This window comes from Chamaea fasciata, unplaced genomic scaffold (genome assembly GCF_029207755.1).
Source record: "Chamaea fasciata isolate MVZ Bird 193981 ecotype frontalis unplaced genomic scaffold, bChaFas1.0.hap1 SCAF_2, whole genome shotgun sequence".
Classification (NCBI taxonomy): Eukaryota; Metazoa; Chordata; class Aves; order Passeriformes; family Sylviidae; genus Chamaea; species Chamaea fasciata.
Genome location: NW_027094087.1, coordinates 10,388,352 through 10,532,530, shown reverse-complemented (window position 1 = coordinate 10,532,530; position 144,179 = coordinate 10,388,352). Strand labels below are relative to the sequence as shown.

The 144,179-nt window shown below is 39.5% G+C and overlaps 1 protein-coding gene and 1 long non-coding RNA gene across 6 annotated transcripts; both read left to right on the top strand.

Annotated features, from left to right (window-relative positions):
* Positions 1-33,740: 33,740 nt before the first annotated feature.
* LOC136285804 (uncharacterized) lies at positions 33,741-37,067 on the top strand. 2 transcript variants are annotated; one of them, XR_010719540.1, is made up of 4 exons: positions 33,741-33,906; positions 34,514-34,766; positions 34,840-35,151; positions 37,006-37,067. It is a non-coding gene; the product is annotated as an uncharacterized lncRNA (long non-coding RNA). The 2 variants fall into 2 exon arrangements; XR_010719539.1 differs by lacking the exon at positions 37,006-37,067 and having other exon boundaries at positions 34,840-35,431.
* Positions 37,068-45,541: 8,474 nt separating this feature from the next.
* On the top strand, positions 45,542-137,413 carry SAMSN1 (SAM domain, SH3 domain and nuclear localization signals 1). 4 transcript variants are annotated; one of them, XM_066208508.1, is made up of 17 exons: positions 45,542-45,639; positions 55,338-55,474; positions 64,063-64,200; positions 70,490-70,530; positions 72,640-72,677; positions 74,241-74,327; positions 78,141-78,208; positions 81,684-81,752; positions 83,938-84,061; positions 85,235-85,581; positions 118,373-118,444; positions 119,027-119,182; positions 121,160-121,280; positions 122,525-122,676; positions 125,232-125,435; positions 126,987-127,137; positions 135,666-137,413. In XM_066208508.1, exons 2-17 carry the CDS (start codon positions 55,451-55,453, stop codon positions 135,869-135,871), a joined length of 1,998 nt encoding a protein of 665 aa, XP_066064605.1. In that variant the 5' UTR covers positions 45,542-45,639; positions 55,338-55,450; the 3' UTR covers positions 135,872-137,413. The 4 variants fall into 4 exon arrangements, with proteins under 4 accessions (XP_066064605.1, XP_066064593.1, XP_066064594.1 ...); XM_066208496.1 differs by lacking the exons at positions 45,542-45,639; positions 55,338-55,474; positions 64,063-64,200; ... (5 more) ...; positions 83,938-84,061; positions 85,235-85,581 and adding an exon at positions 102,108-102,305; XM_066208497.1 differs by lacking the exons at positions 45,542-45,639; positions 55,338-55,474; positions 64,063-64,200; ... (5 more) ...; positions 83,938-84,061; positions 85,235-85,581 and adding an exon at positions 105,896-105,916.
* Positions 137,414-144,179: the final 6,766 nt, after the last annotated feature.

Below are 144,179 nucleotides of genomic sequence, written 5' to 3'. Positions count from 1 at the left end.
ATTTTAATAACACCTGAAAAAGCTGAGAATTTTTAGGTTTTAGGGTACCTGAATAGGTCTAGATATTCACCTCAATGCTGTTGTCCAGCTTGGGCCACACAGTACTATTTGATGCAAGCCCAGTAGTTTGCAGTAAATAGAGAATAACTTTCATGTGGGCACTGAACGTGTTCTGAAAGTCATCAGAAGGAGGAGAATCTACCACAGGCCTGCACAGAGTACTGACTGGTTTCACTTCCAACACTATGTTCTTTATTCCTAACTGGAATTAGATAGTATGAAGATCTCAGCCTTTGGGAGTTGTTTTTTATTTCTTTTTTTTTTTTCTTTTTTTAATTATTATTACTTTCTTTGCTAAATAGGTGTGCCCCTATGCTACAAGTCCCTTCTTCCCAGTAAAGGGAGTAAAGTGGTTTAAAGTGTATTCAGATCTGCTCCTTATCTTGTCCAAAAGAGAGATGAAATTGTTTCTAGTGTAAGGCATCTTCTCTTTCTTCTCTTATTCTCTCTTTTTTTTTTTTTTTTTTTTTTTTTTTTTTTTTTTTTTTGTGTGTGTGTGTGTGTGTGTGTGTGTGTGTGTGTGTGTGTGTGTGTGTATTCTGGCTTTAGAATGCAAATATTAGATCTGTATATAGTAACCTGGAATATATCTCCTCCATCTGATCAACAGAGTATATTCATTAGCCCTGCTCCTGCTGACTGACCGTAGGTGCATCCAAAGATGTTATAAGTGGGGGATTTTTTTTTCCAAGGAGATCAGACTGAACTGCTGTTCACTGTGATAGAAAATATTTAACAGATATACAACCCTGTTAAATTCTAGGAGCCATATGTGACTTATTTCATGATCCTCTTACTCAAGAAATTAAATAGTAACTATTAAAAATTATAGTGTTTTAAGAAGCCTATTTTATATAGTAAAACTACTATAAATATATATTTATCAAAAAAAACGGCCATATAGTACGTTTTGCCAAGAGCTTTGGTATGTTGCTCTTTCCTGATGTAAATCTTTTTTTTTTCTTCTTTTTTCTTTTTTTTTTTTTTTTTCAAAGAGTTATAGATGTAATTTTCATTATTATTATGGCACAGCACAGACTCTGGTGGTTTGATTTGCCACATCTCAGACAGCCCTAGAAGTGTCTCACTCAACTAAGTGGATTCTTCCATGAGGTGATCCTCTATGTCAGCTTGCCCTCTGAGATGTGAACCACATTTTGTTTTACAGCTGAACCAGCAAGGCTTTGTGTTTTGAGCAAAGGAATGCCCTTAGCCATGGCACTAAACGTTTTGCATGATGGTGCTTTTACCCTGGAATGTTTTCTTCTGCAAACTCTTTCCAGAAGCTTTTCTGTCTTCCTTTTAAATAGGAAAATAACTCTTTTGAACATCCCATCTTTCACACAAAATCTTAAGCTGACTCACAAGTAACACAGAGAGGCTTCAGTGTCCTAACACAGGTATCCATTTAAGTGCTGCTTTATCCTTTAATAAATAGTCCAATATCCACTGACTCCTTTGTTAGACCGGAGAAAAATATATTCTTTACACTCCCCTTCTCTTTTATAAAGTAGCTGTTGCTGGCATCAGTTTTAGTATTTTGAACTTTCCATTGTGACAGACTACTGAAGCTTTTCAGTGGAGGTACCTGCAGCACAGATTGAGGCAGATTTGGCTGAATAAATTGTCTGAATAAATGGGATGCACATCTAGTAGAAGGTGCTACCTAATTTGCAGTATTATTAAACTGATATTAGGTGTGTCAGGAAACAGCACACAATATATCTAATCTGGGGGAAAGCTATCCCTTTAATTTCTTTAATGCAATTGGTCTGTGCAGGTGCACAGGATGATTCTGTGCGTGTCATCCTCACAGAATTGATCTCTTGGTATGAAATATTTGGCTCCAAGTGGCTTAGACCTGACAAACAAAGTAAATCACTTGCTAAAACAAGAAGCAATAGTTTGAAAACAGCATTTGTTCCTTCTAATCTGCACATTTGACCTTGAATATGCCTCTAAGTCAAGCAACATCCTTAAGAGGTGGTGGCAGGATGTAAGTTTATTTCTTGTGATGACGTTCTCTAGGCTGCTCTCAGCCGTGTTTCTGTGTGGTAAGCCAAACTTATTCTTGGAGTAAGACCATTTTAGTCAATGGATGCATTTGGCCCATTAACTTCAGCCTGCCATGAAGTCAAGGGCAAAAGGATATTCTTATGCAAAGCAGAATCACTGTAGGTGCGCTACTAATCACTGAGGATTAGGATGAAGATATTCGTGCCTTCAGAGAACCTTCATATGGCTTTTCAGCGTTATTTTTTAATAGCAAAATTACAAAGATTTCATGCTCCTATATCTAAGGAGAAATCATAGTTTAATCTATTAACATGAAGTGGTGAAACTTCATTAGAAATGCAGTTGTTTCCTAAGTCTTTTAGTACTTCTGTGTGTGTGATTGCTAAACAATGGTAGTTCCAGTTACAGTATCATAAACTGCCTATGGGCAAAATGGTAGACTGTATGTGTGCTTTCTAGTATTACCATTCAGGCCTGGAATTTTTTTTAAATCTTTAAATTTCAAAGTAAAATAAGTTCAAAATATCTGTGTAGGACTGGACCCCATTCACCTTAATTTTGTAAGTAGATGACAGGGAGTCAGTGGGAGTACTTGGTGGAATATGATGACATCAATTATTCTCAGGGTCCTGAATCTAATTTTAAGTGGCATTTCATATTATTATCTTTATAACATGTAATGTTATGTCTGAACAAAACTACTGTTATCCTTCCAGTATTCTGATGACCCCGTGACATGGGTCAATTAAAGGGATTTTCTCCTTCAAAATTAACACTTCCTACATTTTTAAAATTTTGTTTAGACTCAATATCATTGGATTTTATCTGTAAATACTTTATATTCTATATGTCTACATATATAAAAATAAATGAGAGCAAATTATTTCATTCATAAAGAAATGCAGCTCATCACTGTATTTAATTACAATGTTCTGGACTGAAATACATAGCCAGTGGGAATAGGCCTATTGATTAAAAACTAGGGTATCTTCTGTTTAGTCTGTTGGAGTCTCTTCCTTTTTTTCCCAATTACTGTGTCTAGGACAGGTCAGTCTGATTGCATTATAAAATTAGGTTGAGACAGTATTTCTGTCACTGAATTGCATGTGATCCATTTCTTAAGAAAAGACACAGTAGAATAATTTAACTCTAAATTCAGAGCACTTTTCTGCGCTTGGCATTAAGAGTTTTTATTTTGTCCTTCAAATTCCTCATTGTAGACCCAAAGATACCTGAGAAAGAAAGAACACGAGAAACCAATATTCATATGAGTGTAAATAGTCTGGTTTGTGTGATGTATTTGCCTTCCATTTGAGGGAAATTTGCTATGGAAATTAAAATGGATATTTGGAGATCATAAAGAAAAGAAGCCAGAGGAGCATCATGAGGATTTTATAGGAGCAGACCTCATGATTGTATTTGAGAATGATATATCTTCTTGGGGACAGCATCTCTTATCTAACAGCCTTGTTGTGCTCTCTTAGCATCCCCGGCAGGGAGAAAAGGGGGCTGGGAGTTGCTGAACTCCATGGACATGGATTGCTGCATGTTCATCAAACAGGTGACTTGTTTGTAGCAACTGTTTTCATTTTGTGTTGCAGTCAGGTTTGTACTTGTCTGATGAAATATGCCAACTGATGAAACACAACAGTGTTGGTATATGAGTAAATAGTGTAGTAAGATTTCCCAAGAATGTTTTGCTTAACGCTAGTTCTCAAGGATATATAAATTGATAAAAAACGGAGCTGGAAAGAATCTTGAAGGGTCATGCTCTCTGTCCTGAGCCTGCTAAAGTCCTACGTAAAGCACTCTGAGAGTTGCTTTGTCAGGTCTGTTCTTAAAAACTGCCAGCATGAGGACTTAGTGGCCCACTCAGGCACTGTGTCTTTACACTTGGAATAAAAAAGCTTTTCCTGGGAGCCAAAATTTACTTGGTGCAATTTAAGCCCATTTTTTTGTCCTCCCCAAAATGGATAAGAAGAGCAGTTTATTTCCCTCTTTTTTCATAGCGACTTTTGACATAACAGAAAGCTGTTATCATGTCACCTCTTAGTCCTCAAATCTCTAGGATAAACAAACTTGGTTCTTTCTGGACTCTTCCAAGGCTCATGTTTGCCAGAATTCTGATTATTCAAGAAGTGCTTGATGAAACTTCCATTGGCTTTGGGAACTGAGTTACATCTGCACTGTAAAAACCTTATATTTGCAAAGCATCTAGACTTAAACCAGCCATTTTTACATAAATACCATGTAATACATGTTCATGTCTAAATGTGCTTGCTTAGAAGTAACAGTGGTACCTCTTAGCCACAAGTGTATCCACACTGATGGGAGCACTCAGCCTTTGACTTGTGTGCTTTGGAAATGTACATGGGACAGAGGGATATCTGGAATACACCCATGACATAACATCTGCTGGTGAATGAAGATTGTTATAAAGACAGAAAAAAAAGCTGGGAACGTGTTTACAAGTATTCAACCAGTGCTGCGTATATGGTAGTACACAGAGTTACTTGAAAACAAGGCCAAAAACAATTACAAAAAAAAAGTGTCCCTATTCTCCTTGAGCAACTAAGAGAATTTAAATGTTCCATCTCTGCTAGGATATGCAGAGCTGAATGAGGATAGAGTGTGAAATAAACTCACTCATCTAGAAGCCAAAACACTGGTGACAGTGGTAGAACTTCTCTTCAGGTTATTTTCCCATTCCTTTCATAACTGCAGTATTGAGGTATTCATCTAAGCCAGCCACTTTACAGTGCCTTTTTGAGTAGTAAATAAGAGTTTTTAGGGTTCAAATCACCTAATCATATTTAAATATCTATTTCTGGATGAAATGACTTGCTGCTGAACCACTTTTTTCCACTCCATTAAATTTGACTGAGTCTAGGTGACAAATTCAAATGAGTAGACTCTGCCTAAGTTGCCAACCACGTCCCTTAATGGGATTTTCTTTAGATCCTTTAGGATCTAGGGCAGAAAGTCCATGAGCAGTCACTGGAAATTGAGTTGTGTGGCTCCAGTACTTAGCAGGTGGAAGATCTGACAGCGGCATGACTCCAAGGGAAAGTCTGCCATGGGTGAAACATAGTTCCAGGCAGGGAAATTTGTACTATCTCTTTCCAAAGAGAAAGGGTGTGAGAGCCAGAAGCAAAGATGAATAAGAGAGACCTTCAAAGACTCTTCACAGGAGTACAGCAAAATAAAGAAGGACTTAAGAAACATCTTTGATGGAGTCAGCAGGAGAGAAGCCAGATGTTTAGGAAAGACCACTGGGAAGATAATCAGAAAACTGCTCCTATTTTACCAAGTTCCTCAGGCAGAGAAGTCATAAAGAGGAGTATGGAGGAATTAAGAGGAATAGGTGGGAATTTCCTCTGAACTTCTATTGACTCCTGAGTATTAGCAGAAGATCTGACTCTTTTGACTTCAGGAGTATTGACAGCTGCTGGAGAGGAAGAACTGGAACAGAGATTGCAAATGAGGTATACACACAGTGTTCTTCGTTCTTGTTAGGGAGCAATGGAAGACTCTGGAGTTTGTACTTTAGTGATTGCAAAGTGTGTGAGAAGAGATGGGATCTCTGTGCTAGAGATCGATTAATTGATTCAAATTCAGCGGAATAGCTAGAAGAAAATGGGAACTATGTTGCAGAAGGGGCAACAGCCTGCAATAATACCTTTGTTCTAAAGCCTGAGTTCCATAAATCATCTTCCCTCAGGAGCAGCCTTGGACAGTAGTGGCGGCTGGGAGCTGGCTCTTTCCATGTCACTTTTTTCCCCTCTTGTTTCTGTGCTGCTGATTACCTGTATCTTTAGCCAGCTGCACTGTACTTTCTCTGGGCTCAAATATGTGGTCAGACAGTATGAACTGAAGTCAGAGCCCTGTCCAATCCTTCTTGCTGATATTCTCTGGAGATACAGCAAGTTCAAGAGCAATTCTGCATCTAGGTAGGTAATTCTGACTCAAGACAAGTGCTCTTGAACTCCTACCAACTACAGCTGATAACTTTTTACCAGCAAAAATGGGGTAGGTCCCACTTATCTACATAACTTTTTGGTAAGTACTAACATACAGCTTTATTAAAATCTTATGTGTGCCTCTGAAGAAAATTTGTTCCAGTTCTGGCTTATCATTCTGTTTTGATTGGTAAGGGTATAATACAGAAATTTCTCTAAGTTTTGGATTGCTACCTTTCTCAACCTAATTGGGTAATAATGTCTAATCTTCAGATAAGTATGAAATCAAAGTACAGATTAACAGATTCATCAACAGTAATCTCAGTCCAGGAAATCTTCACAGAGTAGGAGTTTGTGGTTGATACCAAAACATGCTTCAAGCTACAGAAGCAGTTAATTAATAGCCTTCGTCATGTCAGGATTGACTTACAGAGGGACTTTCCTGTCTGAGTCAAACACTGGGCAGAGATCAGTATCCAGAGCTACCCAGTAGAGTGTTAACCTAACCCTGTCCTTGGCTCAGGAAATCTCTGAGTATTCTGTACAAAATGGACAAGTGAGACTGACAACAATCTGTCTAAAAATAAGCGAAGGTCGGTGGTGATGTCATCGTCATCGAGATCATCGAGGTTACAGTCCCTGCTCCAGTCAAAGACAAGGTTTGAACAGCACTTTCCCATATTGCAGGATGTGTTCCAGTCAAACAAACCGAGGAAAAGAGAAAAAAGGACTAATTCCTACTCTTCCTGGCAGAACAAGCAGGAGTCTGGAACATTCCTGAAGAGAAGCAGGGCAGGCTGCCTATATTCCCACATGTTTTCAGGAATATGTCCTGCTTCAATGTGCCCAAGAGCCCACTGTCAACATCTGCCAGGTTCAGGTTTTAGGCTGAACTGTATCTTGGGTGTCTCTTAAATGTGAGCTGACACCTGTTGGCTGGAAGTCCTTTGTTGTCCAGACTTTTGTGACCAGCTTTGGCCTGTTGATGCTTATGGTATTGGTTCACAGATATAGTCTGAGCTCAACAAGTCCCTGCCTTTCCCTGTCTCTGCCTTATTACTGACACCTCAGTACAGCTGGGAGTGATGCTGAATTTCCTCAGGACCATGAGAAATGCCCTGTCCTGTCCTGGGTCAGAAGGGTGATCAAAACATGCCCATAGATCAGCACATTTAGGTAACCAAGGAATGGATAGGGACTGGAGATGAGAACAGACCTGGTGGAAAGGGTGGAGGGAGTGGCAGGTCTATAAACTCGCCTTGTCACTCATGTCCAAATATTATGGATGTTCAAGTTTCACAAAACCACTCTTCAAAGTGCAAGATGTTTTTATGTTGCTATGGGCAGTGAAAAAAAAAAAGTGTAGATTAAGGTGCTTTTACTTCATGGTTTCATTTTCATACTTCCTTTCTTGACTCTTCTGGTGCACATATATTTCCACAAATTTTCTTTTCCTTCATCTCCAATTACAAATATTTCCAAACTAATTAAATCACCACACTTCTATTTTATATTTTAGTGATGTGAGGCAGAGCTGATTAAAGGATAGGTAGGCAAGGACAGCACAAAATTTTTCCATGTATCTATCCTGCAATCTCCTCTGTAGCAAGTTTCCCTTCAGATGTTTTACACAGTTCACTGATGCACATGGAAAATTATGTTGCTGTAGTTAATAACCTTATTTTTTTCTATTAAATTTATAACCCTTACTGGGAATTAAATGTGAATAAGTCACTTGATGTTTTTGCTCTGATTATAAAATCCATATGTTTCCTGAGGTCTCCAAGTCTTGCTGTTTAATCTGACTGTAGTGATAATGGTTTTTTTGTAAAACAGCTACCTGGTGAATAACCAAGAAATTTATTACTGCCTAAAACTATAGAGGACATACTTCCTTACTGTTGAAAGCTTATCATTTTCTGAGATAAAAGAGACATGCCCACATGCTTGTACCCAGTATTTTTCACACAACCCTATTGTGTCTTCTCTTTTGGTTTTTTTTCAACAAATTCTGGCATTTTTGTTTACCTTTAACACATCTGATTTAAGTGATATTTGAGTGCATTACATTCAGGTCTTTTGCAGAAACAATGACTTGAAAAACCAAGTGTCTTTCAGAATTGCTTCCTAAGTATCAGCAGCTTTCCAGTGCTGACTCTGATACCTATCCTTGTTTACTGGTGCATTCTTCTTTCATGTAATCAGTGGTGCAAAGTCCAGCTGGAGGCCAGTCTTTAGTGGTGTATTCCAGGGGTCAGTCCCGGGTCCAATACCATTTACCATCTTCATAATGGCCTGAATTCATGGGGAAGAAGCTCTATCTGTACTCAAAGCTGACTATTGATGCATTTTTCCTTGTTTCAGCAAACTTACTTGTGTTTCCAGATGCTCATTGTTTTATTTTCCAAGTTTAATCCTATTGTAGGAGTCAATTATTTCTATGTCCTCTTTGCTCTACTTAATTTGCAAAATGATTTCATGAGACCATTAAAAATTGTGCAATATGAAAATTAAGGGTTTTCACATCCAAGTCTTTGCCTAATGTATCCCATGGTTCTGGGTTCAGCAGGACATTCTTATAATCTGCAGACAAAACACAAGCTGGGGTTAGCTGTGCTTGCAAAAGATGAGCTTGGATCTCTCAAACACAATGGAGCATCTTGGTTAAAGGTCAAGGTAGTTTCAGGATGTTACTGTATGTGTGTTTGTTAACCAGGGTACAGCTCTGAGTAAACAGCTTATTCTTTAAGCTCCTGTTCTCGTGTGTTTCCAAGAGAAGAGTTATGTGAGGGCATTGGGGTTGGTGGACCAAATGCTCAGTTAATTCTGGTGGAGCATCCTCATGCCATCTTGTGTGCAATTTTTAAACTGCATCTCTGTTGTTGCTTTCGTGCACAGCTCCAAATGACTGGTGAGTGCAGCTACTAATCCCAACTAATTCTTTTTACTTTCTGTTGTTAATTGATTGTTGTAATGCAGGGAAAGTCTCTTAAGTCTAAAAGCCCTTCTAAATGCTTGTATAATTTAAACAATGACGCCTTCCTTTCCTCCCTTCCTTTCCTAGTCTGGTTAATTTAGAACAATTTTAGAACAGAAATCTTCTCTAGCTGATTTTTCTTCAAACCTGACTCATTTTGGGACTGGTTGATTAACCTGATAAGCTCTATGGGCACTTTGTCTTAGCCCACTTTTGCTGAGAGAGAGGTGCCTTTGGGTTGCATGGTGAAAAAAGCCTGTCACTACTTGGCTTTGGCAGGACTCTTATCAGCTACTGATGAAGGTGGTGTGCATTGAAGATCCTTGTCAAATCTGTTCTTAAAAATCTTTGTCATAATTTCTGGCTCTTCTTGAGCTACCCGTATTTGGCCTAAATCCTTTTCATGTTGTACATACCCTTGACTTATCTTGAATCTTGTCCACCTCTTGGCAAGTTTTGCTTTAGATGTCTTGTAGCTGTTTTTCACATCTCTCTTTCATGATTTAGCCAGTCAAGGCAAAAATATTTCCTCTGCTACCTCAAGCAGAGGCTGCTTTCATCTGTCATTTTCATAGTATTTGAGCACTCATTGAATTATTCTCCTTATTTACCGCTAGTAGCATCATTATGTGTGAATAGTGCTTATGAAATGTTATTATCAATGTTAATCAGTATAGATTCACTGAGTGAAGGACCAGGCCTGTGTTATTTTTCTAACAAAAAGTGGGAATTTGGAGTTATCAATGTGACAGTTCCTGTTGTTGCTTCTTACCCCAGCTGAGCTGTAAATGGGAGGGCAGGGGAAAAGGGAATTTGCAGTAGTGAAAATAGGAAAAGTAAGGATGATAAAGCAAATCCCTTTGGCAGAATGTATTCCCTCCACTGCGCTCTTCCAGTTCATCTGCTCTTTTGTCCCATGTATTAGCAGGCACAGAGTTTATAAGAGGCAAATCCAGCCACTTCTGTTTCTGAAATTAATTCATATTGTGACCTATTGTCCCTACTAAGATCTGCTGAGCTGAGTGTTCACCACCTTTAACTAGGTTTTATATTAATATAAGTCAAGCAGAGTACAATAATCACAAACTTTCAGCTCAGGAAGTGTTTTTTTCCTTTATGTCTTGCAGTTAGAAAGAGATAAAGTTATCATGCCAAGATCTGGCATCTACCCTTTATCAAGAAGGCTGTTTCTGCTAAAGGCCTCTGTCATGAGCAGGCTGCCATAGGGAAGTTTACTTCTGTAAACATCTGAAAGTAGGGTGGTGGTGGCAGTTGTTTGGCAATGTTAAAGCAAGGAAACCAGATAGCAAATATCATGCTGGCTGAACACTCCCACCAACTGAAAAAGAGGGGAAGGAAAGTACACGAAGGAGGAAAGAGGGCATTTGTAATACCCAGTCTAGCAGAAATGCAGCAGTGCATTCTCCCTTCAGTCTGTAAAGCTGTGAGTCAGCCATGCTCTCATGCTCACTGTCAATGGAGTTTTAAATAAAGTGATTGCCTCACAAATCAGCGAGACTCCCAGGGCAAACTCCAGAGCAACTCTTTAAAAATATATTTCAAAGTGATCAAAGATGCATGTGTCTTGCATTGTTCACCAGGGAGGAGTCTTTCAATAGCAACCAGAGTTAATGCAGTCATGAACTTGAGCATCTCTCAGCAAACGTCTCCCATTTTGCTGAGATTATCATCCCTTGGAACCTCTTTCCGAGCAATTCCTTCACCAAGCTCGGGAGCTGGAGAACAGCCATTACATCTTCATCCTTCATCTGGTAAAGCAGCAGAACATTTACCAGTGTATACACAGCTGAGAAATGCAATTTGACTGGTACATTAAAGGTATTTGGTGATCTTTAATCTTAGCATAACTGCTGCCCATCAGGGGTGCAGTAATGTGCTTCACAAAGTGCACAAGAGAAGACAAGGCCCTTAATGAGTTTTGGCTGAGCTGGGCACGTTCTGCACAGTGTTGTTCAAATTGTCTCAGGCTTCCTGCCAAGTAATGCAGAAGAAAATGCCTTAGAGTATGCTAGCTGTCTATCAACCTCGCAGAAAGTTTTCTCAAAGACAGTCTTTGATTTGTGAGTCAACCACTATTAAGTTAGTGTCAAAACCCTCTCTGGAGGCAACAAAATGGAGCACAGTTCTGCTGTTACTTCTAGCATCAAAATATTCATCTTGAACTTAAAGCTCTAGGTTATTTTCACAGTGCTTTGTCTCTGGAAGCCAGAAAGGATTTGTGGGGTGACTTACATGGCTTAGTTTCTGAAATTATGGGAATAAAAGCTGGGGAATGAACCTGGGGAAAAATTGTGACTGTTTTGTAACCAACCTTATTTAAGGAAATAAGAGGGGCTCTGTGAGGCAAGCCTCATACTGTAGGCTTCTAACTTGACTCACTTGCACATACTGGCACGTTCCTCTAGTGTGAATGGCAAGTTTGCAGAGAAGTGCCATGACCCCCCTCTGGTTTCACTGCTCTGTGTGCTACACCTGGAGGGGGGACTGGCTGGAGCAGCTGGTGATGGTGTTTTGGCTCTCTGTGGGGCCAGGGACTTTGTGTTGTACCTCTGAGAAAGGGACACTAATGTTTAGGGAAAATGCCAGGGAATCTTTGCAATAGCTGCCCAACACAGCCCCCACATTGGGCTGAGTAGTCATGACAACTGTAGTTATCAAACATTAGCATGGGACAGCATTCAAAACCCATCTTGCAGGCTTTAAATAACTTATCATGCTGCAGGCTGGCAACTGTGGAGCTGGTATATGACAAAAATACACCTTCTGACTTTGAGGAACTGACAAAAAGGACACTGAGCCACAGGTGATCACTAAAGATTCAGCCTAATTGCAAAGGATATGCATAACAATGTTATATGCAGTAGCTGACTGCTCAGGAAATTCAGTTACTCTGCAGAGTAATCTGGGTCTCTGGGTAGTGTATCAATAAATACCTGCCTGAGATCTTCAGTGAGCCAAGCTAGAGACTAAGGATTTGTAATGATACCAGCAGGATATAGACTCTCAAAAGGGCCTTCACACAGCAGCCTGATAAATTTATTATCCGAATTTCCAAAAAGGATTTTAGAGCTTTGCCTCATCTCTGTTTGCATTGTTGTAAGAATTTAAGTGTTCATATGGTTTGAAGTAATGGATTTGGAAATGAAGACAGGAATTGAATGCTATGATTAAATTTGTAGGGCAAGAAGAAACAGAAAGTATACCTCTAGTGGTGGAGAACTTGGATATTGCTTCAGAGTGGGCTCATATGCAGTTGCCAGGAAGTTTTCATCTCTTACCTCTGTCACTTTTCTGACATGGTGTTCTTCACTTCTTACCTCTCCTCATTCACCCCTGATTTCTGTTCCCAAGCTTGTACCACTGTCCTTCCACTGCAGTTTTCCTTTGTTCTCCATGCTCCCCACAGTGCAAACACATGATGGAGTTACTGTGCTTGACAAATTACATGGCACCAGCTGTGCCACCACTGTGCATTCCTGCCTGATGGCAAATACAAAGGTAAACCTCTGCCACACGTGGGAACACAGAACCAGGAGCTGAATCAGCACAGCTGGGATGAAGTCAGGAGTCTGGAGTCCTGGGTTACTGTGCAGCAGCCTCAGCTCACAGAGTGCAGTGTGGAAGTCAGCTTAGCCAACAAAAAGCTGTAGTAGCCTACACATAATAAGAACTGCTGAACTGGCTGTAGCTATAACACTCTCTAAGGTGGTGGCTTCAGGTGGCACAGGTTTTGTAAGCGTGATGAGGGAGAAGCCCCACCTCCTAGGGAATGCTCCTTGCAGAAGTGTTGGGTATGATTGCAGGAATGTTTGAAATGTTCACGCATACTTGTATTGCCATACGGTAACCACATGCTGCAGAACTGGAGCTCCACACTCTTTAAAGCCCATGCCGGCATTGCACAGCCGCCTTGGAGGGATGGGGCACCTCACTGGGGCAGCCTGGTCCCAGGGATGCTCAGCCCTGCCTGGCAGTGCTCTGCAGAACAGCGATTTGCAAGCCAGCCTGGTGGAACGCCGCATTAACACATTTATATTGCTCCTGGTAGCCCAACTGGCCTGCTCAGGTCTGATTTTAATCTTTCACTGTACACTGCCTTGTATCAGTGGGGAGATCCTCTCAGTGGCTTTAGTCTCTCTGTCTCACTGTGAGACCCTCCCATTTTCAGCACGGGGAGATTGCCTCACAAACTATGAATGCCACAGTGTCTGAGAGGTTTGGGATGAACCCTCTGCAAGTCCATACCTCCTCAGACATACAGAGTAAGCCTACAGAGCCTACTTTAGGCAGCTGCAGTCTTGTGCTATACCCAAGGCTGTAAGTAATTTGCTGTAATTTTGCATCCTCTTCTTGAAGATTTTATTCTGGGCTTCTAATGCAATGAGAGAGAAAAACTCATGCATGTCCAGTCTACTCTCTGTTTCAGTGGTTCACTTGGAAGGCAGCTCTTTCAAGAGTACTAGCAACGATATTTTTTCAGCTGTGGGTTTCTCTTAAGAAAAAAACAATAAATAAAAGGAAAAGAAAGAGAAAAAAGGCCAATTTTCTTTCAGAATTTTTCATTGTTGCCTCCCAGGGTGAGCCGGACAGCTCCAGGACTGTTGTTTTCTCCTTGTCTTGAAGGAATTAAAGTGGAGTGGCAGTATGTTTCCAGAGGACTTTGTGGAGACTGTGGTTTCAAGAAATAGTCAGTGTCACATTAAGGTGAGTCTGTGACACAATGAATGTCTCATGCACTTCATGGGACAGAGGACCTTACTTTTACTTTAGTTAAAGATGCTAGCCCACTGAGAAAACTACATGTGTGTTCGTGAAAAGGAGCTTCTGAATTGCTCCATGAAAATGCCCCCAAACTATTGCAAATCCCATTTTCAGATGCAGTCATTCCCAGCCTCTCCCTGTATTTACTATTTCAATTTTTTTTTTTAATTTGGCCTGAGGGTTTCACATCAACATGCACCCTAGCTATGTACACATAAGATTTTCAATCCTTTCCTTTTCCCACCACTTGTGACTTCAAGAAATTTTAAATGTGCATTTGGTGTGCTTTCTGACCTTGACTTTTGAGCATTCAGGCCAAGCACTCAATCATTACCATGTAAGTTCATACCCTTGACATACCATGAGTAATTGATCTCAACTCTCAATTATTATGTTAAGCTTATATGGATTTAGAAGGATGAGATCCTTCCTAATTAACCTCAAGTTTTTTGATAAGATTACACTCAAGATTGACACTGACAGCTCATAATTTATCTGAATTTCAAGGAAGCTCTTCATAAATTTCCAAACCAGGACTTCAGTGTTATTACATAAATAGAATTCAAAATGCACTAAAAATGCTGAAAATGGTAAAGAGTTTTGTAAGCAACTCTAACAGGGGTGGAAGTTGTGTTACACCCACAGGGGACAATGTTTCAAAGAACCCAGAGGAAGAACCCAAATGGAAGGCTGTTTCTCATGGTAACTAAAATGAGCTAAATTTTGTTGATCAAAACAAATAATGAAAAGGTAACATAAGAGGCAAATCTGCAGGTGGTAAAACTCACAGAACCTGATTCTCACGGGCTTGATTCCTGGTGGTTGGATTCACTTGAACCTAAGCAGGTCTTTAATGAAAGCCTTGCTCTGGGGTGCATCTTGTAATGTTTCTGAAGGGAACTCTGCTGCAGCCTAACAGGTAAATTCTGTTATGGGCATCCCACTGACCAGTCCTCTCTCCAACCTGCTGCTGTGCCTCTGTTTCTTTTAAACTTTAAGTATTTTTGAATGCCATTCTCCTTCTAGTGTGGTTCTGTGGCTTCCACAGGATCAGCTGCTCAGGGTCAGTCCCCAGTTAACATCATTCTATTAAGGCCAGTGAGGGTTGAATTAACACAGAGTCAATCAATCCTTGCTAATTCACACCAGCTAAGAGTTAGCTGTAAAAATGTAACAGTTTTTTAAATGCATGTTTAAATGAATTGATCTTGTTACTGTTCTGAGTAACTATTTTACTAAAAGTATGAGGAGCTGTGGGCTGCCTGGCTGCTATACACCAACAGGATCATATTCCTGCATGACTTTGTACTTACATGGATTCCAAAACAGGAGAAAATGTTGTTAGCAATGCGACTGAAATAGATGATGCTGCGTGACACTGCAAGGAATGCAGCATTTTGTATAGAATGGGATGAATGAGTACAGGCACTGAATAAACTAGGGGGAAATTTCAGCAGCTGATTACAGAAGACCTGCAAGTACTGTCCTACAAACAGTGATAAAACCTGCTTTGTGAAGCAGGACATCAGTGTTCTGATAGCGAGGAATTAATATGGACTCAGGTAAAATGGGAATTTTCACAAAGTGTCATTTTTATTTGAGATTGATTAGTCTGACCTTCACTATCTTTCTAAAGACAGTGCAGTAAGTTTTGTTGGCTTTTTTTTCCCTCTGGTCTCAGTGAGATTAGAGCATGGATTGGCAGATAGACCAGCCTCGTGTGCTGCAGAAAATGCAGCAGAGAATATTAGCTCAGAAGCACTGGGAGAAGACATTTAAACCCTTCCACATCGATGTTGATAAGCAGAGCTGTTGATGGACAGCTGTTTGCAACGTTATGGTCATATATTTGTAGACCTAAGGGAATCAGATACCAATGTCCTCATAACTGCGAGCCTGGTAATTAAATATGACAGTCTTATCATACAGTATTATCAGCATTTTGAAAGTATGTCTTGAAGACCGAGATACAATAGTCCTCTACAGTTCAGCACCAGACAGAAAAACATGTTTAGCATGAAAGATAAAATTTGAGATTCCAAATATATAGGGTTAAGACCTCGATAATGGAAGGTAAAGTAATTTAAAAAATGTTATATTCGGAGAAAGATAAATGTGTTAGAACTGTTACAACGACCCTGCAATAGACCCAGAAGGATCGGATAGAACTCTTACAGTGATGCCATTCCCTTCAAGGGCTGGTTGCTGTTCTCCACAGTTTTACTGATTAGTATCTTTATCAGGGAAGACTTCCACTGAAATTAATAGGATGAAGTGTGTTGCCATAACCTGACCCTTGAAATTTTAAGAATATTTACAACATTACCAGTTTCTGACTGTGCAGGTCCATTTTGCTGTCATATTTGAATGCATCACTTCTTTCTTTCTTTCTTTCTTTCTTTCTTTCTTTCTTTCTTTCTTTCTTTCTTTCTTTCTTTCTTTCTTTCTTTCTTTCTTTCTTTCTTTCTTTCTTTCTTTCTTTCTTTCTTTCTTTCTTTCTTTCTTTCTTTCTTTCTTTCTTTCTTTCTTTCTTTCTTTCTTTCTTTCTTTCTTTCTCTCTCTCTCTCTCTCTCTCTCTCTCTCTCTCTCTCTCTCTCTCTTTTTATTTTCTTTTTCTTTTTTTTTTTTTTAGCCTGTTCTGGTTTTACCACTACAGAGTCTCAGTGAAAGCAGCTTTGAAAACCAAATATGTCACTTAATTGAACAAAAAATCAATAGCACACAAAATTCTGGGAAACCCATTCTCCAGGAAACATACATCTATATTTTATCTTCTTGACTTCAATTATCAGCTTTGCCAACTTCTGCTAGAGACACTTTCCTGGCTCTTCAACTCATTCCTCATCAATCCCTGATGCTCTCTCTATTTTAAATGAGTGTGTAGTTCCTCTCCCTCCTACTTTTCAGCTGATACTGCCCACTTAGATTTTGACACCCATTCTCATCCTTAGTTTTTTCTCTGCTTGTAAAGTGTTGCCACTGATTTTGTTGGTGAAATACCAAGGTTATTTCTATATGTCTTGAATAGGTAACAACCCTTCCCATCAGAAGTAAGATAGCTTTTCTTTTGTTGAGCAAAGATATTGTTGCTTTACTGATTAAACTGCTGTGATCAAAACCTGTGTGTAAAAGCAGCTTCATGTCCACATGTAAAAAAAAGTTGGATTTCAGCAAATTCTCTTCCTCTTGAGCTGTGCTTTATGGTTTTTATGCCATTTATTGATGTAACAAAAGTGCTATTCATCACCCAGTTTTGTAGACAGCTGTAGGAAAACCAGTGCCATTTACTCCTTCCCGTTTATTTAACTGAACCGACTCATCTGAGAACATAATTGTGACAATTGCAAGGGAATCAAAGCCTAAATCCTTTCTGGAATAGAACCTCAAGTGGTGTAAAGAAACACTGTGCCTCCCTTGTCTACCATAGACTTGCAAAAACTGGCATCTGCACACGTACTGTTTTGTTGCTCATATGGGTGGTGAAAATCCTTGGGAGGAAAAAATCAGGTTACTAGTTGAACTGCACAAATGTGCTGCTGGGCAAGAGCTAGGGACTGTGGCTAAATTGGTAATATTTTAAGATGTCACTTCATTGGTGTTTTATTAAAAGGTCATCTGGCATCTTAGATAACAGGTGATTTCTAAAGGCAGTGTGTGGAAATGAAACAGATACTGGACATGGAACCTGCACACCTAAGTGTTATCTTATTTCCCTGGACAGACCCATTAAAATATTTGTGAAATGAGTGTTTTCCCTAGGTTTTTATCATCATTTGCCCAGCTTAATTAAGCTTTTTAAGGTTAATAAGTGGCTTTCTTGGCATGGTCAGAGAAGCTCTGACACCAACCCCTGTCAGAGTAGTAGATCTGCATCTTTTCAAGCCAGCAACCCAGGTATCTATAGTAGATAGACAAAAGGCTTCTCAACTGTTCAGAGGCTGATGGTGATCTTAAAAAGTGACTGCCTGAACTACCTTCTTGTTTAATTTTCTGTAATGAGTTTCTGATTTTAATTTAGCAGAAACATAACATTCAGCTGACAGGCCATGTCTAAGACTCTTGACACAGACATCTTCTTTATCTCCCTCACTTTTGGAGTTGTTAATTTCCTCCTCAGAATTACAACCCCTCCTCACAGAAGGGGTCTTGAAAAAGGCAATAAGTGTTATCAAAGGTCTACCTGCAAAAGGCAATAAGTGTTAGCAAAGATTTACCTGAAGAATAATTTACTATACTGGCCTCAATTAGAGAATAGGCATTAGTTTAGTTCTCTTCACAAGAAGCATTTCTGCCACCCCTTACTTATGAGCAGGAACAAAATTGCTGTTTCATCTCCCTTGTGGAATCTGTGATATATAAGGCACCTCAGAGGAAATTTACATCAGCCTGTTATGACTTTATACCTCCCCCATCAAATAATGGCCTTGAGCATGGAACAGAGACCTGAGGGAAATATGACAGAGAAGGAAGAGAGCCAAGCAATTAATAATATTTATAATACTTCCTACATGCAATAACCTATGATAAGGTTAGTTCCTTTTTTTCCCTTCATTATTTCTCTGCATAAGAGTTGTTGCATGAAGTCAGTACAAATATGTGTAAGAAAAAGCATGAAAAAGAAGAGTTTCAGGCTCTGTGTGTGTGTTCTGATTTTGGTAGAAGTTTAGGTGTTTCTGGAGTATAGGAAGAAGTAAAATCAATTTAATTTATACTGTACACTATGAATACCCAGGGAATCCGTGTGCTTAGTGACATCTAGGTCCTGCAAAGCTAAAAGTACACAACAGAAAACTTGGCTATTTTAGTGGCACAAGATCATTTTGCTTAAATAAGCTCAAAGAATCGAAAGACAGATGTAATTACTCCAAAATCTATGTACAATTAAAAAAAGAACTGTGTGAAAAAAAGTATTTTGTGTGTTCACTGAGGGGTAATTTGCCCAGGTGTAATTAATGAGTTACCAGACCATCCCACACATAATAAGGAAGGAAAGGGATGGTAGGAAAAATAAGAGGGTTCACAAGACTTTATTAGTTTGGTTGATATGAGTTAAGAAAGGTGCTACTCGGCATAGCAGGGCCAGAGGCTGGCTTAGAGGACAGAGCTGCTGATGGAAAAAGTCGACATGTCAAGTTACACTCCTAAGTAGAGCTGATTTTATGGTGGGCTTTTCACACAGGTGACATTACCTAGTTTTTAATTACTGCAGACAGAACGTCTTAACATAGATTCACTGGAGGACATATCAGTTGTCATTTTGTTGGTTCCAGTAAGTGCTCTGAGGTCCCAGTTGTTACTGTCTGTGAAACATGCTTTGTAAATCTTATCCTATGTGAATATCCTTGGCTATTGATCCTTCTGTGAACTTGGCAGTCCTGTCAATAAAGGGAAAAAAAAAAAAAGCATTAAAGGAAAATCAGTGTCCTTGCCTTATGCAGTAACCTGAACAGTTCTTGGGAAAGAGTCCAGTACAGGCACAGTAGCATGGTTAATTAAAGCAGTAACATCATTAGTATACTAATTTGGGAGTGTATGGATGTTGGGTCTGTGTATATCAGGGACACAGTGTAATTGTTGCCCTTCTGTTCTTGGTTTATAGTTTTCTGGAATTACGTGCAAGCTGAGGTAAAAGTAGAATTGCTAAACCAGTCAACCAACACCTGAATTAAGGGACATATAATTTTAGAGAAGGCTTTTTAGTGCCAGAAAGAGCACAATATTATCAGGTTATTTGGGCACTAGAAACCTGAGGAAGCTGTTCTGGGATGGCTAATGCATGGCTCTGGACTTCTGCCAAGGAGCCATGGGGATCCATAACAAGGCAAAGGATTTTGAAAACTCCTTGTTCTCCTGGACCCATACACCCAGATTAATGTGTGTGGGTCAGGTTTCTCTCTAGTCTGACACTGCACCCTGGTTTATTACTTTACACTGCAACTCCAACAGGGCAGTGCCACGCTCTTGTCTGTTGCAAACTGGGAATGTTTTGAAGAAAAAAAAGATTTTTCTTCCCCCCCCGCCTTCATTCAGATTTCATTAGTTAATTGGATGCACGAGGTACTGCATAGAGCTACAGAATGATGCTGAACCTCTCTTCCAGTCTCTGTCCTAATTTGTATGGAGCAAATTACTTCTACTTAGAGGTCACAGAAAAAAAAATGGTGCTGACTGAGAAACATGACATTCCTTTTTCAACGCTATTAAAAACTGGAATAATGAAAATTTCAACACCTCTCCCACTACTAGTGTAAATAAAATATTCAGTGTGTCTCACACTAAGTACATTTAAGAGAAGGATTTGAACTGTAATGTGCACATTAAATAGAAAGAGGCAGAATGTGGCCTCATGTGCATACACTGACTGCTGAAAGACTCACAACCAAATAAGAGCAAATTTTGGCCCCTGTTAAATCACAATAGAACTTAATACAGTTCCTGCAAGAATTCAAAGCAGCTCACTCAGCAAATTGTTATCTTGTGTTTGGAAAAGCAAACTATTGAGACTTTAAGATCACACTTGCAATCCCACAACTTAATATGTGTTTTATCACACAGGACAGTATTGTCATGGCTCATTAATGGAGAACATAAAAACAGATATTGACACTGCAAACATACTGTGAGCTCGCCTTACTGCTTCAAGAATATTATACTCATTATGAGTTTACCAAACTTTTGGATTTGCTTATGAAAACATTGGAAAAATACCAATTAAAACAAAATCCTAAATGCATTGACACTTTTTGTTTCAGAACTGAGACTGGCTTAGAAGTTCTGCTGATCTGCAAACGAAGATCCCAGAGGCTGTTGGAGAGGCTGATCATATGCTGTGTGAAAGGGATAAAAATCACCAAGCTCAAATCATCTGTGCCAATGAAAATGGGTACTTTTATTCAAAATTTCAGGTTTCTCAAAGGTGCTATCCAGTCCCACACACCTCATGGTCTATCTTCAGAATCCTGGCCTTCTGAATCATGGTATCTTGTATGTGGATACAGGGATATGCAAGGACTTCCCCTGCCTCAGTGAGATGTTAGCTCCATGTTTTCCATCAAAAAGTAAAAGCTGTGAACGTTTTTCATATTCCACTCTCCTCAAAGAATCTCTGTGCTTAGAAATTTGCATTACTTCTCTCTCAGAGAAGAAGCTGTTACTGGTTATGACTTCTTACTAGCAATAGAAACCTGATTGGGCAGCTCCGTAAGGAGAAAATGCATTTCCCAGCTGTTTTTTATTAATGTATTTTCCACTGCGAAGCCTCCAGCGCTTGGGACTGATGCTTCCAGACATTAACGACTTCCTCGCAAAACTAAATAGCGTCAAGCAAAAAAAAATTTTTTTTTTTTTTTTTTCCGAGGCGTTTGTCCAAGTCTTGCGCTTGGGTTGTTCCTCGGAGGTCACCTTGCGTGTCCCCAGCGCAGAGCTGCGGCAGGACAGCAGAGGGAGATAGCGCTCAAAGGAGGGGACAGGCTCGGGCTTTCCCGGGATACCCACGGCCAGAACAGCATCGCCAGCAGCCCGGGAGCAGCTCTTCATCAGAGACAATCCGAAACAATGGGCCGTCCTGCGGAGGAGCGCTGGGGCGGCTCGGTGGCAGCAGCTCCCTGCCCTGCCCTGCCCTGCCCTGCCGAGCGGATCCCGGCCTGTCCCGCTGTCCTGGCCCGGAGCCAGCGGGCTCCTTGGCCATTCCTGACAGGCACTGACCTTGCTGGGTCACAGCGGCACAACGCACTGACTTTATTAAGGCGTGCCCTTTAGTGAGAGCGTGTTTGGTGCATGTGTTGGGTCTGCAATTAAAATGCTAAAATGCGGTTCTGGGGGAAAGTTTAACAGATTATTATCTTTCCTGCACAGAAGGAGGAGAGTGCTAGGACATGACTGTTTAAAGTGACTGTGCAAATGACATTTTGATGTTCCATATTTATAGTGCTCTTCCCCAGTCACTTGCATATAAAGGGCTGGATTATACCAGCCTGCCCCAGAAAGAGGTCGGAGAATGAACTTGAGTCACAGCCACTCCCGAGGGCCACCCAGCCTTCCCCCTGCACAGAACCACACAAAACTATTTAGGCTGGAAAAGACCTCCAAGGTCATCGAGTCCAACCTCTTCCCCTGCTTCCCGTGGCTGGGATGCCACTTTGATCAGGATAACATCAAAGCCTTATTCTTCCATGCTGAGCTGCATCTCCATGGTGGTGTGACTCCCAGCCCCTGCTTTCAAGGTAAGCCAGAGAAGGATTGATAATGTCTCATCTGAAATCCCAGCTCCAGTTTTAACTCACCTGTCCCACTACGAGTTTGACTGGGCACTTTGTAAGTGATGGGAGAAGGCCACCTCCTGCTCCCTTCCACTGCAGTACCTGACAGAGGTGGGAGTAATACCCTCCTGCGTTTGTCAGCAGAACTAATTTGAGTCTCCCTGCACAATTTGTTCTGGTTGATTTTTCCCTTTTAATCTTATTTTTGGAGATGTTTGGAAAACAAAAAAACACAGCCAAAACAACCAAAAAAACAACAACAGAAACAAACAAACAAACAAAAAAACACCCTAACCCCCCCGAACCCAAAACAGATCCAAACCAAGATGGAAGATCTCCTGTAAGTTTTAATCCAAGTGCAATTACAGACTGCCAATCAGATGACACTGTCAGGGTAATTGATGGTGCAAAATGTCCCATTGGCTTTCTGGAGATGTTTTCTGTGGGCTTAAATATTTGTGTTTAATGAATCCAATGTACATGGCTCAAGCTGAGTCAAAAACCCATGGCAGGCTCAGACCCATGCACCTTATGGGCTTTGCAGGAAAGACACTAATAAAAAGAAACAAAACAGCTGAGTGGAAAGACAAGAAATTCTTTATTCTTTTGCCATGTGGATCTTCTGACAACATGAACTTGTTGCATCAGCTTAACTAAAGCTGTGGAAGTTGGAAGAATCTCTGGTTTGCAGTACAAGATCCAGCTGGGTTCCGGGTGGCTAGTCAGAGACCCCAAGACAATAATTTGAAAGCAGACTCCTTCAGGAAACAGCTCCAGAGGGAGTCCTTTAATGAACACTATATTTTTTGCCCTGTTTCTCTTCTTTCCTTGGAAAAAGCTATAAAGTTCCTCTTCCCTGAGCAAAAGTGTAGTGCACCAATGTTCAACCCCTGGGAAACAGTGGGTCCTGGCCAGAAAGGCTACAAAAGGGATTTTGTTCCTTGAATGAACCTCCAGAATTTTAGATCTCTCTCTCCATATTCTCTTTTTTATCCCACCAGTGGCACAGGGTTCTTCTTCTGGGTTGCTGGATTTCATCTCCTAAAAGAAATAGGGGAAAAAAAAAAAAAGAATGTTACCCTTATCTACCTGTGAGTTCGGTATCATCACTAAGATATTAGGCAGAGTATCTTTGAAACATTTTCTGACTGTTTCAAGTTTTGCATAGTTCATGCTATTTTTTACTAGAAAGAATATTTTGAAATTTGAAGACTGCCTTTAACAGTTGATTGTAAATTTTAAATACTTATTTAAATGAGAAAGTAAGTCTTCACTGATTTCACCAGGAGAACAATTTCTTCCCCTATTTTTCACATAGAAAATTTCTGCAGTGGCTGGAGAGAAAAATGTGGAAGATAGAAGCTAGAAAATCGGCAGCAATAGGGAAGAAACTAGGTGTCAATAAGATACTACTCTAGTAGTTAAATTGCTAAATCCTGTGGTTTCTGAATAATCCTCAATATTAATAAGACCTCCACCTTCCTATGGCTCTGGCATACTTTCATGAAAACTTTAGAAAGTGCATTTCTGCTAGGAAGTTTTGCATGTGTAAGTGGGCAAAAAGTTTTCTTTCTACAGCAGAAAAAACCCAGCTGACCTCTGTTTAAAGATCAAATTGACTTACAGTTGGGGAAGGTTTAGTGCTCCATTTCAATAACACCATTTCTCTTTGTTGAAAGCTTATCTCTATCTGTTTGGGCTTTTTTTTAGTGGAAATATTTATTTGAAGAGGTCAGTAATGGCGTTGTTGGGAGGCAGTGGGGAAGGTTGTTTTAGTGGGACTCCTGCTTTGGTTAACAACCTCTCAATGTGGATGCTTGTCTTCACACACAACTTCTGGAAGCTCATTCAGCCCTGAATAATTATTCAATGGGACACATGTAGTTCTTACAGAGTCAGCACTCCCACTGACTTCACTGGGGCTGCTGCTGCAGGATTCAACCCCACAAGAGCTAAATAGAAAAAAGAGATGAAGCTGTTTTGCTGAGGCAGAGAACAATCATTGACAAAATAAATCCACTGAAGAAAGGGAAAGAAATATTACTGGCACTGTGTTGATCTTTGGGAAACTGCTCTAAGGTATTTTGCCACTGCAGCTGGGAGAGGGCCTCAGGAAGAGCTAAGATACATGGGGCAAGTAGAGTTCCTTGGGTTTTTTTGTCATTTTGTGGTTTGTTCGCTTAGGTTGTTGTTGGGGGTTTTTTTTGGTTTTATTGTTTTTGGGTTTTTTTCCCCCGTGTTTGTAACTAAGTAGGGGTTTGTCTGCTTTATTATCTGTTTTTTGCTGGTGTGACTTCTGTCTCATTTGGTGTCTGTTGGGGCAACTTTCTACTAGGACATCTATATCCAGACTAACAGTGATGAGAAAAGTGAGAAAAAGAGAGAGAGTACTTTCAGGTTACAGGACAGGGAATGAAAGTGAAAGTTTCTCTGATGTGAAAGGGAAGAGGAAAACATGCTTAGCTATTTAAAGAAAAACACAAATACAGTGCGTGCTTCAGAATATCACTTCTCATTGGAAATGGTGTTGTTGAATAGAACTGAGGCCATTGAAATATAAATAGTACAGGTAAATTAAAGGTTTATACCAACACCAAGCTATTCATTAAAGAAAACTGAAATTACAGGAGACACCAGGACTTTAAGGAGTGTTTCAACAAGACTGATAGTTTTGAAGATCACCACAAAAAAAAAAAAAAAAAAGAAACAAAAGACAGTTTGGAGAACAAATAGTTCTGATAGATAAAGTGAGCATCTGATGGTGCACACAGTCTGGGAAGAGAAAATATAAGTTGTTGAAACTAATTAGGGATAATGTGAAAGGAACTGCAGGTCATATGTGGAAGAAGCTCATGAGGGAAGCAAATCCATGTGAAAACTCACAGCAGCTCATGGCACTTGCTGGGGGAGGGGGAAAGACAAGGGAAGCAGGAAGAAAGATGAGTCTTGAGTGTGAGGAAAGCTGACAGTGGCCTAAAGCATACCAGGCAAAGCTGAAATCTAGTACTGGAGAGGGCTTTCAGAGAGAAATGGAGCTGCTGAGGGCAGCATGAGAGGGGAAGGAAGCAAATTGTAGAACAAACCAGGGGTGAGGCCAGTGGAAGGAGCCAGGGGAAATGAGATAAAATGATAAAGGGATTTGGAGAAGAGAAATATTATCTGAAAACTCAGAAAATATGGGAGAGCTTTAAGGAGACAGTGTCCTTAATTTTCATCCTACAACCCTGCAGCAACTATTATAAAGGGGACATACCAGAAATCTTTATTCATTGGTGATCTCTGTCATAATGGCCCCTTGAAGGTTTTGGCAGACTCCAATTTAAAAGAGCTCTGAGATACACTGGCATTAAAAAAGGCAGTTTAGCTTCAAGGGATCTTAAAACTGCCCTAGCTCAATGAGGAATCTTCACCTGCAACTCAGGGTCTAGAGCTCAGCTTTGTATTTCAGTTTCTCCAGGCAGCTCCTGGTTTTATAACCTGTTAATCCAGTGATCCTCTTCCCAGAGCAATCTCACCAAAGGTAATGCTGGATGAATGGGGTCACATGGGGGTGACTTAGTGCTTTTTTGGCAAATGTGTTGATGAGAGGCCTCATTACATGGATGGCTTAGTGACAGGGATGGTTATCTGACCTAAGCAGGGCTTTGCCTCCTTAGTGTAGTTTCTCCTTCTGCCCTGACAATTTATGAACACGAATCTCCAGTCCTCTGCCATCTGTGGCTTCCTTGTTACTGCAGGTTCGTAGGACAAGCTGTTTTCAGAAGCTCCCAGAAATGTATAATTCCCTTAAGAGAGTTAGATTAAAGACCTATTTCTCATAGCGATGCTTATTAAGAGGTTTCACACACCTCAGTCAGGAGGAAGGGAACCAAAGGTTGCAGGTGAATTATATCTGGAGCTCAGCTGAAAGCAGCTGTCAGTATTGTACAGGTTTGAACCCAGGCTACTGTATACTTCTCTGTGGCCAGGTGGCAACCAGTGGTGTGGGCCTGGACGACACTTTGGAAATGAAAAGAAAGTCTGTAATTAAAGTGATATCAAGAATCTGACTCAGAGAGCCTAAACAGGTAATTTTTACTTACCTGGTGAATAATTCACCAGGGGAATATGCATGTCAATCAACTAATGCTTTATGCAAGTTGATGAATTAAAAGGACAGAGAAGTAGAGCGGGAGGTCCTTGTTGGTGTAAATCTCATACCTGAACTCAGCGCACATTGCACCTAGTCTCACTGGTTGCAAAACTGATAGCTCTTCTGAGGAACACAAGAGAGGAAAACATTAAACAAGAGAAAAAACTCATGGTTATGGTTATGGCATGTCCCTCCCTGGCAGTGTATGGACAGAAAAGAGAACTGAAAAAGTAATTATTTATGAATTATGTAAATGGTGGATGTTTCTTTTTCTTTTAATTCCTTCATGAATTTTCTGTGGAAGAGGTCACGGTTTTCTCAACTCTTACTTAGTTTAAATTATTTGTCAAAGTCTTCCTGCAAATGCTTCACATTTAATGCCTCATGTGCAAGGGGCATTGTGGAAGAATTCGGAGCAGATGCATGTGTGCTTTAGGGTCTGTGAATTGTCTTCTTTTCTTCTCTCCCATTGACTTCACAGGGATTAGGTCACCAGCATGAATGATGGATGCACATCAAAAAAATTATGATTTAATAGCCATGAGCTACACTTGCTTTTTTTGATTTCATAGATACAGATCCAGTTCCAGCTGGGAAATGTCAGGTTCTGAAAGGCAACATTTTTTTCAACAGAAGTGGGCTCTGGAGGCTCTTGTCCCAGCTGAGTTCACTGAAATGTTAATGAAGTAAGGGGGGACAGAGAAATATTCTTGTCTCTCTAAGGTGTTTCTCCATAACCAGGTTTCAATGCTGGAACCTCCTTCACTGCAGTCAGCAAGATCAATAGTCAGTTCAAAGGTGCAGAAAACAAATGTGTCATTGCTAGTTTTCAATCTCACTTTAATATTTGAAACTGAGACACTTCAGACAGTCTGGGGCTGGGTTTCCCCCACTGAAGTTGCAGGTAAATCAAGCAGCTGACATGGATTTCATACATGCTCCCTAACTGGGAGCATCTTTAAAAACTTGCATGCAGCTTGTTTACAGCACTCGTAGGAGGTCAGAGCCTGCCCTTTCAACACAAACAGCTAAATCAAGAGGGTATAATAAAAGCACAGAAGGCTTCTTTAAGCCAAAAGAGGATAGTTTAAAACTTATCAGCCCTTCTCCCACATGGAAATTGCTGTGTCTCACAATAACTTTTGCAGTTCTGTCTGTCTGGTAGTGTCAGCAGGGAAAACACCACTCGAGCAGGCACTGGAACACGTTCTGATGTTGACCAGGAATAGAAACATAGACACTGGTGCCTCTGGAAAGTGATGACCCAGATATTTTTCCACTGTGAAATTATCAGTCAAACGAATAAATACAAGACTTGTAACACCTTGATTTGAATTCTTATGGCATTTACTGTCACAAGTTGGGGCGATGTCATGACACAAATGATGCATTTACCAGACCAGACTTTAAGAGGTTAAGATTAATGAACTGTTCCAAAACGGAACTTTTATATGTGTTGTTTATACAGAAGGAGTGTTAAAAAGAAAAAAAAGAAAAAAGAAAAAAAAAAGGGCTTCCAAAGCACTGATGACATGCAGAATATTGAAATAAATAGCTGATGATTCAAAAAGTGCTGAGAGAGGAATTTAGTCAAGCACAGCAACATTGTGTTTGCATCATTTTTGGGGGCTGTGTCGCACTGGTTACCTCTGTTACAGTCCCAAATCCAGGGTGTGTGGAACATCAAGGGCAGTTGTTCTGCCATGGTGAGAGGATATTAATTGAGACCATCAAGTGATGTATATTTAAGTGTGAAAAGTACAGCATATTCACCCACCTGAGTGGTTGCTACTTTCTAAATGTCTGTCTTCAGCAGGCCTCATTCCCAAGGTGCCTGATACAGCCTGGCATTGGGAAGTATCTCTAAAATTAATATTAAGTAATTTATATAAGAAAAAATCTCCATAGCATAATAAATCATCAAAACCCTCATAATACAAAACGTGAAAACTTCAACATTTATATAAAATCTTCCACCCAAAAATCTGAAACTTGCTTAGTCTAAACATCCTTTGTTTGTGTTTTTAGTTGCTATAAATACTAAAGGATTTTTTCTGTCTATTGCAACAGATACTTAAAAATCACTGGTTTTTACACATCCTCTGATGTGTATGTATTTTTATTCTCCTTCCAACACCAAAACTCCTGTACTTTGAAGGTTAATGGTTGCTGCTACTGAAAAATATTCAGTACGATCTCAGAACAGCTTGTCACAGGACATGAGCTAGAAACCCCAGTTGGTGAAATAAGGATACAGTTGGGTGATATAGAGTTACATAAGCAGGAATTCTCCAAGGACATTTTGCTGAAGTCCTCTATTGCTGTGAAAAGCTGCACAAGATTATTAATGATCACAAGTGGTCAGAATGTTTTGCATGGTCAGAAATGGGATAAAAATAACATGCCATTTTTATTTTAACAGCGTGCTAGTATGGAAGCACGCCTCATGTTATAGTCCCATCCTTGTAGTGATAGATCACAAATCTATTGATCTATTGATTCTTATACGAGCAAGTGAAGTGCAGTGTCCAGGGAGCTGTGCATCCCTCACTCTGAGTTTGAGAAGCAGTCTATGACACTCTTGAATATACCTGAAAGTAATAACAGATTTCTGAGAGGAAGCAACTGCAGTTCTCTGTAGAGACTGTAGGGTGTGTGATAATCAGAATCCCCCCAGAACAATGAGGGAAAGCCAGAAATGGGAATCACATTCTTGTTGGTGTGGTATTTTCCTAATCACATGCTCTTAATGAAAATTATGTGGCAGGGTCACTGAAAATCAGGTTAACCATATGGCGAGCACAGCGCTTGCTTCATAATGCATGGGTTTGCTGAGGATTAGAAATCTATTAGAGAGCAGATTTGGAATTCCATTGAAGAAAGTAATGAACTGCATTTCGGTGGAGAGAAAGTAATCTCAGATAAGCAGAGAACACAGTCAGTCTGACAGTGTGTTGAAGAGGTTCAAGAGGTGAAGTAAAAGTCACGCAAAACCACTGAGGAGATACACTGAGGTGAAGTTCTTTTATTTATTTATTGTGCTGTAGCTTTCTTGAGGAGGAGTTGTGTAGATGAAGTGCATGCAAGAGCAGCTCTATTAAAAGCAGCTCTCAAAATACTGAGCACATGGGGCTAAAGAAGCTCTTAGCTAAGAAGCAGATAAAAAAGTTTCAAAAATCATTCAAATAAAAAATTAGAAGCTAGTGACTTATGTTGTTTTTAAATGTTCAGTGAGCTATTGGCAGATCAAAATTATATGTGAAAGGAGTCTATAGGATACACAGAATCTCTAAAATTAGATGAAGAGTTATTTTATATCTCAAAGGTCTGAAAGGAGACCAAGAAGCTACCTGTAATTTTCATTTTGCAAACCAGAATCCAAACCCCAAAACCCTAGAAGGAATTTCTGTATAGTGATAGGATGAACTGTAAACAAACTAGTGGTTGTGGCTGGATTTTCTCATTTATTTGAATATGGTACCTCTGTTCCCAATGAAACTGCATAAATACATTTTTTCCAAAACAAAGAGCAGTATCACAGGAATCAGTATGCAAACAGTATGCTGCTTCAATATCATTGCCAGGCTTCCCGGGATTTCAGACTTGACATGTCATAAGAATTTATTTTCTCTGCATAGCCTGTATTTTGAGCCTAAATTAGCTGTCAGCACAGGTAGATGCTTCATGAGTAGTGAATTTTTACTTTTTGTTTCTCTGTGCTATGGGGAGCATTAAACTCTAGGATGTGATGGGGTGCAAATTGCTTTCCCCCTCTGCCCACCTGTCAGCAGATAAAAAAGTGAGCCATTTCTGGGTATGCCTTTGTTCCTACAGTTTCAGAGTTCATGCTGCTCACAGAACACTGATAAAGTTAAAAAATTTGGAGACATGATCTGCACCTCACAAGATGCTCTTCTATCAGTAGACCTATGAAGAGAGGCTCTGCAGAGAGCAGGAGGATATCAGACTTCAGTCTGTACCTCAGAGACAGTTCTTAGCTCACAAACTGTCTGACCTGGAGTCTTGGGGTCAATGTTTGACTCTGATTTCTGTGTCACCTCACACAAATCATTTAATCATTGCACATGCCTGTTCTGCATTAATAGAATTCATCTGTAGTGTGGAATTTATCCACATGGTAAGAAAGTATTTATCTTCAAGATACTGAGATCAGCCACCCACAGGCCTTCTTGCTTGATCTTTTCCCCCATCATTTCTTACAGGCAATTGCAGACAATTTTTCATCCACTCTCAGGTTTTCCTTCTGGTTTGGGATAGATTTTTTTCTTTTGGAGGCTGTGTGTGGATCTGGTTTGCTGCTTGTTCTTGTTAACTTGTACATTGATGCATTATTTTCATTTCACTCCCTTTTGCCATTATTTCCTTCAACGTGTTTTCTAATTGCATGGTCTGCCCAACTAAGCTGCAGCTTAGAAGCAATTTTTGTGCTGACCTTACAGCACTCGTGTCTATACACTGCAGAGTTGCAATGAATTCTGCTTCTCCATGCTTGTCTCCTCCTGCTACAAAATACTTTCTCTCCTATTTCCATTCTTCCTGACCAAACAGTTTTCCTCTTCCAGCTGCAATTCCATGCTTACAATCCCAGTCACATTTTTCCCAGCTTGCATCCTGTTTTAAAACCTTTCACATCTTTATTCTTGACTTCTCTGTACAAGTTTCAGCAATTTATTCCAGTGAAAACTGTACACACCTTCCCCCCTGAAAGGACCATTTTAGCTTCCCATCCCCTCCCAGTTTGCTTTGCAGTCTTTGTAAGGTTTCTGTGTTATCTTCTCCCCTGATTCAAGTGGATGTTCCTGAGTCGTGATCCTTCTCTAATCATCTGCATCTGCCTCAGTGCCATCCTGTTTTGTCTTCAGTTTATCTATGTTTTCCGTCCTTTCCTTCCTTACTCCTATGATGCTCCAGCTTTTCCCTGCACAGTACAGTCATGCTTCAATCATTGCTAATACAAATTTCATATGCACCCTTAGATTCAATGTGCCTTTGTGTTCTCCTTTGTCTTTCTCCTTTTCATTTATGTGTAACTGAAGATGCAGTTTTGAAATTTGAAGATCTACTTTTCAGTTATATCCTTACTTTTCTTCCCTCTTGCTTCATCAGACATATCCCACTGAGGTCACTAAAACCTTTTCTCTCAGAAATGGCCAGGACGGTTATTCAGGGCTTATTCTTCTTGACCCATCAATAACATTGATATCAACTATCAAACATATCAAATCTTTCTGAAGATGGCCCTTGTTCTTGGGCAATGATCCCAATAAATACCTGCAAATTGTCATGTTTATTATCGTATCATGCTTCCAATATTCTTTAAAATTCCTGTCAATGAAGGCATCTGTGATCCAACTCCTCTCTGCCATTCTGGCCAACACTGTTTCAGTTTTCCACATGTGTTAACTCTTACTGTTACTCACATTGCTCTTGTGAGGGTACCTGTCTTTTACTCTGGATCTGTACATGCTGTAGCTCAGTCAGGTCTTGCTTCATAATTGCTGCTCCAAGATCTACAGCAATAGTAATAGCATTAATAGTAGACAGAATCCTATTGACATTCAGCACTGTAATCAGCACCTTCAAAAATGCTTATAAATAGTACAGAGAAATTATTGGCAGGAAGGTCAGATGATTCCTAGGTTGCTTAAATAACAGACAACAAAATTAAATTCCTCTTAATGAGCATAACTTGAGACTGATTTTCATGGATTAAAACAGATTAACCCACCAAACATAGCTTCAGATCCTGATTCAGGTTTTTTTTTTTTTTTTTTTTTTTTTTTTTTTTTTTTTTTTTTTCTCCCAAAGCTAAAAGACATTTAAGTTCTTCTTCTATTGATTCGGGTTTTTTTTGGTTTTCTTTTGGGTTCGGGGTTTTTTTTTTTTTGTTGTTTTTTTTTTTTTTTTGGTTGCTTGGTTGGATTTTTTGTTGGTTTTGTTTTTGGTCTTTGGACAAAAAAACCCAAAACCAAGGACACAAGTGAAAAATTTGGCAAAGAAAGGGTTATATGACAGGTTGCAGCCACCTGTTCTGAGTGTTCACTGAGAAGGATAATCAGATGTGGTGAACTGACTAATAGAGATGTAGGCTGAACTGTTAAAAAAGGAGAAGTCTTTCAGACGAGGATTCCCAAGAGACAAGGATGAAAATGTGTTTTCCTCTGGTGTGTGGCCAAAGATTTTAGTGTGACTATTGGATTATTATAAGCTGTTATTTATGTATGGCAAAAGAACAATCAAGACCTTCCTTATACTTACATTTTTCTACTGTGCCATAAAGACAATAACATTTGTATATCTCTCAAAAAGTATTTAAGCCTTGCATGTTTTTGCAGCATCCTTTCCTGTCATGCTTTGAAGGGCTTCACTCCTCAACTAGGTCATCATCATGTCATTAAGAAAAAGGGCTCTTTCTGTCAGACCCAGTAAAAATTTACCAAAACAGTGTTCTCTGATTATATTTCACATTCAGCTTCTCATCTTAGCCTTGCTGACTACAAATTGGCCTTGGATACTCTCTATTTCTTATGCAGTGATCTCCATTTCTTTTTAGTGGTTGTCTTGTCAACAAAAGCTTTTCGTTTCTCAGCTCTCGACTACTTTGGACTTCTCAGCTAGGCAGTCTTACACAAGTGTCAAAATAATCATCTCTTCATCAAACTTCTAATTTGCAAACCCCTCACCCAATATATGTGTTTTCAAAGACCTTTTAGATCACTGAGTCCAGGTGCTAACACTGTCAAGTCCACCACTAAACTGTGTCCCTTAATGCCACATCTGCATGTCTTCTAAATGCTTCCAGTGTTGGTGATCCCCCACTTCCCTGGGCAGCCTGCTCCTGCTGTGCTCGACAATGTTTCCATGAAGAAATTTTTTCTAATACCTGATGTAAATCCCCACTAGAACAACTTGAGGCCATTTCCTCTTGTCCAGTTCTTGTTACTTGGAAGAAGGGACCAATCCTCACCTGGCTGCACCCTCCTTTCAGGGATCTGTAGAGAGTGATAACGTTCCTCCTGAGCCTTCTTTTCTCCCAGCTGAACACCCCTAGCTCCCTCAGCTGCTCCTCATCAGCCTTGTGCTCCTGACCCTTCCCCAGCTCTTTTCCCTTCTCTGGACATGCTCCAACCCCTCAATGTTCTTCCAGCAGTGAGGAGCCCAAAGCTGAACACAGGATTGAGGTGTGGCCTCAGCAGTGCCCAGCACAGGGGACAATCCCTACCCTGGTCCTGCTGCCACACCACTGCTGATCCAGGCCAGGTGCCACTGGTCCTCTTGGCCACCTGGGCACACCTGGGCTCATGTTCAGCTGCTGTAACCAGCACCTCTTGGTCATTTTTCACCAAGAATCTTTGCAGCCATACTGTCCCCAGCCTGTAGCACTGCCTGGGGTTGCCGTGACCCAAGTGCAAGACCAGGCACTTGGCCTTGTTGAACTTCAGACCACTGGCCTCAGCCCATGGATCCAATCTGTCCACCACCTCTGTAGTGCCTTGCTGCCTTCCAGCAGATCAACACTCCAGCTCAAATTTGTGTCAGCTGCAAACAGACTGAGGGTGCGCTTGATCCCACCATTCAGATCATCACTAAAGATATTAGATAGAATTGGCCAAAATACTGAGCTCTAAGGAATGCCTCTAGGGACTGGCCACCAGCTGTTTAAACTCCACTCATCACCACTCTCTGGGCCCAGCCATCCAGGTATTTTTTTATTCAGGAATTTAATCTCCTCTCTCTCCCTATTACCATCTATTTGAATTTTCATTGTTTATTTTTGCTTTCCAAGGTACACTAGAACACAATTTAAGGGGTGACTGAAAGGTTTGCATGGTTATTTCCAGCTTTCTTCTTTATGGCTATCACAGTGTATTGATTATCAGAATATAACCATGGATGGAGTTTTGGGAAATTAAAAATTCTTTGTAGTCTCTGATATCAATGCTACTGTAAGTTTATGGGGATATTGCCCATGCAACAAGGGAAAATCAAAGAGAAATTCTACCTTGAAAGGTTTCCACTGTCCAGTCTCCCAAGGCTTATTTTCCTTGTATTTGCCAGTCAAGTAGACAAATTTTTCCTTCCTCAGATTTTTTTGTTTGTTTGTGGGTTTTTTTGTTTGTTTTGTTTTGTTTTGTTTTTTGTTTATGGGACAATCATGGGAAAATTCAAAGGACTTGAAGTTAACCTCACCTAGGGGCAGAAGTACCCTTCCTAACCTTTGACATGCATCTGGTTTTGCTTTTGGGAGGGGAGCAGGCAGAAGACTTTTTTTTTGCAGGAAAGGACTGACACATTTGTACCCTTACAGGTGCATTCCTCTGGTGTCCTGCAGTTTGCACACACTCTTTGTTCCCTCAGTGTAGGGAAGTTGTAGTTTTCAGGATGCTTCACTGCCAGCCAAACCCCTCTGGTAAAGACTTGGATTTATCCATGCTTCCTTCAAAAATACAGGATTTGGGCTAAATGGCAGAAGGACAATCACAATTGCTAAGGAGTCACTAAAAGCCCCCTTATATTTCTACAAAGCCTTCCTTTTCTGCAGAGAAGGCTGTGATTCAAAGGTAAGAGTATTTCTTGGTGTGGAATTTTCTTTAAATCTAGAATTTTTCTGAAAATTTCATGGAAATCTGTAAGGTCATTTAATCACAAGGTGGTGCAAATGGGAAGACTTGACAGGAGGAAGGATGCCATTTCTTAGCACAACATCTTGCCACTGAGAAGGGACTGTCTTGGAAATTTTCACTTCTTCACACACTGAAAATGGACTTCAGTCCCTAATATCCATCGTTGGGTCTCCATCTCTAATGATCTGTTCCTTCAGGCAATATTTAATTGACCAGCACTGTAATTTTGTGATCAAGATATAAATTTATTACAGACTGGATTGTGACTGACAAACTCATTTCACCTATGACCTTAACTGAATATGAACTCAGCTCTTCTCAGGTAGGAAGCTGATGTATAAAATTGTTTTCAACTCATTGCCAGGGGATTTAGAGTGCATGTTTTCAGTGGTTTAATCTGGGATTTAAACCTGAAACCAGTTAGTAGAAAAGTTGGCAAAAACCAAGATAGACAGATAAAGTGTATTTTTTTTCCAAAGTAGGATCACCTCACAGAATGTTAGTGTTACGAGAATAGTGGGAAAGACAAAATCCCTAGTTTTATTTTTGCATTGAAATATGCAGATGTAGTATTTCTCAGAAATATGTCTGTATGTTGTGTTCTTAACTATACACTGAAAGTACAAAAGCTAAAATAAATATTACAGTGTTCACAGCATGTGGTTTTTTGTATGTTTTTGCTAGTGATGATAGATATAACACAGTTTTAAAAGATATTTTCTGTAAAATGTAATTCAGACTACTTTAATGGCAGATGTTGGTCAACATCTTTTTTTTAAATAAATCCCTAAAAATTTACCACAGCCAGAAGGAAAGAGAATGGATTACTCAGACATTTTGATATGCTCAATTTAAGCAAAGCAAAAACTACATTTATACTATACAGTTAATAACTTTTAATAATTATCAAAATTCTCTCTTTCTTAACAGAAATTAAGGACTTTCTAGCTTTAAGTCTGGGTGAACAAAGACATATCAAGAACATTTTACTGCTGTTCTGTAGGTTTATTGTCCTAATAGATATTCTCATTGATCACTGTTTGCTTTACATTTTTTCACTTCATATTTAAAATTGACATATATTTGAATACTTAACATTATATGGTTAGTGGAGCTATTAATTTAATAGGTCAAATAATCATTATATTTCACTAGGATGCTGGGGTTTAATTCATTTAACATTTTAATCTTCCATCAGTTTTTCCTTTAAGAGGATTTCAGTGCATATACAGGATTTGTATAAATCTGTGGAGTAAATTTATTCTTTTAACAGTTTTATTCTTTCATCAGAAATTCATTTAAATGGATTCCACTATATATCACATTCACTGCCAGTGTGGCTTTAGGTCAGGCTGTAATTGATGCAAAAGCAATGAGGTATTAAAAGAGAAAGGAAATATCTGAAATTGGAAAGGGTTCAAAAAGTGTGCCATTGTAAGGCCATGACATTCCTCAGATATGATGGGGGCGGGGAACGGACCACTCATAAACCATTTTTGCCCAAAGCCTGATATAGTTGCTAATTTCAGGTTCTGCTAAGGTCAGAATCTGTGCTAAGAGGACCAAGTTTGAAGTGGCACAAAAACACAAGAATCCCATATCAGGGTATAAATATGATCCCCTCCATTGGAGAGAAGTCTAGAAATATCAAACCAGAAAAATTTGGGGGAAATGCTTTCTTCTTCTTCAGTATGTTCATGCAAAGCATTTGACATAGTCGGGATTTGGGAGTGTTGTGTTTTTTTTGAGGTGTTTGCTTGTTTGGGGTGTTGCTTGTTTTGTTTGTTAATGTAGGCTGCTCTGTTGATATGGGATGCACAGAGCAGTAACTGGAATATGTTCCTTTTCCCAAGTTCTGGGGTAGATTAGTAATGGCCAAGCTTAGCAGAAAAGAAAGAAGCTAAAACTAGTAGGCATTTTCATGTACATAGGCATGAACAGAGAGAAGAGGATTTATGGGGAAAAGGAGAATGCTGTGGATAGTAAGATTCCCTACATATAGAAAAAAAAAGTAGCAAAAAAATCCATTTCTGAATTTCTACATGTCACCTACTATCATTTAATACATGCAACATAGGGACAGACTTTTAAAAATATTAATCAAAGTAAATTAATGACTTCGCTAAAGCTGTTACTCTGCAAGAGCTACAGGGTGTGGTTTCATCCCTCTGTCCAGATCCAGCCCCACAGCTGTCTGTTGGTGACCTTGCTGACAAAACCTTCTTGGCCCTGTGTGTGGAAGTCAATGACAGTCCAAAATGCACCTGGCTGTATGGACACCTCCATTGGTGTTAGCTGCAGGAGCTGATGGAACTTCTCCGGATATATGGGGTAGCCTGTGGACCTCTGATAGTGCTGGTGCACTCAAACAACCAGCTTGCATAACCTCGAAGTAAACAGAAAAAAATATGTTTTAAAGCTGGCAATAGACAGGAAAAAAATTGTGCAATAGCTGAGGAAAACTCAGAATTCTGAGTAGCTGGGGGGGGGGATGGAATCTTTAATATTTATGTGTGTGTGAGAAAGACTACATATCTTTATTCAATTAAATAATATCAGTAACATTAATGGAAAAATATTGCCAAGAAAATAAATTTATGGTAACATCAATTTTTTTAAAGGAAAAACATAAACCTGGATCATTTCTTTTAAGTGTATGACACATACAGTATATCTTAGTCAATTTAAAAATTGTTCTTTTGCTGGAATTGCCAATAGTTGGAAGGAAGTTTGGAATATAAGTAACATTTTAGCACTGGTGAGGAATGGTTGATTAGATCAATGAAGAAAGATATAACGAAGGGTCTGTGGAACATGTAGGGTGCTTCTGATTTTAATTCAGCAAATAACAAGCTATAAAAATCAATGATTTACATGTAAAACTAAAATGCTGCCTCAGAAATTACAATAGTTGCCCATAATTTTCTTAGTTTTTACAGAGACCTTTTAGATGGTATCATGTAATTATTTTTTTTGCAATAACTTTTTCATCTCAAACATATTTTGGGGACCTAGGCTATGGCTGAGAGCACAACTCATTTAGGCTTATGGTTAAAAGTACAGTAAAGATAAGTTTTAGTATTAGGAGAGGCACAATGCCTAAATCTCCAGCAGTACTCGGGCTGCAAAAGGGTTGGCACAAGGAGTAATGTCCTGCACAACATTTTCTCTGCTGACAGTTCTTTCATCTGGGTGATGGCTTTTGAGTGTGGGCCAAGTCTCAGCCCATCCTGGTGGTTGGGGTTAAGGTTAGGAGAGAGACAGTTTGCACTCTCTTCACTCAACCTGATAATCGGTTTTTCATTTTCCACTCTCTGAGAGCTCTGTATTTATAGGATATCCTTCCATCACACTTGAAGTTGCACCCTTAGAATGGTGTGATGGCTTTGTATGCTGGGGATCTGGTGCCTTCAGCTTGCTGCAGTCAATTTACTTTTGACAACCAAGAAATTTGATTTTTATAATGAGGTGTAAATCACAGGAAAGAGTTGTCTATAATGGACTTAGTAGAGTTAGGAGCAAGAGTGCAGCAGTTCATATCAAGAGGATTTTAAAATAGCTGCACAGTAAAGGACACAGTCTTCGTGGAGAAGGAGAATTTGAACAAATTTGGGCCAGCCAGGTAATAGCTACACAGCTTGGAGGTTCAAAAGCTGTTGTTGACTTGTTACGGTCCATTGTGGCTCTTTTGTGGTACTTGGTTTGATAAATAGGAATACCAGGAGCCAGGGGGCTGACTGAGAGCAGAAAGATGGGGTGAAGTGCAGCGTGCCCAAAACGGCTGCAGTGTCTCACTGCTCAGTACACCGAGCTGCATGTTTATTAAATTGAATTATACCTTTAAATTAATTCAATTGAATGTGAGACGAATGAATTACAGATCATTCTTGGTGAGGCTATAAATATGGCTTGATAGAACCCAGCACCACAAATAGGAAAAGCCTACAATAATGTATTTGCATGTTTACATATCACTCCCCTGTGGTGGATTAGCAAGCAGAAAGAAGTCTAAAACCACAGGGGGAAGGTTTAAATAGGATGATGCAGACATTAGTGAATGATTAACCATAATTTCACAAAGGTGGAGGGTAAGCTGTTCATTTTGCAGAATCTCACAAATGTGTTTTGAACGATTAACTAAATTTGCTTGGCAAAAGTTTAATTAAGGCTGCCACTGATTAACAGCAATTATTTAACCCGGTGTATAGGCTGGCTACTCACACTGTGTGGAGAGCACAGCAGTAATGATAGGAAGGTGTTCAGGGGTTCTTCGGACTGTCTGTGCCAGCTACCCCACCTCCAAGGGGCAGAAGGAATCAGACAACATTGCACAGCTCTCCTGAGAGGCCCTGGGTAGCCCCTAGCAGAGTGTCCCTAATGGAGTGCACAGACACAGACAGCGTCCATGCACAGCCAGCTCTGTGTACCAGGGAACAGGGTCAGAGCCCTGTCTTCCCTGGTGAAATGATGGATGCTGCTCTCAACACTCTTGACATTTCTACAGAGCTGCAAAACCAGGCTGGGCCTTGTGTCTACAAGGAAACTCAGGGCAGGGAATGAACAGAGCTCTCTTTTGTTCTCCTTTGCTCCTTCTTCCTCCAACAGGCCACCCTCCCCTTCCTTCTTGCTGCTCTTCTTATTTGTGAGAATGAATGTAATTTGTCCCTGGCTGGTTACATCAATATTTTCAAATACTGCTTACAGTCTTTTATGGGTAATACTATTTTGGCACAGTAAGACACGCTCAGGAGAACAAATGGCGTCTGTTTCACATAATTTTTTTTTTTTTTTTTTTTTTTTTTTTTTTTTTTCTTTTCAGAGGGGGAAAAAAAAAGACTGGTGCACTTAATAATAACTTATGACTAAGCTAATTAGGAAATAAATGTTTCCTTGAAAGCATTTTGAGAGAAAGCACAAATATTCCTTTAAAAAAGCACAATTTCTCTTCACAGGTTTATCACAACCTTTTCACTTGTCTTTTTGCTTACTTTTTAAACATTCTCTCAGCTTTTCTTGACAGAAATCCTGGTTTTACAATGAGGTTCTGGTTGTCTGTATCTCAAGCCCCAGTGAAGAGGTGTTGATTGTCAAATAATGGCAGACCAGGTGAATCTCTCTGATGGCTGCTGGATACAGCTCTGCTTTCTAAACAGCTCCATGAATGTTTCTATAAAATTAGGAATATAGTACACTTGGATGGTTGACACAGCGATGTATAAATTAAACACTGTTTATTATTAGTGTTCTTTATAATTAGGAAGACCTGTGCAATCCAGGCAGGATTTCAATGTCTTCCCAAGACTTGACAAAGATATATATCCTCCTGTATCTGAAACTGCTTTAATGCCTCAATCATGTAGTTTACTTTTGTTCCATCCATTTGCTCCTCAACTTACTGTGAATACCTCTTATTTTGGAGACACTGAGTATTTCATTTATATCTCCCCTATATTGTGATGCTTGCAGAGTCACTGTGCTATTCAAGCAGTAACTTCACACGTTTCAGAAGTTCCGGCATTACTTTATTAGCAGTTTATATGAATGCTCAGTTCCAAAATATCTCAGTTACCTTGTTTACAATGATTTTCAAGCTCACACACAAATTCAGTAAAAGGTGAACTCATGTCACAGTTAGAAGCCATATGTATTACTCTATATTTGCACCTAAGACCTAAACTTAATGTCTACTATAACAAGTATGTATTTCTATTTTTCTATCAGCAAACTATAAAAACTAGCTACTTTTTAGCCTGCTTGCTTTCTGTTTGTAAACCTCTAAATCATTACTGCCTACAGCAGTACAATAAACAACATAGAGTAAGAGGTATCATAGCCACAAAAAGTTAAAAAAAACCCCAAACATCTGGAAATCATGAATTATCTTTGCATCAGGTTATTAAGGGTGTTCCTGTCAATCTACTTCTGTACTTTGTTTGTCCTTTGAATAGTCATAAATAATTAGCTTATCTCCTATCAGTGTCTAAAATAAAGGATTAATGATGTCAGGACAGTTTGCTTTGACATTTACGAAATATGCTATGATCTACCTGTAACTGATTGTAGGGGTAGCTGGAAGAGCATATTTTTAGATTGCTTCATTTTCTGTTATCAGAAAATCTGTCAGCCTTAGCTGGAAGGCTTAAGCTGTTCCCCTACTTCAAGGAGGCCTCTACGTGTCATGCCCTTGAGAAGCATCTGTTGTTTAATTTTGTGAACCGATGCTCAGGTTAAACTGCAGAAGATTAGCCAGGCCCTCCTCCTTTTTTGTTGCACCTGCCGTTCCCCAGAGGCCCCGGGGCACGGAGGGGCAGAATGCTGTCCCTGGGGATCAGGGCTGTGAGGGAGGCAGAGCCTGGAGGATGCTGTCAGGGTTCCCAAGGAAAGCGTAGGGAGTGAGGAGTGGAGACAAGCAGGGGGGAGGATGTTGCCAGCAGGTCCTTCTATTCCTCAACCTTCTCAGGCTCAAGGTAACCCATTCTCTTGCCTCTTGAGGCACCAGCTTTGAAGTGAGCTTTCCTCGCCTCCCGGAGGCAGGGTTTAGACCCTGTCCCTGCTTCTCCTACATGATCCCTTGGATTACTGTCTTTATCAATAACATCACACCAGGTACCCAAAGGGGCAAAGTTAAGACCACATGAACATCCTGTATTCAGGTATTATTTTTTCAAGGGCTTTCTGAAACTTCCATCTTTACAGTGGCTGTGCCACTTCACTATTATTTCAACAACATGCAATTACAATTTAGCCACTATGGGTAGTTTTTCAGCATTACCAAGCTGCCTTCGACTCCATGTGTCACTTGTCCCACTGGTGAGCACAAATCCAGGTTTGCCCACTCAGGTGCTCTTTGCTCACCACCCCCCCACCCCACACTGGAGGAGCAGATGTGTGTGGGTTGGGTGATGGAGATGGGGCTCTGTTCTTCTGCAATCCTAGCAGCCAGCATATTTTCAAAAGAAAATAGAACAAAAAGAAGAGTTTCTTCCAGGCATACGCAGAGGGAAGCAGCTGTTTCAATGTCAGCAGGATATTCTCTGCAGAGCTGGATTTACCTGTCCCCACAGAAAAACCCAGTCCCTTTTCTACACCCAGTATTAGGTGATTAAACTCAGGTTTGACAACTTTTAGTCTTAGGAGCAATTGACAGGTTTTAGAGAAAGTGCTGGATTTCCATAATCCGGTTGTAAAGTGACAGATGTTTGTTTAGCTGGGTTTAGGTCACCAAGTGGGATGGCCTCTATTCTTCAGGTTAGTCCCAGGACATAGGATAGGTAGTAAGATGATGTTTTGAAATTCAGAGTAACAAAGGGAACTCTTTCTCTGTCAGTGCTTTGATGATTTGTGTCTGGCTGCTTTAAATGCTGCACTGTGGCTGCAGATTCTTCAAACTATTGGCTGCTTCCTCTAAGAATAACCTCAATTTTTTTGAAGGTTTAACATGAACCAGCTGTTTCACAACCATATGGTGACCTGAGCAAGACACTGTACTGACTGGAGTTTTTCAGTTTTACTAAATGTGGGGGGTTATGTGGATACAAAAAAATGCAAGATAGAGAAGTTTATAAAAAATCTCTCACTGCATTCACTTTTACTCTTGGAGCAGCTGCTTATGCTCAGCCTCTGAACTGAGTCAGTCAATTTACTCCAATAGATACTAAATCAGTCCCTTTATCCTTAATGATTAGACAGCAGCAAAAGGCACATCTGATAAAAGATGGAGAAATCCAACGCAAAACTTAAACTTTCCTCACAGAGAAAGAAATGAGCCCTGACTGTGACTTGAGCAGGTTAATGGCAACACTGTACCAAGTAAAATCATTCTGCAAAATGAAAGTAGGATCAAAGACATTAGACACAGGCAATAGCATGTTTAAGGTACAATAAAGAGTGCCTCAAGCCGTATTTGTCAGCTTGAGATTCCTGTGTTATAGGATTCCTGTCTTATAATTAACAGCAGATTACAATTGAGTTAAATCTTAACACTTCACATTGCAGATTTTCTGTAAACAAAGTAATTTGTTTGGCTTAATTCCGTATTCCAAGTAACCTTTATAAAAGGTTTACTTCACTGTAAACTACCACCCATCTCTTAAATTCAACAATTTTATCTGACCTGACTTCCTTAACCATTTTACTTTTTCTTACAAAGATTAAAAAATACACTGTGGAGTAAAATTATCTCAGCTTTGAAAATATGAAATAGCATCTGAAGTAGTGCTTCAGTATGTAGTAATTTACTGTGGTAGCTCTAAAGCACAGATGGGAGAGTATGGAAAGAGGATTAAGCTGCTTTCCATATCCTAAACTTTATCAGGGATAACACAGAAAACTGTGTCATTCATTACTGCCTAGGGAGTTCTTAAGTGTTAACAATTTATCCAGCTGATACAGTAGAAAAGCTGGGAAGGGGGGTTTTTTTTGGATTTTTTTTTCATTAGCAATAACAGTCTGCAACTAAAATGAAAGTCAAAGTTGCATTGCAAGAGTTCTGTTCACCTGCCAAACAGAGGAAATTAATTGCTTCACCTTACATCTAAGCCAAAGTCTAAGTGCATGGACTCAAGAAAAGCAGTGCTGAAAAATTTGTTATCTGGAGACTTTATTTCTGAAAAGGCTATTTCTGCTATATTAAAAATAAAGAATAATGAGACACTGGTTTTGATACTTAATGCCATACAAGGTTTATGTTCATACACCATGCTTCACATCACACCACTGAAATGGTTTAGGATTTAGTTCCAAACATATTAAGATCAGAAGGAATACCCTCATTAACATTTAGCAGCCTTTGGATCAGACCTACCCAAAGATTCAGCTGATAATACCAATACATGCAAGAGATTACAACCAAAGTCTTGTTATCCCTTGTAATTATATCTCCCTCATGTTTGTTTTCACTTGGATGCTTTGGCAATTTTTCTAGACACTTCTGTTTAATCTGTGCACTTGGATTTAGCAGAATTTTATGACTGCAGTAGTTTTTCAATGATTTTTGAGTTTCTGCAAATCCAAAGCTCAAGTGGCTAGTGTACTGTGGTTTTTCTGTAAAGATGCCATTGCAGAATAGTTCTTCATTTCATAAATAGAAGCCCATTAATATAACATGTATTTTAATTAAAAAAAAAATCTGTACTTGCAGGTTTTCTAGATGTCACAAACCAGTTTATGGAACCCAGTGTGTGTGTGTGTGTGTGTATATATATATATATATATATATATATATATATATATATATATATATATATATATGCACAAAGATTTCTCTGCCTAAAGAGTATGCATTTCATCCTGAAAGTGGTAAATTGATTAATTTTTTTTCCTTTATATCTTTCTGTCAAATTCAGTAGGATTTCTGCATGAAAGCCTGGAACATTCAGACAGCTGCATTGAATCTCTCTTACATGGTATTTTTGTCTCTGTTTCCACTGAAAACTCGTGCTACAGATCTATTTCTTTTCTCATAGCTTTTGTTCTATTAACATCTGCTCCCGGTTTCTTTTTGTAGGCTGTACTTTATTTCATCTTCTGCTGCAACAAGTTAGTACAAAATTTAGAGGTAGCATGGGGATTTAGGGGACTATTTGAAAATGGGAAAACATCTCTGGAGTGCTTAAGACCGCACAAGCAGACACATTGTACTGAGATGTTTGGTCAAGAACAGATGAGTGTCCCATCTCCAGCAGTGACTGAAATTTTTATTAGTCATATTCAGAAATGTAATTCCACCCCTCACATTGTGTTTTTTTCTTTTTGACTGCCTAATCCCTTAATAATATATTATGCCTTTCTTAGCGTCTGTGAGATAAATAATATGCTTTCTTTAAGGAAGTGTAAACTGGCACCCAGCAAAACTGTGGCTGTGGCTATGGCTAACACCACTTGCAGGAGCAGTGAAACTTTCCAGTTCCAGGCTAGGGATATGAGCACACTTATTTATTCTCTCCTATTCAGTTTTCATGTAATGCCATCATTTTCTTTCAAACAAGATTCCCTGCATCCACTCAATCCAACTGGGATTTTCCAGCAAGGCACTGGTCACAAAATGGACTGACTTCCCTGTGGTTAGTAGCAGCAAGCTACTAAAAATCAGTCCTCTGCATTTGACTTTGCCACTGTCTTTTTGAAATGGTTCCTTCCTCACCCTCACTTTTTCTCTTCTGGAAATTCCCAGAAATCAGAGGAAGGAATGCAGTGGTGAGCAGAGGGAGATGACAGAGTAAGATGCATTCCAGCCTTTGCTTCTCAATAGATCACACAGAAGTAATAAAGAAAATAAGATTGGCAATTGTACTACATATACTGCACAGTTTACAAACTAACTTCAGAATTAGATTGTTTCCAGTTTCATTCTGAGGATGAATAAGGGTGTTTGCTGGATGCTCAGTACACAAATCTACAACTCTGGTTTGTGGTTAAAATTTTGGTTTTCTGCAGACTTCTTCACTGAGCACACATTGCCAGCCCTCCTAAACGTTTTTTTTTACTTGCTGCAACAATTTTCATTTCTACTCCAGTGAAATCAATATTTAATATTTATTTGGGCTCTGACTGGGGAATCCACTTGTATCCTCTGTCAAGGGACTGCTCTGGCAACCAGGCCAAAGAGTCATGCACAAACACATTTATACACACCTGTCCTTAGCTCCACTGATGTCTAAATCTGCATAAAGCAGAACAGCTGATTCAAGGTTCTGGAGAAGGAGAAAATCAACTGGTGTGCTGAAATCACATAGAAGAGAAGAGAAAACAAGAAGAAAATTTGAACCCTAGGGAGAAAGGGTGCTGTGACTGGTGGGTTGCAGCAGGAAAGGCAAGTCCTGTCCACTCCTCTACCCTTATTCTCTGCAAAGCTTCCTTGGGTAAGGTTGCTCTGAAGAAAGCAGTCAGATTAATTGCAGAGGTATCATAGGAACATGAATGCATAAATTATGGATCCTGATTTAGCTTAAATGTAGGGTAGCTGTCTAGCTGCTAAATATTGTCAAGAAATCTACAGTGTCTGAATTTTTGCACAGACAGACTTTACATTTCTAAGTGTCTTTAAGCATCTTAAGAGTGAGGAAGCAACTGAAAACACAGATTTGAAAATCAGCATTTTGACTTCAGACATTCCCTCTTCAGTGACTGCTAGGTGACATGGTTTTAGTTTTTAATGATACAGGCAATAAACTCAACTGTACATTTCCTGCCATGGGGATGCTGAAAGGATAACTGTGCTAAAGATTGTGAAGTTTTAGATCTGATACCACTGGTGCCATGTGACTGCTTGTGATGAGGGTGGAAAGGGATGGCCAGCAGGGCCACCTCTGAAGTCCCACTTACCCACTATCCTGGATAAAACTGCTTCTAGAGGTTTGCATCACCAATATGTGTTTGTAAACCAATATGTGTGTGATGCACTAAGCTGTTCTTGATGGCTGTTTGGAGTTTATTTGTGAAGATTTCTTTCTGCGTACAGAAAGCATTGTATTCCGTTTGGCAACAGGGTTTTGAACTACATGTGGATTCAATAGTTTGAGTAAATCTTGGCTGTTCCATGGTTATCCAGGATAAAAACCCAGTCATCTATTCCACTGAATCCCACTTTGAAGAATTTGAGTGAAATAAGAGCAGGGAGAGTCACAGGGGAATGGGTCACTCTTTGATGTACAAGCCTTTGAACTGTAACTGTTGTCCATACTATTTTTGCAAATTGCTGGATGCCAGTCTTCCTCAAGAACTGTCCTGATAGTTCCTTGCTCTCATAAATTAAAAGAGGTTAGTCTATCCAGATAGAAATTCCTATCCAAACACAGAAATACTGCCTGGCATTTTCCCTTGTCTCCCCTGTCAATCTATCTCTAATTCATTAGGATGATGTTAATTGTTCTGCTGAAAGACTCTGTTCTACTTAAAGTAGAACAACACTGAAAGTTCCTCAGCAGCAGGTTTTTTGTTGTCTAGTTTGGGGATTTTTTGTCTATTTTTTTTCTTTTTCATGTATGTTCCAGTTTTCAAGTTATTCATCACAGGCTTTTGGTCAGTTGCCTGAGGTAATCATGTTCTGCTAAATCAGGGCATGGGGACAGGAAAGGTTACCCTGCTCAACCTTCATAAAGTTTCTGGAACTGCCAACTCCAAGCATCTTGTTTAACCAGGATGATTTAAATGAGTGATAATATCCAGTTACCAGCTCTGAGACAATTTGGCCATCTGAGGTACCATGAGGACTCAGCTACAGCAAGCAAGGCTGTTCTCCACAGAAATGAATATGTGCTGGTGTGCTGCCAAGATTATTCTAGGGCTGCAGATGGCATCTACTGTTCCCACTGTATAAGCCTGGTTTAATGTGACTGCTGCAGACAGTGTGTAGCCAATGCAATTTTTTACTGATGGGATGTGATAATCAAATTTAAATTTTGTTTTCCCTAAATATTTTAGAACACATCAGCCATGTGTTGTTCTTACAACATGTCCTGACAGTAGTGTACAAACTTCCTCCCCTTAACGTTGGCTTCTTCTGCATATTTGATTACCTTAGTAAAAGCCTGCTTTAGCTGGTGCAGAGGGGTCATATTTTGGAGGAACATAAAGTCATGAGTTGCCATCGGGCATGAGAACTGCCATTTTTTCAAAGGGGCCATAAAAGGCAAATACAGTTTGTCTCTCACATGGCATAGTATGTTTGTAGAAGTGATGGAAAGTGCTATAACACATGGAGAGGCAGTAAGACAGTTTAGCAGGGTCGTGGATAGTCAAAAACGAGGACACTCCGAGCTGGAGGCTCTGCAATCACATGCACAGGGATGTAAACAGCTCAAATTGCCACTGCGTCAGTTGATGTCTCCTTGCCTCTAAAAAGTAACACTGTCCTAAGGATTAGCTACCCGGTTGTGACTGCTTGGGGACACTGGATCAGCTGGCACAGCCCAGACGAGAAATACGAAGCTTTGCTAATATCCACCAGGATCTAGCCAGAGCAACTTCACAGGATATAAATGTTCCATCCACACTGTGTGGAGCTGTTAAGCTGCGTCAAACAGCAAGGTGGCAAGAAGAGCTCTGTGGGCAGCACCTATTACTTGCTGAAGCATGAACTATTTTATGTGGTCTATTCCAGCTCATGACTGTATTTGCAGCCCTTAAGTGTTCAGACCATTGTCTTTCAAGCAAGTTTTGTACTTCTTGGGTGCATTGGGTGCACACTTCAGAAGTGGTCTAGAATATTTAGAATCTCATTGGATTCTTCTAAGTACAGATTGAAATCCAAGTTGCAAGGTGTTAGAGAAAAACTTTATTTGACACAACAGCGACTGTTGCACTGTTGTACTCCTTAAGGTGTAACTGCTGTGGATTGCTGGTCTTCTCAGGCTGCATAAAAGGATTGCTTTTTTATCAGAAAATGGTTTTATACAGACCCCGAATCTAGGTTAGAATTAGTGTAATCAAAATGTGTTACTTGTACAGCAGAATTTGTTTAGGAATGATATATAAAAGAACAGGCTGCAGGCAGCAGGTACATATCTGAATCAGCTAAGAATCCATGGGTTAGGTAAATGAAAACTAAGTGGGGAATTTCTGAGCTCCTAATTTTGATTTCCAAAGTGGGGAGTTTCACACAAGCCTGATAAGTAAATGGGAACCTGACCCAGGAGTTCACCAATGCAATTGTTAGGCTTTATTTTTTTTTTTTTTTATTCTAGATGCTGCTGCAGCCTAACTGTCTGCCAGTGAGTTCCTCCTGATTTGATGAGAGTGTTGGGGAAGATTCCTGAGGACAAAATTATATTTTTAATTTGGTGTTGCATCTACAAATTTAGGCAGATGCAAATCTGAACTGGCTGGCTAAGAGCCAGGTCCAGCCCCCAAAACAGCAGAAAATATGGTGGCATGGATGAAATAGTACATTCTGCTGAGAGGCCATTCATGGAAGTGTGGGGGTAGAGGGTGGGCTGTAAGAAGCAGCTGGCTCCTGTTTCAGTCAGAGCCTGGTGCTGTCAGCAGCCATCTGTGGGTATGTCCTGAAGATAAGGCAGTGCTTGGGAATGGGATTAGGTGTCTGTGGTCACAGGAACTGGGGGCAAGTTAGGATAGACTGTCCTAGAATCATAGAATCGTCAAGTGACTTGGATTGGAAAGGACCAACCACCTCATTCCAACCCCACTGAAATGGACAAGGACATTTTTCCCTAGCCCAGGTTGCTCAGGGCCCCATCCAACCTGGCCTTGAACACTTCCAGGGGTGGGGCACCCTTAGCTTCTCTGGGAAATGTGTGTCAGTGCCTCAACATTCTTACAGAGAAGAATTTCTTCCTAAGAGTGAATCTAAACCTACTCTCTGTCAGTTTGAAGCCATTTCCCCTTGTCCTGTCACCACATGCTCTTGTAAACTGTCTGCCTTGTAGGCTCCCTTCAGATACTGGAAGGTGCTTAAAGGTCTCCTCAGAACTTTTTCTTCTTTAGGTAGAGCAACCCCAATTCTCTCAGCCTTTTCTCACAGCAGAGCTGCTCCAGCCCTCTGACCACCTTGGTGCCTCCTCTGGCCTGGCTCCAGCAGGTCCCTGTCCTTGCTGTGCTGGGAGCCCAGAGCTGGATGCAGCCCTGCAGGTGGGGTCTCAGCAGAGTGGGGCAGAGGGGCAGAATCCCCTCCCTGCCCTGCTGCCCACGGGGCTTTGGATGCAGCCCAGCACACGGGGGTTTCTGGGCTCCCAGCACACACGGCCGGGGCATGTCCAGCCTCTCACCCACCAGCACCCCCAAGTCCTTCCCCCTTCTCTCCTTCTGGATCCATTCTCCTCCCAGCCCGTCTATGTGCTTGAGATTACCTTGATCCAGGTGTAGGACCTTTCACTTGGCTTTGTTGAACTTCATGAGGTTCATACAGATCCACCTCTCGAGCTTGTCAAGGCCAGTCTGGATGGCATCCCTTCCCTCCAGCATGTCCACAGCTCCACACAGCTGGGTGTTCTCAAATCTGCTGAGGGAGACCTCAGTCCCCCTGTCCTGTCACCAACAAAAATGTGTCCTCAGGCTATATCCTCCATAACATATAAATTGGTAGAGGAACTCTGAATTAAATTGCTAGAAATGCTCAGATCAATAGATGGATTCTTTTTTCCTTCATTTAGCTTTGGATCCTGCTCTCAAGGAAGAAATAGATTACTACAGGCCTTAACCTGAATTCTCCTAGGCAAAAGTGGAGAGGTAATCTTTCTTGCAGAGTGGATTGGAAAAACTCTGCTAGCCTTTCCAAATTCTGTTCTAACTGTTCCCACTAGGCCTGGGTGTTTGCAAACTTCGAAGGCAACCCTGATTGTTTGGAGCTCTTTCCAGCAGAGTACTGTCATCTTGATATTAAAAAAAAAAAAAAAAAAAAAAGCCATCCAGGTAAAAGGGAAGTGGGGTGACGGAAAACGAAATGTTTGCAAAACAGGCCAGTTCTTTGAATCTCCCAATCCATTACATAACAAAAATGCATGAACTGCGTGATTAAGAACACTAACTAGCAAGTACAGAAATCAATTCTGTTTAGTGAAGATTCAAATCCCCTTGAGGATTTAAAATGTTTTTTAAAGTCTAAGGAGGTGTGGGGGCGAAGGAGGGGGTGACATCTTTTCTATAAATGCATAGAATTACTGAGCACAAGGGATTTATTTAACCAGGAAACTTACATTACTGAGATTAGACATCTCGTTTTCAAGGTGCTCCGGGAAGATAATGACTCCTATACCCATAATTCACTGTAGACATCAGTTTTGTCTGATAATACATAAATTGACCTGATGATAGAAGTTAGCAGTTTTCCCTCTAAATTGCAGTATAGTGCTAGATAGCAATAAAGAATGTGTGGGCCTGATTCATTGAGTTTCTGTAAATTATAGAGCAAAGGATTTGGCCCGCCTGTTTAGGAAATATACATTTCCTCTCTAAAACAGAGATGCAGTTTTTCCTTTCATTAAAATATAAATGCTCTGAAAAACAAAATTAAATCTTCTGGAACAAGAGAAAGAACAATGTGGTTATTTATCCTACAAAGAAGGTTAGCCTCAAGGAATAGCTAAATGTTACAATGAATCATATGGAAAACACCATGGGCTTTTATGATGCTGTGATTAAATGTGATCAGTTAGCAGGAGAAGGTGCGTGAAATTCTGATTGCAGAGAATTTGATGGGAATTTTGCCAGTGACTTTAATAGGCACAGAGCTTCCCTGGGATCCTGGAAACTGTGAAAGCATTTTATTTGCCTATTTGATTTTGAGTTAGGGAATATTGGCTCTTCTTGTCTTTATTTGCTTGATTTTCTGGGCTGAAGTAAATGTTATAGCATTTTATGTTGAGTAAGCTTAAAATAATCTCTAAGTGAGTTAAACTCTGTTTAAAATCCTTGTTGCAAAGACGTAAAAACTGCTGTATTGAATTTATCCCTGCATCTGTAAGATTCTCTTTTCAGAGGAGAAACAGACTATTGCAATCTGGCACAGGTGAGGAGAATTGTGAAGCTTTTTCTTTACCAATTTTTAATTAGCTGCTGAAGGTAAAAGGAGGAAATGAAGAAGCTGCCTCTAAATTGAAGGAGATTATAAAAGAAAAAAAAAATCAATACCATTTAAGGAATCAGATTTTTAGCTGGTACTTCATGGGTCCTTTCCAAACTATTAAGTAGATGTAATTTAGAGCCACTGATTGGAACATCTGATTCAGGAATATCAAATGTTAGCAGCTCTGTCTTAGAGACACTATTGTGTTAGACCACTATCAGGTAGTCTGAAATGGAGCTTTCTAGCATTTAGAGTGTCTTCAGGGGACGTGCATGAGAGAAAATGTTTAAATTATTGTAGAAGTCTCCCAGGTTCAAAGAGGGGCTTCTCATCGAGCACTTGGCCATGGGTTGTGGATCACACATTTCTGCACAGAACTGCTTTGTCACCTGCCTGTTGGAAGTGAACAGCAGGACCTGGAAGGAGACAGGGATTTTACCTAGTGTGCACCTGCAGGATCACCCTCACATGTCAGGGAATATGTGGGGTATGGAATAGGCACTGGCTGAGAGTAAGTGATGAAAGTTCTTCTTTCCAGAGAAATGGGACAGCAGGAGGAAGCCTCTGACTTAATTCCTGAATTTCTCACTATCCCCCAAGATAGTAGAAATGCACAGTGTTTACCTTGAAATGATGATAAAGTAATAAATTTACATGGAGTGAATAAAAAAAAGTGACCACTCAGCCTATAAGTAGTTACATGTTTAGCACTCGCACTATATCAGGCAGTAGCATTGTTGCTTTTAGTTTTAAAACTGTATGACGACTTTCAGATGACAAATAAGTGATGGTCAGAAGAGAAGTAGGTGTGCATTTTAATTAAGGATTGATATGCTGTAGGAGGAAAAAAAGGAGGAGGAAGAGAATAGGAGTAAATATTGCTTCCAGATGCATCCAAGTTAACAACTACGAATATATTATTTTATCTTTGTCCATCACACAATGAAATCTGTGAACTAAACAGCCCTGCTAGTGAGTTCTCCCAGTGGCAGATGAAGCTGCACCAGTGGAGTGGCTGTCACTGGAAGGGGAACCTGGAGCTAGGGCTCAATGGAGAGTACCTGCACCATGGCTTGGCCTTTACTGCTGGTATACCACGTTAGATTATGGATTGCCACTTGCTGTGAGTGCACAGCTTAAATCCAGTTTCCTGAAAAGGCCAAGGATGCCACAAGATGCAAGCTATGAAGTCTATTCATTGTGCAGAAATAGAAAACTCAATACACAAAAGTCTCAATTTGTGCAACTTTTTAATTTTTTTTTTTGAGGATGTAGAGCCCAAGCATGTAGAAATCATGCAGCAGTGAAGAAAGAGAATTAAAAGCTAACAGTAATGCAAGATTAAAGCTGGAAAGTGAAGGTTCAAGTATTTGATATAGAACTTTTTCCTGTCCCCCTATCATAGTGTGAGTTTACTGTTTTGTTATGCTACTGCTGCACCAAAGTGCTCTATTTATACCAGATAAAATATGCATAGAGGTCACAACACTGATGCTACCTTCAAACTTGATCTATTTAGTTACTGTTTTTTAAATTATTTTCAAAGTTCAAATTCTTTCCACAGACAGCTGTGATATCAAATGGCATTATGAACTCTTGCTGCGAATTTTATTTACATTATTCATCCTGATAATAAGCTGTTGATTCTTATTTTAATTATTCTAGTAGGTGTTTCCTTACAGTTTGTGATTTATCTAGTAGTCTAATGTCATCTCTAGTTTAGGCCCATCAACAAACTTGACCCTTACTGAAGGCTCTATCAGTGAATAATAAACATCTAAAGTGTTACTTTTTCATAAGAAGAGTTTTAACACTGACAGTACCCAAAACCATGTAATAATGTGCATTTTTGCCTTTCTACACAGTTTTTTTGCCATATGTGTGTATCTGCAACTGCAGGTACAGGCTGCTTTTTCTTATTTAATGTTAATTCTTAAATTAATATCTTTTCTGCATGTCTACAAATATAGGCAAAATGAAAACTTAATAGCTTAGTTTAAGGTCTGCCCTTTTAGCTACTCTTCCCTTGGGGATCTGTGGTATAAAATTAAGAAACTTCCTCATAAATGTTTTAGAGTAAATAGCCAAATCGCCTCTAAAGCTACAACCCAAATCCAAGGAGTTAAATCAGTCTGAATGAAAGAGACATTCCCCTGAGTTACTGATTTTCATTTTACTAGCTCTTCAGTCTTGCTGGAGTTTTCCAGATAGCTATTACTGTAAATAGGCATTAAAAAAAAAATAAAAATAAAAAAAGTAATTCTCTGTAGCTGGAGAAGGGTGCTTTTGGTCATTACTTTCATAGTGCTCTGCACATGAAGTTTATGATCTTAGTTTCGTTTTTCCAGCTGGAGAAACTGAGGCACAGGAAGGATGAGAACTTGCTCCTTTAAAAGAAAACTAGCAAGTGAGCCATAAAGCAAATTCAAGCCCATCTGTGGCAAGCTTGGTCTCTCAAATGTCTATTTTTGTGTCACTAAGTGGTAATTGACAAAATCTGTTACTGTTCCTCAAGTTTATAGGAGGAGTAAATGAGAAGTCTCTCATTAATTTACTTCTAAACGATAACATTTGTCATAAAGCTCTTCACAGCCAACCCTACTTTACTAATATGTGAAACCAACCTGAAATTAAAACTAAATGGAGGCCTGGGAAAAGCCTTCAAAAAGAATTTTACATACTTCACAGCAAATTGGAAAAGCGTAAGCTGAGACTTTTTCCTTTTAAAATCCTGAATCTTATCTGTGTTTGTTTTTGTGAGCCTTGTTTGGGTTTTGCTCAGGGTAGAAACCAACTTATGTTAAAATGCATTTATCCTGCCAAGGTTCAGACATTTCAAATTTTCTGGGATGCAGATTTAGACTACAAAATTTCTGGAATAAACTGAAACACTCAGAAGTAGGAGTGATGAAAGACATGTCTGTCCTTTACAAATATGAAGCTGTGGGCTCAAAGAAAGGAAATCAAGATCATGGTTACAAAATGACACTGCCTCTCCATTTGTGGTAAATTTCAGCTTCTCTCTTCAGTACTGCTGCAACAAAGCAGCAACAATTGCTGCTTGTTCATGTAATCAAATTTCATAGCATTCGCATAAAAGATGTAGGAAATTAATTTATGGGAAATTAATTGTGGGTTGGTGGGCAATAGTATACACAGTCTAATTTCAGGTATTTCATAATCTGTTAAAATTGAGACTGACAGTACTTTTACAGTACTGTTCTTCGTTAGACAGTTCTACTCCAGTATAGGTGATGGAATTTTCCTGATTTATACCATCTAGTGACATAGACTACTGTTTTTCTCTACAGTCGCTTCTCCTTTGTTTTCTTGCCTGTATACATTATAATACCTCTCACTATAACCCATGGATCAGCTTTGACCACTCCCAATTCTTTTATTTTCCAGATTTGCCAAGTTTTCAAGTGGCAAAATTGGTTTAATCCTAGTCTTCATCATCAATCAACATGTTAGGCAGCAGTTTGGTAACTATTCTTTAGAGTACAGGGGTACAATTTGAGAGTTTTTCTTGGTTTTTAGTTGGTTGGTTGTGGATATTTTTAATAATTTGTTTGTGGCTCACAAGCTTTTTCCCAAGGTCTGTAAGTAAGAAGCTTCCAATCAAACCGTAGTCAATAACAATTACTAATTTTTGTATATTAATTCCTGTGTATAGGAAGCCTGCACTTTGTGAGAATTTCTGTCTTTTGATAATCTCAGTAAGCTGAGAAGATTTGCTTTGGAGTTAGGTGCATGTGCAAGTAGTCTCAGACAGAAAGAGTATTCTTTCTCTTAGATGATTAATGGAAACAACAGCCTGCAAGAGAGCATTTTCTGAGTTCATGAAAGTCATTCAGACCGTGCTTTTGTTTTGCTAGTAAACATTGCTCTTTAATTCAGAAAACAGTTTGTACTGGCCTGTGGAAGCCTGTCTCATTTGATAATGGGCTCTGAATCCAGTGGATTATTGCAGGGATTTTATCTTGCAGTAATCTCCAGGGAGAAATGTACAAACAGCTGGGAGAGCAAGAAGGAACTGCATTGTGCAGCAGGAGTTTGTGGAGCATAATTTTAGGGTGCTGGAGTGGATCTCAATACCAACATGAATCTCTTCTGTTTTTCTCTGGTAAGTGTGCACACTTTTTTTTTTTTTTTTTAGTGGCTGACTGAGTTTATAAACTGAACTGCTGGGTGTGCTTTTATGGAAAAATAATGAAGGTTTTATGTCACAAATGGTGCAAGGGTTGTATAACAACAGTCTCTCTAGCCTAGAAGGAGTTTTTGTATAAGTTGTATGTAGCAAAATATGATTCAGTAAAAAATAAGGCAGAGAATGTATAATAAATGTGCCATGCACTATCTGTGACTATTGCTAAACCATGCAGATTTAGTCATGAGGCATTTAATCCAAATATGGCAAAGCACCTCATAAGTAAGATAAAATTACTAAATATATATATAACTTGTTTTACACTACAATGAGTAGTGGTTTTTTTGGTTTACTTTAGATGATAGTATCCGTTTTCCTTCTTTAGTAGTTTGGGAGAACTGTTAGAACTTTTCAAGCAATAGTTTTCTGTTAGCCAAATATGAAAACATAGTCATCAGGGATAATTTAGTCGTGGCAGTATTTGCACATAGACAGAGGACTTGATTTGAGACCCTCTTTAGCTGGTGTTGCTTTTTTGCACTTTTTCTTTCTTTCTTTTTGTTTGTTTGTTGTTTTGGTTGGTTGGTTTTTTGGTTTTTTATTTTTCTTTTTTTTCCTCCCCTTCTCTTTCCTTGCCCCAAGGCAACTGCTCAGAATGAACAGGTAAATGAGGATAGGAAATCCATGGAAACTGTTTCTGTTTTAAGAGCTTAGCCATCTGCCAATACCAATGCCCAGTATTAGTAATGGTAATTAGCTGAGTATATTTGCTGTATTTATGCAGCACAGTAGATTTGTTTGCCCATTTTTCATCTCTTGTCCTGATGTTTAGTATATCTTTCCCATACATTTAGAAAGAACAATAGAAGCCGATATTCAAGCTACACTAATGCAAACTCAAATACGGCAACTGCTTTGGGTAAATCGTTGCTCCTGATTGCTAATACTATCTTAGTGCAGAGTCCTGGTGTTTTCCAGATCATAAGGATTAAAAGATGGTTTGTACTTAAAGTAAAATGCAGCGGTATTTCAGGATTCTGTGACAAAAGTCAGTCGGAAAAATAATTCACTAGGAACTCAGTGACAATTTTGATGATAGTTTAGTGTGACTGCCTATGTATTTGTACAGAGTTAACAGTGAGTCTGTGGTACAATCTGTAACAGCTTGAAAATACTCATTTCAGAAGTTCTTCGGGAAAGAACTGTTCTGTCCGTATTTTACTGTTCTGTTGGAGCAGCTTCTTGTTTTCTAAGTAGTTCACTTTTAAAGAGGGTGTTGAGCCTTGTATCGGTTGAGGAACCAACATTTAGATGAAATGTCAGGTAGATGGTGTGGGTGAGAGTAGGTCAAGTTTCAGTTTTCCTGTTAAACTCAGTGTGCAGCACCCAGGGTTTCTGTGGGAGAGGCAATGACTGCTGTGATAATGGATGGTTCAGACAAGTGAAAGCTGGTGCCATGATAGTTTCTGTAATGAAATAATTAGTTCTGTTTAAAGATTTCTGCTAAGAAGATAACCCCCGTTCTTTACAAGCTTTACACCAGAGCCATTCTGTCCGCTTTGGTAATCTTCTGCTCACCCAGCAAAACACCTCACAAGTTATCAACATCTAAAGATAATTTATAGGTCATTAATGGGTTTCATAAAAGGAAGAGCCCTATGCAGTCCTCCCTGTGCCTGTGGCATGGGGTAGTTGCTTTCAGTATTCAGGTTGTCTAGCTTGGAAATGAGCCAGTGGTCCAAGTATGTGCACTAGCCACTTTTACTCCGTCATCCTGTGACCCTGGAGAGGCTGGCTACAAAATAGTTGTAGTATCAATTTAAGGGTATTTTTCCCTTCAAGAGAGTCAAGCCAGAAATAAAGAACAGCAACAACATAATTAGGATTCAAAGGCAAATTTTAAAGGTGTTAGGGGAGACAGTTCCTTAGTAGATGCAAATAATCACCAAGGAATAGAAATCATGGTTGATTTACTTAGAGTGAATGTCTGGTGTAACTGCTAAACCTGATACCATGGAAGTGAAATTCAGACTATTGACAGACAGAACAAAAAGAGCTGTACAAAATAATTGATATTCCCATTAAACTATTTATCTCATCTAGACCGACTGACAAGATTTCAGACTGCAAAGAGTGTGTGCATGTGTGTACGTATGTGTGCATATGCATATACTGTTAAAATACACTGGTTTATAGCTCAGAAAATAGCTTTCTACCCTGTAGTGGAGTACAGTGCTTGGAGTAATCTACAACCTGAGAGAATGACAATAATATTCTGTTTAACCAGATGTCTGGCTGATTCAAAGTGGTTGAACATCCAAGTAGAGGAGCATCTGTTTGTACTGTTGAATGTTAGTTTAGGTTTGCTTTCATACCTGTGCATAAAACAGAGACAGTTCTAGCATGAAAACTGGTATGGGCCAGTGTAGCAAGTGGTGATGTGGAGGCTGGAGACACATAATAGTCACAAGATGGTTAAAATGGGGCTTTGGAGCCTGAACTGGAGTCTCCCTTTCCCAGTGAGGCAAATAGGGAATACTCCAATCTGTCACCACCTGGGAGCCCTCTGATCTCCTGGTATGAGTGCTCCAGCATGGGGTGTTTCCCCAGCAGTACTTTGTGTCCTGAGTTGACTTCAAGATGATTTGGTTTCTCAGCTGAGATTATTTTTCTCATCAGATCAGACTCATTGCCTCCATCTCAAGAGATGTGCAGGAAAATTAGATTTTCCTTCAAAACCTTGTGTCCCTTTTCATTTACAAAATGATCAACAGGACAAATGTCCCTTTTTTTTAATGTAGATATATTATGTTAAAAGGTCGAATTTAGACCCTAAATTTGCAGTGTCTTTTCCATCTCATGGTGCTTAGCATGTCAGACAACTGAATCAGAACAATACTCTTTGTATTATGGGCAATATACAGAGAGAGTCCCAAATCAAGCACTGCTTTTGTATGAATTGCAAGAAATTATGCTGCCAAACCACCTGTTTTGATAGACTGCCTAATAAATATCAGAATCCTAAAAATCGGATAAATGAAACTTATTATTGAACAGTGAAATCCTTTAGTTAAGGTAGCATATTTTTCCTGCATTGTTTTCCTAAATTGGCTCTCCAATATCAAGGATATATACACTAGGGTTAGCACCAATTCACCTGGAGCAGTGCCTGTTAAACCTATCCTGACTCATACTCACAACCCCTGCCCTTCAGTTAAGTTTTCATAGGGAAGCACAGCAGAAACCCATGTAAGAAGGCCAGTAGAAGAAAGGCTGTGGCACTCCTAATCACAGCGTTGTTCAGATCAGTTATTCGAGTTGAGCACTGCTCTTAGGATTTAAGCCAAACAAGATTCCTTTCATTTTTCTATTTCTTTCCCATATGGTGCCTTTCCAAGCACCACTTCTGCTAGTAAAACGTAAAGTTAAGTACTGAGTGAAAGTCTAATCCTCTTAGTGATTGTCAGTAGCATTGGACTAGTTATGTTTTATTTTGATTGTTGGTTTAAAGATGTGCTGACAGCACAATGTAAAATGTATTACATCTAATGTTATAAACTGAAAAAGCCCTTGACACTAAAAGCTAATGTTTCTATAGTGCAAAATGCAGAGAGAATAGGTATTAATAAAAGTGATGTAGTGGGTAAATTATGTATTAGCTGGAGACTGTATGAAGACTGTTAAAGAAACCATAGAGTAAATAGAAAGGTGCTAATGCTGCTATGACTAGTGGGACATGAGGGTACTTAGAAATGGACTGGACTTAAAAATATGTTTTACCAAAGAAGGATTGGCTGAATGTGGAAAGACCTTCCTCCAAAGTGGTGTGTGATTAGAAGAGATCTAGGTGATTGAACTTTGTAGTGCTTCCCATATAATCATCTCTGTATAGTCCTTGTTCCTTTTAGTTTGATTGCTATCATCCCACTACACACAGGATTCCACCCCTAAACCTGAGATGGAAAATGACCTAACTGCATTACTAAATGCTCCTTCTTCACCTTATGATCAACCTAGTCTCTGCATGCCATGATAAAAATAATATCATGCAAAGGAAAGAGCTACAGTCAATTATTTACTTCTAGATCTGAACTAGGATATTCTGGATATTTTTCCCATAAAACTCCTGAAGCAGAGCTTCAGAAAGCTTTCTTATTCCATGTAGGATAAAGAAAATGTGCTAACTACTCCAAAATCAGGTTCATACTTTTTTCTGCTATCTCTCATTTTCCTCTGTGGTGTTTACTGTGCTCAGGACTACTAAAAGAATTAATATATGAAATGAAAAGGCTTTACTGACTTGGCAGGTTTTGGTATAAAAGTAGACTTAACTGTAAAAAAAATAGAAGGGAGCAAGAAAATTTCAATTTCAGTTAAATGCTTCGAGTTGCCCCCAAAAAAGGCAATTGCTACAAGGAAAATATACTCTTATAAAGTATAAAAGCAGCAAGCAAAGAAAACAATTTTGAAAACTGAAGATGTATTTTCTCTTTTTTTGGGTGCTCTCTTTCTCACTCCCATGCTTTTTTGTGTGACTTTTCTTTCTTGCACTTGCTTTCCTGGTTTTCCACCCTCTCATCCTCTCTGTCATGTGTTCTCACTCTTTCTTGTGTATGCGCTCACCTGAGCCTACAAAAGCCTCCCTTCCTCTCTTCTCTCTTTTAATCTTCATTTGTGTCCCTTTCTTATCTTTTTATTCTTCCCCCACCCTCTCCTTTCACTGTTCCATGCCTTCTCTTTTCTTTCCCTTTTTGTCTTTCTCATGCTTCTCTTTCACATGAGCTCTCTTTATGCTTCTCCCTTACTTCAACAATGTCAAGTATTATTCCCTATTCAGGGAGAAGTATATGGTTACATTTCAGAATCCTGGAAATATGTGACAAGGTTTTAAACTCATCCTTTTTGTCTGGAGCATGTGATTCTGCTCTCTCACCGATTTTCTCTCATTGTGTGACCTCACTCTCTCCTGCATGCCTTTTCTCCCTTGCTTAATACTTCATGGCCACTCAATCTCATGCCCTGGTGCTCACTTGCTTGCACCCTTTCTCCCTCTTTCCTGAAAGCTTTCTCACAAGGATTTTCACCATTTCTCACATATTCACTCTTTCTCACAAATTTTTCTGCTCTTTCTTATCCCCTTCCTCTTCCACAGCCCCTCTTTCTTGCACTGTCTCCCCCCTCCTCATGACCTCACCCCTTCCCTCACAACCTCATTCTCACTGTCTGTCCTGCCTGCACACACAGTTCTTGCTCATGCCTCCTCTTCCTTGAGCAATCTGTCTTCTGCACACCATCTCTTCCTCACTCTTCTTCTCTGTGCTATTCACACTCCCTTCTTCTCATGCCCCCACTCTTGCTTCCTTGTGTTTGCTGGGTTTTTTTGCATGCCATATTTTCCCAGCACACTCTATTTCTCACATTCTTTCTTCCTTTTTCTCACACTCTATTTCTTGTATCTCTCACATGTGCACTTTCTTGCAGCCTTGCTTGTGCCTGCTTGTGCTTCTTTGAACACTTCATTTCTCAAGCACTTGCCCTTTCTCATGATAGTGCCATCCTTGCACCCCTGCTCTACACTTCGTCATTCCCTTTGTGCGCTCTCCAGTTCTCTTGCCTTCAACCCTGCCATTTCTTGCACCCACTCTTTCCTGTGCCCTCCTGCTTTCTCAGGAGTGTTCTCTTTTATGTGAGCATTTGCTCTCATGTGGGCTTGCTCAGTCTTACAGTCATGTTTGCTTTCTTAATCTATCTTGTGGGCACTTTCTTTCTCACATCTCACTCTTTCTTGCATGCAGGGATACTTTCTCATTCCGTTTCCTTTTCTCACACCTTGATTTCTCTTACATTCCCTTTCTTGTGCCCTCACACTCTTTCTCAAGACCTTGTGCTTAACCCTTTTCACATCTCAATGCTTGCTTTCTCACTCCGTTTCTCTGCCCTTCTCCTCCTGCTTTCTCCCTCTTTATTCCTTGTGCATTCCCTTTCTGGAGCGCTCCCCCTTTCTTGTGGCGTTGCTTCTCTTGTGACCTCCCTCTTTCCAGCGCCCTTCTTGCAACTTGCCGGCAGTTTCTCCTGCAACCATGGGCTTTATCCCACCCTTTTGCTTTTCTTTCTTGTGGCCACCATTTCCCACAGTTTTGCTTTTTTTGCTTGCTTCTTGTCCATGTCCTCCCTTTGCTACACCCTTGCTCATTTCCCTGCACTTGATCTTTTTTGGCGCCCTCCCTCTCCCACGAGCTCACTCATTCTCTGGCGCTTCACCCACACTTGCTGTTTCCCTTGTGCTTACTCTCCACTTCACACACTCCTGTGCTTCCTCCTGCACTCACAACCTTTCCATTCCCTTATGTTAACTCTGCCTCAGGAAAACTTTATTTCTTATCCAATATCTCTGCCTCATGCTCTCTTTCTTGTCCTCTCCCACTCTCATTCACATCTCCTCTTGCTTTTACGCATTCCCTCTCTCTCCCTTGTTACCTCACCTCTTTCTTTCTCTTCTTCACTTGCTCCCTGATTTTCATGCTGACTCTTCCTTGTGCAGTTGCTTTTTCTTGTGTTCTGTCTCACAGCAGTTGAGCCTTCCCATGTGCTCCATTTGCCTGCATCCTCTTCCTCATGCCCTCGTAATTCTTCGTGCACGTCCTACTCCTTGTCTCCTCACTCTTTTACATGGATCTGCTGTTTTTTCTGCACACTTGATTTTTCTTACTTGCTCACCCTTTCTCACACAAGATTTCTCTTTCTTGCTTGAGCTCTTTCTCACATTTTTCCTCTTTCAACCACTAATTCCCACATGTTTGCTGTTATGTTTTCTCCCTTTCTCCAGGTTTCACCTCTCACCCTTCCCCCACTTCTCCCTCTCTTATCCTTGCTCTTTTCCCCACTTCTTCCCTCCTCTCTTTCTGCATTCTTTTTGTGTATTTTCTTACCCTTTTCCTCCTCCACACCACTCTCTTTTTTCACTGTCCTGTTTTTTTCTCCCCCTTTTTAGCTCTCTCATACTCTCTCTTTCACATGAGCTCTGTTTTATGTTTCTGTCTCTTCATTAAATACTCTCTTCACCAAAGCTGTGTTTTATTCCCGATTGAGGGGGAAGTATATGGTCCCATTTCACGTTGCAGAACCCTGGAAATGTGTAACAAGTTTTTTAAACTCATCATTTTTTTTCTAGAAGTGCTCCATCCACAACTTCAGATGAGGAGGCTGAACCATCATTGCTATATGGCAAAATACTTACAGTGATAAAAAATAAATGCAGTAATAAAAAAAAATGCAGTTGCTGTCAAAACCCAGGCTCAGCTGGATGTTCAGCACTTCCATGTGTTTCATAAACTAGGCACCAATTTCCCAGGAAGCATTAACTCATTAGTTCCTAGAATAGGCTCAAGTATGTAATTTGAGTATTTTCAAGAAGTTTACCATGAAATATTTCTCCCAAAATATTTATTTTTGTTTGTCAAGAATCTAGCAGACTGAGGCAAATAAATACCCATTGATAAACATTGTGCTTGCAAAAATTAGTCATGTCTTTGAACTGCTGCTCCACCAGTCAAAAATATTGCCTGTAAAGCCTTATATATTAATAATATAACTTCAAACATACATCTGTGTTTATCTTCTGTACTAAAGGAACAAATGCCTTTAAATAATGATATACTATGTTACTTTCAATGGTGTTGCTCTGCTTTAAGTCACACTGCCATAAATTTGATTTATTCCTTAATTAATGCAATTAAAATTAGTAATCAAAATTCACTGGGAAAATATTCAGTGCGGATCAAAATGGCAACATCTAAAATTTAGGATCATCAGTTAGAGTGTCTTTAGTTTTGCCATCTGCTTTCACTTAACTCTTGAATTATGAAATGGCAGCGTGTATTTGTAATCCTAGCTCTTGGAGTTGTGAGATAATTGTGAAAATCTTAGTTTCTATTAAAATGTTTATATTCTTGGTGGCTGGGTAAAAAGAACCTTACATGAGCATTAAAACACAAAGTTCAAAAATTTGAATGCAAATGGAATTTTTAATTCTAGCCATTATCATTATTTTGGGGGCCTAAACCATAATTGTCTAATTCTGGGAGCTGGCAGCATTGTTTCTCTCCAATTCTAAGTAATGGGGTTACCTTTCTGCATCAAATTAACTTTTTTTTTTCCCTATATAGAAGTAGTAACTATAAAATATTTCTGTGGTTCATATAAAGGTTTTCATGGTATATGATTTTCATAGTTTTCACAGGAATTTTCATGTAGTGTTCAGTTAGAGATATACACCTGGATTTACTCCTTCTGAGCAGATAATATTCATTTTTACTGTACTCTCAGCTTTAACATGGCAATCTCTGTTGTCTAAGTCATGATATTGTGAATTCCCGCATTTGCATACTTACTAAAATCAACATCTATACACCTTTTTAGAGAAAAAAAAAATTAAATAAAGGATTTCAAAAGATGGAGGAAGTAAAACACATTCCATTATGCAAGTCACACAAACATCTTCCTTTTAAAATTACAGTTAATTTAATATGTTTCCAAGTGTTCATCTCTGTTCCAATGTATTCTAGGAGGGCTCGATGGACAGCTTGTATGAGCCTGTCCCAGAACATCAGGAAGCCAAGGATACAACAACTCCTGAAGGCCAGGCTACCACTCCAGTGAGCACACACGTGAGCTGTGGGCCACCTGACAGGTCAATGTCTTTGGTAAGTAACATTTAATTGCAAAGCGTGCAATGCACTTTGCAAAAAACCCTATTGCTCTGTACGTGGGCACGTGTGTGTTGCGCTGGCTTATCTGACAGTTTGAACTCTTTAGGCTCTTTAGGGCCACTGCTCAAATCTCATCTCTCTAGCCAATGACCTGATTTCTGTCCAGCCGTAACAAGCACACTCGAAAAAAGCAGGTCATGAGTTTTTCTACAGTGAGCAGCGAAGGGAGATTAGTGCAGCTGCACTGGGCAAGGGAATTTCTCTTCACAACAGTATATGAAAACTCTGGGTACAGATATTGGTATGGTTTGTCTCTAAATAATATACTGTCAGTGTCTTTGGTTGTCCTTTTTATTAATATAAAAAATGCATTTCTAAAGCATGGGTTGCATGGACTTTGTAATTGATGGCCTCTGGAATAAACCTGACATTTTACAAGACCTCATTAGGCAAACGTGAAGAAGGTTGTCTTCTGTTTTTTGTTGGAGTTTTTTTGGTTTGTTTTTTTTTTTTTTTTCCTTCCTAAATGATGTTACTCTACTTAATCCTTTCTTATTTGCTTGTTATTGGTATAGTAGATGATGCTTTGACAAATACTTTAACATGGTATATTAAATTTCATAATGTTATTCATTTAATAATCCCTGTTCTCTGCTTTGCAATGTGCCTTTGCTTATAATTACTGTTTCTATTTCAATGTATGATGGAGTCTGGTGATTGAATAAAGGGGAAAACAGGATGTTCATTATTCAGAGGAGACTGTCCTCCCTTCAGATATTGTGCCAAGTTTTACTCACATGCACTCTGGGTTAGGTACCATGTACCTATGAGACTGCTGGGCCTTTGGTCTTGCAATATCACACAGCAGGTTTGAACACAGGATTTACTTGGGGAAAGTGCTGGAGCTGGTGGGATGGGAGAATGTCTGGGGAATTGTGGCATGCACTTGTTAAATTGCTAAAGGACTGAAAACAGCTTGTTCTCAGACCCATCTGCTGTAACCATTTCACTCTGTGCATGTCCCTCTCTTCCACATAATCACCTTGGGACTGTAAATAATGGTCCTGCTTTTGAGAGTGCAGCAGTGCAGAGATCTCAGGATGATTCCTCCTAGCATCAGCAAGATCTGTGAGCCTGGGCTCTGAAATGTCCCTACATTATCATTTTCCTGCAGTAGGTGGGAGATGCTCTCCTGAGTGACAAGGATTTTCCCCATTACCAGGCTGTGGCCTTGTCGCTCTAAGAACAAGCTACCATGTTCCAGTTAAGAGTGTATAATTGTGGTTGTGAAGTATGGCTGTAACCTCATCCTATCTCGACAGGGGTATGTTCATTGTGGGAAACTATTTGTATTTGTATTTGTATTTGTATTTGTATTTGTATTTGTATTTGTATTTGTATTCTGCATGACATTCCACATGCCCAAAGATGAACATCATAGTACAGCTTCTACATCCATTCAGTCTTTTCCCCTTTGCCCTGACTGCAAACCAACTTAATATTCAGTGACTGCTACACTAATATTTCCTTGGCCAATAGATGTTCCTCTGTTAGAATCAGTATTTAGACAAAGTAAAATGAAAATGAAAAAGGCATATTTGTTTTCTGGTTTGTACCCAGAATAGGACATATGATATCCTAATGGACTTTGCAATAGAAAACTAATAGAAAATGCCCTTTATTTTCTCAAGGTATGGGAAAGACACACCCATAGCACTATGCTCTGCTATGGTTTTCACAATGTTTAAAACTAAGACTTAAAACTGCAGTGGTTATTTACTTCAGGCTGTTTCTTGCTTTTTTGTTGTTTTATTCTGCTTTTTATTTGGCATAATCTTCAGACTTTTCATTGTATCAGTTTAGAGTTAGGCTTCATAATTGTTTGGCTAAAGAAAAATAATCAACCTATCCAGTAAAGAACTTTGTTTTCCTTGAGCCAGCCTGCAGAAGCAGATTTGCTACTAGTGTAGGATTAGAAAATCCCATACATTAATCTGAACAAATTTTAGCAAAATATCTTTCACGTTGCTCAGTGTTTTGTAGGATAGCACTGCACAGTCCATGAAGATACGTGTATAACACTGAAAAGAATAATCCAGCACTTTGGTTTCTGCCACCTCTTATCATATGTTTTTGTTTTCTTAAAGGAAACATTATGGTGGCAATGGTAATGGCACCTTTGTTCATCATTAAAGTTTATCCTCAATAAAAACAAATATAAAGCTTATCCTCAATAAAAACAAAACTATATGGTGTAGGGGCACACTTGGCTCACTAGGTATTAACAAGAAGGTTTTCCAAGGCTGGCTCTGGGTTTTATTTTCTGGTTTAAGAGAAAATAAAAGAGTTAAGCTCAGCACTTAACTAAAAATATCATGTGGATGCTGTGTCACTGTGCTGGCTGTAGAATCAACATGATTATTTATAAAATACTCTCTAGAAATGGAAAACAAGATTAGTGATGACGTGTCGGCAGTAAGACCTATGGAAAAATGTGGCTAAGGCCAGAGGCCTGTGTGTAATCTTATCTGCTATTTCTGGCCTGTGAGTTATTACAGCTACACCTTGGATGAAGCCGTTAAGCTTATTAACTGAGCCCATTTGTACTTCTCTCCCATTTTTAATTCCGTCACTCAGTTCCAGGCTGCGGGGCAGCCCCCACAGCATGATAAATTCAGGACATTATTGGGCTCCATTTAGCCATCCATCATTATCCAGTAATGCACCTATATAAGTGCACTGCTAAGTAGGTATGGACTCGAGTGGATGTTTGAATGGTTGGCTGAAGCACGGCAGGTTCCACAGAGCTTTTAAATCTCCAAAGGGTGGAGCAGCCTGGCACACTTCCTCCTCAGGAGGGTTTACCCCTTCCTTTTTTCCTATATAACTTCAAAATCAACAGGGCAGGCAGCCAGGATCAGCTCCCCTCACATTTAAAAAAGATGACTTAGGGCTCGAGAAAATTCTTCCTTGTAATGCAACGCGGTAGTGATTTTCTTGAACTCGTCTCTTGTGATTTATCCTAATCATAGCTGGGCCATGAGGTTCTTCTGGAGATGTGGGAAATACAGGGTAGTGCGGTCACTGGAGCTGTGCAGGACATCATTCACTGGACATAGTTTTGGAGATTCCTTTTATAACCATGGCTTTTTTTTGCTCCTGGCCAAACATCTGCCCAAATGACACATCCTGTATGATGAAAAATCTGTCTTTCATTTACACTATTCTTCTCCTTCACATAAATCCAGAGACCTGTTTAGTATCCAGAATTATTTGCTAGGGATGTTTCTCCTCTGGTTTCCTGTGGTGCTATCCTGAGCCTGTTATGCACACTTGCCTTTTGATTTTAACCCTCTTGGAGAACAGGCCTGTTAACTTTGTGATTGCTTTGCCTGTTGCTCATCTTCAGTAATATTCTCAAAAAGAAAGAAAAAATATATTTATGGAGTTGTTTTTGTACTTCATGCATAGCAAATCTGGATTGGACTTTCCTCAGAAATAGCTGGTAGCCATGAGTATATAATGAATCACATGGGTACTCTTGGTCTGTAACTATGCTATTAACAGGGAAACTGAATTTCTACCTCTTGTCACCTGGTGTTACAGTCTTCTACCTCATGAATTTTCTCCAGCTTCTCAGGGAAGGTCTTCAGTATTAAAACTATTTTCATATATGTCCTGTCAGAGTGCAATCACCAAGTGTCATAAGAGCCGCATATTTTTGAACTGCTGACCATGATATGGTTGACTACCCTGTGTATCAGCAGAGTGCCAAAATATTTATCAGTCGTTCTAAGCTGTTGCCAGGAATCATTTGTGATATCTGCCTTAATCTGCAGTGTTATAATTTGCCTCTGATCCCAGTGAGGGCAAGAAAAGAGCTGGTTATCAGAAATGGTCATTTCTCTGTTTGCAAGTCTTAACACACACAGGACCTCTAGCTTTTCTCAGCCAGCTTGGAAACACCAGAGGATTTAATTAAATTCCTTACTTCAGCGTTACTTGATAAAATCAGGAAATAAAGGACTTTATCAATAATTTCATCATGCAGGGTTTCCACATATGAAGTTTTTTCCTAGGAAACAGAATGTTTGCATTTGGGATAAGGAAGGAAAGAATTGTTCCAATAAACAAGATAATTATGCTCTTAAGACAATGTGGAGAGCAGAGCCTAGGTGAACCTTTATTTATATTCTAACATAAAATATATTTTTAAAAAAATAGTTTCATTTAAAAGTCACATATAATTTTAAACATAGTCAAAACTGAAAAGATACTTTTAAAAAGTACAAACCAGAGTAATATTTTTCTTGTACCCTAATTTAGCCACCTGATTCAGAAATAGCAGGAAGACTGTGTTGAATGAAAGGTCCCATTTTTAAACGGCCATTTAAGTCCACTATGTATTTCATTTTGGCATTGCACCCCATGATATCCTGTGAACTCACATCAGTTATCACTTTGATATATGCTGTACTGTCCTTAATGAAACTTTGCTGGACTTTAGGGATTGGTTTCAAGCTGTGCAGCAAAATATTAAACTCTGTTTCATGGTCTACACCGGCTGTTTGGAGTGTGAAGATATGAACCAAATTTTTCCGGGTGTATTGCCACAATGGGGCCTGTCTCCAATTTTTTCCCTGGATCATATACAGGACTTTAAATTACAAAATCCTTTGGTCTCTGACCTCCATGCACAATGCTTCTTTTAACAAACTTGTTTGAAATGAAATATTTGATATTTTTCCATGAATTTTTGACATTACCCTTTTAAAGAAGCCTTAAAATCACTTTTTAAACTATTTTAAACTTCTCTGTGTTTTTCCACCTCAGTTAGTAATTTCTCTTGAGTTATTGAAAACACTTGTCCCAAGACTAAAATGCTGACATTTTTTCAGCAAGGAACTTATCTTTCCTTGTTTACATTATTTCAAAGTGAGTGATAAATTCTGTATACTCTTTTGATCTACATACAGCCACAGTGAGCAAATCAACAAAGGCAGAAAAATGATGTGGAAACTGCATGTAATTATTATCATTCACAGATATCTATGCTAAAAGGACCTCCTACACTAACTCAGCTAAAATAACTTAGCACAGGAAAACAGTCTTTTCTTAACGCACTTCCTGAAACAGCTTGAAAAACATCTATGATGAGTTTTACTGAGAGGAGGAGAGAAGTGTAAAATGCTCAATTATGCACCTACATGCTTTTTATGTCATACAGATTTTGGTTTTTTATCATGCAACCTGGATCACATTTTTAAATTACAGTGCTCAGAGTAATGCAGATGTAGTTAGTGCTACAAGAAGGAAATAAATTAAACATAATATTATGAGAAATAGGTCCAGTTAGACTACATTTTCAGATTTATAAAATAATGAATGGTTATAGTATTTTTAATGCCTCTTGTTGTGCAACAGATTGAAGTGGTATCATCAGGGACATTTTAAACCCAGTTCCTGCTTTTCAGGCTGGAAGAAATAAATAAGAAAGTGATAGAGTGCTTTGATATCATGTCTCAGGAGATATCACAATAATGTAGGGACAGAGATCTCTTCTGTCCTAGCATAACACCCTTAGGTTTTCCTACAGTTAAATTAACCTCAAGTCCATGGTTAACTGCACAGCAAACATCCATTGAGATGCTTTGGTATCATTTGCCCAGCAAGGCACCTTTTTATTCTCTCCTTCAACAGCTACGTCACTTCTTCTCACACCTTGTCAGGGTATAAATATTTATTGTCTGGGCCCTGGGGGCTGTGTGATTTGCCTCCAGGCCAGTGCTTGATTCTGATTTGGTCCCCTTCAGAGATTTCAATTTTATTTGCAGTTTCCTGCCCTCTTCCACATTCCCCTGCATATTTGGGTTTACAGAGTCTTTGTCCTGTGTCCGTCAGGGAACCACATCCCATTGCAACATGGGGGTATTTTAGTCCTCATAAAGTTTCAAATAATCATATTGTGGAAGAAATATGATATTCATTCCTGGGGTATGAGCACGGTTCTCTTGTTTTTCAGGGGTATTATGGTTGTCGTCTTCCAGGGAGCCATGGATAACTGAAGTTTCTGAAATCAGGAGACATAATTACATAAATTCTCTGCTGCACTGTGTCCTCCACAGCTTCAGCTGCTAGAAAAGGAAAGACTGGAAATGTTAGTGGATATTAAGAAACACACATCAAAAGCATATAATTCATTGTCTTTTCAGGGACAGAAATAATATATTTGGATTAAACATTTTTGATTTTCATAGACCTTTTTTCTTTATCTTTTTAAAAGGAGTTTCCTGACTTTGAGAACACACTGACCAAAAAAAGAAAGTAAGTTGAGACCAGTTCAAGGTCTACACACTGTCACTATATTTGTCTGTACCTTTCATCCTTGTTGTTTTATTAATGTTTGCCAATGTTGCTTTTATTCTCATAGAGTACATGTATTAATGTTTCAGTTGAAGAGCACATACCAAGCTTGTAATGCATTACCAAGGCTCTTTTGCCATGACTTTTTCATATCCACACAGCTTTCTTCCAAAATATCAGAACCAGGACAGCTAAAATCAAATGCAGTTAATCTGAACTTGGTTTAATCATATGTCTGCTTTTCTGAGAGATTGAAGTGGTAACCTATTTTATAGCATGTTTGCACCATTGACCTGATAATCTCCTGAAAAGGTTTTTTTTGTTTGTTTGTTTGTGTTTTTAATCCAAGTGAAAAATTTGTTTGCAAAATGATTTGGATAAAGCAGGTCAGACATAATTTTATGAATTATTTTTGTGATAGCAGTGTGTATTGAATCCATTCATGGACACAGGGCTATGGTTTGGACTAATGATCTATATTTATTAGCAAGCAGAGGAATTTATTTTGAAAATTCTTTTTTTGTTTCATGTTAAAGGTTATTGCATTACTGAAGTAGACCCCTTTAAATGAAATCTGAAATCCTGTCTAATGAAATGATACAGACAGATCTTTTCTGTCTGCTGTGACAGACATGAAAATCCCTGGAGTTTTTGTTGATTTTTGTTTTTTTTCATTAGTAGGTGAGGCTCTACCAAATTAAGAACATCAATGTTATCTCTGTCTATTGCTAAAATTCTCAAAACGGGTAAAGATTTCTAAGAAAATGAAGAGCTCTTTTGTCTTAACTAAGAGTTTTAATCTATTTCTTGTCATCTGATAAAAACACTAGTAACTTATCAGCTTCAAGCACAGAGACATGAGCACTCACCTGTGAGATCTCAACTATATGTCACCAGTCAGGGCTCTGTGAAACTCTACCCAAAATTTCATTAATTAAAATATGGACATAACTCTATTGCTCATGGATTTATCATCATTCTTTTACACTTCAAAGGAAGTCAAATAAAGTGGGCCTTTTTGTAGGCCTTACCAAACTCTACCAAATATGATGAAATGACCTGGATGCTTAAAAGTGTCCTGCATAGGTCAGAACCAAGTCTGCCCCAGGAAAAAAAATAGCAGTCTGTAGCAAAAAAGTCAAATTTTACAATGCAAATAAAACTATTCTTTTTGTAACCACCTAATCCTATTCAAAAAAATTATCAGAATTTAGAAGCATTGCTGATATCATTTGACTGATCTACCAAAAAACAAAACAAAACAACAAAAACCCAAAGAAAACCCCAAAAAAACCATCAAAGAAAACCATCACCTTTTCAGCACCTACATGACTGAGGATGGGAGAGGGGGCCCAGATTTTGGCCTGTTTCCCTTCTGCTGATCATTGTCACAGATTAGACAGTGCCTGCTCTCACATACTATAACCACTGCTCATAAATGACTCTCCATTGGGTTTTTAATGAGTGACGTGAAACAAATTAACCTTTATTCAAAGATTATTTTCCCTCTGTTAAGTTAGTCTATTCTTCAAGCTGTCCTTTATGAACTACTGACCACAGATGGAAGCACGAATTAGGACTAATCCTTGATGTAAATGTGCAAAAAGCTCAAGGTTTTGTGGGGCAATAAAATGTCACTCAGGGTCCTGGGGATGGAATGTTCATATGTAGCTCTTAGGTTCAATCTGTTATCATGTCATCAAACTTAAGGCAATAATTCTGAAAGCCATAGGACATTTCAGATCATGTCTAAAGGAAAGTATCTCTTCTTTTCTTCCTGATGGGTTCCCCAGATTCCAGCATGAATTCTTCATTTAAAAAAGAAACTCGAGTCACATATTCTTGCAGAATGGAATCTCAGATGCTTTCGGAGCTTTGTGTGGTGTGTAGGAGTAGATGATTGGGTGAATGAGACAAATAACTCCAATTAAAGCCAGTGGGAATAACACAGCTAAATCCCTGTGCCCTGCTTTGAAGAATTAGTTTGAAAATACCCATATTTGATTAAACACGCTTTAATTTTTTTCTTTCTGACTTTCAGCTAATGGTAAATTCTTTTAATTCTTTTAGATCCATCCAGAAGTCCATGTCTGAAAATGAAGCATTTGGTTAGTAGCTGCTTAAATTATTTATTGTTTACTTGCTAATCTCAGAGAACCAACTTTAATTAAGGATCTGATTTGTTTTACAGCTGTTGGAGCAAATGCATAGGAAAGGAAAAAAATAGAACTAAGCTTTCAATATAATCTCCCCTCTTCCCTGCTTTTCACACATACATTTGTAGGTAGACATTGAAAACAAACTAGTTAAATATAGAAACCCCACTGAGATGAACAACCTGTTATGGGACAACATTAGAAATACTCAGCATGTCCAGCATTTCTTTTAATCATTTCAATAAAAGCCTGAAATGTCTCTGATCTAAGAAAATTCAGGTCCCTGCCCTTTCCCATTTTAAACTACTTTGTGAGAATTTTCACAAACATGTTCACCAAGATGGAAATTCAGGGGTTTTGTCAAACCCATCCTGACACTCTGTTGTTACCTGCAATTGTGTTTCAATGGGTTCTATCTTGTAAATACTCTATAGGAAATAATCATCAGCTTATTCAAAGTAACATTTCCTGGAATTTTTTTCAGTGAGAGCTTCCTGCTATCATGCTTTCATTAATTCTTTGGAGTTTTGCTTTAGTTGCTGTATCTAGTCCTTGCTGAGTATAGAGGGGATTGTATGTGACTGTAATGATGTGGCTCTATTTCACAATGTGTCTCAGAGAGATGAAAGCTCCCCTGTGTTAAGGCTTCACTCTGCAGCCCTCCACTGGGAACACTTTCCTGCAGGACAGTGTCATTTGGTCTACAGCAAACTGGCTGTAATGAGTTCCCAGTAACCTGACAGGATCAACAACAGCTTTCACAAAGAAAATTTTCTGAGTGAAACCCGGCATTAAATAAAACTCAACAAAACAAAACCAAACAAACCCAGAAAGCACAAACCCTGAATAGTTATGTACATGTTGTGAAGCACAAGCCCTTTAAAGTTCACTGAGGGAGCAGGAGAATGGCTCATCTCCTTCTCAAACCAGCCTAGTTCAGCCATCCAGCCTGAGACACTCCAAGCCTTGGAGTCCATGCAGCATCACTGTGGGAATCTTTAATGCTATTCCTTGCAAACACTTGAGTTCAGTAAGGGTAGCCTTAAAAAAACTCGAAAAAAACCCAAAACAATAGTAATAATAATAATAATAATAATAATAATAATAATAATAATAATAGTAGTAGTAGTAGTAGTAGTAGTAGTAATAATAATAATATCCCTGGAAGCAAAATAAGAGGCACAGATGTTCTATGGGATCCTAGGTCTTAAATCCAGGGTCAAGATATCGATCATTCTGATCATGTGTTAACAGTGTTAAATGAGGTATTAGACCACAGCAAAAGATGATAAAACTTGAAGTCTGACCATAATAAGTATTATCCATCCATCCATCTATCCATCCATCCAAATTCCTGTACTGAAAAATCATCAGTTCATTTCCATGTCTGAGCAGATGTTTCAGTGTTCTGCAAACTTGTTTGATTTGCATTCTGATGCTATTTTTATAGAATTTCCTGTTATTTCACTGGTTTGCTATGAATTCAGGTGACTGCTCTCCGTGCTTTTACTTTAGACAGGAAAAACGTGAATGGCACACTTTGGCAGGGTTCCAGGAAGCTGGAGAATGATTCGTACATCAGAAGGCACTGCCAGCTTGAAGGTAATTGCTAAACCTATTTCAGCTGATTTTGCATTTTCAATTAAGTATTTAAAAGGGCACCTAGGAAAATTTCTCATTTTCCACCAGTAATCCAGCTAAATAATTTGTCAGGTCTTTTAGAAATTTATTTTGCCCTCATGGGGGGGATGGGGGGGTAAAAGTAGTTAAAGTAAAGCTTATCTTAAAACGGGGATGCTAAGAATACATTCCATGACCAATTCACTCTGTAGTCCATGGACCAAAGGAGACTTTTCCTACAGTAAATTGCCATAGTTGTGTTTTATAGGGCTTGCCAACTCTAGTAATCCATATTTCCTGGATATTTTACACAGCTTCAGATATCCAGCTGGGAAAGGGTGCAACTTTTCCCAGAAGAAACTTTTTGTAGCAGGTGCAAAAGAGATTTGGCAAAATTTTAGATGCAAGTATTTATCTGATTCTCTTTCTAAACCTGTTCTGACTAACTTAATGAAAACAACCTTACAGCTAATGCAAGGGAAGTCACTAATGACACTGCTTGAGAGTGCACCAATATAAATCCATTAAAATAACATTGAGTATTAATAAGTGAGCAGTCACCTTACCTATTTAAACACAAACTGCACTTTAAAAATCAAAATGCTTTGATAATCAGCCTGATGTTGCTTCCAGGAATGGCATTTATAGTTGTACTTTTCAAAGTTAAGGAAGACCTCTTATTGTTGCTTAATCAGAACAAACCAGATTTTTAATCAGAACAAACTAAAGCTCAGCAAAAACAGAAACCAAAATTTGTGAGATTAATATGGAAGCATGTCTTGTTCTCAATTTAAAGCAAAAAAGTGGGAATATCTCCTGCACAAATGGTCTAGAGATCACCCACTGACAGGAGATTCCACTATCACCTGGATATGTCGAAGAAAGCAAAGGACAGGGCATCAACTTTCCTTCTGAATTTCCTTCAGTTCACCACTTGAAGTTAAACTCTTAAATTTTTGGAAATAGATCTGAAATTGTAATACATATTGCATCTATGGGCAAATTTGATTTCTTGAACCAGAACCAGAAATGCTAGATGACAGGAAGCTTTAGAGGAATTCTTGTACTGAACTAGTGAGGGGAAAAGGGACCTTCAGTGTCATTGGCTTGCAAGGAACAGGTTCTCATGGTAGGTGAAAGAAATATTAGGCATTTCTTTCCTGACAAGTCTGACTTTTAACCAAAACCATTTTGGAATGATTCTTCCAATGATACTCCAGAGGTTGCTGAATTGGAGGTGGGGAGAGGCTGAATGAGAAAGCAGAACTTTTTGACCTTCCTCCAAAGTCTTTTCTATTCCAGGCATTTTTTACCCTTTTAAATATCCAAAGCATGCAAAAGAAGCAGGGCACATTTTAAAAGCTGACAAGTGTTGTAATTGAAGGGCAGGGGCCCAGAGGGAACAGGAAGCAAAGCTGGCAGCTAAATAAAAATCTCCCTTTCCCCCACTGCAGTAAAATTATTTCAAGGGAAGTCCCCTTCACACAGTGGTGAAAACCTTTGCAAGGAGATTTACAGTGTATCACTATCGATCAAGATAATTCATCACTATTGATCAAACTTTTCTCTTAGCAGAGATAATCCTTCAAGGTCTGCAAGTCTTTTGCATAAACTGAATTTCTGTTAGATTTAAAAAGCCATGTATGGTGGTCACCATAGACTTCTCTCTTACTTCTGAGCTGTATCCACAACCTGTGTCAAATCACTGAAATAATTGTAGAGACATCCACAGACACTGGTAGCCTTTGGATGAAGCCCTTGATGACAGCATGTGTATTATTACATCTACAAAACCAAGTTTTCTGGGATGAAAATGCAGTGAACACATACAGATCCCACAGGCACAATAGTGGAAACACCTGCCTTGTCTCACAAGGTCAAACTCAAATTATCAGCATGAGATCCGCCAGCCTAAAAGCATCGTTGTTGAAAAGTTGACTGTGGATGTCACACCATTGGGCTTCCATGAAAAATTATGGAGACAAACAGAAAAGAACTGTCATCCCAGTGGATGTAATTCTCCACTGCTCCTAATTCATTCCACCGGAGGGTAACTGGTACCTGTTGCCAGACTAGGAAGACAAGAACACTTCAGCTCTATTTGAAGTTCATTTATGTCTTTTGCAGGGATTTTTTTTGTTTGGTTGGTTTTTTGTTTTGGTTTTGATTTTTTTGTTTGGTTGTTGTGGTTGTTGGGTTGTTTTTATACACAAATCCCTTATTCCATAATTCAGTGGGCTGGAGAGCTGATCTAAGCAGGGTGTAAGAGCACTGTGGGTGCAGGTTATTATGGCTAACACAAGACATTGTGGCTGGGGGGAACCACTAAGGTTTGCTTTAATAACTCGCCGTTTTAATTTGGTTTTGAACAATATTATGTCAAAAGCAGTGTCACTATGTAGTTTTTAATTTAAGTGCCCCACAATTGTTTGTGATTCAGCTGCAAACAGCTACTCAATATTTTGGATTAGACTGTAGGAGGACTTTGGGGCAAAAAGCTGAACACTGAAAGATTTAATTTCCAGAGTAAGCTCACAGAGCGTCAGGATGTCGTGTACAGAGATGCCTGCAGGAGATGAAAACAAGTTATCCTGAGGACCAGAAAGAACCCAGTTATGCTAATCTGGTGTTGCATGAGCACTGCTTAACATGAATTATGGTGGTCCTGGAAGTCCAGCTAGCTGTATAATGAAATAAACAACCAGATTGTCAGACGCCAGGCCCTCAGTGACTTCAGGCAGATTTGCAGGTGCTTAAGACAAAATCTGGACCAGGACCTTGTGTGCCTCTTTTGAATATAAATTTTAATGCTCACATTCAGACACTTTTTCCATGTGAGAGCTAAAGAATCTAAGTCACTCAGAATTATTCCCTGAATTACTCTTTCTTTTCCTGTTAATTGTAGGGAATACAATGCAATCAGTCTCGCCTGCCTACAGTTAGTTCTTGTGGATCTATATTTTAAGTAAGCTGTCCTTTTGCAAGCAGGAGAACTATTGATGCTGTAAGGTATTCCACAGAAGCAATAAAGATGCCAAATTAGGATTAATGAGAAAAAAACCCCAACACATTCCTACTGTTTTCTAATGACTTTAGAAAATGTGGTGTGATTAGCAAATATTTTTCTTCAAGTTTTTTTTCTCTCTGCAAAATATCTGAGTGATCCTGATATCTGTTCTGATGGAATCTAATCATTAGGGCTGTCCTACAGTTGTACAGTGGGTGGGGTACTTTGCCTTAATTGGGAGTTAAAGTAGATCTTTCAAAGTAAGCTTGCTTAAAATATTTTTTCAGACTTGTTTGACCTATTGTTGCTCATTGTTGTAGTGAAGGTTAATACCCTTCCGATCTAAACATTCCTTTATTGCAAGAGATGGGAGGATGTTCATCCTTTGAAAGCAATTTCTAATCTAATCCAAGATAAACAGATGTCAGTTGAAAAGATCATTTTTGCCCTTCCTTTTTCATATGAATATTCTAGACTTTGCTGCTGTAAATTAGCTGGGCAAGAGGAAAGTCACAGTGGGGTTCTGGGTTAGTAAACTGAGGACTGAGTACAAAAGAAGAAATGAGCACAAATGAGTTTTCTTTCTGTGAGTCAGTTTGCCAATTTTTTCTGCAGTCTCACTTCAAAGCAGTGTAAGATAAAATGTATGCTTAAGTGATATAAGATTAACTTCAGAGAGTCAAAATGTCAGCTCAAAACACCAAGTGCAATTCAAATAATATTCCTCATAAAAGCATAAAGCAGGACATTTTAAAGCATGTTTTCTCTCTTTTGGTCATAATTCACAGAAGATAATATTATTGCTGATGGAATACATTTGCTCCAAGGAAAGAAGATAGAAGAAACAACATGTCAGGTGAAACAACTACTCTTTTTTATCAGAATCTAAATTTTCATTCAAATAAAATTTCATTTCTTGTTTCCATTCAGCATTCGCCTAGCCCAAACTTCATACTCAGTATTCCTCTTTATTTTAGAAGCTGATTTTAAAAGAAGACTCTGGTGACTTCCAAAGTTGTTCATGATTTGTCTTATGCAGGCCATATGGATTTCATTGCCTAGAAAGCCTTTTCCTTCCCTGAGTGAATACATTTCTGCTAAATTGATGTGCTAAAACTGTGTCTGGCGAGATCTATACTAAGTGTTTACATCTGTCTTGCATGATCTATATTGGCATATGTATCCTGGTGCTTTCTGAATTTCTATAAACATATACCATACTTCTTCCTAAATCTGTATTAGTCATCCCACTGGCACGAGGAATTAATGAATTCCAACCCCTGGGTTTGCATCATCATAGCAACAACATAAAAGTAGTACCAACCCATCAGCTGGTGAGCAGCAGAGGTGAGGAGAAAGACTTGCAAGCTCTGGAATTGGAATGACTGCTGTTTGGGTTTTATTTCACTTCCAGCTCAGTGTTTGCTCTGACAGTGTTTTACTTCAGTGCCTATCCGTGGCAAACCAGCTTAGCTCTGCTGATTTCACAGGACATAACAGTTTACCCAGTTTGGGACTAAAAATATGCCACAAACCTGTATATATGTGTGTGTTCCAAATGAGGAATTAATGCAATAAAATTATTCAGAAGCTGAAAATCTATTGAATTTTCCTTAGCATAAAAGTTTTAAATTCAAGGTGAGCATTAAACTTTGGAAAAAGCTCTGAGCTGAGCTTCCTCTGTTGTTTCTATACAATGTCAGGAGTCCTTTTAGCTGTTTAGGTTAAAACCAAGGAAAAAATGTAAATTCATCACCCTCAAGGCATCTGAGATAAGACAGAGAGCTGTGAAGACCCAATGTTTAGGCAGTGCTCAGCTCTAGTGTAGGTCAAAGTCGAGATGTGGGTTTAAAAAAAAGAGTCAAATGATCTGCATATCGGGGAACAGAAAACCTTATTGGAAACCTGTGCCTGGAAAGTCAGTGTGTCCCAGGTTTCTCCTGCTTTCCCTCAGGGTTTTATCTGTCTCTGCACGGTTAGTTTGTTCCCATGATTATCTCCTCTCCCAGCTGACAAAAGAGTATCTGAGGACAAAGGAAAGGAGAAAAGAACACTTTCCTCTCTCATTCTCTTTCTCTGATTTCTCTGATTTCTTTCTCACATTTCCTAGGTATTCTGGAGAAAGATCATTCTTTGATTTCCTACTTCCTTTGATTTTTGAGTTCTTCCTTTAGTGTGAGGGATGTCTGGCTCTGCCCCTATCCTGCCATGACATCCTTTGGACTGGCTCCTGATAAAGATCATCATTCCTCAGACATAGCAGACAATGGAGGGAAAAAGGGAATAAGGCCTATGTTTGCTTTAAGTATAAGCTCCCATAAAATCCCTTAAAACTTTTCCCCATTAACCATTTGCCCCATTTTAGAAGCAAAGTCCTTTTTTTGACTTCTCATGGCATTTGAAGATGCTTTTTTCAGGTGCATGAATGATAAACTATAGGGGCTTGGGTCCCTCCAATCTTTGGTATCAGTTTAAGACCTGTTGCACTTGCTTTTTAAAATAAATTCAGGTTTAATGGCATTATTTTGAATTTTAGTGATTGTTACCTCTTGAATTCATGATCATCAAGGTAGCACTGATATAACTCTCTTTTAAGCTTCCAAAATAGTCTGATTATATCTGTATTCATTTGCTGCACTACATTATGCAGGCAAACAAGGAAATGCTGAGAGAACAGCATTATGGGGGAAGCTCTTTTTCTGCAAAATCAGCACAAATTAATGTCCTTATGAAGTGTCTGTCTGCTGATGCACACAGCATGGGGAACAGACAGGAGGAATTAGAAGTCTGCATGTAATTTCACAACTGCAGCCTCAAGATGACAAAACTGTGTGGGATAGCTCACACAACTGAGCTGTCCCAGAAAGTCCAAGGAATTACAGGCAACTACTCCCAGGAATGTGACAGAGCAATGGGCACAAACTGAGATACAGGAAATTTCACTTGTCATAAAGAAAGCCCTCTCCTAGCACAAGAGGTGGTCAGACACTGATGGAGCTTCCTAGAGAGGACATGAGAAGTTCATCTTTGGAGACATTCCTGTCAGGAGATGGACCTATACCACTTGCTCTGGTGACCAGTTCTGATCAGGGAGCTAAACTAGACAAACCCCAAAAAAGTGCATTCCTACCTCAACTGGTCTGTTTGTGATTTTGTGAGCCATGGAAAAGGCAAATTTATAAGCAGGAGTAAATGGCACCTTAGATTCTTTTTTCTCTTGTGGAAGGAAAAAAAAAAAAAAAAAAAAGAGAAAGCAAATAAGTTTCCCTGAGTGCTTCACAAAAGCTTTAATCCTTCTCCATTTCCTAAATTGACATTCATTCATTCCATTCATTCTGTCAGTGCTGGAAAAATGGGGCTTGAAACAGAAGTACAGGCTGAGGGATACAGCAAGAGCACTACTGCAATAATTGAACCTACCATAAAAGTGCCTTTACTTTCTGCATTTATTTTTCATACCTTTGTTCTTATTTACTCATGTCTAGTAGGGCTCCCTTGATGGCTTGAAGCCTTTGTAGCATATTGGGAAGGGCATAAAATATCAAGTAACGCAATCTTTGGGCTAATACATTTTCAAAAATGTTTCATGCTTCATTTCTCACGTAAATTCTTAGGTTGCATTCAGCCTTCAACGTGTCATTCACATTCATGAAGGAAAAAGGCCAGTGCTCATAACTTCCCTGCTGAGTTGTAGGCACTGTCAGGCTTGCCCCCTAGGGATTGCAGCAGTGCCCCAAGGAAGGTATATTCCCCTGGTGTTCCTCTCCTGAGGACACTGTGATCAACGAATCACTCATGGGCAGATGAGGAAAGTGGGAATAGTCTTGTCTTAGTTCTGAGGATGGTCCCATTTTATCCACATTGTTCATCCACTTCATACTCACACCCCTGGTGCTCAACATCCCAGGAAAAATGAGGTGAACTAAACAAGATCCTTTTTAGAACTGCATCAGTGATGCTCCTCATCTGGGGGGCTGCTTCTGAGGGAAGTCTTCTCTGGCTTTCCTGTTTATTGAGCAAGGAAAGACAAGATCTAGGATGAGGTACATGCATCTCATTCTATAATGCACGGCTCTGCCATGGTACCACTTTCACTATGATGTCTTCAAGATGTTACTGAGTCCCAGATAAATGAGGAAATCAAGTCAGCTCAATACCAAAATAATTTCAATGGTGGCAGCTGGTGTATGTCAGTTATTTGCTTTCATATCCACACAGTACCAGGCTGAAAAACAGTTGAGCTCTTATCTATATTTAATTACATGATGCCAATTATGCTTATTCATCCTATGTAAGTCGTATTTTTTTTTTTAACTTTTCTTACTGTCTAGGTGATAAACTATGAGCAGTGGATCCCACCACGAGTTCACAATCCAGGTGTGCCTGGCAACAGTGAAATGGTGAGTTGCCATGAAAATTATTTTTTTCTCCAGCAGCTGGGAAGAACAGGCTGGTTTTTCTGTCCTATATGTTCCTTCTCCAAAAGCTGAAAGATCTTTATCCGTATCCATGTTATTAATCATGATATCTCTTTGTCTTCTGTAGAATACCTTATTATTGCTTTGCTATTAATCATTATATTTCTTTATCATTTATAGAATATTGTATTATTGCTGTGATTCCCAGGACAGAATCTGCCTATTATCCTAGGCTGCTGAGTCTGACTCTGCACTCATTTTAAACTAGTTGGAGTACCAGAAAAACATCATGGGAATATTTAAAGGTCAGATATAGATGGGCAGGAGCACATGAAAGAAGTATGCACAGTGTTTCTCTATACACCAGTTGACCATGGCTCCATCAACATTTTTAACAGAAAATTTATCCAAATTTGGTGGTTTTACAGAACTCTTTTAAACAGAGCAAGAAGTTGTCTATCATCACATATTATTTTTAACATTAATTTTGTGCAGCCATGTTATTACTGAAACTTTCCAAACATTTTATGATACCATAACAATTAGCACTGTGGACACAGTAAACACATGCTAAGCTTTGTCTTCACAATATCACACTGTGCTCTGAATTTAAGTGCACTTGTAGCCATGATTAAATCATTGCACTTCTTTGGGCAAGACAAAGCAGCAGAAGAAAAATCACAGAGATTAGACTGTGCCATGACTAAATTCTTTATGCTGAGAAGTGACATGCTGTGCAAGTAGTTTTATTGAAATTAATGCAGTTACACCCAGGAAAGAGAGTGCTCAACAGGACTGAGATTGCAGGAGTCTGACCAGCAGTGTTTTACACTTAGCTTCCAAATTGCTGTATTTCTGTCACCAGGTTAATCCTCATAACATCTCACTGTGCAAAGATTTCTAAGGTATTTAAAATACCTTTGTATAAACTGGAAACAGTTTATCACACACAATTCAGGTCTTTTTTTCTGTAATGCAGTTTTTAAATGTATATTTTTTTGCGCTTCAGTATTCCTGCACACTTCATGCAAATTATTTGCAGCTAAAGGATAGTCTGTGATTTATTTTTTTAAAACAATTCATTTTAATTTGTGGTGTGACATGATTTTTCATCACTAAACCCCATTAAGTAGGGAGTTCAATAATATTCTTGGTTCTTGTTCATGCAGGAATTCTTTCCTTATAGATAGCTTTGCTTATAGATTGGGGCAAAGCACAGTTCACCTGATTGTCTGGTTTCTACATCAAAGAATGTTTGGATAGGCAGATAAAATTCCATATTTGAATGCTTAGGTAAGCGAGAATAAAATACTGTAAATTTAAAAACTGTCTTACCACCAGCTAATACTGCATGAGACTTTTTCTCCATGAAAGAGAGTCACCGCATTTATTATTTAAGCACTTAAGACTTTTCTCTAACAATAGACTCTATGAAATGAGTGCTTTTAAGGAAAAGAGGATTAGAGTTTGCCATTAATGAAATTATCTGAATAGATTATCTTCCATTTATCTTGATGTCTCCATGATGAAAATCCCAGATCATAAATCAAACTCATCATGTTGCTTTTGTGTCGTTACTTATAAGTGAACAAATTATTATTGCTACAATATGAGAGCAATATTAGCATTTTAAACCACTGTGATTTATTTTGCAAAGACTTCTCACAATGAGAGACAGAAAAATTGCACCTCGGTTTCTCTCATTAGCTAAGGTAAAAAATGCGTTCCTGCTATCTTGAATTTGGGAGAGGACAGAAATCTACACACAGGTGAAGGACAGAAAAAGCACAGCAGAAAGTTGGTGCTGATGAGCTGATGTCCACACTGTGTCATATGGGGGTGTAGAGTACTGTTTGTATTCAGTAATGCTCAGGTATTCAAGAAAATATGTGAACAGTGATATGAATGCTGGCCTAAGCCTGATGGTTCTTGTGAGTTGGCTTTTCCCTGTTTTTTACCTATTACTCCAAAGCAAAGAAAAGCCTGACTTTTAAAGCATTGTGTCAGTGATCAGTTCTTTGAACCTAACACTTTGTCATTCTCAAGATAAACACCATGTTGCCCTTAGTTTTTATTTTTAGGCTTTGAGTGATTTTAACATCTTTTTGTTTTGTTTTGTGTTTTGTTTTGTTTTGTGTTTTGGTTTTGGTTTTGGTTTTTTTGGCAGGGTACAGAACCAGACAATAAAGCTGAGTCCAGAGGAACATTAAAAAGATTGCAGAAATTGGTCCGAACCAAGAAAACAAGTACACAAAGCTTGGAAGATGTCAAGCACGTTCTGGTTCCCCTCAGTAAGTACAGCATCACATCAGCATTCTTTCCAACATTTGGCAAATGACACTGGATTGAACATAACTGTAAACAATCCTGTCCTGGTATGTCATTCACCACCCACGATTTGCAACCCCCAACTGAGATGTTACTGTGATACCGCTCCAGCGCTGACTTCCTCATAGTGTGAAAACCTGTTTCCTGTCACACTAGCTGGAGTTTTGTAACAGTATATCTCGCAAGTGGGGATTCTAGATAAATAGAATTGTATAACAGCGGGGCCTCTGTGCTGGGGACACTTTTGGTTTCCTAGTTTTGTATCACATTTTGGATCAGAAATGGGAAGATGTTTTCCAGTGCTCTTCCATGGGTTAGTAGCATCTGCAAGTGCAGGAAGGTCTGAGGTATGGTAAGAAATTGGTCTCTCATCATACCTGAATGCCCAGGGCTGTAAGACCCAGGAATTCTGAACTCATTCTGGCCTCAGCTGACTTTCTGGAGTCTCCTATATATCTCTGATCTGACTGTGCAACAGTTCTTCCTCTGAACTTGTTTTGCCAACATTATTTTAACAGTGCATTTGTTGCACAGTGCACTTGTTTATATGAATATTTATAACCCAGTATTAGCAAAACAAGTTTAAACTATCTGTTGAACTGCTGCTCCAGCCAAATCACTGCTTGTGCTGAAACACACGAGGGGATTTTAGCAACTACTTTGTAGCTACAACATACATACAAGGGATGGAAGAGCAATAGTTCAGAAAGCTTCCTGAACTTTTCCAGCTCAACTCATGCTCTCTGAAACTATCAGCAATATGACATTCAGTTAGCAAAATTTCATAGGCAGAATTAATAAAATTTTCCACACCTTTGAGGGAACAAGACAAATCAAATGTCGAATAGATCTCACTTTTGGCTCAGAATGCCTGACCCAAAGTACAAAATCATTTCCATCTCCCTAATTTTCATAATTATTTGGTTTTGTTGGAGGTTTGTTTGTTTGTTTTTGTGAGAGTTTTTTGTTGTTGTTAATTTTTTTTAACGGAATCCTTGGCTGTTTCATTATATAGAGTGAAAGACAGCAACTAAACTAAAAAAATTAAATGTGATACATTCTCGATGAATTGCAACATACTGTAACAAGTATTTGCATTTTTAAAGATACCTTACAAGATGCTTATCTCTCTGAAGAGGATGAAGAGGCATTAACTTCTTGCATGAAGCTGACAAAACCTCAGGAAAGGAAGACATGGAAAGACAGCACAAGGAGAAAAGAAGAGGCCGAGACCAGGACAGATTTTATTTCTGCGTCTCTGGGCCGTGCGTACACTTCCAAACTTAATAACTTAGGAACAATTTCAATTCATTCCGAAACAGAATTTCACTTGTGGAGTGACTGGAAGCCTTTTCCTGACAACCAGCTCTGTCCTTGTGACTTTTTAATTTCAAAAATAGAAGAATGGGAGAACTGTACTTGCTCTTCTCATCAGCCACATCTTACATATTCCCTAACTGATATGGATCTACAGTACTCCTGGGTGAGTGGAAGTGGTTTCTTTGTGCTGATATGCATAAAAATTGGAAACTTTTTTGCTCTGATTCAGCATTAGAGAGATGCTGTCATCTTCCGTGTGGTTATGAAATGCAATAAACCAAATTTAGATTTCAGGTAAATGGATGTGAATGCATTGTTCAGGCTAACACCAGGGGTTCATATAGCCCTAGGTAGTTCATTTTTAACCATGCAGACATCAGCAGCTTAGAGATGGAAGGCTCTAGGCTATTCTGTTTCTCATCAGCACACTCATGGGTTTTTTTTTTTGTTTTTTTTTCATCTGTACTATACTCATCCTTCCAGGCTTAGAAAGCTTTCTGGAAGTCTGGGCTAAGTCAGTAAGGGACAATGAGATCACTGCCATACTAGTAAAGGACACTAGAGTTATTTATGAAAATATCAGAGGTTGCAGAGGTATCTGTGTCTGTGTCTTCTTGGTCAGCTTAGCTGGTGGAGCCTGTTTTCGCAATTACCTGTGTGGCAGCAAGAAGATTCTAGGGTCAGAAACAAAGAAGCAGAGTTTAATCTCGGTCTGAAATTATCTTCCTGGATAGATCTCTGGAGGAGGTTTTCGTATTTTTATTGCTGGCTTTTTTTAAAAGGGATTTTCAAAACTAGAAGAACAAAACCAAGAGAAACTCTTTTAGGTGAGATATAGACTCTGCAACAAGGCTTTTCTCACTCTCCTCACTGGGCACAGCAGGTCTCCTGGCACTCCACAGAGTGGTGAGCACATGGAGAGGGTGACTGGTAGAGTGAAATACATCAGGGAAGCAGTAAAAAGTAGCCACTTTTCCCTTTATGCCTATTCCCTCTACAGTGCTCCAGGGACTGAGCTGTCTCTCAGTGTGAAATAAGACCAGCTCCCAGGAAAGTGCACCTAAACCACAGGAGGTGAGACACCTGCTGAAACCTGAGCCAGCTGAGTGTTCAAATGTAGGCCTGAGCAACCACAGCCTTAGATCAGAGAGTGTCCTGCTGAGAACAGCATGATCTGTGACAGGTGCCCATATAGCATTAGAAAGGTAATAGATGTGGGTCCTTACAGCAGCCATAATTCTGAGTTCATGGAGGAGGTAATTCAGTTCCTTTTCAATGACACGGTAGCTGACATACCAGGCAGGACCTGAAATGTGGGATTTGTCTAGCTGTAGATTTTCATGGGATTTGACATAGAAAACAGAGCCTAAAACTTTAACTGATGGATAATTAGAAGAAAGAAGGGAAACTACCCCTAAAAAAAAGCACCTGCAGACAGACCTGTGGGACAGAGAGTTGGCAGAAATGGGCTGAGAGCTGTGAACAAAGGCTGTCAGGGGAGTCCCCCTGCATGCCAGGAAATAGGAGTCTCTGCAGAAAGTGAATTGTGTCAGGGATGCTGGGCTCCATCTTATGCTTGGCTCTGTTAGGCAAGCAGCTTCCAGCATCCCAAGTGAAGGCTGAAGTCCCAGGTAAAAACAGTAATGGAGGTGTTGGTCAGATTTATGGGAACATAAGTGTTGACTCAAATAATTTTATTTCGATTTGTCACAAACAGGCTGTTAATGTTCCCTACCCTGGTGAGATTTGTCCTACCCGTGTTACTATTAAGTGCCAGCAAGGGGTTTAGTGCTTTTTTTCCTGAATTGTTTATTTTGCCATCTGCCTTCCTGACAGGCTCTCTGACTTTAATGTATCTCTGTGGGCTTAGTGTCTTTAGATTTAGATTACAGCCAATGGCAAGACATCTCATTCTTTGCATCTGCATTCTGCCAACCAGCTCAATTGAAGATTACAAGGGCTGGATTTTCAGTTTTGCTGTTTAAGGATCAAAAAGCGGACACTGGTGGTTTTGCTGTGAGAGGATCAGACAGAGAGGGTGGTGCAGATGTTCTTCCTGATGTTGATTTACTTGTTAGAGTAAAATCAATATATTCCATAATGCTCTTCCCCATTCTGTGAGAGAGAAGGTATGGTTTCATTTTCTTGACCTGGTAACTCCACTGTTGTGGAGGAGATAGCTGGAGATGAACTATCAAAATACTTGTTGGTATGTCCTGAATTGAGACTAAACTGGTAGATGCAAGACAAAGATCCAAGACTCTACTATTCCATCAGCAAACTGGTGCTTATCTGGCTTGGGGTACAGGCAAATATCCAGATCAGACAAATATTATCCAGACATATCTCAACAATGCATGCAAAGCTGATCAGGCCTGGCCTTTATTAATAAAGCTTGAGCGGCAGATAGTAAATTAAGTAGTGCTCTCCTGTAATCATGAGGAATGACCTGGATCTCTCCATGACAGATTGCTGTTTAGAGAGACAAAATATGAGTAATCCTAATTCCCTTCCTCCAATTTCTTCCCCTGACACCTTTCTTCCCTTCCCTTCCCTCATCCTTTCTTCTGCCTCAGCACTTGACACAGCCTCCCTTATGGTGCTTCATATTGACAGGTTTTGTCACCTAAACCAGTAAAAAGGCTCACAGAGGTTATCTAGGCAAGGACTGTGAGAACAGACTCCAAAACCTATATCCATCTTCAGCTCCAACAGCCTTCAGCCTCCCCCAGTTAAGCCCTCAGTAACCACCTGCATTATGTGCACAGCCTCTGGCACAGGGATATTTCAGAACATTCACATTTCACCCATCCTGCCATGGTGCCACCATTAGGTTCTTTGTGCAGAGTTAAATTAACCACAGGTGCATATATATATACATATATATATATACATATATATATATATATATATATTCATAAAATTGAAATTCAGCTTACTGAAATATAATTAGTGGTTGGCCAAAATTTTGCTAAGGGCAACATAAAGTATTGCTTTTCTTGGTGTGTCAAGCTTGCCATGTGAAATTATTGTTAGTGGTATCCTTTCCAGAGAGATGTAATTTATAAATAGTTCTTCCTTAGAAAGCGGAAGAGTATATTTAAAAAAAAATACAGAGTACTTGAAGGGGAAAAAAAAGAAAAATATTCTTGCGTGCTTGGATAAAGTAACTACTATGCTGCATATTTTTCTATTATCACAAAGTATATTGGGGAGATCTGGGCTGATGTTCGTGATGTTATGAATCAGCTGAAAAGCAGGCAGAGGATGGAAGAAAAGATTGTCCAGACACCACTTTAACAACCACTTGACCCCAATGGGAAAGGTTATTGGGTTTTAAACTTATTTTTATTCCTCAGGCTTAGCCCTGCAGAAAACAGTTAAGCTGTCTGTCTCAGACCAGCTTTTTCTTTTCTTTTTTTTTTCTTTTTTTTTTTTTTTTTTTGTGTTTGCTGAAAGCTGCCCTTCTGTCATTTGTATGCTAAGATACTCACTACCCTAACAAAGTAGTATACTTAGAAGTGCCGTGTCCATATGACTTTTGTACAAGCTCTTTCAGCCTTCTGTTGCTTTTTCTCAATCTGTGCAACTGCATAAGACTTTTGCAACCTCATGAGGCAGGAAAAATCTACATTCAGAAGGTTGTAAACTACAGGAGCTTGCTAGGCTTGAATGGACCTGAAAGGCGCAGTGGAGCACAGTGAGGTCACAGCTGAGGTACTCCTCTCAAAAGGGTTCCCAGATTATCCTGGACAGTCTGAGACAAAGAGAAGAAAAGCAGATGAGTCCTAGTCTCCTCTCCCTCAGTACTTTAACATGCTACATCACTGGCTGACTCATCCATTCTCCCAGTATCTGTGAAATATGCCAGATGTGCTTGTAGAATCACCCAGGCCTCCATTACAGGAAAGGGAGAGGAGAAAACATCCTCTGTTTCAGCAGGCAGTTACTGGAAGTGGGTTTCTCTTCTCACACCTTAGCAGCATGGTTAAATTTTACAGAAGAAGGATTTAGTCATTAATACCATAAGAATAATTATCTGGTGCAACCTGTGTTTGGCATTTCAGTGAGAATGAAACATGAGGGACATTTCCCAAGACTAAAAAGACCTGGGATTTTGATGAGGAGAAGAAAAAATCTAAAGGTACTGCAGAGGAAGATGTATTTTCTCTCCCATTTTCAGGTTAAGAAGAGATTAGAAAGCTTTGAAAGATTGTTTTCTATCTGATATGAATATATTACATTGTGGTGGAATGAACAATAAGTTTGGGGAAACTGCAAAAGAATTTATGCCAATTCCTTTGTTCATTCTCTCCATATTCCTCTCAGGAAAGTGTTATGATCTTATCAGGATTATGTTTGCCCTGCAGTTTTTGGCCATGGTTCTCTGCCATTTCAGTGACCTTGTGGCTTTTTCCTTTCCTCCTGGTCTGGCTTGCTTCCTAGCCAGACAAGCCATTTCTCAGCATCTCCCTTTGACCCTTAGGGGACATGAATAGTTTGACACTCCTTTTTTTTTTTTTTTTTTTTTTTTTTTTTTTTTTTTTTTTTTTTTTTTTTTTTTTTTTTTAAGAAGCACTCTAATTGTCAACCCTGGCTTTGTACACTTCCTTAATCTAATTTTTCCTGACATATTGTACATAACAAGTTCTGGTTGCTGGTTGCTCCATGACAGCCTTGCTTCCTTGCTGTGGTTGCTCTCACGCTGCCCTCTGCACCTCTCCTGCTGCTCCTGATCACTTTGGTTCTCAAAGACATGCCTGAAGGTTTATGCAGGCATTGGGTATCTGTGGTAGCAGTGACTGGTCACTGCTCCCTGGACCAGTGGAGTGGTGAGGATGAGTATGGACAGCCAGTAATGAGCAAACAGGGCGGAGTGTTCTTCTCCAGCAAAATGTGCTCCAAAGCTGAAAGTTGTATTTGCATTGCCCAGAGAATTGCTGTGGGAAGATTTCTGCTCCATTTCAGCCAGCAGTTTCTGCTGCACACCAGAATGCTGTGGGCTTTAATGGACTTTCTGACTGCTCAATTTTCTTAAGCAATATGACTGTTTTCTGCAGTTTTTCCTTTCTTCAGCTAATATCTTTCTGTTCAGAGACATCTGAACATGCCTTAGAAGAGCTTTCTCAACTGCATTTTGAATCCTCATTTGGCACAAATACATCACTAAAAAGAATGCCTGGAAATCCCCAAATTGCTTCTCTGAGACACCAATTTTCAGCTGCTCTGGTCACTCTGGCTGCTTCACTGTCAGTAACAAGAGGTCCTTTTAAAAGCTATAGCTCTTGTTCCTATTTCAGTGACAAGGTAGGAAGCCAGATCCTCACCAAGTATAAATCTATTTTCTGTGGGTGTTAGAGAGTCCTGCTCAGCTGTAGGCAAGCTGAGGCCCAAAGTCTTTGCCCAGGGAGGAGATAAAGGGCAGCTGAAAGGCAGTAAGCAAAACCAATCAAGACCATGATATGTATGTTCAGGTGACAAGCTGTGGCTAAGACATGAAAACAGGATATGTTTCCTAAAATACAAAACTGTCCCCAGCTGCTTCTCTTTCATCCTGTCATATCTTCATTTACAAAGCCCTCAACAGGTTTCCTGTTGCTGTTTATAACATTCTAGATAATTTCAGTGGTTACCTTGCTCTCCCCATTGGTCCGCAAGCTGAACTCTTCTCCCTCTGTATTCAGCACTTCTCTTACAAGGTAAAGAGACAGCTAGAAAGACCCCCATGATGCCCAAACTGCAGACATGGGATATGCAGGAACTGATAGACAAAAAGGAACAGTGCTACAAAGGCACTCATTTTTCCCCCCTTCAAACCCCATTCCAGAACCTTGTTAAAACTTATTTTGAATTTTAAGATTTATGAGTGGGTAGGGATTGTGATTTATGCCAATCTGTTGTAGTAAAGTGCTGGTGACATCTGAATGGCTTTGTTTTATAAACTGATGAAAAGCCAAAAGCCCCAACTAAATTTTCAGTATTTACTTTTCCTGGAAATAAGAAAAATACGGACTCAGAAAAAAATGCTAGTGAACTTTGTGCTAGTGAACTTTAGAACACTCATTTTCTTGATGCTTCAGAGTCTCTAGAGTTTTACTTTTTCTACTGTCACAGGGACCATTGTTCAAGAAATAGTTACAGTAACAAGTTGGTAAACATTATAGGGTTAAATACAAATTCAGTTAAATACAAATAGTGAGGGAAAAGCACTTTTTAAAGTGCAAAGATTATTCTCTCAAGCTTTGTGCTGGGAAGACTGGGAGGGTGTCCAGCCTCTCTAAAGATGCACCATTGCACTGTGCTGATAGCAAATATCTGCCACTACCCTTGCACTTCTTACAGTGATTTTTGTTATTTCTTGCATAGCAAAGTGAAAAATTTGGTGTCCTCATCTGTGATGACTTTGCCCATGCAGTCTTAAAGCAGATTTTAAAAAATGTGAAAAATCTGATGCTGTTATTCTTCACTATGGTAACTCTTGTCCTATTTTTTATTTTTAATACCTGACTAGAATTTTCATAGCTATGTGGGGAAGGATATCATATTTTCCATTAATCTGAGAGGCGTGTGTACCTAAATCTACCAAAAATCTTCCCAAACTTCTTCTGCCACAAACTTCTGGGCTGTTTTGTGAAGTTGGATTGCAAGTACTTGCTAGTATATATGAGGCAGAACGAAAATGAAGTGAATTCATTTGCACTAAAAAATATTTTAGAATACCACAACATTTTTAATATCGTTACAAATAACTGCAGAGCAACATTGCAATTCACCTCTGCAGATTTCATGGGTTTGCTTCTGACATAGCTGCTAGTTCCTGCAGAGCTACAGCCAGAGAGAGAAATGAAAGATTTTGGATTACTGTCAGGAATGTAGTATGAAGGGCAAAATGATCGTTGAAATTTCAGGAAAAACTGTGCACTTTGTAGACTTATTCTTCACAAATGGCATATGAATTCTCAATGGAAAAAGAAGAGTGCTACCTGCTTCATGGACATGATTAAGAGTCAAAATATAATTAAGCTAAGTGAAGTTTCTGGTAACAAACTGTCTGGTGAAAGGATGACTTCCTGCTAGCCTACTTTAGAATTGCCAAAATGATGCACTTTTGCATACTGAAGGAAATAGATTGCATTGCTTGTCTGCTGCTTTATTTACCTGCTCTGTGACAATACCATCCTTATGTGGATCTGCTGTCAGCCCAGTATAAAAGACATTCTCCTTGTTGTTTTTTTTTTTTTTTATTTAAAGAAATTATTCAAGTCTATTGTTTCTTCCCATACACCATACAAAGAAAAAAAAAATGCACATTACTCTGCTTGATCAGTGCTCCTGCTGAATGAATCAGCTAATACAGGCTGTGTTTTCATGCTGTGTTTTGCTCATGCATAAGCTCCTGGCACTGGCAGGGACATTTTGACCAATGAAACCATCAGGCAACTTTTAAAATTGTTACATTGCAATTTATCTCCTCACACAAAGTAATGCAGTTTTACTTTTGTGTAGATACACTTTTGAAACCTAAATATTTTCTAGATCTTGTGCTTGTTGAGGTGGTGGCAAGCTTTTCATTTGTAGCCAAAATATTGAATCTTCGCTGTGCTTGCAGTAGCTTGGTGCACTCCTTGTGTGTGCTCATCTTCATGCAGGAGAACGAGCAAGCTTACCTTCAGATTTCCTCAGAATCCCTGATGAAACTATAATTAAAGTGCTACCCACGAGGCTAATTAGGTAAGGATTTTGAGGCTTTGGTAAGGAAGCCATGACTGAAGATGACTCAAGGATCCTTACTGACCTTAAGTAACAAGAATAGCTAAGTGGTGGCCAGCGGTGCACAGCACAATCCCTGAGACTCCTTGTCTTCTCCTGTAGCTGATTCAAATGGGTCTCCTTTTGGGGACATCAATTTTCTGGAAGTTCTGAGATGGCTGATTATGTTTGCTTGCTTCTTTTGTGAGTGTAGATTAAGCTTGTTATTCTCTTTGGGAAGTCACTTTTGTAGACTTTACAGTCCTCCCTAAAGCCTATTTGAAATAAGCCTTTCATAAATCAGAAGAAATTAGTTCTGTGTTCATCTCCCTCACACAGAAGTGAAGGGAAAGTCACATGATATCAGTGCTCAGCAAAGACAAAAATGGAAGAGTGAGGATTTTCAGTGCCAGAAAGGTACTAAGGTTTCCAGGGCTGCAGCATTATTATAATGAATGTGTTTCAAAGCCCTTTAAAAGAAGCACTTCTGTTGTGACATTCTCCAAAAGCAGGGCATATCTTGCATAATTCCAAACTTGTTTTTAGAAACTGAAAATTTAATGTGAAAAATGTGTGTTCATCCAACTTAGGAAAAATACTTGTGGGTGAAAAAAACAAGAATAGGGCCTGAAAAATCAGACTGTAAAGGAAATAATGAACAGAGTGGACACAGCTGTAATTCCGCTATTTAAATACTTTCAGATGTATGGACAGATCATTGGAATACAATAGACCAGAGCTTTTTGGGGAAGAAAAATGGACAGTGATTTGTATCTGATTATTCACTTTTATTTTGAAAGGAATTCACCTATGGTAATGAAATTTCTGGACTGTTTTTCTGTAGACATTTAATTGATTGAAGAAGTTCACCTTCCCTAATACATAAGGAAAGCAAATTGGAAACCTGAAAATAACATGATTTTTTGCTGGAAGTGCTTACACTCCAATCCATTTGAAGAAATCTGGCTGAATAATTTTTGCAAAAGAACCAAATTAATTAGGTTAAATGACGTGAAACTTCTTGTTTGCTTCTGCTTACAACTTATCTTTGATAGCATAGCACAAGAAATGATGACAAACAGTGTGTGGGATGTAGGAAAATCAAGAGTTCAGATAGTTTAAGATCATGAGACAGAAACTTTTGCAGACATCTTGAGTGTTTCTATATTTAGTTCTAGATTGTGTAAGTGTTTTAATACCTAGATTTCCTTCTTCACATTCATGCTTCGACATAATTCCCCTAAAAATTATGGCGGCATAGTACTCAGATTTTCCAGTCTGAAAGACATGAAATCAAACTCCCTAAACTTTGCTTGCCGCTATATTTGCTCAAATTTTCTGCACACCTTACCACAGGGTCACACCCTGAGAATTACTCGCAGTCAATTATCAATTGCAAAGTAAATAACTTTTAACACAACTTCTTAGTGCTCCCCTGAACCAGAATGGCAAAATGAATCCTTACTCCAGTTCCTTATAGCAGCATAGCCTCTTTAAACCCATGAATCATGATCCAGTGATTAAAGATGTAGATAATGCAGATCCAACTCCCTGCACTCTTACAGACAACTTGTGTGAAATCAGACAAATCACTTCTCTTGTCTGCCTCGGGCTTCATTTGCAAACTGGGGATAGAGTGTTCTCATACATATCAGATGGTTGTTGCACGAGCAAGGATACACATTCCAACTTTTGCCCTGTAAGGGCACCAGTTCAAACAGTTTATTTGCAAGCTCTGACATTGTCATTCAGATTCATAGTTTGCACTAAATTAGACAGACATTCAGTAGAGAAAATGTGGTAAATGGTAAAACTGTCTTATAAAAACTGCACCATGAAACACATGCATGCAGGGGTGACAATCAGGTATCACAGATAGCAATAATTCTACCTTTCCTTGGCTTCAAAAGTTTGTTTTCTTCCTCTAATGAGTTTGGGTGTGTATGGCACATAAAGGTGCTGATATTTTAGGCGTGTTTGAACCCAAAGATATTCCAAAGGTTCTTGTGAACTTTCCCCTCACAAACCAGAGGAGCATAATACTAAAGTTCCTCTCCACCAGTGTTTACATATATCAAGAACCCAAAAAAACTTGTTGTAAACTAGGAGGCCAAAATTTAGCTTTCAGAGTTTCCTCCTAGAGTGAGGATCCTCTCCAGTTTGCTGTCTGCAGCTCAGTAGAACTTTCAGCAGATCATGGAGCTGTTTCCAGGAAAGGTTTTGTTGCCTTTTCATCAGCTTCTGCTTTCTGTGGCAGCAGTAAGGTTAAGGAAACAGAAACCACACAAAATTCTATATGTGATAGAATAGAAGGCAAAAAAATGTTCTCAAGGGAAGAGGTATGCATGGTATGAGTCAAAGGCTCATACAATTTATAAGAAGTGAGAGGGGAAGGAGTTTGATAATAGAATGAAAAAAGGTAAAGATCAGTGGAAGGAATGTGGAAGAAAAGGGGGATGTTTGTGAAGAGGCAAATCATTACTCTCTGCAAAGCACAATTTTGGAGACAGCCTTCCGTTTCCATTCCCTTGTCTCCCCAAAGACAAGTTACTGACACATAAGTAATTACCTTAAACATACTGAGCACTGTGACTGTCCCTGGGAGTGCCTTTAGACTACAGCCCGAGATAAAGCATGTTATCTCAAACCCTTAATGAAATAAATTTATGTGACTGTGCTTCACTTCATCTTGTTGATGGGCTGAGAGCAAGTCCCCACCCTGTCAGTGAGGCTCAGCTGGCCTGAGGCAGCTCAGTCCATTGTGACTATTCAGCCACAGCCTGGAGCATCCCATGAAATCCTGACCGAGGCAAGAGGGGCACTAGCCACAACCAGCACAGGGTGCAGCCATCTCCTTGCCTGTCCTCAGTGCCAAAATCCAGCAGGAAAAGCATCTCCTCTTCTTTGTCAGGGAGCTCAGAGTGGCTATAGCTTGCCCAGCCTCCCTCACTCATGCCCTGGAGCAAGCTGATGGATCCAGGTCACCTCCTACACCTGCCAGACAAGCACAGAGCATGAGCCAGGCCACCCTACACTGAGGCTCAGACCTGGATGTAAGAGTAAATCAGCCTCTCAAGACTCATTCCCATTGTGTGTGATTGGGCAGGTCTGCTGATGGAGCTATTTTGACCCACATCCTGCCAGATTTTGAAGGTATTGCCATTAATGTTAGTACCTGAATTAAGTTTTGCTACAGTAAGCCCACAGGTCTGGTACAGAGCATGGGGAGGTGAGGAGGGAAAGAAAGATTAAGGTTGCAAATAACCACATTTTCTTGATGATGAAAACTCTGTGTTTCTGCTGGCTATCAGTCAGGTATCACATCATTTAAATGGGTAGAAACAGATTTTTAAAACCAATTACAGATCTTGTCCTTCTCTATCACTTTCAAATTATGATTTTCACCATGTTAAAGGAAAAAGGGAGAACAACATTTTCCTCTAGAATTGGTATGAAATCCAAGCCTTTCAAACGAATGAATGAGCAGTGTGCTGTGTTATTCCATTTCCTGTTAGCCTTTACACAGCAGTCCTAACGCTGTGATGGCACAGCAATGTGACACTCTGACACCGGTGAAGAAATTCAGCAGGAGATGTTTACTGGGAAAAGATGGCTCAAACTGCAGAGTTTTCTGACAGCAGGCTGGCATTAAAGCTAATCAGAATTTACTTCTGTTGATCTTGATTCTAATCAGAGATAGGCTGGCAGACATCATGTACATATCTTGAAAAAAATCCCCTGCTCCACTGTCAGTGCTGCTGTGTTAAGCTGGTCTTCTAAAAACGAAATGAAGCATGTCATGTTTTGTGTATGAGATTAAAACAGAGAGTCTAAATTTATTTTTATATCAGTTTCCTTTATTGAAAAATCTCATATCTGAGCTTTCTAAATAGATGTACAAGGCAATCATCATTATTTATCCGTAAATGCATTTCTGGGAGGCTGAGCTTTAGCTGGATGACTATAAAACAAGTCATACAAACCTGCAAATTCCATGGGATAAAATGCCCTTGTAGCTGATTAGTAATCACAGCATTCACTAAGGGAGTCCACTGAGATGTTCTAGGTATGAACACTGCAGTGTAGCCTCGATTTTAACATTCACTCTGAGAAACGATGTGGTTGCTTCCCTGCACGTCTGGACTCACAGCAGCAGCAGCATCCTGCCAGTTGCCTTCTGTCGCTCATCACAGACTGTAACGTGTTTTCTGCTTTCAGAGTACACGAATTGTACAGGAAAACCACAAGTGACGCACGTTTCTGTAGCAAATCATTACACGGGTGCTGGGTAAGACTGTGGCTTCTGCTTTACAAGACATCAACCTTGCTGACTTTGAGTTTTCTCACCAGGAACATCTGGATTATATAGACACAGCTTTGGCTCTTACCCTTCAAACTAATAAGAAAGGGGTTTGTTCAACAGGTGAAAGCCATCTCCTTGAGAATCCTTATGTCACAGTAGTATCCGTTTTTATTAGTTTTACTGCTAACCTGACATAGTGTAGGTATGACTGATCTGTTCATCTACTGCTAATGCGAGAGAATGTGTTGGGATCAAAGCTTGAGATAAGTTCCTTCAATTTCCCTTCAGGCCATGTGATGTTGGGAACATGCCAAGGACACAGTCTGAGAGCTTGGCAATGAGACACTTTTTCTCACTCATAGAGAATCAACCACTCTTTTGGACCAGACACCTCTTTAAACTCTGGTAGTGGTGTTTCTATGGCCTGTCCCTGCCATAATTCTTCATGACTACATTGACCTTAAAGGTAAAGGATAAGCATAAAAGAAGGAAGAATCACAGTAATATTTTTTCAGGAAGAGAAGGAAGACCAATAGTCTGAGAGGCCAAAATCACATTTTCTGGGACTGGCATGATAAGGATATTCCTGCTACTCTGTACCTGATGGTTGCTTAAAACAACTTAGACTCCCACTCTTTGTGGTGTCTTACACCTTTTCATTTTAGGTATGTCATTAAAAATCCACCCAAAGTAAATGATTCAGCAAAAATTAGGTTTTTGAAGCACAATCTTGGTGCTAGTTATTCACTTTGCTGGATAGCCAGGTTGATTAAGTATTATAGTTTGTATGGGATAGGAGTCTTCTTGATATTAGTCAAAACAGCCACAAAACAAAACTGCAAGCTTAAAATATTCTTTAATCATGTCCTGTCTCTCTAAAACTCTTAGCTTCTCCATTTTCTATTCCTGATGAGAAAAGCACATGGGAGCCTATTCAATAGGAAATCATACACCTTGTTGCATGAAGTCCCTAAATATTTTGGACCAATTTTCAATTCTAAGTTCTGGATAAGGAGTTTTCAGAGAATGTGAAAGTCTTAAAGATGGGGCTTTAAGCATCCAGTTCCATTCCCCAGCATCCCAGTGGAAAACCACAGCCTTGATCTTTGGCATTAAAATGAAAGTGAACGTGTTGTTTAAATAGTTACAGCCCAGCCTTCAACTTCTGTCTTCTTTCATGGGTTGTTTTCGGGGACAGAGGTCTTGACTCCACTTTTCCACATTTGTTCTTTTTAGTTTCTGAGGAGTCTTTGCTTATGGAGAGAGCTCTGCTGAGGATTAGTAGACTGTAGCTGCGGCTGGCTCAAATCAGACCAGGAGAGGGAAGTATCTAGCTAAATTCTGGCCCATAATTAATACATTTGAGGAAATTGTGTTCTGCTCACGAACAGTCCTTGAGGAAATAAAGATTAAATTTGTTGAGTAAATTATTCACTGCAAATTATTCACTCAGCTTCACTTGCTGTTCTGAGATTTCTGCAATATCTAACTGAGTTAGATGGCATGGGGAGATGCATGGCCAGAAAATCACAGGCTGAAGGCAGGATTCCTCTCTTGTTCAAAATATGTCTTCTTTTAATTAAAATAAACAGACTAAGAAACTCTGGGCTTGTTTAGTATTAGGGAAAGCAATGTAGATGCCCAAGGTTTGAATCTCCAGTTAAACTTGGAGCAGTTTTGTCTGGCGGACAGTGAAAAACGAGTTACTAATACAGGGAAAGTCTCATTTAATTTACTTTTTGACAGGTGGCCAGTGTGCTAAGCCCTTCAATCTACTTCACGCCCTACTTTCTAGTTTTATCAGAATAATCAAGTGTTGAAAGGATAAGTTTACTCTTGCAGTTTAGTCTGGAAGTGATCTCTCCTCTCAGGGAGGGTAACTGGATGGGGCCCCTGAGGGAATATGATACCATGTGGGAGGGAGGCACATAAAGCACTTGAACATCCAGGACCATTCATCATGGTCCATTCATTACAAGTGAGTAATGATAATAATAAGCTATAAGGGATGTGGACCTTTTATAAATATAATGATGGTGGGAATCATTCTCATGGGGTCATCTTAATTATTTTTAAGTGGATAGCCTTTTTGCCCATACGACTTTCCAGATAAAAGAGTGACATTGCCTGGTTGTTTCAGGATAGAGGAGTCAGTCCAAGCCCCATAAAAATCACCTGAAAAACTTCTATTGATTTCACTGGGATTTGGATCAGATTCAAAGCCCAGAAAGGAAATGGAATAAGTTACATGCAGTCAAGTCCAACAGAAAACTAAGTATAAGAATTTTTCTTTTAATTTTACACAGGTACTCATTTCCCTTTGAAAAATTACCTTCAAATGCAGAGGATATAAGCACCCATCTTATTATTCATTTTTAATTCAAAAGAGCTCCTTTTCAAACTTAACAGTTAACTAAATTAAATGAACTTAGTGTTATATATGTTTGATTTTCTTCACTTTGTTGCTTTTTAAAACTGGTGGGTCAACCTTCCAAGGGCAAGAACATAATCAGGTCAGCCTTCAAGCTGCTATAATTTTTCTGATATGTGGATGAGGAAAGGAAATAGATATGGGTGGGTACTATATCTCTTGAAATAGCCTCTTTCTTCCTGTTTAACAATAAATATTCTACAGAAAGGAAGCTCATATATTACTCTTCAGCTGAGTTCCCATTTTATTAATCATGAAGATTTTAATAGTGGCCTGAGACAGGAAATCACAGTCTAACGATCAGCAGAGTCTGATTTAATCCTCACGTTTGCATCAGATTAAAAAGAAAACCAATATACTGCAATGTAAATCTATGGAGATAAGAATCAAGTTTAATTACTATTAAACATATATACAGCTTTTGTAACAACTTATGGCCCTACTGAATTCCTGAGGCTGATTAAATATCCATGGTAAAACCTCCTTCTGCTTAGAAACTTAAACTGATGTTTCAGGTGGTGTTTTCAAATATAGGGGAAAATATCTCTGAGTTAACCATTATTAATAATTAATTATTATTAATAATCTCAATTATTAGGAACTTTGGTGGATATGTTATTTGCAATAATAAAACCCTCACATTCAACTTTGGTTTAAATTACTGTTGTTCTGATTAAAATGGGAAGTGAAGCATCATGGGCTGAGGTTCAAAACATAATCCACTGCAACTCACAAACCTAGAGAGTGTTTGGGCCATATTTGACAGAATTCTGGTACCTTACCTGAAGTTCCTCCGTCCCTTCTTACCAACCCCATCTTAGAAGGTCTGTAAAGGAAAACCTCATAATACCACCAGTGTATAACAATCATTCCTTCATCAGTCAGTCTCAGTCCACCCAGCTGCCCACCCACCAGAACCCAAAAAACCCTCCAAAACTTCTCTTAAACATTTAAAGAGAAGTCCAAATAACAAACCAAAATAGGAATTCATCTGATGAGCATGTCTTATCCCTACTTGGAATATTCCTGTGGTAGAAGAGAAAGAAGAGGTTTTTTTAAAAAAGCTTTTATTTATGCCAAAATGATGAGTTAAGGCTGTTTAGAATACATTTGCTTGGAAAAAAAAATGAAATAATAACAAAATTTTTTAAAAATCTACCAACCAACCAAACAACAACCCAAACCAAACCAACCAACCAAACAAACAAAAAAAACAAAACAAAAAATACCCTAAGATTTCTCCTTGACAGTTACTTCTGAACCTTTTTCTTGCAACTTGCTAAGATATTTCTTTTACATTTGTAGTAATCTTAAATTAAGATTTAATTGAAGCTCTGTGGGGAGCCTGAAAATACGGGGTTTGAAACTGAGAATTTGCCTCTAGTGCTCAGCAAAAAGTTGGGAACATTTAATAGTTTCAGGGCTTGTGGTCTATGATTCACAACAAGTAAGTTTTACTCAGGATGCTTAAGAACTTTTTTTTTCTTTTTGTCCAAGAAAAAAAATTTCAAGCAAAATGAAGCAGGAATTTAAGCTATTTTAAGAGCACCACTTTCTTTTAGCTTTTGGGCTGGTTTTCAAAAGGTTGTAGAGGACCTCTGCCATTTCCCTCTGCCTCTTTGTTTAAAGTCTTCTGTACAACTTGCCTTTTCTCTGTGAATTTTCAGCAAAACAAGGAAAATGGAGGAGTGAAAAGTGCTGTTTCAGGGAGTCCCAGTTCTGTGACAAATGGCAAAAAAAATCACCGTGCAAAAGAAAAAGATGGCTTTAGACAATTCCCTTCTCTACCAAACAGCAACCTTTAATCTCATTGCTTTTATTGTATTGCTGGAGACCCAAGAGAGGAATGGAGGAGTTAGGGGCCAGTTACACCCACAGTGTAACTCACATCTGATATCAATAATATCCCTTGGTGCTCCGAATGTCAGCAAACTTTCTTCACACACAAGTCGCAGCACAGGAGGAAATAAAGGTGCACTTAGTGCCATAGGGCTGAGAGGGAAAAATTTTGAGTGGATTTTCTTGAGGTTGTCTGAAGTCTCACTGAGGCCTGATGGTGACACAGATAAGATTTAAATAATTTCTCACTTTGACCCCTGCCCTAATTTTCAACTCATCTCCTTGGTGCACCTCTCTCTTTCTTGTCCCTGTCACTTCCTCCCCTCCTTCCTCACCCCCTCCCCAAAGGAAGAATACAGTTTATTCTCCATGCAGCTGTGTGAAGTCACATCCTGATAGAATAGGGAACTGCATAACCAATGTTCACGTCCGGAGTGCCCTCCCTTGCACTTAGTTTGGTCACCAACTCATAGCAGCTGCACATCCAGTGGATTAACGTGAGTTAAACATGTTGAAGAGAAAGCCATCTAATGCCTCTGATAAGGAGAAAAGTCAAAAGCCAAAGGTAAGAATGTCTCATCTTTGTCATCGATTAATAATAATAACAGGAATTCCTAACAATTTTTAATACGAGGGTTTCCTCTTAAATCCCAGCTTCAGGATTTTCTTATGTGCTTGCAAGTACCTCAGTGCTATAATCTCAGGGATCTGTTTGCATATACTCACTTTATAACGGTAAAGACCCAATTCAAGGAATCATCATTGTGAAGTTGCTATAGCTGTGCTAAAGAATTCTGGTGCTGGACTTTGTCTGCTGTTCCATGCTCTGCATCAGTCTTTTAGCAGAAAATCCCACACAAAATCCCCTTTCTCTGTTCCATCTATGATAAACCAATGATGTTCAGAAAGGAGTGTGAGAATCAATGAAGAATTAGAAAAGCTATTCAACTGTTCCTTATTTTAAAAAATTTGCTTTTGCATCACCATAACCAGAGAAGAGGGTACTTGGCATCAGTGTTTGTCATCTTAATTTCTTTGGGAATTATTAAAATATCAGCCTGAAAGATATACTCTAAACAGATTGACTATGTGCTACACTGGACACTTTCCACAATCTGGAATTGTAAGGAAGTGAGAGTTTTGCAAGATGCACAAGGATGTGTCCAGTGCTCTAAATTTATCTTCAGTCCCTGGAATGAGTGTAAAATGACCTCTGTGCATTGTATTGCACAGGAATTGCAGAGTATTGTCAGGCTGCAGTGCAACAGCTACTGCTCGACCTGAGTACTTCAGTCTCCATTGCTGCCTCAGTTTATCAGTGCTGAAAATTTAACAAAGAGCTTAGAAAAGCCTTTTAGTATTTCTCTGCTCTCAACAACTGATGTCTCCCAGTTTACAGATCCACCTTCTCACTGTTTGGGAATAGACCTCCCTTAGTGATTTCTGTTTCGGCAAGGATGCCTTCTGGTTTTACACAGCATTGGCTTTTGTGGATTGTGCTTGGAATTTTAGACTATGACTCATGATTAGTTAAAATTAATGCCTTTTCCCATGGATTTGAAGTGGTTTTGATACAATTTTCCCCCACATTTTAATTTTTTTTTTCTTTAAGCATTGCACTGGTTAGTATGGTATGCATTTTTTTTCTCATTAGTTATACTGAGTTTTAATGGCAGGGAAGAATTGCAATTTATATGTAATTACATTATCAATTAAACAAGAAATGACCATGAAAGACTCTGAAGATGGGCTTTGTTTCCCTGTCTATAAAATATTTTCAAAAGCTAATTTTGGTCAATCCCTTCTTCCAGAATAAGGTTTTCCTTAAGAATAGCCCGATTTTTATTTTTGAAGGCCCACTTTTGCACAGAGCTGTGTAAACTTTCCCCGAGAAGAACGCCCTTGCTGAATGTGCTGCTCTCAGTCAGAGCCAGGGAGCAGAGAGCCCCATGTTGCACATAACAGGAATCTTGGTTTGTTGTGGCATGTTTCGAAACTTGTCCAAGGGAAGAAGCGTAAATACTCCAGTTGCTTAATGCTGAGTTGGGTAAGATGGGACACAGGTCCTCACCTCCTGGAGAAGTTACAGGGTTTCACAAGTGACCTCTGTAGATCATGTCCTGGCTGGCCTTGCTCTGTGCCAGCAACATTTAGTACCTCCTCGTGCTCACACGGCACAGCACCACTGCCACTGGCACATCCTGGGCTATGTCACCTTGCCTTTGGGCCACTTAAACATCCCAGTGTCCCCAAGACATCCACACAGACCTGTGGGAGAGCCATAAGGCCTATTTTTCATTTTAAATGGAAAGATTTTCAGCCTTAGACCCTCAAAGGGGACACCAAAAAAGTTCTTTTTGGGTAATTGAATTTTTACCATGGTGACTACTTGTCTCCATCACAACCATATGAATTTCTGTGCCTTATTTAGAGTGTTTCACCAATATTTTCTTTTTAACCCTTTTGGTTTTATTACTTTCTAATGTGAAGAATACTGGCATGAATTGATGCCTTTTGATAAAGATGAATGAATATCAAAAAAGGCTGGTGTTAAAGCCCTTCTAGAGGCAATTTACTGTCCCTGTATAAAACCCCTCATGGTGGTGGGCAATTCAATGACCAATTCAAGAGTTTCTGTATCAGAATTCAGGTACTATATCTCACTGTTCACTACTTGCAGTGCATTTATCTTATTTATTACTGTGGTGTTAAAGGGACTTGTGCAGATATGTTGGATGCCGCATAGACAAAAATCTATTTTAACACTCTCAGTGTACACCATGAAGAAGTTGATTTATGCCACAAAAGAATAGTTTTGCAGGGTTTTTTGTCACGCAGCAAGATTTCAGTAGTGTTGCAGCCATGCTAATAACTTCTTTGAATGTCTGGCAGCTTTTGTGTATTCATGGATATGCATATAACTACTGAATGTATTTATATAAATAAACATTCATTTTTAGGCAAAAAGACATCGAAACCAGGTTAGGGAGAACTGGGAGAGAAATGAGAGAAATGTATTCAAAAGAGATACTGGAAAGATTCTGATCCCTCGCAAATGTTTATCATTGTAGCTGCACATACTAGTGTACATTTATACATTGCATAACAGCTGAGGAAGCTGAATTACAAAGGAAAAATCCTAAGGGTTAAAAATGCTTACTGCTGCTTAATGTTGAAGAAATTCAAGTAATTGAAGGGCTAAGTTCTCTATTCCGAGCCTATCTAATCTAACCTATCTGTCTATCCAGGACCTTAAATGACTTTCTATCACAACAGAAGCTGTGCATCTCCCATCCCTTCCTTCAGGGAGTCCTTACCTGCCCTCCTTTCATTTCTGCCAGATGAGACACGGCTTGGTTTACATGGTGTAGCAGCTCAGGGCTGCAGAATTATTTGTGGGCAGGTGAGGTCAGACAAAGCAGGTCTTGCACAAAGCCCTGAGGTCCCTGGTCACACTGACGGCTGGAGTGGTTCTCTGCAGGGGCAGCGTGTGGCTCCTGCATTTCTGGAGCACTGCAGAGTGGGAAAGAAACTGGGGAAAGGACTTGTGTCCTAGATGTGTTTCAGCTATGGGTCTGTGCAGTCTGTCCCACCACCCCTCAGAGACCTGGGGAGGAGGAGAGCAACTGACTTGGAGGATGAAGGAGAGAGCCCTGAAATCATCTGGATTTCAGCCTCTTTGAGCCTTACTATGTTACAGATGTCAGTGCATCTGGGGAGTGGAATGAAGCAGATTTAGAATGATGGCAAGAAAAAACACTATAACAAATATTACAGCTTCTAGTTTTCTCTTTTGTACAGCCTTCAGGCAGCACCGTACACATAAAACAGCATTAAAGCACTTCACAGCTATTCTGCATTCCACTTTGCGCTGTTTTACACTTTTGCCCAGGTGCAAATAAATCTGTAAAACATCTCTGTCTTGCCCACTTGCCAGCACATGTAATGTGCTGGGCAGAACCTACTTCTTTCTTTCTCTCTCTCTTTCTCTCTCTCTCTCTCTCTCTCTCTCTCTTCCCAATTCCTCCGGACACAGCAAACTTGAGAACTGCCTGATGATTCTTGGCTTTCCTTCAACATGAAGCAAAGACGACTTTGTGCCGTTTTTTCTGGCTTGACTGAAGAAAGTCTTATGTCATTATTCTACATGACAGTTGATCTATGTTTATGCTAAAGGTTTGAGACGTTTTTGTTTCCTTATTCTGCTTCCAAATGCACTTGGTGCTTTAAACTCAGCGTACTTCTGGTGTGTAAGACAATTCAGGGTCAATGCCTCTACATTTTGTTCAGGCAAAAAGATGTCCAGGCTTCTAATTAAATCAATATTTGTTTGCTTAGGTGATAAACCATTATTTGTTCTCAGGGTTATGAGGAAAGAGTGGCAAATCCAATGGGAGGAAACATTTTAATATGCAAATTTATTCCCTAGTAAAATTTCATACCAGTAATTTTACTTTTTATAAGCTTAAAATGAAACCTGCAGAAACTGATGCACATTTTTGCCATAGACCTGAGGCCAGAACTTCACCTTCTTATATATTCTTCACAGAAGGCCTGATCCTGATTCTGACTTAAATGAATAAATTAGCTGTGATCCTATTGATTTGAGCAGGATTATCTGAGTAAAGTTTATCGCTTGCCTAAGTGTTTGGAGCCTGTAATGCAGACAGATGCTATAAGCAAGTTTTTTGGTGCCACATTTTTCTAGACAGTGGCTCGTGCCTCTCCGATGGGGAATACTTATTAAAGAAAAGAAAATAGAAAATAGGTACAGCAAACCTGAACACCAAAAATAATTCAAGACATAATTAGATCTTCTGTAGGACAAGATCTGCAGAGAAGAGATTGCTCAGTGTTAATGAATATTAACTAGGATTTATCCTTGAGTGGGGAAAGCTGAGGGTTTTAATTTTATTTCAAAGGTAAAGACTGGTAGAGTTATGAAGTTTTATACTCTTTTCTTTCCCCCTGAAATTTCGTGTGCATAATAAATGAGCCACTGCTAATGTCACAGATGCTAATTTTCACAACCATGACTGAAGTGATGTTCGTTCCCATTTGCATTTCATTCTAACAATGATGAGAGGTGATGAGTTGATGATAAGCTGTTTTCACCGTACTGCCCGCTGTGCAAATTTATGCTTATAGGCAAAGATGACACATAGTTCTGTCATTAAAGGGCTTTACTGCATTGCCTCTTGAAGAAAGACTGTTTGTCAAAATCCATTTGAACTCTGGTAAATAAGCAGGAACAGATGACAACATCTGGGAAGCATTTTTAAGAACCTGGTTTATGGTGTAAATACCTGTGGGCCTTTAATGGGGGGGTTCAGACAAAGAAATAATGATACTTGTAAAAACCATGCGTGTGTAGATGGGGAAAGGAGAGATTGCAGGTGACACTTCAGAAGGTGTTTTCTGTCTCCCCTAGGCTTCATAAAATACTGGAACAAGGTTAGAGTGAACCTTGGGTTATTTTCCTTGTGTGAGTGGGCAGTTCTACAATTGTATTACTACTCCTCTTCCTTCTGCTCATTTTTCTTTCTTCATATCATCATCATGCTTCTCAATCATCAGTTAATTAACCCTTTATTTTCAAGAGCAGCTTCAGAAAGTTGTGTTTTAACATATATGTTAACATATCTCTTCTAGAAAGCTATGGAAATTTGAGGAATTCTGTTTTCTCAGTAGGAAATAAAGGTCCAGAGTGTTTGTGGGGAATGAACAGCCACCTCTCACCTGGCCCTTGGCAGGAGGCTGATTAGGATGACCAGACTCCCCATTTTGATGTCCACATCAAGACATAGTCTTATTGAGCACTCTCACAACTCTTGGCTAGCTTTTGTTGCAAAGGAAAAATTATATTTGTGGCCTGTTCCAGTACTGATGTATTTAGTGTGTTCCCTTGATGAAAGCATCTTTTAAATTTTCGTCAACTTTGCACAGCACTCATTTAATTTCTTGTTTTGTCCCTGTCTTGGTTTCCTTCACTAGCCACCCTTAAATCCTTAAGAGAAGAGTATTTTTAAAACAAGTGAGAGCAATCTTCTGAAGAGAATATTTACACATTAATATTCATTTTGCTTACAGTAACAAATCCAGGGTTTTGTTTGTTTTCTTAAGCAAGTAGGAGCATTTCAAGAAGTCTTCCTGAACAACCTTATCCAGGCCTTTTTAGAAACCAGACTATCAGCCACAGCATTTATAACTGTGCTCTCTGATAAACAACACAGCACAACTACCAAGGTGACATAAATCACCATTAGTTGCCTCCTAATTCTTTAAGAGTTGTTTTAGAGCAGTTGACTTACTTATTGTGTTTCTAGGAAAACCAAAATACCCCAACTTACACATTGATCAGGATATATGTCATTGCTGGGAAAAAAGCAGTAACAATGTATGGGCAGGACTGGCAGGGGATGTGGCCTACAGTTTCCTGTACTTCAGTATTTGTCTAGTAGTCTGTGTCATGGCATAAATTCAGACAAAAGCTGTTTTAAAGCCATCACTTGGCAGCTGTATAAGCACTTTCTGGGTGGCTACAAACACCTCAGCCAGAAGAATCAACCCCTTGCTATGTGGGCAGAACCTGCTGGGAATACCTGCTCCTGAGAAGGTGAAAAAAGTCTTCTGGGTCTCTATAATCCCTTAAGCTTTCTTTTCTGAAAGGCTGCAACAAAGACAGCGGAGTTACTCCAGTTGTTAGAAACAGTTACACTCTGCTCCACAGATTGGCAGTATCAGTGGTTTTGCTCAACATTTGCTGCTTGGCACCAGGCTACAGATTATATATGCTCCAAATATTTAGTATATCATATATCCTTTAAGCCATCCTAATGGAAAACTTTGTTTTATGAATCAGGTAGAGGTGTGTTGTATGTGTGTTGTTATTCCACAGGAAGATGAACAACCACTTATCTTTTTCCTAAGTGAAATTTCTCCTGTATTCCAGCTTACTCTTACCCTTGTCACTTTTTAAAAAATTTTATTCCACTGACATGGACCCAAGAGCATGTTCTTACTATTTTTCTTCTTAAACTTGAGAGTGAAATTCCAGCCTGGGGAAAAGTTTGGAGACTTCTTCAGGGAAGCTGCGTCTTTGACTATGCACAATAATATGGATCTTCCTGCCACTTTTCCTCTCCATACTTCCTTTGGTTTATTCCATGGATAAACAGAAATCTGGATAATGACTTCACCAGTACAGAGTCTTAAGGCTGTTTAATTGCCAGTCCTAACATCTTCTGGCCCCTTTCTGGAAAGCTGAAGGTCAAGAGCAAAGGATCTTGTATCTCATCACTCAGCACTGAAGCTGACAAACTCTCTCTGGCAAGAAGCTCTAGTGCCCTTCAGTTTTGCACCATTATGTCTTCTGGGCGGAGTTTTAGTCCTTTTCCTACCTTTCTATGTCTTCATCTCTTTTATCACTTTCACAAGAACAACCATGTAACCAGACTGCAGAATTTGATTTCCATGAGGTGCTGAATGGTCACTTCCTTCAGAACTGTAAGAAGTGAGAATTCCTCTACTTGTCCATGCTGACTTCATCAGAAGGTGTGGTATGTTTGCTATTCTTCCAGGTATGTTGAAGGACAAGTGGAACATGAGTCCCTGAATTCTTGAGTACTTAACTTTAGGTTTTTCTGCAGTGTTTCTCATGGCTTCTTCAGGGAGAAGCTAAACACTAGAGGAGTTCTGCTCAACCAGAAGACATGGTGCAGTTTCACGTCTTCCCTCTACCATTATGTTTGAGATAGAGATGGAGATGTATCACTGACAGGCTGCAGCCATGAGATAAAGAAATCAGCTTCACTTAGTGACAGCACACAGCCAAAAGCAGATGCGTGAAGAGGAGCCAACACAGTGGCAGAGACAGCTGAGTGAGCTTACTTGGCTTCTCTGCTGCCTCCACCTGTGCAAAGGGGATGCTCAGCTCTACTGCTCCTGAACTGTTTCACTCTCCACAGCTGTGCTGCTTTGCTCTTACACTTCTGTCTCTCTACCTCCTCCTTTAAGATCAGATGTAAAGTTCAAAAACCACTTCAAAAAGCTGGAAAGGGGACATGGTCCACTGATGGATAAGCAGCTCAGAACCTGTGGAAAGGATGCATGAAATGACTGATGATGGTAGAGTAGGCATTCAGCTCTAACAGAAGCATCAGGGCTCTTCTGATATTGGCTTGACTAATATGTCTTGGTAATTGTGGTAAAATGTTTGAAAATGTCTTTGTGTTTGTGATTTTAGCCAGTAGAAGGAATGGGAAGAGGCAGCATCTTCCTACCCCTTCGTGACAGCTTAAAATCATGCAGTTGGCACAGTTCCCTTTGCAGTGATAGGGCTGATTTCAGTAGGATTTGGAGTATGTCCTTAAATCTGGGATTCAAAGAACTCCTCAAAGCCCTCACTGCTGTCACTGCCTCAGTAGCAGCATCCCCCTGGTGATTGTCTCTCCTCTGTGTGGGACTCATGGAGGCTGCGGGAGCAGGGGAGGGGAAAAATGCTCAGTCTCACTCTTCTCATGTGTCAGAATGAAAATACAACTTCAGGCACCTGGTACACTTGTTTTTCATGAAATGAAGCTGTAATTTTCCACTGAGCAGTGATCACAGCAACGCATGACAGAGAGATAATCAAATGGAGAGAGGGGAATTGATGTACCCTTACTGGTGCCCCAGTGAACTGTTGATTGTATTCATTCTTTTTCTGGAGTGACCTGAACAGAATCAGGATGATATCTTCAGATTTCTAGATTTTTTTTTTTACCTTGAATTACAATGACAGAGCTTACATTACAAAGCAAACATGGAATGTAATATGTTATAACTTGTACACTAAGAATTCTTACACTCTCCCAAATCATATGGAAACCCTGAGCTGACAACCTTCTTTCAGCTTCCATGCAAAACCAAAATCTTGCCGAATTTATGAGTTAAAAATTTCAAGGAGCTTATTTAGGATTCCCAAGGATAAATTGTGCGAGCATGTCCAGTTTTTGAAGCCTGTGAAGTTGCTATGAAGTGCCACGTGTGCTTTCTTCAGCTGGACAATGAAGATAACTTTGGCCTGTGGATGACAATAAGCCAACGTTGGAACACAGCCATTTGACTAGGGAGGACACAAGCAAGAGAAAAAATGGTGACCCTAGTCTACATTTCAAAGGAGTCAAAAGTTAACCCACTCTAATGAGTGTAGTGTTTTGTTTCTTTGTTTTTTTTTTTTTTTTTTTTTTGCTTTGTTTTCCAATATAAAAATAATTTGAATAAATGGACATATAGATCTGATGAAGCACTCAAATTCACAGTGACTGATGATAGGTACTGCACTGAATTTTGCTTCTCTACTGTAGTGCATCTCCATTAAGGCAATTTCAGCTAATCTCACTATGGATTCATTAATCAAGTGTAGTCAGGATGTCTGAAGGGAGATAATGAGGAGGAAAAACAGCCTATTGTTTGGATCTTATTCTTCAGCTAGTTATTTTGTTTATCATGCTCCATAATGTTTGTACCCCGTTAAATAAGTTCCACTTACAATTAGTTATCATAACAGATGACTAGGACATCTTTACTTACAAATTCAAAATCATTCCATAAATAGATGAATTAATTTTGTGTTCTCTTTACATCACATACCTATACAGTATCAGTTAGCAGTGAAATGAAAACAAGGTGGACCGGTGCATTTTAAAATTTCTTCCCTTTATCCAAAGTCCCTAATCCCACATCTTTTTCTCTAAGCACTAACATCCTGCAGGATCAGCAGTCCTTAGTGTCTTCCAAAATTTCTCCTCTAAAATGCCCAAGAAAAGATTTGTTCATTTTTTACTTACTTTTTACTCATTTAGGATTACACACTGTATATCTGCCCCACATAAAGCTGTCACTATATTACTTAAAAAAAAATAAAATTGTTGAGGTTCTAAGAGCCCAGTGGGTTTGGAGACTGCTGAAGATGGGAATGTTTATAAGCTCTGTGATATTAACTGCAGCACTCAACCTCAGGTGACATAAAGCATGCAAAAAAGAACTTTCTGTCAGTTTTATTATTTTTAAAAAGGTTCCCCTTGAAGGAGAAGAGTGACCTTGCTCTGCTGAGCTGACATATGCCACTGAATTAATGGCTAGGCTTTGCTGTAGGGAAGCTTGCAGAAACATTACAACTCCAATGGCTGAGTTTGCTGCGAACATTAATCAGGGGAACCAAGATGATGTATCAAACACTCATTTAAAAGTAATAAAAACTAACTCTCTTTCTGCCCCCCTCCCCCAAGTTTCTTAGAATTAGCTTATTGTTGGTCATTACCTGTTGTCAAGGGTAAGACTGCAGTAGGGCAGTAAAACTCGTGTAAGAGCTTTCTGAAGTTTGCTTACTCTTCAGAAAAAGAACAAATGAGCTTTTGGGACGGTCAGACTTGACCGTGACTTAGAGGTTATTTTTTTAATCTTGTTTTCATCTGGAAGGTCATTTGAAGGAGCACCTTCCACAGAACAGCCACACTCCTACCTCCTCTGCCAGAGCACACTGGTTGCCCCACTTGTGGGTGTGTGGGCTGGGCATGGGGTTCCTTGTAAGACTGAACTTTTGGGGCTGGGTTCTTCTCAGCTCCTCTTTGGCCACATGAATTTTTGTCTTCACTTAAAGCAAACATGCCTGTGAGTAATTTCTCCCACACAGGAAATCCAGCAAAACCCTGGAAGATCAGGACCTAGGTAACACAGAGAGTTATTAAAATCATGCTGTAAAAGTAAGCAGGGAAAAGAGTTTAATTGAAACTGCTAGGTGATTTGGTTTTAAAATGTGAGAATTCATCTGCGAACTCAGCTGGTTTGAAGAGGAGGAAGTTTCAGGAGAGGAAAGATGTTGGTATTTAAGGGATTAAAGATCAAAGCCCTCAATGCTCACATAGTGTTTAACCAGCCTTTACGCAGACTGCTCTCCTCTCTACTGCAGTGATGGTTTTGTGGAGGGTGGATTCCAAGGCTCATCCCTCGGTGTTTCTGCCCGTGTGCAAATGAAGGGTAAAAAAAGGATGGCAGGGAGGTGGAAGTGCACATCATGACAAATCCTTAACTGTCATTTTCATAGCTCCTCTGAGTTTGTCACACATCCTTAACCTTCTTTTAAAGTCATTTTCTTTTCATGGTTTTGTGTGCCACTGAAAGTCACATTTAATTAAATGTCGTATAAATAATAAAGTCTTAATTACATAATTATTGCAAATACCTGTGTGCACACTCCCAGAATTGGACAGACTGCCAGAAGAGCACTTGGAGTGACTTTTCTCACTGGGAACTGAGAGTGCTCTGCAGCAACTGGGCAGGAATGACGGTGTTCAAAATTAAGGGTCAATGTGCATTTAAAGAAAGTGGAGTCAGATCCCATCCCCCCCTCGCACATTTTGCAATACTCACTTGCACAAATCTTTCCAAGTGTTAAGACTGGCTTTTCCTAAATTGCTTCCTTATTTAGCCCCTCACAAAGCACATTTTTTTGCCAGACTAAACTGCCTCTTTGCTCAGACATCCTACATGGCTGCCCCTTCCAGAGGAAGCCTTACAGACCTTGCCAACAATCCCACCCTGGTTTAACTTCAGGAGCAGAAGCTCTGCCCTTGCTCTCAGCTGCCCCAGTGCCTGCCCAGGGCAAGGTGCCCCTGGAAAGCACTCGAGACTGGGATTCAAGTGGTGACTCTGACTGGGTTTTTGGGAACTACGTGCCTCGTGTCAGCAGGGATTTAGGCTTGGGAGACCGAGGCTGGTACCAGTTAGAGGTACTGATAAAACAGCTGCTCTGTGTTTACTTTGGAGAGTGCAGTTTGTTCACCTGGAGCAGTGCTAGGTATGATTAACTCTTTTTTTTTTTTTTTTTTTTTTTTTTTTAATTCAGCTTTGCTTTTCCAGTCCTTTTCCACTGTTAAAATTAGGGTGTTTGATCTGAGGCTTCATCGTGGCAGTTCTGTTCAAAGTCCACTTTGCTCCCCTCTCTCCCCCACCTCCATGCAGCTGCTGAGCACCAGGCCATGATAACAACCAGTCTTTTATAGAGTCATTTTTAAGCCAGTTAAAAATGCCATTTCAGTAGATTGCTCTATTTGAGTTAGCAGGAACAAGCTGTATCTTTTTTTATTGCTTTTGACTGGTGAAGTGCAAGGTTTAGGCCGTGTTTCATGTGGGCTATAAAGTTATATTAATGTGTTGGTTAGTGGTCAGATGTTCTGTATGTGTAACTAATGTGTAAATAGGAAAAATTCCCTGTGGCAGAGAGGTCATGCTGTTTTCTCCTTTGTTGCTTCCCTTACCCTTTGGAGAGTTGCTTAACCTTTTATGCAAATCCTCATTTTTTTAATACAAAAGTGAGGAATGTTTTTTTGTGATGTTTGGTTTGAGGGTTTTTTTTCTACAGGACATCCAAAAAATATAAATTGCTATCTTGCCATCTGGGAAAGTAGGAGACAATTGTTTTGATTATCTATGCAATAAGATAAGCTAGCAGAGTGGAAATATTCATCCCTACTTGGTAACTTTTTCATTCTCAGACTGGTCTCCTCCTTCTGAAGGGACTAGAACCATCAGAAATTAGAACAAATGAATCAAAACCTGATCTCCACTTATCACCATCAATCAGAGCAGCAAGAACAGGCTGTTCTCTTGCGGGCTGTTGTATCTGCTTTCAAGAAAGAGGGAAGAAGACAAGTGTCTGGCAGGCAAGGAAATTGAGCAACATGCTGAGCTCCCTTTTTATTACTTCTAGTGTTCACGTTTGCCCCTATACAGCTTACATGGTTTGGGTAATCTAAGGATGAATGGAAGCTAAAATTAAAATGGATGGAGGAATTTGAAGAGATTTACTTGTGTGAGAGGGTCAGTACAAAGCCTTTGACCCATGTGGTACTTAAAAGATATTTTGAATAGCACTTGAAGCAAAAATATAATAGGCCAGAATTTCTGACAGCAAGCAACCAGATTGCTGAGCAGTGTGAATTGTCCAAAGAAAAATATGGGACGAATATCTCCCATAATGATTATTTAGTAGGAAAACTGCAGTCAGTTTTGGCTCAAAGGTTGTTTTTAGATACAGGGAAGCTCTGACTAATTTGTCACAGACAAGAACTTACTTCTCCTATGATATGTCCTCCAAGGGAAGGATGTTTTATAACAGAAAGACATGGATGGCAGCACCTGTTGTTGTCTTACTATTTGCATACCATACCATATTATTTTCTAGGCAAAATGATAGGCTATTCACAGACAAACCAGACAATCAACTGCAGACTGTCCAAATTAAAATAAACAACAATTACGTAGCACTTATCCCTTTAAAAGGATTATTTAAAGTTCCTGGATTTCAGGGAGTAAATGATATAGGAGAAGATGGAAGAAGGTTTTCAAATACTTAAAAGTATCTTTGATATTTTCTATTATGTTAGTTTGAAATACTGAAGGGGAAGAGATGAAAGTTAACGCAATGATTTATAGAAATTATTTGATCAGTCCTTGTGTGGGAAAACAGAGTTGGTTCTCCCTGTGCCCATGCCTCCATTAGATTTTACTGAGCAAATTCATATTTGCTTAACATATCCCTGGGTAGCTCTTGCATGAATTGAGCCAGAAAAACCACTTAACTTTATAGGATGCTGAATCCTGGTATCAAAAGTCAATAGCGTATTTTCTCTTAGTAGCTTTGCATTTACTTTAAAAGCTTCCCTTCACCTGGAAATAAGGCCTGTCCATATCTTCACAAAGTAGGTGTTCCCTGACACTAATGCAGTGACTGACACTACTGAAAGTAATAGTCCCATTCCCTTTGCAGCCAGGAGCTCCTAAATCTGCTTTTCGTTATCAGTATAATGGGGTTGGATACATTTTTAAAAGGTGGTGCCTATTGATTACTTAATGGAAAAAGTTAGTATAGAGAACTGCTGAAGCAGCCCTATTCAGTGCTCTCCAGTGCAGCACGACCATTATCTAGAACAGTGGAAATCATCCTGTAACCCTTATTAATATTTAATAAGGATGAAGCAACACTGAAGTACACTACCAAATAGCCCAAGGCTCCTGCACATGTAGGAAATAAGGTTGTTTCGAGGGTCAAAACAAGAATAACTGATTTCCCTGTGCTCAAGCTGTTTATAGGTAAGACCAACACTAAACAACGTTTTCTCTCTTGTTCCTTTTAAACTATCTCCAGCACATCTGCACTTTAATATACACTTATTCCTACTAGACATATTGAAGTGTTGGAATGCAACAGAAAGGTCAGTGTATGTTTAGAGATTGCTTTCTCTTCCTGGCATTGCTGTGAATCCCAGGCTCCCTTCTCCCTCCTGCTCTATGCTGCAGGGCACATTTGGCTGGGTTGACAAGCTAGTGAAAGGTGTTAATCCTGTCTAATAGAACCATAATCCTCAAGGCTGTGTTTTATATCATATTATTGAGCTAACCCCTTGTCACAGGATGTTGTTCATCTGCTTAATAGCAAAGTTCTTTATGGGAATTTTAGATAAAATTAAATGTACAATTCAAATTGTCATTTTCAATTTCACAGTGTAAAAAAACCAAACAAACAAACCACAGTGTTTAGACAACAGAGATTTTACAATCAATTAAGAGGAGGGCTGTGTGATTTTTGTCTTTCCTTTTTTTTTTTTTTCACTCAGTGAATAGTTAGCGTCATTATAGCTGTCCAAAAATATTCACAAATCTGGGTCAGTTTCTTCAAATAACCTTTGGCTGGAAATATTTTTCAGGTTAGATGTGCCCAGAAATACAGGAGGGGAGGGGAAGACTATGTTATTATTCTTTTAAGCTGCACTGCTTAGAATATGGAGCCAAAATATGTGTAGACTTTTCCATCTGACTCTGTTCAGACTCCCACTGCTACCCCCACATTCATTTTTTGGGGGAGGTGGAAGAACTGGTTAATAAATAAGTTTGGGAAAAACAGGGAAGCACATCAAGGAGGGATTTCTCCTTAACTTCTCTGAAAGCAGGTCCGTGCCAGCATTAAGCATGCCTACAGTTGAAGGCAGGCAAAGGCACTGGTTCCCAAACCAGTCCTTTGCTCTTCCTCTTTTGCTGCCCAAAGGAGGTTCTATCTCTGTTGGTTCTGAGGCTGCCTCATGACAATTCTTGCCTGGTGGAGAAGGTTGGAACTCTGTAATATGAAAGTCGGGAGCTCACAAGCCTTTTGAGACTTGTGAAATTCCTGGATTGACAGCAAAAGGAGGGAGATGCCAGGTGAAGAGTGCACAGTGGGTGCTTTAGAAACCTGGGGGAGATGAAAATATGAGTCAGGTGGCTGGGGGTGGGGGAAGAAAGCAATGGAACAGGGAACTTGTTTGGCTGAAATCACACAGGAAGGCAAAAGGATGAATAAGTACAGGAAAAACTGTAGTCCAGATAGTCTGAAATCACTTATTAAATCAGAAAGAATGTATTTATTTTGTGGTTTCCTATTTTAGTTCAGTGGTTTTTTTTACTCCAGAGGGGATTTTGAATACTCAAAAATAGACTGAGATGATATTTCCTCATATACAATAGTGAACCCTGCTCAAGAACTCTCATACTGCATTAAAGACTTTCCTTTAGTATGGAAGAGGGAAGTACTTAAAAAAACCTGCACCATTCTAGATTTAGCTGTGAGTATTGGTGAAGACATAAAAACAACCTCTTAAAGACACTGATAGGTGTCCAAATTCTGGCTCTTTCTAGGGCCACACTTAAAGGGACTCCCAACTTGTCATCAATGCCAATTTTATGCCACCATGGTAGTGTCAGGCAGCTCTGCCTGGGCATGTCTGACAGGTATTTCTGTATGACCCCACTCCTCAAAATCTGCTGTGCCACTTCCCTCCTTTCCATGTCATTTATCCACGTGCAGAAAGAGTAAAAACTAGAAGGAAATCAGAGCAATCCATTCCCTGTGTCTCAATGCACAGCTCAGGTGATGCAGCTTTTCTAAGCCAAGTAAAGCTGTGGCATCGCAGAAAATTGTACCCATTTATGTTTAAAAATCAGAATTTCTAATTGGAAAATTGGGAAGAAAAGCACGAGGCCTGCCTGATTATTCTGTTACTTACCCCCTTCTGCAATGTGTGGATTTTGTACAAGATGTATTCATAATCCTCAGCAGTCCTTGCTCATTTCTGATGGTAAAGAACCATAAATTGTCTCCCCGGCTGCAAAAATGCATTGTATAAATTGCCACAATTTACACCACCAAAACCAAGTCTATTGCTTGTATCATATTTATGATACAAGCAATAGATTTGTTTTTTCTTGAAACTCATAAAAAAGTCTTTCTTACCTGCAAATAATGCATGACTATTTACATACATAAATAGAGTGAAACAGACGTAGAAGAACTTGTAATCATATCAATTACCTAATTAGTATTTGACGCAGTATTGTTTCTCTTACTAATTTTTCTACTTCTGCTGTACAGTCACAAATTTTTCCCCCCTGCAGTCACCTCGTATTTTGTTTCTTGATGAATGCAGCAGTTCATGGTCCACTGATATGGGAGGGATTTTTAACACCAACAGTTGGCTTGACAGTTTTATTCAAGTCTTAATAACAGAACAAAGCAAAACACCAGCAGTGATTCCAGGTTTGTTTTCTCCTCTTTTACAGCGCACCAGCAGCTTTGGGAGCTTTGACCGCTTCAGGCACCACTCGATATCGAAGGCAGAGGATTCAGCTGAGGTCTGTAGAACACAGTTTAAATTTCTGCAGTTCTCTCCCCCATGACAGTTATGAAAAAAGCATTGGGAAGCTATTGTGTAAGTTTTACAGGGGTGAGAACTTGGCTTGTACACCTGCATCTGTCTGAGAGACTGTGGCCTTGACAAAACAAACAAGAGAATCACACCTAAACTTTGGCACTTTGATGTGAAAAGAGAAACAATAAAAAAAAAAGAGAAAAAAGAAAAAAAAAAGTGTGCTTCACATTGGTGCATGCCCAAAGTAACCAGCTCTTTACAAATAACCCACAGATGTCTCACTTTTGTTTTCAAGACCTCTGCAAAAATTCCCTCAGTTCTTATTGATATTAGTGACAATAAATAATGGGAAAAAACATTACCTACCATAAACTACATTTTCTTTCTGTCATTCATACATAGAATATTGTGCTGCAAACCTGTTTAGGTACACAGTTTGCAAGGAAAATTAATTTTGTCATACTAACTGTGTTAGTGTCCTAAATATTTCTCAGTAATTCCTGCTTCAGTATGCTGCATTTTATTTTCATGGTGAGTTATTGCTTACTTTTTGATTCCAAAACAGATATCTGAGCTGGAGACTATAAGTGACATTGGGGAAGCAGTACAAATCAAAGCAGCAAATAATGGAGGAAGTCTGAGTAAGAAGATGAGAGCCATTTCACTTACCATGAAGAAAAAGATGGGTAAAAAATACATCAAGGCACTCTCTGAGGAGATGGTAAATACAGTCTAAGAGCCCTGTGTTTGTTGGAAATACATGTGAAGCAAAAATACTATGTGCATTTTTTCTGTTCATGTTTCAAGTGTCCTCAGTTGTGACAAACCATAAAATCAGGGTAACAACAAATAGTGAATTAAGCCAGCTTTTGGTATGTACCTGTTCTTTCATGTGCATTTTAGTGTACATACAAATCACACAGTAAGGGCCCAAGAGAGTCGTAAGAGTTTTACATAATTTAATTTTCCATTTTCACCAAGAATTATTTGCATGAGCATGTGTGTATGAGCACAAAAAAACCCTCCTCATGTGGACACAAAGGAGTATTGGTTGAACCCCACTGTCAGTCTGATGCTCAGTTTGTACAAAAGGCTTCATTAGAAGAATTCATCTCCCAATGCAATAATTTTTTCTGAAGTCTATTTTGTAAAGGTCAGCCAGCATCCTAGAGAATTCCAACTCATATGCCTTATCTCCTTTTCCCTCATGTTATCTTAGTGAAACTATCTTTATTAAACATAAAAAACATAATCTTGCCCATACTGCAAACCCTGTTTTCTCAGTACTTTGTGTCACTAAGTTCTAAAATTTAAAAACACAAGGAAAAAATCTTGTCACACTTAACAATCCTAAAAAAAATCTAGCTAGTCTGCATCTTATCTCACATGTCAATATCAATTAAGTAAGGAAAAGAAATGAGGAACCTCACAAGTAGAAAACAATTTTTCACAGGCTACCTTTAAATAATTTTTGGAGGACCAAGAGAAGGATCCATATTTCATTAGTTTAGTTTTCCCTTTTTTTTATTTTCTAAAAAGTAATCCATGGTCTTTATATTTTGTCTTTATATTTCCTTTCTGCACATTTAAAGCAACAATTCCTATGACAGAAATTCAATGGATTATGTGGTTGGACACACACATGTAGCATGATCTTCATTCCTGCAGGAGATGTTGACAATCAATACCAGCCTCCTGATAAATCTGTAATGCTGCTGGCTGATGTAACAAGCACAGTTCTTGTTGAAAACCAGTTTAAATCTTCATTTCAGTGCTCCGCCTGTTTTGTACTTGTAGGGGTCTCTAATTCACACATGCACTGCCATCTTTGCATCATCATCTAACTGGTGACTTACTAATTTTTGCCCGAATACAATGCGTTGAAGGAAGTTTCAGTTACATCAGGATTTCACATGCTCTGGCAACATGATGAATTCTGCTGAAAAATCCCTCCCTTTGAAAGATCATCCCTATTTCATTTATGTGTTACATTGTCTCTAACTTAACTGTGACTGAAATATGGATCTTATTGTTTTGAACAGGCTGTGATTCCTGAGGTGTGATTTATTGGTATATTCTCCAGGGGCCAATTTCATACACCATTAGACTTTGTGAGAGAACCATGTACTTGTTAATTCTGAAACACACTGGATTTTGAGGACAGGGTGAACACTGGGCAGTGTGGTGAGCATGTGGAAGCTGTCCCCACACCAGTGCCCTACATGTGTGCAAGCTGTCCCCAGCCTGCCACCAAGCAGCCACCACCTTCAGAAGTTCAGTGTAAAACACAGCTGTGTCAGCCAGCTCCTCACCGCCTGCTTCAGAACAGAGCTTTGTATTTCCTTCTCTGAGACAAGCAGCCAAAATCTTATCAGGCTGCCTACAAATTTCCCGTTATGAGCTTTCAGCTCTGCCATGGTGTGTTGCAATCTTCCTAGCTTAGCTGGTTGAGTAGAGATAGGATGAAGTGAGTGGAGCAGAAACAAGACAGGGAATTTCTACAGGATCATAAACTACTAGGGGTGATTGTTGGGCACGGTTAGTACCAAGCATTAACTTCTAAAATGTCTTCTCTCACAAAGGAGTTCTTAATAAAGTGCAATGATGAGCTGATCTCCAATGATGCTTTATAACAAACAAACAACATTTCTCTAAAATACATTTCTTGGGGGTTAACATTTGGTTTTTTGTGTTAAAGAATGAAGAGGGAAAAGATGACAGTGATCCTGGTGGTGGAACACACACTGAGAAGGTCTCCCTAAAAACCAGTGACTCTTTGGAAAGTCTCTATAGTCTGAACAGTGGCCAGAGCTCATCTAGTAAGTACAAGACACCTACACTTCTTATTCAGTCACTGGATCAATATAGTTATTGCTTATGTCTGTGGAATCAGAGCTGGTGATCAAAAATATGATGGTAGAGAGCTCTTCATTTTGGCAGACAAAAGTGTAATTTGGTTAAATGGGTAGCAGCTGGGGTAGATACACAACAATCCAGAAATAAGTCAAGTGTTTTTAAGAGTGGAAATATTAACTGAAGAAAAAAAAAACAACCATGAATTATAGGGTGTATTGCTGGTATATATGCCATAAGTTTTTGAGGGATGGCCTGGCAGCTTTAGCACATGATGCAGAGAGACACAGCCCACCTGAAACCCACTGAAAACCCTCCCTTACCAGGGTAGTCTTGGTTGGAGGGCAGAGGATCCTCTGATGAGAAAATGTGCCTCCACCTCTCTCTGTGTTGCTCTGCTGGGGATATTTACTGGGTGGCAGGCCACAGCTATCCCTGGTGACACTGCTGTGCCACCCTGCAGGCACTGCTCAAGCCCTGAGTGCAGACTGGACCATTTGCACTTAGAGTTAATCTGGCCCTGAGATGGAACTGTGCACTTAAGCAATCACCTCAAACAAAACCATTTTTATGATCATTTTCTGTGATGTGATTTGTGAAAATCGTATATGGGAGTTTACTTCCAACACACCGCTGCTCTTATCTAAAAACATATTTGGATGGGATATTGCAGAGCTTGCTCAAATTTGCTTGAATTACTCTGCTGATATTTTATTGCTCAACTTGGATAAAATGACAGGCAGAAATGTTGATAAGATTAAAATTTCCCTCTGCAATGCAGGTTCCTTTGATGTTTCAGCTAGCTCTGGAATGAAATAAAATAACTTCTACAGTACTTGTTTTCATTTCGCTGAATAAACAGGAGAAGTTCTGCAGAATTAATTCCCTAAATTGCACTTTTAGGGTACATTTTATTAATCTGCAGAGGTAATATTTCAAGAAGTCTGTAAATAAAATGTGTAGTCTATTAGTATCATCACCAGAAAAAGATTACTTTAGGGAAGATATTAATGAAAGATCTCCTACCATTTTCTTCTGTCTCTTGTAGCATGATTTTTATTGAATGTAGTTATCCTGGAATGTGTGAAACCCACATGGAATACACTCTGCCTCTGGTTCTGTGTTTTTGAGCACTTTCCTTTGGGCTGCTGTGCAGAGTTGCATGTCTGGGCTTTGGGTGCAGGGGTGTCTCAAGCTGCCTCTCTCCTAGGTGGGGTGACCAGCTGCTCCGATGGTACCAGCAACAGGGACAGCCTGCGGTTTGAGGACGAGGTGCCCTACAACGGCCCCTTCTGTGGCCGAGCCAAGGTGCACACCGACTTCACACCCAGCCCTTATGACACTGACTCGCTGAAAATCAAGGTAAGACAGTCACCAGGGATGCCTTGAGCCTTAGCTATAATATTTTCAGATACTGTGCTGCCTAGAGATGTAGTTCTGAGCCTCATATTCAGTGTGACCATTCAGCTTTGGGGGATTCGTCCGGGATAAACTGACCTGAAACAGAGAGTGGACAGAGCTAGAGTATAAAGTAGGTATTTATTTAAAGGCCTCCAGGATCCATCTTGGGCAGGACAAGACCTGACCAGGGCTACACCCAGGGTGGACTAAGAATGGTCACAAAATGGCTGACCGGTCACGAGCTCTTACACTTTTATAAGTTTTGGTCCATTTGCATATTGGGGTTTAATTGTCCAGTTACAGCTTCAGGTTGTGAAGTCTCATCCTTGTTTTCTCTCTTCAGTCCACCGTTATTTGTGCTTTTGGGCCTGGAAGTTGTCCTTGGTCTTCAGCAGGAAAAGGATTTGTTTTGTCTACCTACTCTGTGAAGAGAGCTTAGCACTTAAAATGAGGCTCAGAACTGCACCCCTAGGCAGCACAGAATCTGAAAATATGAAAGCTAAAACTTAAGGCATCACCAGGATTCCTTCTTTCCCACTAACAATGTCAGGGGGACCATTTTTCACATGTAAATAATACATTTAATAATGAATTTTTAACCGTGGAACACTCTAAAAGCAAGGCTGCTCTGGCTTGAGAATGTTTCTATAGGGACTTAGTTCAGACAAGGCTGCAAAGCCAAGTTCTGCTTAAGGCTTTTTAAGGCAGAGATTCCAGCTAGGAACCTCTTCATAGTATCTCCCTACATACCCTAGCCTTCCTCAGAGCAAAATACTTGTTGCTTCCCACATACATGGTCTGGAGTAAGAAAAAGTAAAGTCCCACGGGATGTGAAGTTGTCTCCCCAAGCTTTCCCAGTCACAACTAGGATATATCCAAAGCTCAGTGGCACCCATTGCCTTTAATAAAAACAGTTTGCCTTTCCATTAAACTTTTCTTTAAGCCTATGTTTGAACTATGAACATTCTTCAGCCCAGACACAGCAGACACAGTTTATGGGCTGTGTGAGGAAGAGCAACAAACAGGGGCCCAGTTGAGCATTACTAAAAAAAACCCAGCCCTTCAGACTCTTTTCTTCTTCACAGCTTCTTCTTTTTGCCAAATCCTGTATCTCACACAGACTCCTTCTTCTCCTCTCTGGCCTACATGAGAGCCGTTACTCTGCTGGTACTTGCAGTCTTCAGCACTTGTCCTCTACTTTCACCCACATCTAGGGCATTTCTTTTAATACAGTCAAACTGTTTTAACTATTTAACTGGTCATGAAATGGCAGATTTCTGCTGGGTCATATGGGTTTTCTTTTTTAGTCACTAGGGTGGTGTATTTTGGAATTATAAACTAATACTTAGGGTTGAAATCACACAAAATTTCAGTACACTGAACCTGAATTCCAAGTGTCATCTGCAGCTTGGCTTGGAGCCACTACCTAATCTTGACCTGCATCCACGTCTGAAGCTCCTGAGCCTGCAGGAGTTTGTAGAATAACGTATGCTTATAGAGCTTTAAATAAATGTTTGTTTAGTTTCCATTTCAACTGTGCTCACAGCTCTGAGCCCCATGCTCTAACTAAACCAGGCCACCAGCTCACAATCAATTTTGTACTTGGGTTTGTACCAAAACTAGGGTGATCACTTGACTTACTGTTCCTTGATGAGACCAGAAAAGATGTATGTCTTGGAGCTGTGGACACATCTTAACAAACTGAGTTTGATTTCTAGCTTTGTAACAGAATCCCAAATGAAGAAGGCATTTGTTGGATAACTCTTCTAAGGCTTTCAACAGTTTTCTGTGATATGTGCCAAGAAGAGAGGGCTCATTTTTGAGATCCTTGGGGGCAAGTTGTGTAGGGTGTATGACTTTGTAAGAGCCTTTTACTATGAGAATCACTCAGAATGACTGTTTTCCTGAGCTGAGACCTTAGTTCCCACAGTGTGGTTGTGAACACCTTTACCAAAAAGCCCTCTTGAAGCGGCTGTGTTGTCACCCTTTTAAGCACTTATATTTGTTAAGGGAGTTAAATATTCTTTATTATCTTTGAGAAATGCAGCCCGTATTTTCTACTGTAAAATGGGTAGGAGTCCACCTTTCACTTAGACCAGGCATCTGCTTTTGAAGACTTGAGAGGCTAGATAATAAGATTACTCTGTAAATGCTATGGCACATATTTTGAAAATAATCTTACAGTAATCCCTTGCTTTTTGCCAAAACTATGCCTACTGCCCATGACAAAAGTTAATTGCTGATGAAACCCTCTCCCTTTTCAGAGACCAAGTGGAGCACAAAAATAGTGAAAGGGGCTGCTTATGCTCACCTCTCCTTTGCAAAGGTTTGGAGATAAGGACTAGCTCCACTTTCTATAATTATTTTCCTGGGGTTTTATAAAAGCAAAGGCACTGAATCTAGGTAATTAAAAAAGTTACCTTACATTGACTAGTGCTGGTTTTGGTCCATAGAGGAAAAGCTACATATAACAAACCAGGGGTGTAATCATTGGTGTGCTTTTTTTATTTTTCTAGAAAGGAGACATCATAGATATCATCTGCAAGACTCCCATGGGCATATGGACAGGCATGCTGAACAACAAAGTAGGAAATTTCAAGTTCATTTACGTGGATATTATCTTGGAAGAAGCAACACCCAGAAAGATGAACCCACACAGAGGAAGCAAAAGGACCAAGCCTAAAACATTGCAAGAGCTCCTGGAATCTGTCCACCTGCAGGTCAGCCAAGGCATTTCCCAGTTCTATTTGAAACATTCCCTTTCTGTGTGCTTGAGTTTGAATGTTATTTACAGGCAGGAGGAGAAAGGCAAGTTTCAGCAGTTTTGATGTCAGCAAAGCAAAGCAAAGCAAAGCAAAGCAAAGCAAAGCAAAGCAAAGCAAAGCAAAGCAAAGCAAAGCAAAATAAAGCAACCTTGTGTCTGTCTTTTATCTGACGTGAGTGATGCCAAGATGATTTTTTGCCTTTTCTTTTATATACCTCTTATACAACTTCTATGTAGCCTTAGTATTCTTAGCATGCATACCTGTAATTCCTTAAATCTGATAATTTAGCATAATCTTAGTATTTAGTTAGGCTGGGAGAGCAAGCATCCTAAAGGCCTCATAGTAGGAGGCCAGAAAACCCTACACTATCTTGGGAAACCGAGGCCTCCTCTAAACTAGAGATTTGGCCCATCCAGGGGGGGATTCCACAGATGGGGGAATATCACACCATTCATCCAAGCCACCCATTGGGGCATCCTTGTTAGATATGCTAATTTGTGTGGTCCATAAATTGTATATGTGATCTATCATGTGTGTGCATTGCAGCACATTCCACCTTGGCAAAGTGGTGCATCAGTAAGGAACCCTATTAAAATAACGAGGCAAAACCCCCTTATTCCTGAACTGTGTCTGGCTCTCAATTTTTAAGATCAGGAAAGACATCATGAGTGGCTTACAGAACTGCATATTACCTCATCATGTGGCTGGGCTAGGAGACTCCACTCAGAGAGGGACACTGGTGACTTGTCAGGTCAGCCTGACTGCAGTTGTGTGCCCAAGTACAGGAGATGTGTGGTTGTGGACATTTCAGGGACAGGGCTGCAGTCTGGCTCCAGCGCTAAAACTGAGAATTTGTGTTTCTAATTTCTTGTGATCTTTAGGGAGCAATAGTGGTTTTGCACTGTGCTCCTGTTGTGCCTCTCTCCCTCTCCGCAACCCTAGATCTTGACTGTGTGTCAAAGTGTAATGAGGTCATGATTTACAAGTAACACTTTTAATAAGGGTAATTGCTTTGCTGCTGATGCAAACACTCCTTTCCCTGGAACATGCACAGAGCTTTGTACCGAGTCGACACACAGCTCAAGGGGGACCTTGACACAGCAGGGCCGAGGGCTCCCTCTGCTTCTCCCCTTCCTTGTTTTGAGGGGTTCCTCCAGTGAAAAGGCAGAGCATTCCTTTCCTCAGAGGCCCTCATGGCCTCAGCCTGGGAGACACTAATGGAGTGACTCACAAAAGGCCAGACACTTAGCAGGTTAAGTAATTTCTCTGCCCTGGTCCTTTTTGCTGCTGGACTGTGCTATGGAGTTCAGGCAGAGATGCTGGTGTGGCCAGGAGGACTCCCAGGCGTCTCTGCCTCTGTTCCCTCTTGCTCTCCACCTCTCCAGTCAATCGGATTGGAGAACAGAGCCCATTTCAACCTGGCCAAAAAGAAAAAGTGAAATTGTTATTCCTCTACTAAACATTGTGCTTGTTTCCATGAGAGAATTTGCTTGTTTCCTGTCATAGGAACATGCCTCAACTCTCCTGCTGAATGGCTACGAAACTCTAGAGGACTTAAAGGATCTACAGGAAAGCCACCTCATTGAATTAAATATTTCAAACCCAGAAGACAGGTCAAGATTGTTATCAGCAATTGAAAATCTCCAGGACTGTGACAGTAAGTGTTTAAGATTCATTAAGAGTATATGCACTAGTATCTTAACCAAATGAGAGCTTAGTTCAAACAGCTCCAGTAAAGAATTTTAATTTTTTGAAACAACATTCTGCAGATAAATACAATTTTTTTCCCACCTCGCTTCATCCCACACTTAAATCCTTAACCAAATTACCTTTATTTTGTAGGAAAGTATTGTAAAAAAAAAAAAGAAAACAAATACACTAATAGCTGGTTTGCATTCTTCTCTCAGAATTAATCTAACTCGTGTTTGTGGTGAGCTTCCAAGGGTTGAACATATGGGGTGTGTATAGACACGTGTAGTGATCACCATTTTGTTTTCTTGTTCCTTTCATGGGGACTGGAAAAGCTAGGATACAAAACAGGAAAAACTTTTCTCATTATATTTTAATGATATTTCCAGTCTGACTTTGAATTGCAAATAATTTATGTCAATTTTCTAGAAACTACAGCTAAGCAGCGACTTAATTAGACACTCAGCCAAAACAGGAGGTGTTTTTGTCTTCATTAATATTGGTGCATACTCCCCCTATGCTGAGCAGTCATGTCATCAAATGTGCACTTCCAATTGAGAAGCATAGGAAAGAGAGAGAAGGGTAAACAATGTGTTCCTGGGATAGTTTAATATCATTTTTTGTCATGCATCCAATTATTATCCCCTTAGTATGTAGGCAGCTTTCCTTTTTTTTTTTTGCTGAATGTTTGGGCTTTTTTTGGAACCCCATTTGTACATTAAGTTGTTCCTGTTCTTATTCAGCTTTCAGAGAAAGGCTCTTGCAAACATGTTGGAGTGGCATTAGAAAGGTTTTCTTTGCCCTCCAGGTTCAGAAGTTCTTTCTGGTCCATAGCTTTGTGAGATGACAGGTTTGAAAAGAACTCTTGAAGGGCTGTCTGTGTAGAAGCAACGACTGAAAGAGTGACTCCAGAAAGAAAAAGGGGTTACATTTTGCAGAAGTTTTATCGCAGGGATCTGCCAGGAAGCCACCTGAAAATGTATATACGGAGCGTAGCGTGATTTTTTGGCAAACTGGCCTCGCTGTGCTTTCTGCACCTTTTATTGTGAATGTTTTCCCATATTTAACACCAGGGAAAAAAAAAAAAAAAAGCAGCTAGATTGTAATTTTGCAGTTTTGCACCACTGTGAAAGCCAAATTGAAGTGTGATGGTTTCTAACAGACCACACAAGTGCCAAACTGTTCTGTAGTGGTGAGGGAGTATGGTTTGATATTTATATTTGCTCGGTAGCAAGAAGCAGAGCAAATAGCTTTCAATACTGAAAGTGTCTTAATACTTAATGTTCTACATGCACCTGTGCAAGAATCAAACCTAACAAGGTCCTTACATAGAACATGTACTAAAAATTAATATATTCACCTTTATTATCTAAATTGGGTTCTTCCTACATTGGCAGCATAGGATTGAGTCACTTCTCCAGGCAAAACAGTGTTCCTGATGTTATCCGCATGGTAGTCTAATAGTTCAAATTCTTGTAACAGCTCTGGGAATAATAACATTAAATCTCATAAAGTGGTCCATGCTTCAGAATCAGTGACGACACTGTAGTCATATTTCAAGAGATGAAATGAGTATTTGTTTCACATGCACTTTATCTAGGTACAGCAAATCTGTTCAGTATTCAAATTCAATCAAATAATTTTCCCAGAATTTATGAATGCTCACAGGGACCAGAACCACAACACCTTTTAGTGTCATGCCAGCTATAAGCATTCATTTAAGGCTAGTTAAATTTTGTAAGACTCGTGTATGTTTTAAGGTAAGCCATGAGTAAATACTGTCCTAGTTTGATTCTTGAATCCTTGCCTTGTCTGCTTGCAAAGAGATCAGAGCATTTGTCACATGACTGGTGGGGGCAGAACTGAACAACCTGTTCCAGAAAGAAGGATACTAAAGACCAAAATGGATAGAAGCTATCTGTTAAGTTGTTATAACAAAAGACAGGGCGTCAAGATGATCTTGGGGATAAGCTCCACATGAGTCTGACGTTGTACAAATCATTTGACCTCTTTGTCCTTCTGTCAATCAGATTGGAAAATTGGGTTGAAAGAGCTGGGTGCTACTGTGAAAGTGAATTTTGCATCTGGACTGAACTTTCCTGGGTCAATATTTTTTTTTTCCCTAAATGGGCACGGCTCAGTCCAGCATAAATGATTTTTTAATTAAAATTGATTTTGTGCATTGCTTAGAAGTGAGCTGCATAATTACCCACAGCTACAATGCAATCTGTTTACTGGCCAAGAGAATTCTAGATAGAATTTCAGCACTTTCCAGGTAAAAAGTTCACTTTTTTAAAAACAAACTTTATGAAAAAATAAGCTAAGGCCATAGACTGTATTTACTGCTCTAGGCCCATCTTTCTCACAGGGCTTGGAAGACTTCCATGTCTCTGCATTCCATTCATGCTTCCATGAAGCACGTGTTTGATTAATGGATGGAGAGTCAGGCATGGCCCAGAGTTGAAATACAAGGGTTTCTGAGTTTTTGTGACACTGCTATTACTCAGTACAGCCAAGTGTGCTGGAACACAGCCTCATTTTACTAGATCCTCCTATAGATGTAGTAAAACAAGATTTCATATTTCTTTAATGGGAAATCTGATCTTGTGAGATGTCCAGGAGTTTTTACAAGGCTTTTAATTTCTTTGTCATTTCTTGGCTTTTTCTTGACATTTATTGTATGTTATACTAAGTAATTTCTTCATGACACATACTTGTGGTGTATAATTCATTTTGCAGAATAAACATTTATTGAGTTTTCTAACCAAAAGACCTGCAGCAGTAGTTCCCACATTATATGCTACTTAAAACCATGCAAATGTAGGATTTTTGGCAGTGACTTTTTTTTTTAATCTTACATTTGATTTAGACCTGAATGAATTTGAAAAAAAAAATTTCCTATCTTATACCATGATTTTTAAAAAGTAAGTTTTATGTAGAAAATTCTACCACACAGTGTTTTTAAAGATTTTTCTTTCTACTACTGCAGTACCTTCTTTCTCCTTTTCCTGGGAGTCCAGGCCCAAATTCATTATCTTCAAGTACTTCATGTAGCAAGCCTGTCCTAGAACTGTAAGGATTTGCAAGCTCCTCATGACCTTCACTCACCCTTCTCAGATATCTTTTCAGATTTTCTACAAGTTGGTCAGACCTACATATTTGGGGCAAAAGTCTTGGTTTCCATGAATTCATGGCTGTGAGGGGGAGAAAAAAAAAAGGCTTTTTCATAAAGTATTTCTTAATAGCTTTCCATTCTTCTCCCAGATGGCTTCTAGACAGGAGATGGATGTCTGTGCTTTTGTAGGATGCTATTTTTAAAGCGAAGCAGTTGCTGGATGGTTAATGAATAAAGTAATAAAAGAAGTTTGGGACTTCTTTTCTTGACCGCTTCCCAGGACACACGTTTTTGTGTGTGCAAAATAGGCTTGATTCTCTTCTCACATTGATGATTTAAATCAAGAGGTTCATCCCTGAAATCCACTGGGTTACACTAGTAACTAGTAATAGTCCAAAGTTATTCTGAGCTAAAAAAATTAGACTTAATTGGATATATGCATACACCTAATTTTATGGAAAAACCCTAAAAGGTGAATACGTGCAATTTGGGGGATAATATTTTACACTTATCTTCCCAAATCCATTTCCTTAGCTTATTTTTCATAGTTAAGTGCAGTTCATACTTTAAATCCCACTACTAATACCAAGTAAGGTTTATTCTTTATTTATTGTTCTTGGACAGCAAGGTGGGAGATAGATAAGGACATGACTTTCAGTTCTCAGTCACATTCCTTATGTGAGAATCAGGCACCAAGAGTTCCATTTTACACTGGGCAGCCCCTTTCAATACATGGGATCACACAGTATCTTGTCAAGGTCAAACAGTGCTCAAAGACAATCTCTTTTTCTGTACTGTGGTACAACTCATTGGCCTGAACATAATATTGCCAGATTTCCCAAGGAAGCTCATCTTTGCATGAGCATTAGTATTTTTCACCTTTTTTTTTTTTTTTTCAGGCACATCTGTTTGCTTCCAGATTTTAAATAAAAACTGATAAGCTTCTCATTTCTGTTTTCACCACAAGTTCTCACATCAGTTCAACAACTTTTCCCTCTCACAAAAGCTTTGCCACTGATTTGAATGAGTGCAATGTTTCAAGTTGCGTATCCGTAATTATCTCCAAAATATTTGATCTTTTGAATGCCCAAAGTATTGCACAAACCACTTCAGTTCTCTCTGTGTCTTTTCCAAGAATTACCACCCTTTGTTGCTCCAAAATGATCAAACTCAATCAAACTCCTTTCTGAGTCTGATGCTTTGTGAGTTCTCATTTCATTTTCCCACTCTGATGGTCTAACTGGCACAGGTGATAAATGGCCTGTGTACATACACAGGAGTTCTGGCTTCACCCTCCAAAACCCACTTTGTTCTGTGGGGCCCAGTGACAGGGCAAGGAGCAATGGCCATCAACTAAAACACAAGAAGTTTCATCTCAACATAAGGAACTTCTTTACACTGAGGGAGGCAGAGCACTGGAACAGCTGCCCAGGGAGGGTGTGGAGTCTCCCTCTCCAGAGACACTCCAAACCCACTTGGACCTCTTCCTGTGTCACCCGCTCCAGGTGACCCTGCCTTGGCACAGGGGTTGGACCAGGTGGTCTCCAGAGGTCTGTTTCAACTATCCTGTGATTCTGTGATTTTGAGTCTAGTTATTGTAAGGTGCTGCTCAGTACAGCACCGCAGCACCTCCCAGGAGGGCAGGTGAGTCACTCAGCCTAAAGCACGGTGCTCCTGCCCAGTTCTCCTGGACAAAACTCACAAAAGAAAACTCTCAGAGAGCACACTTGTGAAGTCTGGTTTGCTCTTGGGTGACCTTCTTTTTGTCCAAGACAAAATCCAAGCCTCCTGATACTCATCTGGTTTAAACTGACATAACTGCATAGGTGTCAGAGTGACCTCTGTGCATTCTTGAGTTGAATTCCCTTAAACCTAAGATTAAAGTGTTTCCCTAATCAGGACTTTAACCTCATTAGAAAGGGGAAAAGTGCTGGTGAAGGAAAAAAGAAATCCATCCTTGCACATGTCGTGCTCATCTAAGTCATTGAATAACAAAAACTCATTTTAAAGGTCTAAATAGTGAGGAAGATAAGGGATGCATCACACATCTCTTACCAAGGCTAAAGGCCTCACATTTTTTTCAGAAGTCTGAATATAATCCTACTGTCTAAAGGAGTACTGGAATATATGTGTCAAAATGATGCATATCTTGGGCTCTTCTGGCCATATCATAGACAACAGTGACTGAGAGCCATTTATCTTATGTGAAACTGCTTCACTGTAGAAAAATGATAGGACTTCCATTTGTTGATAAGATAGTTATTTCTGATGATTCTGCAACATCTAACGGCAGTTTAATTTTATCAATTCCTGTTTTCTGTGCAGCGTGGCTTTCTTCTGATGTCCAAAAGATTAAGGCAGCAAACCTACCTTTCCTAATGTAGAACTTGAGCATGTACATGTTAGAGAAAGGACTTAAGCAGAATAGAATAGAAGAGCCAAAAGCTTAAAAAAAAAAAAAAAAGAAAAAAAAGAGCAAAAGTTATTTTGCTCTTCTCATGAAGCAACTTGTAAAATTGCATGCTGTGTATTTTTATAATTTTATAATTTAAGACTGCTTTGAAGAGAAAAAAAAAAGGCACCAAAGTTTGCTTTCAGTCATTTCTTCATAAAAATGGAGAAGGAGAGGTGTTCTTCCTACTTTTTCTGCTTAGAATGAAAAATAGAAAATATAACATTTTTACTGTCTCAAACACCTGAATATTTTTGGTTTTCCATTTTTCATGTAAGAAAATTCAATTAGTTTTACAGGAAGTTTTACACATACATATGTCTTCTAAATAAAAATTTCTCATTTTCCTAATTGACCTAAATTAAGATTTAAAAAAAAAAAAAATCTCAGTTCCAAGCTTGCCTGTGCGTTTTTCCCTGAAACACATCAGGGAGACACTGATTAAAAAAAAAAAATAGGATCTGTTGTTCACAGAGGAACTGTTCAGATTATCTAGACAACCAGTTACAAGGCACTAATACAGTGACTGAGACGGCATTTTCCTTTTAATCCACTGGTTACTCGGTCTTCTTTCTATTGTAAAACAAACAGAGTGGATGGGGCCTCCTCTCTGACCTTGAGAATATAAACAGGATTAACACTTTTTAGGTCAGTGCTTGCCAGGGCAGCAGATGACGCTGGGGCAGCAGATGAAAAGGCAGCATTAGGCGGCCGAGGGGATTAGGGGGGGAGGCAGCAGGGCAGGAGGGCTCCCAGTGCTGCACAAGACTTCCAAAGGTTCCCTTTGCCCTGGTGGGATGGTGCTGCAAGGAGCTGAAGACACACTCAGGGCAGGGCTTTGCTGGGGTTATTTGTGCTGAACTCCTTCAGTGGCTGCCAACAGCAGTGTGAATACCTTCACCAGTGTGATGCCTTTGTAATTCCTCCCTGACTTCAATCAGAAATCAATTGGACCCAACATGATCAAATATTTTCCTTGCAAAGAGAGAGATAACATTTGACATGACAAACTGTGTTCTGTAAAGTGAGAAGGAGATAAAACAGTTACAGATATCAATTAAATCTCCTGCAACGTGCACTCTTTCACGCAAGTGCAATTAACCATTAATTTATTTGGGAACAAGGTGTAACTTTTATTCCTTGGAAAATATTTAAGGTAATTTTTTTTATTATTCTTCTAAATACACCAGGTTTTGCCTATACCCTCAGACTTTATTGATAACTAAGTTGAGACTTTGGACTTTTTAAAAAGTCATCTTAGTTTTTCAATAAATTAGGCAATTGGAAGTTAGAAGATATTAAGCAGATTTAATCAGGCCAAACAAATCTGCAAGACTTCCATCAAGATGGAGGAAGACCTCAATGTTTCTCAATAAATCAAAATGCTTTGTGAAATAAGCTTGTTGAAATCTCACACAATGAAAAAAGGTCTCCAAAGAAACCCACCCACTGTTCCATTTCACTCTAAAAGAGTGAAAAATTTCAGTCTTTCATTTCTAATTTGTTCTGTGTTATTCAATACAAGATAGAAAAAAAAGTCAAATTTTAAATCTTTCCCATTTTACCAAAAGGTTAAATTTCCAACAATTGAAATAAAAGTCAGTACAAATGTTCTTTGTGGAAATTTTAAAATTCGAGGAACTGAAATAGATTTAGGTTTTGACACAGCATTAAATCCTTCATATCTTTGGACTTCCACTCTGCCTGAACTTGAATTGAGACAGTTTGAATATGACTAAAGATCCAGAAGTGACTATTTAACCAAGGAGTAACAAATCAAGTGGAAGAAAGGAACTTTTTTTGCAAAAGCAAAAAGGTATCATTTTTCTGGAGGGCTAAAAACTGAGCAAAACCATCTATTTCCTCTGAGATGTGTCGCCTATACTTTGTTCAGAAATCCAGCTACAGTTTGAAGTAAAACTACAGCTACAGGAGGTTGGTAACAGCACAAGAAAAAAAGTAAGAAATGGAAAGATTTATATTTTACAGTTTATTTTCTTAAGAAATTTACTGTGGGTAAACATGTACTTCAGAGCCAGAGAACAGGAAGAGGAAATTTAAAACCACTACATATAAGAGTCAATATATACTTGTATGTCCTGTCTTGTTGAGCTTTTCTTGAGAGGCCTGTTGATACTGCTACTGAGCTCCAGATTTTTGAATTTGAACAGATTAGTCAAACAGCAACTAAACAAGGGCAAACTATTTGCCAAATAATTTGCTTCTACTTAGTTTTGGAACAGTGTTCAAAAACCATACAGCAGAAATTAGGCATCTTAGCGTCCTCTGAGGTTTCTGTGTTTTGGAAAATAACCTTCTGGATATCAAGCTAAGCTTAGGAAGTTTCCATCAGCCACCAACTCCTGCTTGCTGTAAATCTCAGCACTTTAGAAAAGCTGGTTACCACATCTTTGTGCCAAGCACTTCTGAAGGCCAGGGCGTTCTCCCTCCCTGCAGAGAGCACTCAAAAGACCCAGATCTATAGGGCAGTGTGGTGTAAACAAGGCACAGTGTGCTCTGTGGTTAATGCAGTATCCCACTGTGGGACACAGGAGCACGGGAGGGGGAAAGGTTCCCTCTCTGCTGTGGGCACGGTGACCAGGCATGGTGACTGTTGCACTGTGCACAGCCTGAAGGACCTCAGCATAAAGGATCAGGCCACAGCCTCCAGCATTCACCTCTGAGAAACATCCAGAAGGAAAAAGACAAACCTCAATGTCAACTCAGATGTTGTTACACTTGTGTAATCATACTTTTAATTCTCGGATGCTGAAGTTTCTGTTTCTGATGGACAAATGATATTGATGTAGTCGTGTGTAGATTACCAGCTCTGTTTCCACAGTTCTTCAAGATCAGTCATGCTGCTATCTCAGCTCTTTCCCAAGGTACTTGTATTGACATTTTTTTCTTTCTTTCTCTTTCTTTCTAGTTGAAGAACAGCAGAAAAGTGAGAGTGGTCAGGAGAGGCAGAACTTAAGCCTTCACCAGAGTTTTGACAAATCACAGTTAAATGACTGTCCAAGAGATTCTGGCTGTTACATCTCATCAGAAAATTCAGATAATGGTAAAGAAGAAGCAGACCCAGAAGCCCTGTCTGACATGGTGCAGTCAATAACAATCAGTGAGTCAAACTGATTTGGTCCTGCTGCTTTTCTGCAGATTTTCAGAAGAGACAATCACATTGGTCAGTATGATGGCACAGAAGCAGAACACAAAATATTCTCAACACTGAAAATCTACTTTTTTCTGATTCATGATGCTCTGAACTGTTTCATATGTGGACACTTGATAGCTAAATGTCAGTTGATAATAAGAATTTCTCATGTTTATCTTCTCAATGAATATACAGGTCTTTCCCTGAAAAAGTTTATACAAAAATATTTATAAATATTTGTACAGTGAATGCATTTTCTATAATAATAAAGGGGTTTTTTAGGTAGTGGTTCATAATCTGGAGATGTTCATTTCTGGAACTGTCCAGAATGTAAATATTGTACATATTTATTTTAAAAATATATGGATTAATCACACTGTCTTTACTTTCAGCTGTGTTTTGCTGATTTGTGTACAGAATGTATTTTCATTGATATAGCATCACAATAAAAAGGTGGATAGAGTCACACCCTACTTTGAAAAGCACCAAGCCAATTCTCACTAATATTAAAGCTGTTTCACACCACTTGCCTCCAAAATGACCTCTAAAGTAGTCTGTCATTTCCTGTACCTTTCCTGGAGACATGAGAGAACTGTAGGGTGAATTTGAATTCAGCTCTCTGTGGTCCTTACCTTATGGAAGAACAGAGCCATCCAAATGGTTTCTGCAGTGGCAATTTTTTTATGGTTCTTTTCAGACCTATTCTCATTTGTCCCAAGCATTATACAGGGAATTCAAACTCAGAGAAAAAAATCACCAGGATCAGTGCTATGCTTTTATGATAACGTTTTGTGAAGATGCTGCCTTTTGTGTGTGGTGTGAAGTTTGTTTATAGAATATTTGTTTGCATACAGAACTCGGAAGCTAACATAGTTATTGTACCTGACTGTCTTTCATATGAGATTTTATTGTCTTTTCCCAATATATTTCACACTGGAATACACATTTTAACTGCCTGTTTTATTTTAGAGTATTTCCTTCAATAATAAACATAATCATGTGTTTAAGCCCTTTAAAAATACTTGATTTTTAATATGGTTATTACATTTCACACACTGCTCTCTTCTAAGACTAACACAGTAAATGGTAATTCCACTGAGCATTTTTAGCATCCCTAAGAATCTGTGTATCAAATCAATAGAGAGACTTTTTGCTTAGTCATTAGTCACACAATTTTCATAATTTAAGGATTTTGCATTCATGCTAAAAAGTTTCTACGTATTGCTGACAACTTGAAAGAAAATCACCTTCAGAAGAGATGAAACACAAAAAGTTCTTCCCCAAAAAGAGTATTTCTGAAGAAGCTATAAACAAATGGAAACCTTTTCTTCCTTTTTTTTTTTCTTTTCCTCAATGTAAGTGTTTTCTGTACTTTTCATGACTTCTCAAAAGACTACTGCTGCCACACTCCTAATACACAAATCTGCTTTGAAGGCTGTAGTATAAAAATTGCAACTTTAGAAAATTGCATTAACAAGATTTCAAAGATTTGGAACAAATAAACTCTTTTTAGAGAAAAATATACCAGAAAAGGAGCTACTATGATTTGTTTCTGATTTTAACTTACTTTTCAAAACAGCAACAAGTGTCATCATTTAGCATGACCCCACACTTCCAGATGTGGTGGAGATGCAGAACCCTTGGAGGGTCGAAGGATGTGAGAGCTCATATCAAACAGCTATATTTGTTTCTTAATGCTTTTCCTGCCAGTGGTGTATTGTGACATGCAGTACTGACATTACTTAACTTCTGGAAGAATGGGTTTGAATTGACTTCTATCATCTCTTCATGCTAGAGGAGGACTAAATTCAGCTTGAATTCCTCTCAGAGAGGCTTATCTTTTGGCTTTTGTGGCAGAGGCACTTGGTCTTCCGGTTCTGAAGACATCTGCAAAATTGCTGAACCTGTAAAAGTATGTTGAGGTGAGCTTAAATATGATTGTGCCTGTCAAGAAGCAGCTATGTTAGCTGGGCCAAGGACTAACAACCACAGAGACCAGAGCTGTGCCCTGATATAAATACACTGAGAAATGTTAATTTGCACAGGTTTGCAAATGAAACTAGGCCTCCCTAGCCACTTGCAGTGAGACAGGCAAAGCTTTCAGCAGAGCAAAATACCCAACAGCTGCTATATTTTACAGGTATTAAACTCTGCCTGTTGGGCTGATGGCAAGGGGATACAGGTGTAAGGTTAAGTAGTTGGGAACAAAGGGCATGAGCTGCAACAGCTCTGATCTCTGAGCAGTAAGGCTTTGTCCAAAGGGCTTCTTAGTTAGGAAAATACATCAACTGAAAGCTTGTTTGAGACTTTTATAGCTTCCTGTGAAGGAAGAGCAGATTAGATCTCAAATTGAGACACTTCTGCTCTCTCACACTGTTCTGAGAAAAAGAATGAGGAAATTTTGTGCCACAAAGAAAAAAATGTGTTTCCTACAAAACACAGACCAAACTTGCTTTTCTCTCTTGGTGGTCTCGTTAATTACATGGATTATGGATTAAACTGCTTGACATAGCAGAAGCATTTTTCCAACTGGTTTAAGTGCTGAGAAATCTGAATAAAAGGTTATTCTAGGAACTCTTGGAAAAAGTCTGGTGGAGATCTGAGTGACTTTCAAGTAATCCTTAAAATGTCCCTGAGATAGGGAAGCGAAGAAAGGAGTAGAGGTTCTGTTCCTCTGTCACTTGCTCAAGAGTGTCACATCCCTTTTCATTTTATTTATCGTCCTCTGCATTTAAGGAGAATTAAAACATTTGCAAGTCTGTTATTTGGAGCCTGTTTCCTGCAGTTACAAAGAGATGCAAAACCAGTCAGTAACAACAGAGGCAAAGCTAGCGAGGGCAGCCCTTTTTAGCCTTTAGGCAGTGGGGATTTCCTGGCTGCAGGGGCCGTAGTGCAGGTGCAGCAAACTTCCGCAGGGTTGACTACTGACATGTGTGCTGCTGCTGCTGCTGCTGGTGCCCACAGCAGAAAGCCACAACTCAGAGTTGGTGTTCAGGTGGTGTCAGGCCTCCTCCTTTTCCAAAGTACAACCATCTCTGGTTGAAGTTAGCAGTGTTTAACAGTGCTGCCCCATGCTCAGCCCCATGTGACTGCCATCTACAGCTGGCATTACATTAAAAGAGGGCTGCTCTACCACGAAAGAGATGAGCTGAGTGCCAGGCCACAGCCCTATGATTCATGTGGACTAGCCTGCAGATCCCGGGAGGCAGCATCCTGCTCTCCAGAATTTGTAACAATACTTCTAAAAGTCAGAGTGCGTGAATGCAGCAGTGTAGGGGCTACCAACAAGGAGGGGTTTGCTTTCATTTTGCAGAGGTGCCCATGAGCACAGGAAGCATAAAGAAGAATGTGGGCAGTTCTGCGGAATATCTGGAGAAGACTAATCTCTGAGGGGTCAACCAACTGCAGGCTGCCAGCTACAAACCGGCCTGTCTGTTTCACAGCACTCACACAACCCTGAGCCCAGCCAATTTTCCACCCACCTTACCACTCAGCTTTCTATCTCCTACCTCACCAGTTCTAGCCCTGAGTGTCTGGTCGGTGATGTGCAGAAGCCCACAGCTCATCAGCTGTGACAGAAAGGGTGCCTTTATACCATGGCATTTTCTCCCATATACCGGCAATTGAAATAATTTCTGGCATTGTCATGGAGCTGCATCGTGCTGGTAGATCTGTTTGTAAAGAAGGCTGGTGCACAGAAAACAAGGCAATATTGAAAGAATAAATGGGTGCTGTGAAACAGACAGGCCAGTGTTCACAGGGTGAGCACAACCTGCCCCTTGCCTGGAAATCATCTTTTCCATCAAGACCAGTACAGTTCTTACTGCCCACGCAAACACCCACAGATCTGTGGTCAACAGGTAAGGGAAGATGTGCCACAGACTGACCCAGTGCCTTGGGTCACAGTGGCAGCTTGGTATCTGTCCTAAGGCAGCTTTGATAGCAGTTGTGCAACTGAGTCATGGTGTCACAGATGCCTGAGCCTTTTGTCATGTCAGAGAGAAGCAGTCTCAACATGTCTAGCAACAGCATGGCAAACACTCTGCCTTTTTCACAGCTCAAAGGCAAGGTTTTGGGCTATGTTAGCTTCTGAATAGATTATTTGCATCATGCTCTGTCTGCTGGCTGCATATGTTGTAGTACTGCTTTGTGCAGTGACACTCTGTGCAGGTCCAGGAATAGGTGATATAGGATTGTACAAGTATATCCCTTTGGTTTAACAGTTCCTGCATGAGACATTCATTTGTGTCCCTGATCCTCAGTTCCTGGTAGGCAACGAGCAGATTTTTGCCTACAACTGAGGAGAATGTGGAGGAGGCTGTAAATGGCTGTATGGAGCATTCAGTTTCTGTGTCCCCTGCACTACCTGATGAAACCACCTGCCTGCAGCTCTTCATCTGCCTGTGATTTCCTGAGGATTGGCCAGAGGACTGAAACAGGCAGGAATCCTTGCTACAGGCACAGGCTGGAATCCTTTCTGCAGGACCTTAAACTGAACCCACTTTTGGGATTCCCAGCACAGGAAGGAATTTTTGGAGCCAGTTCAGAGAAGGCTACCAACGTGATCAGAGGGATGGAGCAGCTCTGCCATGAAGAAAGGCTGAGAGAATTGGGATTGTTCAGCCTGGTAAAGAGACGGCTTTGAGGTGATCTAATTGCAGCCTTTTAGTAGCTGAATGGAGCCCAAAGGAAAGATGAAAAGAGACTATTTACAAGGGCCTGGAGTGACAGGACAAGGGTGAATGGCTTCAAACTGAAAGTAGGTTTGCATTAGAGATTAGGAAAAAATTATTTGCACTGAGGGTGGTGAGGCTCTGGAACAGGTTTCTCGGAGAAGTTGAGGATGCCCCATCCCTGGAAGTGTTTAAAGCCAGGTTGGATAGAGCTCTGAGCAACCTGGTCCTCTGAAAAGTGTCCCTGGCCATGGCAGGGGATTGGAATAGATGATCTGTAAGGTTCCTTTCAACCCAGAGCATTCTATGGTTCTACAATTCTATGATTCTATGACTAACTGATCCTAGAGGAAGGGCTGGTCTGTTCACTGCAAAACCAATAGAAGTAGTTTCAAACTTTCTATTTTCTCCTGGTTAGGAAAGGCCAACAAATGACACTACAGACACATGGGCAAAAGGGGTTGGAGAACTCTAATAAATTCAGGGAAACACAGCTGTTGAATCTACAGAGTTGCACCATGTATGCATAAAGAGCAGTCATTGCAATGAACATGAATTATGTATTCAGGGAAATGCCTATTTGCTAGAAGGAGGACACAGGTGGGAGGAGGTCTATGATCGGCTAAGAGGGGGTCTGAGAGGATCATTTTATATTTTGTGGCTCGGCAGAATTAGGTCTGACATGCTCAGAAATCTCTGCTAGGCATGAGAACTGTCTGCTGACAGCAAGAGCACAGAAAATCTGCCTGTGCCAAGAAGTCATATACAAATGAAGGACAAGAGGGCTGGAGGGCAAGTGGTGTTCCTTAACAGTTCACATACCTTGGCTGCTTAATTTAAGCCTAGCCAGTGTCCCACAAAGTGCATATTTCCTGGGCAGAGCACACATGTCCTCAGCTCCCAAAGCCCTTTCCCCAGGTCAATCCAGAATATTTCTCTGGAGGACCTCTTGTGCTGTGTCCCACACACAGGTTTTTAGGGTGGAACATCAAAGGTTGTGCAACTCAGCACTAGGACATGGAGACTAGTGGTCAGGACTGTGCAGGGCCATCAGGTAATTCTGACAGACTGTGGCCAAGCTGGTTGACACCCTCTGGCTACCACTCATGCCCATATGGCTGAGGGAGGGAGGGCACGGGAGGGCTTCTACCTGAATCATTCCCAAGCCTCAGCCTTCCTGCAGAGGGAACCAAACTGTGTGAATCGTAGATACCCTGAATGCAAACAAATATGAAAGTATTGAGGGTTACTCAGTGACTCGGGGTGGAGTTTGCATGCAGTGTAAACTCTGCCACCAGGACAGACAGCCTGTGCTGCTTCTATTCCCATCTTCTGAAACATTTCATCCAGACAACACTGACCTGCTTTGCTCTGATACCCAGTACCCAGGGCAGGTCTCAGTGACTGCTCCTGCAGCTGGTTAGCTCAGCCAGAGCTGAAAAATCAGGCTCCAGCCTTTTGCCACTTCTCTTTGATAAGAAACAAGGTCTTTATGCCTGTGATGCACATAATATCACAAGTCTCTCTAAAATGTTCACCATCTTATTTGAGAGCAGTTCCTTGCTGCCTGTCAAAAAAACAAATCCTCCAGGGAAGGCACTTCTCAAAATACTGTTGGCAATAACCTTAGACTTTAGAGACTGCAAATGTAAAAGAAGTGGAAATAGAAAGCCACTCATGTGAGGAAAAAAACACTTTAGAGAAAAATGAATACAGCAAACCCAAGGAACTTGCACTCTTTTAAAGAAATCTCTCTGTATATTATTACCTAACTACTTTGCCTCCTAAGTTTGCACTCATCTTCAACATAAGAGGTGAATGACTGTCATTATTTACATGGGCATATTAAAATAAAATGTAACTTACCCAAGAACAGTTATTTCTCTTTAAATGTCTCTTTGGTAAAAATATAAAGCAAATACTTCCTTATTGATGTTTTGAGCTACATGGCTATTTAAAGAGAGTGCTGAAGTATCAGAAAGAGCTAAAAGATGTTAACAGCTAACTAATAGCTGTGCACCACTCAATTGTATGTACATGCCTGCAGGCCATCTACCTGTCTTAGTTATGCTTTAGTTTTCAGACAAAATGTAATAGCAGTCTTTTTTCTTATTTAACTTGGTTAAGAAAAACATGCTTTATGACCTAGAAAAGGCTTTGGAGGGGCTGCTTTTTCATTTTGTTTGCAGAGTGGAGGGAAAGCCATCATCAGTGGAAAGGGCTGTGTGATCAGTGACTTTGTCAGCTACAGTTTCATTCTGTTAGAGGAAAAAAAAAAAAGGGAAAATTGACTGGTTTCAACTCAATTTGTAGATAAATTTAACAGTTAGTGAAGGTATGAGAAACTTTGTATGTTTTGAAAAGCACAAAGACTATAGCTAAATGGGTCAGCCCTACAGCTGTTTAGTGAGGTCTGTGAGCATAAAACGATGGCTGAGGGTCCAGCAGAACAGGAGCTGTGCATGAGCATATGCAGACTAGTCACCTATAAGTCTTGCATGAATTTGGTCTCTCCAACACTGTAATTTTGTTTCTTCCTCTGGCAAAAGACCTAAATCTTGTCCAAATGGCAGAAGAATTAGGCATTATTTGACAAAAATAAACAAATTTGTGTGAGACATGATTCAACAATATAGGATCCTAGATAAGAGGTTTAGGTACATACTGTAAGTACTTCATAGTTTCAAAATTGAATACAGGGGATCATTTAATTAAAACCTATTCAACTGAAAATCCTATTTATCTGAAGCAAATGTTTGTCCTATCTATAATATCAACAAACTATTCACATGAGCAACTAGCAATAAACAACAGAAAGAATGCACAATGAATGTCAATTAACACAATTTGCTATCAAATAAACTTGCAGTTTATGTATACAGCTTTAGTACTGTCCTGTGTATCCATTATAAAGGTCAATTAACCTCAATTGCAGCTTGTCAGCTTGTTCTAAAACAAAATCAACATAAGATACCTTTCACTTTTTTTTTAAATCAGCATCTCAGCAATTCGGTTGCCTGGCACTGAAAAACTTCTAAATTGCTAAAAGTCTTTGCTGAAAGTTTTATGTTAGCAAATGACAAAAAAAAAAAAAAGAAAAAGAAAAAAAAAAGGGAGAGAGGAGACTGGCTGAAATTGTCAAGGTATCACAGTGTGGCTGCATAAGGCTTTTAAAAATATTCATTATTCAGCACATAATCATGGATTCAGAACAACAAAGAGCTTTGGTATGTGTGTGCCTCAAAGGATGAAAATCTTCCTAAGTACAGCCTTCGATGCATGCACTAATCCAGGACTACACTAACAAATCTCTTGAAATGGAAATCCTTGCTGAAAATGGCCTGTGTGCTTTAAGCACTATCAAAAGATTCTTTTCCCCCCCTCTCCCCTTTGGCTGCAGAAAGTCAGCATTTATGGTAAAAGTCAATCAGGTGCTCACTTGTTCTGCTTAATCAGGAAGAAGTGGTACCACGTGAGCACTGGGAGCTCTCATCTGGAATTGCACAAGCATCACTAACTCAAAGGGCCATCAATGTTGTATAGAGCAAAGGCAAGTGGTTAGAAGTCTGACATAATGGTCTGTGAGAGAGGCATTAAATATTTGAAATCACACTTG

Coding starts and splice junctions, on each gene's coding strand:
- SAMSN1 (XM_066208508.1), top strand. CDS start 55,451: ATGAATCTCTTCTGTTTTTCTCTG. Junction 55,475..64,062: donor ATCTCTTCTGTTTTTCTCTG/GTAAGTGTGCAC, acceptor AATGTATTCTAG/GAGGGCTCGATGGACAGCTT. Junction 118,445..119,026: donor AGGCAGAGGATTCAGCTGAG/GTCTGTAGAACA, acceptor ATTCCAAAACAG/ATATCTGAGCTGGAGACTAT.